Source organism: Protopterus annectens, chromosome 9.part0 (assembly GCF_019279795.1).
Source record: "Protopterus annectens isolate FY-2018-M chromosome 9.part0, PAN1.0, whole genome shotgun sequence".
Lineage (NCBI taxonomy): Eukaryota > Metazoa > Chordata > Ceratodontiformes > Protopteridae > Protopterus > Protopterus annectens.
Window position 1 is genome coordinate 612,706,535 of NC_056743.1, and position 144,179 is coordinate 612,850,713.

Sequence of the window (144,179 nt, forward strand, 5' to 3'; positions counted from 1 at the left end):
CAAGAATCTCATTTTAAAACAAATGATTAATTTATTTGGAATCCAAATGACTACTTAGTAGTATCCCACTCTTCATATAAAACAAAAAACAGAGGAGAAATAATACTATGGAGAAAGAATGTTACTAACCCCTAAATCATTCACAAATTTAAAGATAAAGAAGGACTTATAACAATTGTTATAGTAAAATTTAATAATAGAACATGGACCCTAGTAAATATATATTGGATTCCTGGTATAGGGACAGGGATAGCTAAAAACATCTAGATCTTATTAGAAGAATTTATAAAGGTAACTTGATAATTGGTGGTCATTTCAATTATATCCTAGGTAATTCAGAGACCATGAACAAGAGAAATCTACGTCTCACTCCTATAGCAAAATTACTCAAAAAATAGACTGAGAATTATAATTTAATTGACACATATATCTGGAAAGATAAGTCATTATCATGCTCTCATCAAGACTATAGATTCAATGCCCAGACTTGATTTGATAAACTCTTTATGTCACAAGAACTAAACACAAAAATCATTATTTTTTAATTTGTCCTTGCCCTTTGTCAGATCATAATTCTCTTTTTCTAAAACTTCAAGCAAATTTAAAAAAAACTGACATATATAACAAGAATACCTGCTTATATAACTAAATTGAAGGAATTTAAACCATGGCTGATTTCAGAATTGCAGTTTTTCTTGGACATTAATCTTTCTGAAGATATCATAGTTATGATATGGGATGCCTTGAAAACCTATATTTATGGCAAAACCCTTACATGGTTTAAAAATAAATCCAAGAGTGGGAGACTGAATTACATAATATACAAAATCAAATTGCAGAGATCAAAAAATTGGACACTACAAACACTTCTACTGATAAAAAATAATTGATGAGCTTAATAAAAAATATATTGAAATTCTAACCCATAAAACTAATTTAGCATTGGAAAAATTTAATTTAAGTATATATTCTACATCTCCCAGGTATATGCACAACTTAATTATGAGAGTTAAAATGCAATCTAGAAAAAATAACATCACAAATATTCTTCATGAAGGGAAAAATAGTAAAAAAGTATCAGATATAAGTGACATTCTTGATGCTTTTAAACATCACTATACCATACATTATGGAACTAATAATACTCATAATTCTTCTTCTTCTTTTGCCTTTTCCCTGTTAGGGGTCACCACAGTGGATTACCTGTCTGCTCATGATTGGCAGTGGTGTTTTATGGTGTCGAGTTGCCAGCCCGGTGCCCAATCTTTCACAGAAGGCACACACATGCACGCACTCACTCCTAGGGTCAATTTAGAGTGTCCAATCCACCTACAGCATGTCCTTGGGATGTGGGAGGAAACGGGATCACCCAGAGGAAACTCATGTCACCACAGGGAGGACATGCAGACTCCACACAGAAGGTACTCCAGCCGCGGAACAAACCAGAGAACCTCTTGCTGTGAGGCAGCAACGCTAATTGCTGTACCACTGTGGCTGCCCTCAAACTAATAATACTCATACTACTCCTTTAAATTTAAATTTATTATTTATAAAAGTTAAGAAAATACCAGAACACCTAAAATTAGACATTCAAAAATAAATTTCTTATAAAGAAGTTACAGAAATTATTACGGAATGCAAATGTAACAAAGCTCCAGGAACTGATGGCATTATAACCGAACTAGATAAAATTTTTCCAACATCTATAATCTCTCTCCTTCATAAATCCCTACTTGAAATTCAAACACAAAACATAATTCTGCCTTCATGGAGATATTCATTAATAATGCCAGTGATAAAAGTAAGCAACAATCCTATGCATTACAGTTCCTAGAGACCAATATCATTACTTAATAATGATTATAAGATCTTCATGTCTATTTTTGTAAATAGAATGAAACTATCTATGATTCATATCATAAATGAAGATCAAACAAGTTTTATATAGAATAAGTGAATGTATGAAAATATTCAAAGAGTACTAACTATCATTGATATTTTAAATAGAGAAAACCAGGAAGCTATTTTAATAGCATTAGATATAGAAAAAGCCTTTGGTTCATTACATTGGGATTATTTATTCAAAATATTAGAGCTCTATGAATTTCGTCAATCCTTTATATCATTGATAAAAAATATTTATAAAAATAGCATATGCTAAATTAGGACCATACACTTCTGAGCCTATAATGTTAACGGAAGGCACAAAACATAGTTGTCCTATGTCTTCTATGCTATTTGTTTTAGCTATTAAATTAATTGCTTCCTCAATATGCTCCAATGCCTAAAAAAAGGGAATTGACATACATGGACAATACAATTCTAAAATTATGTTATTCACGGATGACATACTCCTTACCTTATCTAAATCAAAAGAATCTATAAAAGAATTAGATATATTAGTTGAAATTTTGTATTCAATTTCAGGTTTTCATTTCAATAAAACAAAATCTAACTTCATAATATTAAATAAAAAAATGAGATCAAAGTAGATGAAATAATATAATTGGCAAACATGTCTCCAATTTAGATAAAATTTAGGCATTATCTTAACTAAAATATAGATGAAATCTTAACCTTAAATTATAATAACATTATAAAAACTTAGAAAGATTACACAGAAAAGTGGAATAAAATTTATTTAACTTTTGAAGACAGATTACAGCTAATAAAAATGGTATTATTACCAAAAATGCTATATATAGCACAAGCCATTCCCAAGATACCTGATAAGTCCTTATTAATATAAATAAATACACTTTTATTAAAATTTGTTTGACACCCAAATACAAACAGAATCGCATATACACATCATATCAGACCATGGGACCAGGGAGGAATTACATTTCCAGACATAGATACTTACATTAAAGCTTCTATTTTTAGAATCATTATAAATTGGGTTGATCCACATTATTCTTCTAATTGGAAACCTTTACACACTATTATTCTTTTAAATGAAAATTACATAATAAAGAAATCATAACTTAGATAACCAGAATAATATACTGTGGCATATTTTATGTATTGTCATTCAATATAAGTTAGTAACACTTACAAAATCAAAACCTACAAATCATATTTTTGAAATATTCAGAAGATTTGTTAACAATAATACAGATGTTAACATTTGGATGGACTTGATGATACCATTTAGCTCCACAAAAATCATTTTCAATAAAATACACAGGAAGGTTTTCACAAAATGGGAAACAAATAATTTCATCTGCTGGCAACATTGTATTAATAATCTAAAAGTTGTTGATAGTCATAATATAATAAGTTCATATGATCTCTCTTCTTCTGATTGGCTATTTCTTCAAAGCATATTGACTTACTCACATAATTTATGCAGAACAGTTAATAATTCTTCCTTTAAAGACAGACCTAAATTTATAAATTATTTGTATGATATTATTTATGAAAATCACAACTGTGGAAATGTAAGATCTAAACTATATAAATTATTAATAAGTTATAAAGTTAGATTTCAACAGAATTATTGGAATTTAATCACTAAAGATCATTCAGTTTATCTGATAAAAAGGAAGAAATACCGAACCAACAAGGCTAAAATCCAGGAACTTTAATAAACAAATCCAGAACACAAGGAAAATGGTAAGCGCTTTCACGATGAACATACTGCTTCATAACTAGAGCATCCAACTTTTAAATACAGAAATGTAACCAGTAAGAAAGCACTGAAATATGATGTCATCATGTGTTAAAGACATATGTTACAATATATATATATATATATATATATATATATGTGTGTGTATGTGTGTGTGTTTGTGTGTGTGTGTGTGTGTGTGTGTGTGTGTGTGTGTGTGTGTGTGTGTGTGTGTGTGTGTGTGTGTGTTTACATCAATAAAATGACTATAGAAAGCATATATAAAAAGCATACATAAACTAGTTGTAAAAAACTACTCCATAAATAAGTGGTATTATTTATGCCTAAGTCTATGTCCTTTTAAAATTGGTTTTAATGAGGAAATCCCATTCAAACCAGGCAATCTTTCGGCATTTAGCAATAAAATCAATTTTTGCTCTATAGTTTCAGTATGATTTTTCAAATCTCCCCCTCATAAACCATTGTCTAAAACTTGCAGAACAAAAAGCCTAAAAAAGTGTGTAGGATCATGACTCATAATATGCACTGCTAGAGCATTACTATCTTTTTTTATTTCTTATGTCTCTCTGGTGTTCAAGGACTCTATCCTTGAATGGTCTATCTGTCTTGCCAATGTGAATGCATGGCATACTTGACAAAAACTGACGTAAACAAGATGACAAGTTTTACAGTCATCATAGAAGTCAACATTGATATTATTATGGAGTGTTTTTTTACAACTAGTTTATGTATGCTTTTTATATATGCATTCTATAGTCATCTATGTCAAATTTCTGAGTAAAAAAAAGTCATGTCACTGTTATCTATCTTGAATAGGATGAGGTAACATCTGCCTGACCTCCAGACCAGTCTCTGACCCTGCCCTGGTGGGAGTACTGCATAGCCACAAATAAGATATAGCTGATGAAATCAGCATTATCTGTTGAGGAGAATATGCTAATAACATTGAAGCAAATGCTGGTGTAAAAGGCTCTCTGTAATTTCAAACAAGAACACACACACACACACACACACACACACACACACACACAATTGACTGCAGTGAGAATAGAAACGCTACCTATCTAATGTTAAAGTGCATTTTAAAATATACATAAATAACATGATCTGCCTTTAGTCTTGAGTCAAGGATAACTCTTCAGGATGTGCAAAACATTTTCTTTTATTTAAATCCACATACTTCAGTGCTGGGAGACTACCTTCACAATTAAAAAAAATCAGACTTTCCAAGCAGCAAAAATACACACTCTTTATTTAATTTTCTTATAAGTATCATGCATGCAAAATACTGATCTGGACAAATAGTATCTTTGCAGACACTCATGCTTCTCACTTAGTGCTGCACGTGAACACTTAACAATCATGTATTTCATAACAATAATGTTTTAGAAAAACACAAGCCATCTGGCTTGACAATCAGTCTTAACCTTGTATATTTCAATACCAGTAACATTCTAACTCCCCAACATTCCTTGTAACTACCCATCCCAGCAAGGGAAGGTCAGAGCTTACATACAGTGTGTTCTTTCTTGCTTTCAGAAACCAGTTTTATAACATTCCCTTAAGCCATTTAGCACTTTCTTCAGCTTCAGTCATCTGTTAATACACTTGCAGCTTGATATTAGAATGTAGTTGTGAAACACTCAGAACTAAAATAAGTATTTGTGGTTTGTATAACTATGCATCTATACTACATATTTTTAACATGAAATATTAAATAATTTATCAAACATATTTGTGAAGCAATTGTAAGTTAATATGTATTTTGTGCCGAATAATCATGAAAGATGTATTTTTCTCTATCACTAAGTCCACAGACTACAAAACTCAGTACGTTAAGCAAGTGCCAAGGTACAAGTCCAACTTGGAGTGTCTCAGACAGCACTTTATAGCTGATGACATTAGCAGTATCTGTTGAGGAGAATATGCTAATAACAGTATCCGACATACTGGGGTATAAGGTTCTCTGTAATGTCAAGCAAGAGCACACATATATAAGACACACACCCACCCATTTCCCTGCATGGAGAATAGAACCTCTACCTATCTAAATACACATACTACAGAACCCAGTACATTATGCAAGCTCCACAGCATAAATTTGACTTGTAGTGTCTCAGACAACACTTTATAACTGATGACATCAGCAGTGTCTGTTGAGGACACATGGTAATAGCAGTATAAAACAGCAAGCTTCAAGGGGAGGTCAGCAAAGGAATATATAAAACCACCAATCTCTAAACAATAGCGTACCAAAAGTTTATTTGTCTGCTTTCATCAAACGACTTCCTCAGAATAAAATAGCAGTAATAGCAGTATCACACATGCTGGTGTAAAATGCTGTCTATAATGTCAAGCAACAGCACGTATGTGCACACACACACACACACACACACACACACACACACACACACACACACACACACACACACACACACACACACACACACACACACACACACACACACACACACACACACACACACACACAGTTTACTGCAGTGAGAACAGAACCCCTATCTAAGAGCAAGGATTACAGAATACAGTAATTTACACAAGTGCCAGAGCAGAAGTCCAATTGATACAAAAGTGCAGGTCAGTTTATAGTAGATGGCATCAGCAGGCCATGTGGGAGACAAGAGGTTGGGAGGCCTGCATAGGTTCATAGCTTTTTAGGTTCATAGGAGGCTACTAGTCTAATGGCCCTAGGGTGCTTAAAAGACTAGCTGTGTAAAAGCACAAGTACCCTTACTGAGCATAGTTAGATGGTCATTGTTAAAGCAATTTTGTGAGCAGCACCAACTGGACCTGTCCATGAAGGACATAGGTGCCACCAGAGAAGTGACTTTGCACTCACCCAACCAGTTGTCAAGGTTGTGCTTGAACAAGGTCATTGAGAAGCACTGCTTCACATGCAGTGGGAGCATATTAGAGAGGAGTTTCAATCACTATGGGGTATATCTGTGTCCCTAGCATGTTCTGTATATTTCACAGGCTAGGTTAAGATGCCTGGAGCATATTAGTCTTGTCCCATTTGATTTGCAGATGTCCAGCATTTCCAGTAGGGCAGGATCTGAGGCTGCTCTGTAGACAAGACATAGATCACCTCTCAGCAGCCTGCATGATACTGAGTACAGTGACAGGGCTTTCAGTCTTTCTATGCATGCCATGTTTGAAGCCCCTTGATTCTTCCAATCACAAATATCCTTTTGCTGTAGGTGTCTGGTGAGATACAGACAGAAGGGAGCATTGCACTCAATTAGTGGTCTGATAAAGGTAGACTTCTGCAGACCTATGACATCCCCGGTCTTGGATGTGATGTCCATGTGTTTTATGTGCACAATGCAGAATGTGTGTCTCATCACTATGGACACATAGTGATGAAAGTGTAGATTGTTACCAACATGTGTTCCCAAGTCTCACAACACTGTGTTTGAGTTCAGAAGGGTGCTATGTATATCAAAATTAGCAGGGGTACTTCATTGCCAAAGGGAACAATGAGGCATTGTTTGCTTTAAGGTTCTGTCTGTGAGTTTGGCACCAATCATTTGTCTGTGTCAGCCCCTACTGTAATATGTTACCATCATTGGGGGACATACGAGTGTAAACCACAGGCCATATACTGTTGCCTGCACTTCAGGGAACTCATTTTCAAACGGTTGAGCACACAACACAGTTCCTTGTGGTATTCCACTGGTAAGTGGGCTAGTGGAGGAGGTGTAGCCCGCAACTTTGAGAGTGTGTGTACGGTCAGTGAGCCAGTTGGTTATCCATCTAGTACTGTATGGCCTAATTCTCAGATGGGAGGTCTTTACTATGAGACATGGATGGGGGATAGTGTCAAAGGCCTTGGATAACTCAACATAGGCAGTATGCCCTGTTATCCCTCATCCAGGTCTTTGGGGTGAGTATCAAGGAAGTACACAAGGTTCAATAAGCAGGATCTACCCTTGACAAAAATAGAATGGATTGGGTCAAGTGTGTTCAAGTTCATCTATGTCCCTGTGGAAAAAATCCATGCTAATTCCTTCTCTAGCCTTGCAGATAAGGCTTTTAAGGCTTATGAGTCAATAGTTGTAGTTCTGCATATTACCAAATTGGTGTACATTGCATATCACACAACATCTGAGATTACTTTCTGTACTGAAGGTGATATATGTGTGGAAAAAGTACTGAAACACCATTGTTGCAGTGCATGGAGGTGTAACATATTGTTAGATAGGGCTTTCAGTTTGTAATGTTTCCACATGCAATGCCATGTTATAGACAGGAACTGGACACTAAGCATCAGTAATACATAATAATATTTACTTTTCCATAGCACAGCAATGTGTATACACATGTGAGATAGACGCTTGCATGTAGCTAAGCAGTGCATAAACATGAGCCACGATGTTGAAGTCTGAACTGCAATGTTGAACTCTGACTGTTAGTATTGTGTGTATGCAACACACATGCTGCTTAACTGAGCCTGTGACAGCATGTGTTAATGCATTGATGCATTCCTTTTTGGACCTAGATGGTACTAGGTTTGAATACTTTAAGTGCTTTTTTAAAAAAAAATGATAATGCAATGACATGAATTCTTTATAGTACATTTGTATCTGTATGTTGGTATAGTGCAGCAGGGATAAACAACATTAATTTGGAGGCAAACCACAATAGTTTTCCACTGTTCACCATCTCTGCACTTCGGTGTGCAATGCGCACCTCCTCGCAAATATGGAGCCCAAATGCGAAGCGATCCATACCCTTTACTGCTACTTATATGTGTTGTGTGTGATTCTGTTTTTTGACTAGATTAAAGGTGTTAATTAAAATGGGGTAGATAGGAATGTGGTGGGAGCAAGCAGGCAGAAGAACAAATGGAAAGCATAACAGGAATGTGCAGGAAGGAGGTAAGAAAGAACCATAGCTATCCATTTTTTTACCAGTGTAAACTGAACATATGTGCAAAATATTAACTGGATTTGGACTGTCACTTCCAGAGTGAGGGTTGACCACAATGCAATCCTATCTTATAGCCAATTGGATCTAATCAAGTGTGTCAAGAAAATATGTGTGAAAAATGGATAGCTATGTATGGGATGATTATTATTATTATTTTTTTTTTGTGGGACAGGTGCCCATTTAATATTTATTTCAGTGAAGGAGGAATGTTGGGGAAGGGACATAAGTATGTCTGGGTCAGATAAGTTGGGTAAGTGAGGAAGCAACTGTAGACAGACAAGACAAAAAGGACAAGAGACAGGGATGGTGATGGAAACAATTGCTTGGGGGAAACCAGGATTGGGGTGAGGGTAGGGACAACCCTGGTCCATGGCCTTCAAGCTAGAAGACCATGAGAATTGAGTCCTCACCCACTGGACTGTCATCACTGTTACGGTATTCTGCAGAGGAATGGAGTCCTTGATGTCTCCTCCTCCTAGTACTATGCAAAATGAGGGACACCTGCATCTCCAGTCAGCATATGCAAGCAACAATGGTGCAGCACACCACCATATGAACCATCCCAGGCAACTCACTGCAAGTGATGAATTCACCACCTCTGTCACTGCTCCCGGAGTGCACCCCTGGACCAACCTCCAGGGCAGAACTATCTGACAGTGCAGGTAGTCCAGGGGCAACTGTGGCAGTACCGTCATGTTAGATCCCAGATGTGCGGGGAATTGCTGCTGCTGCCAGTGGAGCTGGGGCAGGCAGGTCCAATGGAGCTGGCCTACCTGTTCTGTGGAGCATTTAGTGATGTGGCACACATGGATGACATGGACACACTTTGACATCACTTAATAAAAATAAAAAAAGAAATTAAATAAAAGAAAAAGAAAATGAAAAAGAAAAATATTTTAACAATAAAATAAAATAGAAATAAAATACAAAACCTTTTCATAAAATAAAATAGTAATCAAAGAATAAATACTACAAAACAAAATAAAATAAAAATGAAGAAAATAAAAGAGAGATAAGGGTTGGGGTGAGAGGAAAAAAAGAGACACGATTAGTGCCATCATATGTGACATACAATGCATTAATTCAATTATACAATTCTGTTAGCTTAAGTTTTACATTTAAGTCTACATCCTAACAGATACACACACTATACTACAGACTGCAGCAAGTAATCCTTGAAATGTGCATAAATTACACATATTTGTGTTCCAGTTATACAGATTACAGTTTACAGCAGGACGTTTGTGCCACTGGTATATTAGTTTAAATTTAATGATAAGAACTATTAAAGAAATAACAGTATGGTACAGCTGTAAATTGTGGTATTTGAACCCACAACCTCTGACTTGATATTGAACTCTTACAATTAGGTTGTGCTACATACTAATGCATGCATACTTGTTTTTACAGTTGGTATCTGCATGCTCAATTTGATAGAACTCTATAAAATACAAGAAAAAGCTATCTTTAACTTTTGATGCTACAATAACACTTCTCTACTACTTCATACATACCACATGTTCCCTCAGGCACTCCAATCTAGCCCCATGGGCCCAGACATTGCATTTTGATCACTGACAGCTCGGGAAAGAACAGAGCTGAAGACCAACATGCATACCAGTCTTCCTATATTCAGCTTTCTAAGTCTTACAAGTACTTTCTTCAGTTGATAGTAACACAGATGTGGGATGTCTGAAGTCCTGAATTCCTCAATCCAGTGATCAAGTGTTCATAGGTTCAAAGGTAGGTACTAGGCTATTGGCCCTAGGGCCTATATAAGCCTAGCCAAAAAGGTACCCTGGCTTTCACCACCCAAGAAAATTATTTTCCTGTGCCCCTTTTGAGCAGAGCCACAGATGTGATCCCCGGGGTGAATTTCCTATTTCCCATCCAATCATCAAGATTATTCTTGAAGAGTGCTAATGAGGACCTTTGTTTGATATAGCTAGGTAGTTTGTTCCAAAGTATAGGAAGTCTCTGGGACAGGAATCTATCCCTCCAGCATGTTCTAATTATTGTGTTGACAAGGTTTGGATCCCTAGAGCATGTATCTTGGAGGGATTGGGATTTCTTTAAGTGGAGCATGTCCAACATCTCTGGGTTTGACATAGCTTTGTATGTTAGGCAGAGATCGCCTCTGAGTAGGCAATATGCGTCAGAGTAAAGCTGGAGTTTTTTTAGACGTTTTTTTAAACAGATGCGTAAGGCATCTGTTTGAGACTGGTAATCCTCTTTGTGAGGTATTTCTGTGGCCTTTCCAGTTGTTGTAGATGTCTTGTGAGGTACATACCAAAAGGGGTGTTGTACTCTATAATGGTTCTAATGAGTGATGAGTAGAGGGAAACAATGACCTCTTTTTCCTGGATGAGAAACCTTTTGTGATGAGGTGTGCCACATAGAAGGATTTCCTAACTACTGTGGCAATGTGATTATCAAAGGAGAGACTACTGTCCACCTGTGTCTCAAGGTCTCTTATCACACTTTCAGTGTTATGTAGACTACCACCTATGTGGTAGCTCATGGGTACAGAGTTTTTACCAAAGGGGTTGACAATGCATTACCAAAGGGGATGACAATGCACTTTTTGGCATTGAGCTTGAGGCTATGGCTTTTACACCAGGCATCTGTCTCAGTTAGGAGTTTCAATTATGGCTCCTAGTTTGCAGTCAACTGTGAACTTCATTAGCCAAAGACCTTCTGTGTTAGCATGTACTTTAGAAAAATAGATATCAAACAGGAGAGGACCCAGGACTGAACACTGTGGTACTCCACTTGTCAGTGGTCTGAAGTCAGATTTGGAGTCTGCTACTTTCACAGTGTGGGTTCTGTCAGTGAGCCATTTGGCAACCCATCTTGTGACATAGGGATTTATACCTAGTTTAGTGAGTTTATTTATAATTCCAGAGTGGGGGATGGTGTCAAAAGCCTTGGTGAGATCTAGATAGGCTGTGTGAACCACCTTACCTTCATCTACAGCTTTGGTGACTGCTTCAAAGAAGTCTATATCAAGTTTAGGAAACATGATCTGCCTTTTACAAACCCAAACTGGGTGGGGTCCAGAGTTTGGAGATTACCAGTGTCTTTGCTTATAAGTTCCATGATGATACTTTCCATGGCCTTGCAGACCAGGTTCGTTAGGCTAATGGGGCAGTAGTTCTTGGGGTCTGTGGTGACTCCCCCTTTGTGGAGTTGAATAACCATCACTGTGTGCCATTCAGTAGGCACAAAGCCTGAGATGAGGCTATGATTTAACATGGTGCTTAGATGGGGTGCCAGTTTATTCTGTCATTCATGTAGAATGCAGACTGGGATGTTGTCAGGTCCCATGGATGCTGTGTTCTTGGCTTTGGAGAGTGTGGTTTTTACCTGTGCAGCCATGATTACAGGAACTTTGCATTATTCTGGTATAGAGATGGGCCCTTTAGGGAGTGGGGGGGGGGGGTAAAGATAGCATTGAACCTATCTGCCAGGATGTTGGCAATATCAGTTGGTTCCGTATATTTAGTGCCATTGTGCTGTAACTCAGACCAGATCTGGGTGTTGCCATTGAGATTCTTGACATAGCTATAGAATGCTTTGTGGTTGTCTTTAGAATCAGTGATGATTTTGTTTTCGTAACTAGCTTTGGTGGATTTTATGAGGGATCTCATCTTCTTACTGAGGCTGACAAGGGAGTTCCTCCAATCATGGGATTTTACTCTTTTTTGCAACAGTTTCTTTCTTCTATTGTAGAGTTTGTTTATGGCAGGGGACCACCAGATTGGCTTCCTTTTTTTGGAGGACAGCATCTTGTTTGTGTTAGGGATAGCACGATCCATGCACTTGTGTAAGTGCTTATAAAGTGCATTTGTGTAGGATTCAGCAGTCGTACCTCTATTGTCCATTTGCATGGGTGTTGTGAAGTTTGCCACTTCTGTCTTAAGAAACATGAAGTTGCCTTTGGAGAAATTTTTTATGGTGGTTTCCCTAATAGGGGTGGGGGCAGCATGTGGATGCCTAGGGTGATTAGCTTGTGGTCTGATCTGACCAATGAGGAATTGTTCTTTGGTACTGAACACCGGTCGCCCATGTTGGTAATGACCAGATCTAGGATATTGCTGCCCCTGGTGGGGATGTGGATAAGTTGATCGAAGGCATTGGAATTTATGAATTCCAGAAAACATTGAGCAAAAGAGTTGGTACATGAGTAGTTTTCCCAGTTAATGGTGGGGTAGTTGAAATCACCCATTATTAGGGTGTTGGGTTGTACCCTGATATTTTCCATTGTATCAAGAAATTAGGAGTGGGAATCCTGGGGCATGGTGGGGGATCTGTAACAAGTTGCAATTTGGATTGATGAGATAGTTGCACTTGGATAATCTTGGATGCATTATGCTGAGCAACTAGCCTGGAGTTGTGGATATCCTTAATGAATATGGACACACCTCCGGCTTTAGTGTTTCACTCCAGTTTAGGTGGCCGAAAGGTGTGGTATGAATTATAGCCTGGTAATGCAAGGGTGCTCTCTGGAACCTTGAACCAGGTCTCTGTCACTGAACAGATGTCAATGTTCTCCATTTTAAGGAGTACCTTGAGCAAATGCATTTTGAGGTTTAGACTTCTAGCATTGAGTAGCATTACCCTCAGATTTTGCTTGCTTGTACCTGTTACGGTGGTGAATTTGTCATTTGAACCTTGCCTAAAAAAGGCACTATAGGGGTGGCAAGAGCCTTAGCCAGCATCTGGAATCCCTCTTCCTCCTCTGTAGCTCAATAAAATGATGCCTTCATTGCTGTCCAGTGCACAGGAAACCAGTGGCACTAGATACAGCCTGCGCAAAACTATCCCACACCTTAGAATTTTACTGGGAGTCAGAATAACCCCCTTGCAGAAGCCTATGTCTGTGGTGCTTCACTAGGAGTCCAGTGAATATCCTGTTTTCCTGGACATCCCACCACTGTGCCCTAAAACTGGCAACCTCTCACCTAATGCCTGCCATGTCTGTCTACTAGTGGATCTAGAGCAATGGAGACTGATGCTTTCCTGCCAATTCCAGCTTTTGTATTTACTAGAGTGTGCACAGCCATGCAAAACATTTGCATGATGATGTGCAGAGAGCAGCAGTGCAGAATTAAATAATTGCAACTAGAAGATTAATGTAACACAATAATAGTGTCTCATCCCTCATACATATAATTAAGATCAGCTCCACTATCTAAAGTGCTATAAGTGAGAGTGAATATAATGGGAAGTAGAACAACAGTAAAATTGTATGGAATATCCTGTATTAGAACCCAGAGCCATGTGTTTTTCAGTCCTGCACTTACATCTGTTGCCACAAGAAAGTTGAAATAACAGTTGTTCATGTTTCAGTTCATTGCTATCACATGCAATGATACAACAGTAAAAAAAAAGGTTTCACACTCTGTACTAGAACACAGGACACTCTGTATTCCAGCCCTATACTTTCACCTGATTCCACAGGACTAGTTACATGACATTCCATAATTTAATAATCATTTTAAGGTCTCTCTGTTAAGCTCCACCCAAAAACTGCTTAGCAGGCTTACACAGTGCCCAATACAATTAATTGAATTTTCTATTTTTGGCTATCTGTGTCCTATCTGCTTCACTGGGTGCTCCAGTGTTCCAGTTTGCACACTGCTGCACTTCACACAAATAAGATAAGCATAGCCAAACATGAAATTCATTTCCTCCATTCCCATGTTTGAGTTACACACTGCATGGAGCAAATACCCCCCCCCAAAAAAAAAAAATAGACAAAGACAGTAAAGGAAAAAAAGAAACAAGGGGTAAGTCATTGAAAGGAAAAAAAATCTATGTGTGACATACACACAAGAAAATGATGGCTCACATATGATATGCCTACATAGATCTGGATTTGAACTCTCACTCCGATGCATATGAAAGGAGAAAAATCAATGTGTGACATACACACAAGAAAATGATGGCTCACATGTGATATGCCTACACAGATCTGGATTTGAACTCACTCCAATGCACACTCAGAAAACAGGATGCGTGCCTTATCCCTCTTTGCCATACAATCATCTTTGCAGCAAAGAACTGAATTCATCCTATGCACAACCAACTGCAAAAGCATCCACAGTAATATCAAACCATACAACTGTTATTTTTGCACTTAGTGATCACACAACCTGTTATGATTATTGCTTAAAATATGCAGCTCTTTATGTGTTTGTTGGTCATTCTTCAGTTATGTGACTAGTAATCTGAGACATGCAGTGTATAAGCCTTTCTATATCATTGGCCTTAATAATATATGCAGTTGCCAACAAATGAAGGTCAGGTTGGGTGTTAACCTGTAAATTGTGTGCTGCTTACTTACATTTCCAGACTTACATCTTCACTTTGTATAGCTAATCTGATACACCTAGTGGATGTAAAGTGGCCTGCAGTGCTGTTCTGTTTTCCATCCCCAACCAGTAATCATTCACAGTTACAATCCATTAATAGCAAACACTGAGGGAGTTCCTGCACTATTTTTACATCTCCTACATGGATCCAATATTTGGGATTCAGTAATTCTAATGAGCTCACACATCATTTGCATATTCATCATGCTAATAGACTGAATCTACACCATATAACAAGCCAACCATGTAGCTATGCAAACTGATGATGAGGAGACTTGTATGTTGAGAGAAATGAACATACACTATTTCTTTGGCATATATCTGCACAGAGGATTACTGAACTTCAAAAGGTATGCTTGCATTTTATCAGATACATACTACATATACTGGAACGTATTAAAGAAAAATCTGAGCAAAGGCTTTTACACTTTAATCTGCATGCATTAGTTAGAAGTGTACTGATGCCATGAACATGCTTGTCAAGCCATTTCACAGGTATACATGATTGACAATTTTTGAAAATGCAATCCTCTGTGATAAATATGAACAAATGTTCCAGGGACAGTTCCTTTGATAGCACTTTTAGCATTTCAAAGATGGTTTGTTAGCAAAATGTGTAAATTGCCTGTTCTTCTTTAGCGGGATCAGTGCTGAGTTACTCTTATGGCACAAATAAGGATATGTTGCTATTGTTACTCTCTTTTTTTTGCATCCTGCCTGTTGTTCATATTTTATATCTCTAAATTTTATGTTTCTTCAGTAGGTAATACTGAGTGGCTACCTTTTCTGTTTTATTCGGGGACAGTTATTTATAGCTATGGGATACCTATGCATATTATCCTTCTAATGGCTTTTATGACACCTATGAGTATGCCCCCAGGCATGTCAAGCCTCAGAGATCTCCCTTCACCAATGCTGATAATCAGGTCATAGTGGATGTCTATAGGCAACATGGTGCCTTCCTGCTTGAAAGGGGATGGGGAGATATGGCACACAGAATGCAAATTTGGCACAAGACTGTGGATGATGTAAATGCTGTGGGTAGCCACAGCAGAACATATGAGCAGGTACATCATAGGGCCACTGACATGTAGACATCTGCATGGAGGACAGCAGCGACAATGGTCCGTGAACACATGGTTAATGGGGAAGGCCTGCTATGGAGCCACCACTCACACCGAATGAAGAGTTAATGCCCAATATCAGGGATCCAGACAGCTCATTGGAAAGTGCAGTACAGCATGTCCTGGATGTTAGTCCAACAGCTTCAGGCACAGCTAGCACACCCCAGGAGGAGATTCCAAGTAGGCTTTGGTATATCAAATCCCAGGAAGAGCTTCCAGGTAGGCTTTGGTATAGCAACAGTTGAACGCTGTTGCATAGTAAAGCAATTGAAATCAATATGTTACTTCTGTGTCACATTAATTCTTTTTTTTTGGGGGGGGTTAAGATTCCTACAGTTATTAGTTTAGGTTACAATTGTCAGCCACATTCTTGTTGAAAGTATAGTTAATGGACATATAAAGGGGTAAAAGTATTGCCCCTGTGTTATTGTTAATTGTGATGATGTTGCCCTTACCTTTTGCTTAACTTCTTCCAGGACCATCTAGTTTACAGAGGAGAATCTCACCTTCAGATGGTAAGTTAATTGCTGATCAATATAAATAAATGTTTTAGTGTGTGCTGTTGATGCTAGGCTTGTGTGGATTTCTGTACTGTTCATAATAGTGGCACTACTGTTAGTTTGTTAGCATATATTGGACTAGAGTAGTGTAGGTATTAATTTTTCCTGTGTTTGTTGCTTTTTAACACATGTGATCATAACAGTGTAAGTGTGGGCCCTTTGCCACCTGATGTCAGCATATCAGCAAATTCTGGTGATGATGGTGGCCAAACTGAGGCACAGTCAGGGGGTGCAGAGGATGAATCTGACACTTGTGTTGACATACAGCCATCCCCTTCAGTTCCACTGGACACAGCTAGTAGAACTACACTTACCCAGTCCAGAGACCCCACAGATACTGGACAGTTGGAAGATGAGGCCATTGATCACAGAAATGTGGTTACTGCAGCTACAGTGTCTGTTGAGTCTGGACATAGCCAAAGTGTTGGCAAACTGCCGTGCAGGAGGATTGATAGGGGTGCTCAGCGGAGGCCTGTTGTCCCTCCTCCATCTGGTCTAGGTGTCTCTTCTTGTGCCCCTCAACATATGTTTAGGGCCATCATGGAGGCAGAGGCACATTCCCATAGGTGCTCCATTCAAATGTTCATAGTTGTAAATGTGGCACAGGCTGCCATGCATCACTGCTTCCACCGTCTTGCAGATTCAATGTATCGGATGAATGGTACATTGGAACAGAGGGTGTCTGTGATGGAACAAGAGGTGTCTGACATGGAACGGGTATTGTCTGTGATGGAACATCTTCTGGGAGGGGAACAGCATTCTCATGGGCACAGGTCAGCCACATCATCTGCTGTTAGGCAATGAAGCCATGCCCGATGATGCTCCAATAGTGGCAGTACTTCCATTGCTCCATCAATGAGTGTGCTGTCCACACCCAGACATGGCAAGCTATAAGGTTATGGTCCTGGGCATCCCCATGAAGGGAGATCATTCTGCCAACATCAGCCATGTTCATGTACCAGCAGTGCATCTGACAGTGGGTGTGCACATTCCAGTGCAACTCTTGGTAGAGCCAGATCTCATGGTCAGGGATAACAATGATGAATTGCCACTTCTACCATGCACAGCTCACACCTGTCTGACATACCAAGTCACAGAGCCAGCATAGAGCTTGGCTGTGTTTATGCAGACACACACACACCAGTTTCACCTAGGGGACCCCTACAGACATACACACAACAGTTACATGGTTCAGCCATGCAGCTTAAAACTCATTTTGTCTCACTGCCATTTGTTGGTTTATCCAAATGTCTGTCTGCTTCTCATTCTTTCTCACACACTCACCAGCTTTTTGTGTCAGCTTAAGTTTCCTGCCCCCCCAACACCCTGAGCAAGTGATAATAACTGTGCAATATCCCTCGTTTCTATCTTTTGGATTCAAGGATACATAAGCTTTGTGTCTGATGCTCAGGGTGCATAGCTGACTTAGTGCGTAGTATATCTGCATTGTGGTGTTGAACTGATAATTTTACCTTTGACTTACACTGGCCTTGGAAAGTTATACAGTTGATAACATCAACATTTCCCAACTTTATTGTGAATGATCTTGTGAAGGTTGTGAAGTCAGAATCTGCAATGTGTATCACTAATTTCTAACGTCTCTCTTTACTGTATGGCTCTAAACTGAGGGCATGCAATGATCACTAGTATTTTTGTGAGGTCTGACTGTGTCAATCTGTGTGAATCTTTGATGCCTGAGGTGTATTACTTAAATAAACAAATGAATTAAAGCAACAGCATTACCCTACCATTCTTTCCATGAAGACTCCTTTCTGGGAAATTTTTCAAAAATTTTAGAATTCACAAGAAAAAACAGAATGGAGTCCACACAGTTGCTTTATAGCTTGCTGAATAGCTCTTCTATCTTGGATTGGTTGATTAGCATGCAATTCAGCTGTTTACGCTGTAATTAGCATGCCATGATGTTTACCTCATTTGTGCAGTGGTGTGAACCTCTACATGGTGCTTACTGAATCTAAAATTCTTTGCTACAGTGTATAATTTATTGACTCACCCTGATTGTCATTTGTCTTATAAGCATTATTTAAAAAGCTTAAAATGCATTTACTCAATCATTTGGAAAAAAATCAATTTATAAGGAAAAACAGTACATTTTTTTTAGCAATAACCCATAACTGAGTTTGGGTAATGCTTGGTTTACCCAAGGTTGGCATGGCTTAGTCAAAAAGGTAAAGCCTGAAAGACCAGACAAAGTATAGGTAAAGCATTACCCACACTCAGTCATGGGTTGTTACTATTATACAATTGTGTTATTTTTGATTTATGTTGTATGTGTGTTGTTATTCATTTTCTTCTGTGTTTTAGGTTCATAGGTTATTACTAGGCTATCTGCCCTAGGGCATTTTTAGTGTGTGTTCCTCCACTTTGTTGCCCCCAAAAACTGATCTAGAGTTTTACTTGAAATCATGGTTTTATTAATTGTTGTACCTTGATTTTTATAAAGTTATATTTAGTAAATAAAGATATAAAGACAAAGGACTACAAGAACAAAGCTTTTTGTATTTTGCTTAACTTCTGTATGTTGTTTTAATGCATTTTATAGTTTTCTTCTGTTTCTTTCTTTATGTATCTTTTTTCTTGGGTTGTGTCCTTCTTAGTGCAGTACCTGCAATAAATTATTGCATTTAAGTTTTTTTAAGCATAGATTTATTTAATGAGAACAAATAACTGAATAACTAGAAATGGAACTAGCAATTGATAAACTGCTACCAATAAAGCAAGCTAATCCATGGAAAAGTATACTTTATTCCTTATTGAGCACATCCGTCTGCATATATCAATAGACTTCTTCAGAATCAGTAAACTAATGTTACAGACCATTTATAAAGCAATCCAATAAAATCAGATGTTCTGAAACACCAATGAAAACTTATTACTAAATAAATATACATTAGGAATTAGCTAATAACAAAAGTGAGGAAAATGGTAAATTTCCCATTCCACCCTGCACTGCAATCTCCATTTAAAACGTCCGATATTTCAAAATTTAGATCTTTTGGTCTCAACCATTTCCAGCCTGAAGTTTTACAACTTTGAGCCTGTGAAGTGAATCCATCTTCTTCTTTTTCTTTCAGCTGCTCCCATTAGGGGTCACCACAGTGGTTCATCTGTTTCCATTTATTCCTGTCCTCTGCATCTCACTCTGTCACACCAAACGCCTGCATGTCCTCTCTCACCACATCCATAAACCTTATCTTAGGCTTTCCTCTTTTCCTCTTGCCTGGCATCTCCATCCTTCACATCCTTCTCCCAATATATCCAGCATCCCTCCTCAGCACATGTCCAAACCAACGCAATCTTGCATCTCTGGTGATGTCTCTAAAATGTCCAACCTGAGATGACCCTCTAATGTACTTATTTCTAATCTTGTCCATCCTTGACACAACCAATTCAAATTTTAACATCTTTAACTCTCCCACCTCCAGCTCTGACTCCTGTCTTTTCATCAGTGCCACTGTCTCCAACCCATATAACATAGCTGGTCTCACTACCATCTTGTAGCCATTCCCTTTCACTCTTACTGGTACCCATCTGTCACAAATCCCTCCTGACACTCTTCTCCACCCACTCCATCCTGCTTGGACTCTCTTCTTCACCTCTAGTCCACACTCACCATTACTCTGAACTGTTGATCCCAAGTATTTAAACTCATCCATCTTCAACAACTCTACTCCCTGCCTCCTTATCATTCCTCTGTTCTCTGTTTCATTCACACACATGTGAAGGTAATATATATATATATATATATATATATATATATATATATATACTATATATCTATATCTATATAAATATATGTGTGTGTGTGCGAGCATGTGTACAGAGAGATATGTTTGTTATTCACATGCACACTCATAGCTTTAAAACTAATTGGATGATATAGTGAAATGCCAAGTAAAAGTAAACAAAAAGTGCTAAACTGTACAAAAGCAAAAATGCAACCTTCTTTTGCATTCTTTTAAGAAAGAAATTCTTTCACACTGAAAAAACACTGTTACAATTTTATCTGCTTCAAATTTAAACCATTCTATTATATTGCAATAACACTGCTATAACTTCTAAGCTCAGAGTAAAAGCAGTTATTTTAGTAGGAAGACTATTACTGCAAATTTTATGTAATTTAACTTGAGGCACGTGTTTCACTAAGAAAAAAAAATGAACCAGTGTTAGTGCAGCTTCATTACTTAATTTGTCAAGCTGATAGCCTTCTGGACTTTAAGATGCTAGATTGCCATAATCCAAAGTTGGTATTTACGATGTCTGTTTTGTGTGTGTGTGTGTGTGTGTGTGTGTGTGTGTGTGTGTGTGTGAGACAAAGAGAGAGAGAGAGAGAGATAGAGAACTTAACCTTTTGTTGAATTAATTAAACGCTGATCCACAAATGATCAAAATCTAATTGTCGACCATAAATTAATTGTGCCAGAAATGATAGAAAAATGTAAAAAAAAAAAACAGGCCCCCCCTGCACTCCCTACATCCCCTGATTATTTTATACGCCAAATCTAGGATTGCACAACAATGGGGAAAAGGCACTCTCCCACATCCTTACTGTTCCATGATCTAACAGTGAAAAATGCCATTAATTCTCAATCGGCAGATTTTGATCAGCTGTACCAGATTTTTGACTATCTTTTTTCATTTGTCAATGAACAAACTCATCAATAAAAGGTTGTGCTACCACAGTAATACATATAGAAATCCAATTCAGGTCTATATTAAATAAGTGAACGCTTAAAAAAGCGAATGCTTATTCATCAACCCTAGTTCAGCGAATGCTGAAAATGCCAAACACTCGAAACAGTGATTTTTATCCCAGGGAAAAAAAATCACTGTTCCACAAAAAAAAAAGACTTAAAACAGTATTTAATGTGGGGGGCTTTGCCCCTCCACACCTGATGTGGGGGGCTGTGTCCCCCACATGCCCCCTACTTAAATATACCAACTCCAAGACTGCAGCACAGTGGAGGAAACGGCAAACTCCCGAAACCGGCCCAGCAATTTTTTTCCCCTGTGAAAAAAATTGCTTTTCTGGGTGTTCGGCATTTTCAGCATTTGCTGAAATATGGTCAATGAATCAGCGTTCACTTTTTTAAGCATTCGCTGATTCAATATAGACCCACCAATTCTATATCCTTGTAAGATATTTTGGAATTTTATCTGACTCTTTTTGATTGCTGAAATGTGTTTTTTTAATATCACTTTCTCATTTCTGATTATACATACTCAGTGAAGTATAAAAGAGGAGTCTTTCAAGCAGACCTGTTCATAGGTTCATAGGTTTATAGGCTGGTACTAGGCTATCAGCCCTAGGGCCTATACAACCCTAGCCATGACAATTCCCTGGCTATTTCTTCCCACACTATTTACTTCCCTGGACCCATCTAGCAGGGCGACTGACGTGATCCCTGGGGTGAATTTCCTTTCTTCCATCCAGTCATCAAGGTTCCTTTTGAAGTGGGCCAAAGAGGCACTCTGCTTGACATGTATGGGCAGTCTCTTCCAGAATATGGGGAGTCTCTGGGTCTGGAACCAATCCCTCCAGCATGTTTTGTTTATTGTGATGACAAGTTTAGATACCTGGAGAATGTGACTCTGAGGGATTGGGATTTCTTTAAGTGTAGCATGTCCAACTGCTGTAGGTTTTACATGGCCTTGTATGTTAAGCAGAGATCACCTCTGAGTACATGATTCGCGACAGACTATAGCCGGAAGTTTTTAAGGTGGTCAGCATTGGGCATCTGTTTTAGGCCTGTGATTCTTTTAGTTAGGTATTTCTGCAGCTTTTCCAGTTGTTGCAAATGTCTTGAGAGGTACATACCAAACAGTGTATTCTATAATGGGTCTAATGAGGGATGAGTACATTGGGACAATTACCTCATTTTTTCTGCATGAAAAGCCCTTAGTGATGAGGTGTGCCACATAGAAGGATTTTCTGACTGTTTTGGCGATGTGGTTATCGAAGGTGAGACCACTGTCCACCTGTGTCCCTAAGTCTCTTATCACACTTTCAGTGTTTAGTGTACTGCCACCTATGTGGTAATTCATGGGTACATGATTTTCCCAAAGGGGATAACTATACATTTTTTGGCATTGAGCTTGAGCCTATGGCTCTGGCACCAAACATCTGTTTCTGTAAGGCCCTTATGTAGAGTATCCACATCATTTGGGGATTCAATAATGGCTCCCAGTTTGCAGTCACCTGTGTACTTTGTTAGCCAGAGTCACTTAGTGTTGGCCTGTACTTCCGAGAAGTAGATGCCAAACAAGAGTGGTCCCAAGACTGAACCCTGAGGTACTCCACTTGTCACTTGTCTGGAGCTGGATTTGTAGTCGGCTACTTTTACAGTGTGGGTTCTGTCAGTAAGCCAGTTGGCAACCCATCAAGTGAAGTAGGGATTAATACCCAGCTTAATAAGTCTATCTATGATTCCAGATTCGGCGAAAGCCAACACATTCTGGCTAGGCTTATAGATGCCCTCGGGCAGATAGTCTAGTACTTACCTATGAACTTATGAACCAGAGTGGAGGATGGTGTCAAAGGCCTTGGCGAGGTCCAGATAGGCTGTGTGGAAGTGCCTTACCCTCTTCCATGGCTCTGGAGACTGATTTGAAGAAGTCAATCAGGTTCAGGAGACAAGATCGGCCCTTCACAAACCAAAACTGGGTGGGGTCCAGTATTTAAAGGTTGCCAATGTCTTTGTTTATAAATTCCATGATAATACATTCCATGGCCTTGCAGATCAGGCTCGTCAGACTGATGGAGCGGTAGTTCCTGGGATCCAAGGTGGATCCCTCCCTGTGGAGTGGGATAACTGCAGCTGTGCACCACTCAGTGGACATGAAGCCTGAGGTAAGGCTATGATTAAACATGACACTTAGGTGAAGTGCCAGTTCATTTTGTAGTTCATGTAATACACAGCCTGGGATGTCATCTGGTCCCATGGATGCTGTTTTCTTAGCTGTGGAGAGTGTGTTTATTACCTGTGTAGCTGTTATTACTGGAATTTGGCAATCTTACGGTATTGAGATGGGCTTTTTAGGGGGTGAGAGGGGGGGTGATGTTGGCACTGAATTGATCTGTCAGGACATTGGCAATATCCTTGGGATCAGTATATTTAATGCCATTCTGTTGTAGCTCAGAGCAAATCTGAGCATTGCCATTTAGATTCTTGACATAGTTATAGAATGCCTTGTGGTTGTCTTTGGAATCTTTGGCAATTTTATTTTCATAACTAGCTTTGAAGGATTTTATGAGGGATCTCAGCTTCTTACTGAGGCTGGTAAGGGAGTTTTTTGCATCCTGGGATTTTCCTCTTTTCTGCAACAGTTTCTTCCTTTTGTTGTATAGTTTGTTTATGGCAGGGGACCATCATATTGGCTTCCTTTTTTTTGGAGGAGAGCATCTTGGTTCTATTTGGGATGGCACGATTCATGCATGAGTGGATGTGCTCGTACAGTGCCTTAGTGTAGAATTCAGCAGTCCAACTTTCAGTTCCTGTCTGCGTGGGTGTCATGAAGTTTGTCACTTCTGACTTGAGTAGCATGAAGTTGACTTTGGAGAAGTTTTTTATGGAGGTTTCCTTACTGGGGGGTGAGGGTATGATGTGGATGTTAAGGGTGATTAGCTTATGGTTAGACCTGACTAATGAGAGGGTGATGATAGGCATGGAGTATCGATTTCCCATATTGGTAATGACCAGGTCTAGGATATTGGAGCCCCTGGTGGGACTATGGATTATTTGCTTCAGATCGTTGGAATTTATGAATTCCAAGAACCATTGGGCAAAGGAGTTGGTACATGAGTAGTTTTCCCAGTTAATGGCAGGGTAGTTGAAATCACCCTGTATTAGGGTGTTTGGTTGCATCTTAATATTTCCAGTATGTTTAGAAAAGTGTAATGAGAATCTTGGTGCATGGTAGGGGATCTGTAGCAAGCTACAACTTGGATTGCAGTCTTACCTAGTGTTAGTTCCACCTGGAGAATTTCAGATGCATTTTGTCGGACAACTAGCCTGGTGGTGTAAATATCCTTGGTGAATATGGACACTCCTCCACCTTTAGTGTTTCGGTCTTGGTTTGATGGCCAAAAAGTGTGGTAAGAGTTGTAGCCTGGTATTACATGGGTGCTCTCTGGAGCCTTGAACCAAGTCTCAGTTACTGCACAGATATCGATGTTCGCCATTTTTAGGAGTGCCTCAAGAGAGTGCACTTTGAGGTTATACTTCTAGCATTGAGAAGATCAAATAAAGTAACAGCTTAATAAGCTTCCTTAGTAACATATAAGGAACAAAAGGTAACAGAAGAATAGCTCGAATTTTCCAACCATTCAATTTTCTATTAAGGTGTCTTTGTACCTTTTCAAGTTCTTCCAGGTCACTTGTCCAAAGGCTGAGTTAATGAGGTTTAAACTGGTACAGTGATTTCCTGGAGTGGTTCAACTTCCCTTTCAAATTATGTGTGTTATTAGAATATGAGTTTTGTGACTTTGAACATTTACCTCAATTATTCTTTAAATTACTGTCTGTCATTTTCTTCAGATCCATAGTTTTATGATCTGAGCATTTATTTTGCTATAATGACTTAAGCCCTTTTTGTCAACTTTCCTGATGCTGTGATTATTGGCATTAAAGGTGAGGCCTGTACTATCAGGACTGCATTTTTTTGTAGACAGTTTTTGAGAACTTCATTTATTTTTCTTGATGTGATTGTGTCATCTTCTTTTCAGTCATACTTTCCACTTTTGTATCTGACAACAATAATCCAGAAAAAATTGGCCTCCAATATAGACTCCCATGTGACACCACTGACAACCCTCATCAACACATATGTATAACCGCTTACCATTACTTGATGTAACTAGATCCTTAACTTGTTTTTATCCACTAAATTATATATACATTGGCATCTAACGTTTAATTCATTATTTTATTTATTTATTTATTTTTACATTTGTTAACTGGGTTAGTCCAACTGAGCTTGCAAACAAACCCAGTTTCAGTGAAGACCCGAGAGGAAAAGCCCTAGCAAACATAAGTAAAGATAAAGTGACAATATACAAATATTAAATAACAATCACAATACAAAATAATTGTAAAAATAAAATATTATTGACTATTTGAATTGTATTGATAGTAAGCAACCCATTTTCAGTGGAGACCCAAGGGGAAAGTGCCCCAGCATGTATAAGCAAAGATAAACATACAGGACAAAAAATATTAAAAATAACAATGGAAATACAAAACTAATTTTAAAGTGAAAAACAAAAGAAGAAATTATGGACATTATGGGTTACACTGATAGCAGTGGTCTAAATTTACTACATATAAGAGTAAAAACAAAAAGATAATCATTGTTAAAAAGAAAGAAAATGTACAGACATTGATAGGAAGTGGGGGGAAAAGATAAATAGTGTGTAGAATGGGAGGGGGATAATGGAGGGGGCTATAGTAGTAGAGCTGAGGGTTTAGGGGGTTAGTTTAAGCAGAAATATTCCCTTATATGGCAGTGTCAAAAGCTATAACAACATCACAATAATCAGTATGCACTGCCAGCCCCTTATCAAGTACTGCTTTTACATATGTAAAGAAATCCATAGTATTTTATAGGCAAGATGTCCCCTTAACAAACCTGTGCTGCTCCGCACCTAAGAGAAATGGATTTCATGTATCATTATGGATAAACTTCATTGGACTGTTTCTGTTATTTAATATAGAATATTAGTCATACTAATGGGTCTAAATTTCTGTGAGGCTTTTTTGACTTCTGGTTGTGATTTGGTATAATTATAGCCAATTATAATTGAATGGCGATTTTTTTTTATGCAAGCATTTTATTTAACAGGACAAAGGTATAGTTAGTTTTTTCCTTAACTCTGTGTCTGGTCCCATGAAATTTGAGTTTAAAATGTAATTTTAATTTCATTTTCATTGTTGCAATGATGTTGATACATCATATAAGTACTATTGCTACAGCTCCTTTGAAAGACTGCATCGCTATTATATAGTTTTACCAAAATGTATATTTAGGGAAAGATCTTTTGGTGATTCTTATCTCTGTGCCTTTTGTAGTCTATTAGACTAAGTAACTCTGAGTTAAAGACCAGTAATAATCTTTACTTCAAAACAAAAGTTGTTTAGTGGAGTTAATCCGGAATGCCTTCAGCTGCTAAATATTTGGACTGCCTACAGACCACATGCTGCAATATACAGAATGTACTGCATCAAAATTACATAGCATAAATATGGCTTATTATAACTGTGCCACAACTATACATGCATATGATAGTTGGAGATATTATTGAATCAGTTTAAGATGGAATCAGATATTTGAAAAAATTCAGGAGTTTATGGGTTAGACAATAAATCAGGCCAAATCTAAAATGTTTGTTTTGGAGCACATCCTAATGATCTTGATGAACTAAATTTTCTTAGGATTATATAAAAGTTACCTTAGAAAAGTATGGTGGAAGACAAAGTCTGGAAAAGAAAATAATGGTATGCCACCTCCTTCCATATTTTTTAATTAGTTTTGGTTAATATTTTAAAGATGCACATGCCTCTCTTACTGAATTTTCCTTCATGAATTTGGTTGCACATCTTTTTTTTTTTTTTTAGTTGGCTTAAATTGATCACATTAACTGTTTTATAAGTTTCTTTGGCAAGGTTGTTGCCCTAGGATAGCTGGATGTTGAAGATTTAGGCATGGGAGGATGGAACAACACTGGTTCCTCACTCTGTTGTAGAATAGTTAGCATGTTTTTGAATCTAGTGGAACTTAATTTCAGAAACACGTTTTCATGTATGTATATAGAAAGTATTTAGAGTGTTTAGTGAGCCATCTAGTACTAGTACCCAGGAGTGGGATCTCTGTCCTGTAGCTTCATTTCTTTAAAACATACCTAATCTTACTCTGTGTATGAGCATTATTGCCTTTATCTTTCCATAGAGAGGTACCTTGAGCCTCAAATGACATTTGTTAAGGGCATTATTGCTGTGATCAAACAAATTGGCAGATTTTTTTTTTCTGAAGTAGAAAAAAATATATAATTTTCATACAAATTGTTTGGTTACTGTCTTGGTAATTATGTTAATTAAGAAAATACCAAACTTGTTATGATCTTGTTAGAAATATTTTTGGATTTTAAAAGGAAAATAATTGCTTTAGTTTCTAAATGAACAAATACCCAACTTCATTGTCATTTAACTATGAGGCAGCAATGAAGTTATATTGCATTTGTGACTAGAGCAATGAGTGGGCATTTTGGCAAAATAAAAGTTAAATATATTTCCTGGAAGATAGTTTTCTACAATGGCTAATGAATATATATTTCTCCTCTGTGATACATTTGATAAATCCAGGTCTGAGGATTCGATAAACTCTGTGTAGGCTTAGCACAAAGCCTACATGGAGTTGATGTGTTCGTGCAGTGAACAACAGCATTAAATACATATTTATGCCGTACACCACATTTAATCATAAATAGCAATATTTAATTTCTAGCAGCAGTTTTACTGGCCAGGAAACCATGTAAAGCAGTATGGAAACCAGCAGACATGTAAACCTGTTTTCCTAAATACAAACTAGGACAGTATGTTTGTACAGAATGCCAGAAAGACTACCAGGGTTATGAATAAACCAATGTATATAGTTCCAGCACATTATATAAAAGTGCATACAATGTAGAATATTATGGAAACCTGTGTCAGGCATACTGAACAAAAGTTGTGTAAATGATCCATAATAGTACACAGACTTCCATTAAAAATAAGCAGTCAGGGGAAATGGGTGTATTGAATAGGGACACACAGATGAATTGTAGGAATGAACAAACACACATTCAGGATGATTCCCTTAGAGTTACACATGACCTGGCAGCTAATAGAGTGGTAGCCCTTTCTATTTACGTACACCCTTCCCTGTTCCCCAGCTGGTGCTTTGATTTCTACATATGTATAGTCTATGACACCCAGGGCTTCAAGGTAGACCTCATGAAAAGTTATGGCTCTGTCCTCATGTGTATTGGGAAAATGTATGTACTCACTGGCATGTTTCAGCATAGTATTCAGGAAGTGATGGAGGATCCTGGATGTTGATGCCTGTGACACCCCCCAGTATGTCCCTGTTGGTCTCTGGAAGGTTTCTGTAGCTGAAATTCTAAGTGCTACACATACCTTAATATCCACAGGAATTGGTTCACTTCAGTTTGCCCTTGCTCTCAGTTGAGGACAATAGAGTTGCAGAGTTTATATAGTATGTCTCTATACACCCTGTAGCACTCTATAATTTCTACCTTATGCACATTATCAAAAGTTAAATGGGGTGTAAAAAAATGTTCTCCATCTTGGCCATGGTCTATCAGCAGCAGCAGTGGATACCCAAAATCACGAACTAAAAATCCAAAATCCAACATTTAAAGTAAAATTTATTGTACTGGGAGTGCTTTCATCCATGTAAAATGCATGAACTTCTTCAGACAACTAAAACCACAATAGACAGACTTTAAATAATACAGTTAGTTATGACATCACTAAGTACCTCCCATTCCATTATTCATTAAATATGAAATGACACTTTGTACAAACATTACTAATTTACTTAGTAAAAAGGGTAATGAAGTGCCCTATAGAGTAAAAGGTTGTAAAAATGACATTTACCTTAACAATGATTTTAATTTTAAAATACACTTTAAATAACAGTGGTCATTTAGACCCAGGAATGAGTATGCATTAAGTTTCATTTGCCTGAGGAGTTCCCTTTCCTCTAGTTTCAGTTCCCAAGGTCCCCCTCCCTAACATTTACATCCACCTGTTCGATTATCAAGTAGAAAAAATGATGGTTTGGTTCATCCATGATGTGCTTGGCTAAAGCATTTGTGCTATTTTGCCTACTTATATAATACTGGTATTATATAATGGTGTTTATATATTCTTTGTTTAAAGTGCTGCTCTGTTTTTCCTATGTAAAATAGCTACATTTCTGGCACTCAGCTAGATATATAACACCTTTTGTGTTTTAATCATACTTCCCAGTAAGTGTATATCATGTTTGCCACTGTAAAGGATGTTGCCACTTTGATATAACTACAATAGAGGCACCTACCACACTTTTGCATACCTTTATTAGGGTTGTAAGATCTGTTGTTTCTCTATAAAATGGACTTGATATTATACCCCTTTCCAAAGGTGATTTGTGGCTTGAGTCCTAATTTGTTCCTCATGAGCCCATCATCATTTCACCAGGTATAAGTTTGATTTTTGCTGCATATTCAGCAGCATCAACAGTACCATCAACAAATTAAAGGATGGGAAGACCAAAAAACTGGGGAGGGATAGAAAGGACTATGAAAATGGGACAGCCTACCCCCTCCACCCCCTCCCAAGCCTGGGGGAATGTTGATGTACTATACCAAGGAACTGAGGATAATTCGGATCCCAACAACTCTAATGAATCCCAAATGAATGGGCATATAGAGAACAACACTCCCACTAGATGAAGCATCAACCTCGGACAAATTCAACTTCCTGTAACCAGGGTTTTCACAGTGGCCAGCAATGGCAGCAAACTGGGGCTTGAAACAACAAAACACCAACAAGACTCGAAGAGGCAGAATCATTAATGGAAGTAGCAGCAGGGCAGATTGTCCACGGAAGTGGAAAGCCTGAAAAATGTGTTTCCATTTGCACTGATAAACAAAGTGACTTTAAAATATGCAGTTTCACTTCCAAATCTTTAAAACCAGAGCTTATTGAAACACCAGCTCGTGGATTGACTTTTGTACCTACTACAAGAGCAGATATGTCTAGGACACTGGTTGATTTAAAAATGTATTTACACAAATTAAATTTAAAAATGTTATTAGACAATTTCTTGACAAGAAGTGATTTCTAGCTAATTTAACCCCCCCCCCCCCCCGCATGCAACCTTGGGCATATTTGAAGAAATGTGTGAAATGAATATTAGGAATGCTTTACAAAAACCTGTGTTTAAAAATCAATACACTAATTTTAGATATTCCGAATTACATGACTTACTGAAATTGAAATTAATCAGTACGAGGGTTATGCGTCCTGATAAGGCCTAATATTTCTGCGAGAGGATGAATACATCAATAGAATGGAAGAAATTCTTAATAGTGAAGCTTATGATAGAGTGTCAGTTAATGAGTTAAATAGTGTGTACGAAAGGGTCAGAGTTGCAATCAATGACCTTTTTTTTAGAGGGCACTGTTGATTTGGACACATGTAATTATTTAACCATAACAGGTCCACTAACACCTGTCATCTTTGGGATCCCAAAGATCCACAAAGATATGGAAAAAAAAAACATTAAGACCTATTGTTGATGGGAGGAACAGCATTACTTATGCCTGTGTGAAATGAGTTGACAGCAAATTGAAGCATTATTTATGCTCAGAATTACAATCTGCAAAGACTCATGGAGATTTCTACAGGCAATAAATGAGTTAGAATTTCATCCAGCAAATAATGTTTTGACAGTTGATATCAAAGATTTATATACAGTAATCCCACAAGGCACAGATATAGATTGGGTCACAGAATTTCTCTTAGAGAAAGGGGCCACAGGAGATGACATAACCTTAATTGAGTGCTTGTTAAACCTAATTTTGAGCAACAACTTCTTTCTGTTTAACAAGCAATGCTATCTACAGAAGAGCGGTGTTGCCGCGGGGTCCCCTTGTGGGGACAGCTTCACAAACCTTGTCATGGCATACTGGAAAAACATATTTTGTTTCAGAATCAAAGGTTTAAGAACAATGTAGCTTCGTACTCTCGTTATTTGGATGACATGTTCTTATTATTTAAAGGGGAACAGCAGGATGTTGACCTCTTCATGGAAGACCTATCTCACGTGTCATCTTTTTAAAATTTACATTCCAATTTAACAGTAAGGAAATATCATATTTAGATGTGCTACTAACAAAAGATGTAACCAACCATAGATACATAGCCAGAATATATAGGAAACCTACATATTCAAATGATTTTTTGCATTTTCACAGCAGCCACCCTTCACATCAAAAAAGAGCTGTTGTGAAAGGACAGTTAGTAAGGGCAGCAAAAATTAATTCCTTAAGGGAAGATTTTGAATTTGAATGTGAGACACTGAAAAATATGTTTCTCAAAAGAGGATACCCCTTGAACGTGCTAGATTATAGGGGAGGTTGTGAGGAAAAGGTCAATAGGGCACGTTAAACCTATTTTAAGTAAAAACAGTTATGAACCTGATAAACATGATAGTTTTACCGAGTTACATATAAGCAATATAGAACATCTTGAGTATAATATCAGTTTCACCACAACATTTTCACAAGATGCCAATTTATTGAGGGACATCTTGAACAAAAACTGGACCCTAATTACTGATGAAGTGCTCACGAGGACTCAAGCCACAAATTACATTTAGAATGGGGTATAATATCAAGTCCATTTTAGAGAGAAATAACAGATCTTATATCCCTAATAAAGGTATAAGAAAATGTGGTAGGTGCCCCTATTGTAGGTATATCAAAGTGGCAACATCCTTTACAGTGGCAAACATATGATATACACTTACTGGGAAGTATAATTAAAACACAAAAGGTGTTATATATCTAGCTGAGTGCCAACAATGTCACTGTTGTTACATAGAAAAAACAGAGCATCACTTTAAACAAAGAATATATGAACACCAGTATTGTATAAGTAAGCAAAATAGCAAAAATGCTTTAACCAAGCACATCATGGATGAACCAAACGATCATTTTTTCTACTTGATAATTGAACAGGTGGATGTAAATGTTAGGGGGGGGGGGCATTGACAACTGAAGCTCGAGGAAAGGGAACAATACATTTTACTCTGAATTTTGTATTTTTGGATTTTTAGTTCATGATTTTGGGTATTTTTTTGGATTTTTCTGGTTCAGTCTTTAATTTTACAAGTTTGTGCAGCAGCAGGAGTAGCATAGACACAAACCTACTGCACATACACATGAATAAGACCAACAGCAGCACCTAACATTGTTTCTATGTAGCCTAGTGTTTGCAGCTCTAGTCTTAATATATTTTGGAATTCATAGGGAAAACCAGCACTGAGTCTCCACAGTTGCTTTATAGCTTGTTGAATAGCTCCTCCATCTTGGATTGGGTAAGTAACATTTAATTCAGTTACTTATGCTGTAATTAGCATGCCACAATATTTACAATGGTTGTGCAGCTCTACACAACATGTAGAACCACTTACTGAATACAAAACTATGCACTATCATGTGCACGTCATGGCATGATTTGCACATGGTTTTAGCTGCCCATGTATGCTTTACTGAATCTGCACCCAGTGTGTTTATTTAAATGTGTTTGTTATGGCCTAACACTGAGCAAACAATGACCAATTACAGGCTTGCATTGTGTTGTATGAGAATGTAACAAAATAAAACACAGTAGATAAATAATAGTAATTTACAGTTATGACTAAACAAATTAAAACTAACAAACAATATATACATAGAAGATCACGAAAACCAAATACTTGTACAGTTACATATGTGAAAAAGAAAAGTGAGAATAGAGTTAAGATGAAAGAGGGAACCAGATTATGTGCAGTGTATTTAGGTCAGTAATGGGGTGGTAAGCAGAATCACATTTAGCATGAGGTTGTTATCATGTTGATCAGGTATGTGAGAAGTAACGTGCTTGGAGATATTAGTTTAGGTGACTTGTCCTTTCAATGGACAGTTGAAATCAATCTGTTTTAGTATGTATTGTTTGAACTGTGGCATGAACAGGGAGTAGTTGGTTTGATCAGTTGAATGAGGAAGAAGTGACTGCCATAGTTCTGGGGCAAGAACAAAGAAACAATGTCTATGAGAGCACAGTCTGAGAGAAAGGGTTTGTAGGGAAGGACTGGCTTTAGCTTAGCTTTTTAGATTATAGGTTTGAGTGGCAGGAAACAAGCTTGGAAAAGAGAAGGGAGAGGGTTGTCTAGTTTGAGTATTTTGTAGCCTAAGGAACCAAGACAAAGAGCTTTCCTTGCTAGTACTGAAAGTCTTTGAAAGAGTAAGCAGTGCTGTTCATTCCATGGTGAGTTAGATATGAATCAACATATTTTATTGGAGATGGTCTGAAAGCTGGCAGTGTTTTAGACAGAGGCAGATGAAAACAAGGGAAGACTATATTCAAGCTGAGTAAGAAGCATAACCTTTCCTACAGCAGTCATTGTTGGATATGAGAGAAACCAGAGACATAGCTATTTCAACTTGTGCTCTGTGCTGGTCTCACCAAATAGCACCCCAACTCTCAGCTCTTCAAGTGAAAAGCCAAGAAAAAATCTTCTCCTTCTATTGGTGCACCAGCCAGATGGCCAGATACATGACCCATCCCTCCTGCCCCAGCTTTTCAATGGAGGAGTAAAAAAAAAGCATGACCAGGTACCTGGGGATCCTGGAATGCAAGAGACAATTGGGTCCTGTTCTTGCATCCTGCTCCTGACTCTACCTCTTCCTCACATTTTAGTAAAAAAAATATATATTTTTCTTTTACATTGTAGCAAATTGCTTGCTGTACATGTAGCAAGGAGTTGCTATAGCTTATACCCCACACAGAGTGATACAGCACTCAGGTTTTAAACTGTAGCAAACTGCTTGGTACAATGTACCAAGCAGTTGATACAATTTATACCCCACATGGAGTGCTGCAGTGCTCAGGTTTTACTTAAAAAAAAAACATTATTTTTAAACTGTAGCAAACTGTTTTCTACACTTTAGGCCACACATCAAATGCCACACCACTCTGGATTTTACTAAACAAAAAGGAAACAGAAAGAAAGAAAGAAAGAAAAAAAACTTTTTTGTTTAGTTTTAAACTATAACAAACGGATTGCTACAGTTTAGACCACAGAGAGTACTACATTGCTCAGGTTTGCATATAAATGCAATACTGGTATGTAAAAGCTGCTATGCACTAAATAGCGAACACAGCTGGCTGACTGACCCACTAACACTTTGTACTTGAGGCAGTTGCTGTCTTCTCCCTACTGTAGCTATATTTCTGAGGGGAACTGAGATGTTATTTTGACCCATTACACTAGACTATTGATCTTGGCTCTCAACTTTTCTATGTGTTCATGGAACTTTAGTGATTGGCCTAACCAGATCCCCAAATATCTAAAGGAGGTGCTGGTTTCATTGAGATTATTACTACACTCAAAGATATGGAAAAATTGGAGGGGGGTGTTGGATAAAGTGGACTTTGTGGTTTTGACCTCGATCAGCAGGTTTTTGGAGTTTGGCCATTGCTGTAGCTGAAGAAGGTTGATTTGAAGATGAGTTTCAATTGTTTGATGTGAGGTATCAGACCTATAGATGACCATATTATTTGCATAAAGAAGTAGTGGTAAATGGGGTAGGTCTAGTAGAAGTTTATTGATGAAGACTGAGAACAGAGGAGGTGCTAGAATCACTCTCTTTGGGACTCCAGAGTGAATGAAAGAACTGTTAGAAAGATTTTCCTGGAATAAATGATTAAAAGGTAGAATTGGATAGCTAACCATGTCAAACGCATGGGTTAAGCCAATAAACAGAGCTCCAGTTAGATTTATTTTATTCATATTAGTTAAGATGTTAGCAGTCAGGATACATAGAACAGTTGTTGTGCTCCGACCAGCCCAGAACCTGTATTGCTTGATTGATATCAGGAGATGTTTTTGCAGGTAAGTGATAAATTGGTTACATAAGATTTTTTCAAGATTTTTCCAAGGGTAGATAGGGTGGAGATGGGGGCAGAAGTGGCTGCAAGAAAGGGGCTTGGTTTCTTTTGGTACTGGTCTGACAAAAAAGGATTTTCAAATATTTGTCAAAGTATTAGTGGTGAGGCAATGGTTATAAATGTGCTTATGAGGGGTGGTGATGAAATTTCTGCAGTGGTAAAGTAAACAAGGGTGGATGTTGCCAGGTCCAGGTGGTGAGTTCATATAAATCTGTTCAAGTAGGATAAACTTTGTTTAGAAGAGATTAATTTGTGAAGTAACAAGGTGGAATGAAATCATGAGCCTGCCTTTGTTATGTAGCTATATTGTGGAAAGGTAAGGATATGATAAGATTTGAGAATTCTCTGAGGAAATCAGATGGTGAAAGATTACCAGATGGACAGGGTATCTGTCCTGGACTAGGTAATTCATTTGAGGATGATATTCCTGTTAGTCTGTTGACTTCTCCCAGAAATGTTTAGGTGAGAGAAACAATGTAGTTGTTTTGCTTTGAATCTATGGGTAGCCTGTTTGATGAAGTTCCTGAGAGTTTCATAATGGTCAAGGTTGATTGGAGTTGGAGTCTTGTTGTCACATTTTGTAGGCTTTATTATGTAGTTTCATTAGAGATTTAAACTATTTGGTGAGACATTCTGTTCTGGGGTCTTTTGGTAGGCCTGAGATTACTGGGAGGTGGGTGAATTGAAGTGACAGTAGTACATCTGCTAATTTACTGGTGGCAATGTTAACATCAAAAAGAGACAGAGTATTGGGAACAGATCAATAGCAGAAAGCTTTTATTGTAGAATGAGAATGTTATGAGGGGCTTAGATCGGAAAGATATATTAGCATGGGGGGGGGGGGTAATTGAATTGTTTAGCCACAACCCTGAAGGCTGTGGCATTTTCAACATGCCTCAGTGGGACACTGTTCATGGTTATATCAATAGGTCCAAGGTCATATTTGTTAGACCTATTCGAAGGAATACAGAATGAGATTAAGCCAGATATTTTACTCTTTGATAAGATAAATAAATATGTTGCTGATGTCTGGAAGACGTCAGAACTGTAGCTAGGTCATGCGGTAACTCTGCGCAGTTGCCCAAACAGGGATGTCCCCTTTAACTCAAAGTTAAGGAGCAAAAAAAATGATTTTTCAATTTGAGGACCCCCACCTAAAAAAATAAAGTTTTCACTCTTTAGTGGTAGCAAACCATTTTCTGCAAATGTAAAAACTAGGTTGCTACTATTGCATACCTCTTACCACACATAAAGTGCATCAGTGCTCATAAATAAAGTTCCAGTACAGCACTCCTGAACCATCAGCACATGCTAATTGCACACCTTAACACCTTGTGCATGGAGGAGCTTGCCTTTTTGTCCCCTGTAGTTGCATTATTGGAAGAAGATTACATTAGTCATCACCGTCACTAAGTTTCCTTTGTATTGGATACTTTCACCTTTGCCTGTTCTTCCTAGGTTTAACTGGTATCATTACATAATATACCCTGACATTGTTGCTGTTTTTCTGCCTTTTCTTTATTGCAATTATTTTTTTTATAAAATAAATAAATAATAAACCTACTAAACAATTTTGCATACTATGAAGCATGCTGTTAAGATACAATGCACTGCCTTGAACTAACAGAAGGCAAAAATGGATGATACATCATGGAGACTGTACAAGCAACAATAGTAATGTAGATAAGAAACATGTAACAAATAGCAGTGCCTTATTTAAAAAAACTAAGCAAGATTTTTTCAACCATTTACAAGCAATTTTTAGCAATTCATCTGGTTTCTGGACTTTTAAAAAGCATACCTTTTTGGCAAAATTACAAGTTAATATACACAAAAAAGGAAACAATGGGACAAATAACTGATTTACAGGAGAAAATTGATAAGTTAAAATTAGATAGTCAAAAAGGAAATAACTTAACAGAAGAAATAAATAGCTTAAACAGAAAATATTTAGAAATTTTACAACATAAAACTATGATAAATTTAGAAAAAGATTGAAATTTCTAATTATTCCATAAGTCCTAAATCCATGCATAAATTGGCTACTAGAACAAAATAATTGTTAACTCTAAACACATCAAATAATTGTAGTCCTCCAGTAGTAAAAAGAAGGTTACTGAAATAGAAGATATTCTGGATGTTTTCAGGTCTCATTTTAATAAGAATAATCAACACAAACCAACAATTGCTACAGAAGAGCTAATTAAAACATTTATTAAAAATATACTGAAAATAGACTGTCAGAGGATCAAATAAAAATAAATGACAAGCCTATATCAATGTCTGAACTCAAAATTCAAATTAATAAATTAAAACCTAATAAGGCATCTGGAAATGACAGTATAATACCTGAACCATACAAAATGTTGACTAAGGATGCTTTGACTATTTTACTAGAGGCATTTTCAATAATTAAACAACTTACAAAAGGTACCACCGTTCTGGAAATACATCCTAATATCCCCATTTTTAAAACCTGACAAGCACTCAACACAATGTTCTTCATATAGACCAATTTCATTATTAAATATAGATTATAAAATACTCATGGCAATCTATGCCTCTAGAATAAAACAATTTCTTCCAGCATTGATAAACAATGATCAGACTGGATTTATAATGAACAGGAACACCTATGGCAATATCAAGAGAATACTATCAATAACTGACTATACTAATAATTCAAAAAAGAACTAACTTTGGTTAGTCTGGATATCAACAGTACATTTGATTCAGTTAATTGTGAGTACTTACTATTAGTACTGGAGGAGTGTAATTTTTCAAACAATTTCTTACAGTTAATCAAGCTTATCTATGAAAACTCTTTGCATGGATTAAGATAGGCTCATATACTTCCCAATCAGTCATGGTTACTAAAGGTACTTAACAGGGATAACTCAATCAAAAAAATGGCCAGCACCAAATGAGGAGAAAAATTCTCTTTAATGAAAGACAGACCGGTTTCAGCCTCAAAGAGCCTTTTTCAATGTCAAAAACAAGTGAATAAAAATTCAACCCTCTTTTAAATCATTAGAGCACCACCAAATGGCTAATAGATGACAGTAAATCATAAATAATTAATCAAAGATACCCATCACCAATATTAACTAATCATGTCACAACCAATATATATATATATATATATATATATATATATATATATATATATATATTACAGAAGCAAAATTGATGCATGAAATGTGAAAAATACATATGGAAAAATAGCATATACACACATACATAGGCAAAGTTGATGCATAGAACATGAAAAAACATATTCTACAGATATTCATTTAAGCCTGGAGGAAAAAATCCACCAAGCCTAATTATCCAACCTGTTTCTTGCAAGTATCTCATGCCATTTAGTTTTAATAAATTTATATCCACTTACTTAATCAATAATAATGAAATAGAAACTATGTATATACAAAAGCAAAACTGATGCATGAAATGTGAACACTTCATAAGGAAAAATAGCATATATACATACATATGCAAAATTGATGCATAAAATATGAAAAATATATTTTACAAATGTTCATTTAGACCTGGAGGAAAAAGTCCACCAAGCCTAATTATCCAACGTTTTTCTTTTCTAGTTAGTATCTCATGTCATTTGGTTTTAATAAACTTATGTAAAATTACTTTATCAATAATAGTGAAACGGAAAAAAGCAGTACTATGTACAATGGAATGTTTATATAGAGCATTAGTAATAACCCTATTTCTCATATTACTGAGGTGTTCTGAAGTACATAACTTCATTGGTCTGGACGTCTGTCCAATATAAAATGCAGAACAATTGCAGGAGGCCAAGTACATCACCCAATCATGGCTACAATTGTCCAACACTTTAATTTGATAGACCTTTGATGTATTTTTACTACTAAACTCCTTGGTTTTGACTACATGTTTGCAAAAACTACAGTGACCACAAGAAAAATACCTCATTGGCGTAGTAACATCCAGAGTACATTGGGACTTATTATCGGGTAAAGAGATCTGTTTGTAAAACTAAAATGACCTCCCATATTGATCCCTCTCCAGAATGAAAATGTACACCTATCACCCAAGATTTGTTCAAGATATTCATCTGCTAGTAAAATATCCCAATGTCTCTGTACAAGATTAATCAAACGTTGGGTATTCCTACCAAAAGTAGTTATAAACCTAATCCTTCTGACAGCATCAGTATTTGATTGGTTATATGTCAACAACTCATGTCTCAGCATTTGGTCAACCTGATTCTTAACAGAAGATAAATGAGCGTGGGAATACCCTTTTTGTATAAATCTAGTTGTAAGGTCAGCATTGTAGTGAAGCAAATCATCTTCCCTAGAGCAAATGCATCAAATACACATGCACTGAGATTTTGGAATGTTTCTAATGATGTGTCTTTGATGACAACTGGATGCATGTAACAAAGAATTAGAGTGAAAGGGATTCCCATAAACAGAACTGATAAGAGTACCATCAGCCTGTTTAACCATGACATCCAAAAAGGATATAGATTTTTATCATAATTAACTGTGAAATGGATACCCCATTTGTTGTCATTAAGATACTCTAAAAATTCCTGTAGGTATGTAACATCCGACTTCCATACCATCCAGCAGTCATCCAAGAAATGTCTCCAAATATTAATCCCTGACATGAAAATGTTATGGCTGTTATCATAAATCATAGTATGTTCAAGGTACCCCATGTACAAGTCGGCATAAATGGGGGCAAAGGAAGCCCCAAAAGCCATCCTTTTCATCTGGAGTTAACAAATGCCATTGAAATAAAAAGCATTCTTTGTCAGCACATGTTCAGTTAAACATAATAGGAAGGGCTATAGAGGGCTAATTCATTTAACCAAAATTCCAAGGCCATCAAACCAGCCCAGTGAGGGATTCTGGTATACAGAGAAGTTACATCTAAAGTGCAGAATAACCAATTCACCTCCAATTGTGCATCACTAATGATGTTAAGAAATTCAGTGCTGTCCTTAATTCTAGCCCTCACAGCTGTTAAGAGGGGTTTAAGATATTTTGTAAGGTACACCGATAAAGGTTCAGTTAATTAACCTTTTCCTGAAACAATAGGAGGCCCTGGAGGGTCCCTCAATTTCTTATGAACTTTAGGTAGTAGGTACAACAATTGTGGGTTAGGCTCCTTTACCTTCAGATGATAGCAGATTTTATCATCAATAATACCCTCATCTACGGCTGTATCCAGAAAGTTACCAATTTCAACCTTAAATCATGCAGTGGGATCTATTGGCATAATCATGTAAAACCTGCCATCCTGAAGTTGTCTGTTTGCCTCTGCTTCATATTTAGACCAATCCATAACCACTGTGGCCCCTCCTTTGTCTTCCTGAATAATGACCAAGTTCTTATTGTTGTACAAATTCTTTAAAGTGGACATTTCTTACAAAGTTAAGTTGTTAGGTAATAAAGCATCCTGAAAATCAACACCACAGTGTAATTCTTTCAATACACATTTTTGAAAAATTTCTACATATTTGTTCATAGGCAGCATAAAATTAGAAGGATGAAACCTAAAGCCACCCTCATTAGGCTCCCTGTGTCTTCAGAGTCTTTAAAAACAATTTAAGATTCAATAATCTACAAAACAACACTAAATCATCCACAAAATTGCTTTCAGAAACAAAAAAGCCAGGAATAAAATTAGGCCCTTTATTGAGTACAACATATTCAAGCTCAGATAGTGCCACAGAAGAAATGTTTATGACATTGTTTGTATTGACTTGAGTTCCAGAAGCTGTAACAAACTCTGAATCATTAGACCTGCAGTGGCATTTGGATTTATGTTTGTGCCCCCCCCCCCCCTGTTTTCTCTTCGCCCTAACTGCATTTTGATTAGAAATACTATGTTATGTGCTGGTGAGGTTTGGGTAGTGTCCATTTCTGTGTCTGTACGGGATGACCCTTCATTTGCTGATGTTTCACTGTTTCTTGTCTTTGAATAGATTTTCTTTTCCATTTCTGCCCCGGGGTGAAACCATCTTTCTTAGCAAATTTGACATTCTTCTTGGGTTCAAAGGGTTAACCCCCACTATAGTCCCTACAATCCCTATTGTATGTACTGATTTCACGTTCCCTTAATTCTTTTTCAAAATTTAGTAAGTCAACATTAATTTTCTTAAGATGTTCCTTATATGTAGGTGAATATTCATATTTAGTGGCCTCTTCACAAATTTTGGTAATATCAACAATAAGACTTTTGACTCCTCTACGTTCATAAAATGAGTGTAATGTTTTCACAAATTCCATAGAGGAATTTTGTCGTATATTAGACCATGCACTAAGCAAAATCCTAATCCTTAATCCCCTGGGTGTAATATTTTTTTTCCATATAGGCTTTGAAAAGCTTAACATGCCACACACATGACCTTAAAGCTTTCATATTTTTTAAAAAGATTATCAAAAACAGTTTCACAACTGTCATTTTTGTTGGTTCCAGAGTTTCCCATTTGTATATGAGTCCTGTAGGTTTCAAAAATATCAATGCCTTTATCAGCTGAAAGACCCCTTAGTATAGTCAAAAGGTCCATAATGAAAAATTTACTTTTTATAAAATGTAAGGCACCAAATTATTTATAAAAGTCTAGTTTGGAATATTAATGCTACGTACACATAAAAAACCCAGGTTGCCAGTTTAACAAAAAACTAACTAAAGCTGACCTAGCACATCTAAATGATTACAAATATGTGGAAGCCAATCAAAAACACTTTATTAAACAAGATGTATAAAGATGAGACCTATAGATTAGAATGATATCACCTTCACTTTCATAAAATGGAACCAGTGAAAATAAGGGAGTAATATATAACATTTGTAAAACATATTTTTCATATTTTATGCATCAATTTTGCATATGTATGTATATATGCTGTTTTTCCTTATGAATTCGTACATTCCATGCATCAATTTTGCTTTTGTATGTACATAGTTTCTATTTCATTATTATTGATTAAGTAAGTGGATATAAATTTATTAAAACTAAATGGCATGAGATACTAACAAGAAATAGGGTGGATAATTAGGCTTGGTGGATTTTTTCTTCCAGGCTTAAATGAATATCTGTAGAATATGTTTTTTCATGTTCTATGCATCTACTTTGCATATGTATGTGTATATGCTATTTTTCCATATATATTTTTCACATTTCATGCATCAATTTTGCTTCTGTATATATATTGGTTGTGACATGTTTAGTTAATATTGGTGGTGGGTATCTTTGTTTTTTAAAAGTTGTTCTATATTGATTTACTTAATTATTTATGATTTGCTGTCATATATTGGCCATTTGGTGGTGCTCTCATGATTTAAAAGAGGTTTAATTTTTATTCACTTGTTTTTGACATTGAAAAAGGCTCTTTGGGGCTGAAACCGGTCTGTCTGTCATTAAAGAGGATTTTTCTCCATATTTGGTGCTGGCTGTTTTTTCTAATGAGTTAGTTTGCTTGTCTGGGCATCTGCACCTGCTGTCCATGCAAAGTCTTTCAGCCTGCTACTTAACAGGGTTGACCCTTGTTCCCATAGCTTTTTGCTCTAGTTATTGAACCTTTTGCAAATTATATAAGATCAAATATAAACATCAAAGGCTTACTAATAAATAAGGATTAAATCCCCAAAACACAATTATTTGCAGATGGCATCCTATTAACTTTGATTGATTGCAATTCTTCTCTTATTGTAGTATTCCAGGCAACAGAAATATTCCGTAAGAAATCGGGACTCTGTTTTAATGAGAATAACACTTAAATACTACCTGTTAATTATAATATTAATAATATAGATAAGAAATTACATAAATACATTGCAAAAGATGGTAAAATCACTTACTTAGGGTTAATCTTGTCTAATAATATTAAAGCTACAACAACCCTTAATTATAATAATAACTTAAATCCTACAAAACAAACTCTTAATAAAGGGAATACATTTTTTTCACTATGGAAGAAGACTCTCCTTAATTAAAATGATTATCCTTCCTAAAATTCTATATATAATATAATCTTTATCCCTCCCGCTGTCAAATAAATATAAAAGCATATAAATCTTTGTTTCTGAGCTTTTTATGGTTTCCTAACAAGCCTAGATTGAATTTAAACCATCACATTAGAGAATGAACATCAGGTGGTTTTCTTCCACTGTCTGGATGCATCTGATGATGTATGTATGACACTGCAACATGAAGTAAAATATTTGCAGCCTATGTAATGTTCCACAACTTCATGATATACAAAGAGTTATGTCATGGTGGAGACATTAAACAGGAGGAAGAGCCACAGTCAGGAGCAGAGGAGGTGCCTACACAGTAGCCTCTGGAGGAGCTGGTTGCAATAAATGACTATGTGCCAGATAGAGGCAGATGCAGTATGCTGTGTCAGTGGCTAAGAGGCAGCATCTGCTTCACATGTATGGCTATGTTAATGCAGTAGAGTAGTTAAGTTGGTACTAGAGGGGCAATTGTCCTGGACACAAAGTGTTAGGGGGTGGCATTGTCCATATCTCATCCCAATCACTCTTTTAGTGCAATACTGGCTTTTAAAAGATGGTATTGCATTTGCAGTCAAACCACAGCACCCCAGCACTCCATGTGTTGTCTAAACTGCATCAGCTTGCTGCAGTTTAAAAGTAAAATAATATTTTTTTTTTTCTTAACTAAAAAGCATAGAGCTGTGGTACTCTCTTCAGGTAGGGTATAAACTGTAACAACTGTTTGGTATATTTGTAGCACAACAGTTTGCTGTAATGTAAAAGAAAAAAAGATTTTTTTTAAGCAAAACCTGGGCACTGTAGCACTCCATGCAGGCAGGGTATAAACTGTAGCAACTGTTTGCTACAATTTAAAAGAAGAAATATTTATTTATTTATTTATTTAGTGCTGGGGTTTTTTTTTGCTCTTTACCTCTTCACTAGATGCTTTGTTGTGTATTGCTGTGTGTGTGTGTGTGTGTGTGTGTGTGTGTGTGTGTGTGTGTGTGTGTGTGTGTGTGTGTGTGTGTGTGTGTGTGTGTGTGTGTGTGTGTGTGTGTGTGTGTGTGTGTGTGTGTGTGTGTGTGTGTGTGTGTGTGTGTGTGTTTGCGTCTGCTGGGACAGAGCTCCAGTCAATGATACAGCACTTTAAATGGGCCTGGTGTACAGGTCCAGGGCATCCAGAGGAGATGTATATTCAGGCACCCTCTCCGAGGGAGGGGAAAGTAATAGAAATGACCCACAGCCAGGGTTGCCAGACGTTCCTATTTGGGTGGGACTGTCCCGAGATCCCGAGTCCCGCCCTGCCAGTTTAAATCTCGGCCAGCCTCCGCTTTGTTTGTTTTTTTTTTTTTTGATTGGCCCGTATACCTGGCATACAGGCCAATCAAAAATCGCTAAACATGGAGCTTCTTGTGTTCTGCATTAAACACGAGAAGCTCCATGTTTAGTGATTTTTGATTGGCCCGTATGCCAGGATACGGGCCAATCAAAAATTGCTAAACACGGAGCTACTTGTGTTGAATGCGGAACTGCAATGCATTAAACATGAGAAGCTCCGTGCTTAGTGCAGAGCTACTGTTCTTTAGTGTGGAGCTCTGCTCCGCATTAAAGACCTTTTTTTTTTTTTGGTCTTCACTTGCCGTGAAAGACCTTTTTTTTTTTGTCCCTACCTGGCTGGTTGGAAATCTGGCAACCCTGCCACAGCACAAGAGTGAGAGGACAGAGTGCTCTGTGACTATGAATGGTGGCTCATGCTTTAGGTGGACTCTGCATGAGCAGTGAGTCTGCAAGCATATCCATGTCATTCCATAGCAGAGTATGGCCGTGTGGATGTGGTGGCACTGTAGGTTCCAGACTACTCTTTAATAATGGGCCTCACCACTAAAGGTGGAGGTGGATTTCCACAGAAAGACTTTCATTCCTGAAATGTGACCATACAGGGTTGTCTGGTTTAGGAAAACTCCCTACACATGTCCATGATGTTGAGCATATGGCCAGTACACACCCGGAGGTCATTATGCTGATCACATGCTATCCCAACAAACTCAACAAGACCTATGTTGTTGTTGCCTGCCTGTGTCTGTGTTGTGGCCTTGCACAAACACTGTATAGCAATCATGCACACACTTAGCTTGGGAGGTGAGCAATATGTATGGCATGCTCATCCACCTGCATGCTTTCCCCTAATGTAATTTTCCTGATATTGGAAGCATGCAGCAACCAAGAGGAATTTCACCACAGGCAATGGGATTACTCCCAAGACAGATATTTCTGCATTTTTCTGTTCATGTTTGACATCCTGCGATGATGGGCTGGGTTGCTCAGGTATAGGTGATGTGTCTGTAGAGCAGGGTGGGATGTAGCCATCACATTGCCTGAATCAACCCTTGACACCACATTTCCTGATCATGCCATGTTTTAGAATCATAGGATCATAGGAGATTACTAGGCCATCGGCCCAGATGTTATTTCAAGCGTAGCCATTTCATCCCAATGTAATACCATAGAAATTTTAGTTAATACCCGAGATTGCATTTAGTAATGGCTGCCCATGTCTAGGAGGGTTGTAGGTGCTATTCCTGGTAAAAATTAATGGTGCCCCATTCACTTGTCCAGGTTCCTTTTGAACAGTGTCATAGAAATGCTCTGTTTCACATGAATAGGTAGCCTATTCCAAAGATGCAGCAGTCACTGGGAGATAAATCTGTCCCTCCAGCATGTCCTATTTAAGTCAAAGGCCATATTTAGGTCCCTGGAATGTGTGGCTCTAGTCCAGGTTGATTTACAGATATGCAGCAAGTTCATTAGGTTTGGGTCTGAAATTGCTCTTTAAGCCAGGCATAAGTCTCCCATAAGAAGTCTATATGATACAGAGAAAAGTGACAGGGACATTAGTCGTACTGTGTATGGCACATGCTAGAGTCCCTTGATCTTCTTTGTTAGAAATCTCTGAGGTCCCTCCAATTGCTGCAGGTGCTTTGTACAGTACATGCCAAACGGGACATTATACTCAGTTATGGGCTGGATTAGTGCCAAGTATAGAGGGGTTATAATCTCTTTTGGTTTCGAGGCAATGCTTTTACTAATCAGGTGTGCTATGTTGAAAGCCTTCCTTACTGTAGTGGAAGTGAAGGTTTTGGTCAACTTGTTATCTCAAGTCCCTTACCACTTCATGGGTACTTACAGTATTGTTGTTGATTTGATACTGTGAAGGTAGATTGTTTGTGCTGAAGGGAATGATGATGCATTTCTTTGCATTCAGTATGAGACCGAGATGAAGACACCAGTCATTGGTCTGCATAAGACCCTCCTGGAGTATACTGACATTCTTTGGGGATTCAGTAATTGCACCCAGTTTTCAGTTGTCTACAAACTTGGTCAGCCACAACCCCTTAGTTTTGACCTGAACTTCTGAGAAGTATATACCAAACAGTAGGGGGCCCAGCACTGACTCCTATGGCAGCCTGCTGGTAACAGATCTGATGGTTGATGTGGAGTCAACCACTTTGATAGTCTGTGTCTGGTTTGTGAGCCAGTTGGCAAACCATCTTACAACTAAGGGGTTTGCATTCAGTTTGCTAAATTTATTGATAATGCCGGAGTGTGGGATTGTGTCGAAAGCCTTTGCCAAGTTGAGGTATGCTGTGTGCACAGATTTGCCCTGATCAATGATCCTGGTCACATTTTCAAAAAAATCCACCAGATTTATCAGGCAGGATCTGCCCTTGACAAATTGGGTAGGATCCAGGGTTTGGAGGTCACCAATATCTTTATTTATGAGGTCAGCAATGATACATTCCATGGCCTTACAGATGAGGTTGGTCAGGCTTATGGGTCTGTAATTTCCCAAGTCTGCTGCTAGGCTACCTTTGTGCAGGGGAATAACTGTTGTTCTCCATTCCGTGAAACCAAATCGTGTGGTTAGACTATGATTGAAAAGGGTACTTTATGGTGATACAAGTTCATCTTTTAGCCTGTTTAGAAGACAGCCTGGGGTACCGTCTGGTCCCATAGAGGCTGTGTCTTTTGCCTTGGACAAGACTTTGATAACCTGTTCTTCAGATATGTAGGGGAGGGGGGGGTTGGGTCAAAGTTTGTGATAGGTTTGGAGGGGATAGGGGAGTGAAATTTTTGCTAAACCTATCCGCTAGCAGGTTTGCTATCTCTGTGGGGTCAGTGTGTGTGATACCATTGGTCAATAGTTCTGCACATGCTTGGGTGCTACCTTTTAGGCTATGTATGTAGCTATAAAAGGCCTTATGGTTATACTTGGCTGCGCTTGCTAAGTTTTTCTCAAAGAAGCCCTTAAAGGATTTGACAAGTTATCTTATTTGCCTGTTGAGGCCAAGGAGGGTGCTTTTCCATTGTTGGGGTCTTGCCTTTGTTTTCATGGACAGAAACGTTTTGCATTGATTGTAAACATTGTTAATGCTATATGTCCACCATGGCAGCTTGTTTTTACTTTGGGCTCTGGCTTTCATTCTTTCTGGTAGAGCTGAGACTATACACTTATGCAAGTGAGTTTTCAGGGCTTTAGTGTAAGCTTCAGTGTAGTTATCACTTGCAGCTGGGGTGGGGCTCAGAATGCATTTAGACCTTCACCTATGAGGGTATAGTTTACCTTGGTGAAATTTTTAGTCTGATTTCACCCTTTATGAGTTCTGGTGTAAGTGTCAGCTTGAAGGTGACTGACTTGTCATCAGATGAGGGTCCAACAGTTGTGATAGTGCATCTGTTTGACATGTTAGTGAGGACCAGATCTAGTATATTTGTTCCTTTTGTCTGGGTATAAAGAATTTGTTCCGGGGAAATTGAGTTAACAAGGTCAAGGAACTTTTGCATTAGTGAGCTTGGGCTAGCATAGGTTTCCCAGTTGATGGTGGGAAAATTGAAATCCCCCATAACCAGAGTGTTCAGTAATATTTGGATTGTCTACAGTTTGGTCAAGAGGGCTTCATGCATGTCATGATCCATGGAGGGGGATCTATAACTGGCTATGCTTTGAATGAGGTTACTGAACTTTGAGTAACTCCATGGAGTTGTCCAGTCTAACTAGAGGGGAGGTGAATTTATCTCTAATATAGATAAAAACACCGCCTCCATTGGCTCTCACACATTCATTTTGTGGTCTGAAGGTATGGAAGGCATGGCATTATAGCCTTGCAAGGCTGGGGGTACTCTCTGAGGCCTTGAAACAGGCTTCCATGACTGCACAAATATCTACATCTTCAAGTGATAGAAGTGCTTCCAGGATGTGCAGTTTTTGGTTCAAGCTCCTAGCATTTATCAGCATGACCCTTATTTTGTTATGATGAGCAAATTTCACATCTGTAAGTTTGTTTTCGAGACCTTGCCTAAAAAAGGGACTATGGATAAGACAAGAGCCTTTGCCAGCAGCTGAAAGCTTAGAGGTGCCAGCTGCAAACTGTCACTGGTAAAGCAGCGAGGTTTGTCATCCATTGCTTCCCAGGTTGATAGGAACTGGATCTCCTTTGAATGACACCAAAAACTAAGCCAATTATTAAAATCAATCATTTTTCGTTTATACTGTGGCATCATTCTAGGTGAGGGTAGTATGCTGCTTAAGGCTAGGGACATACCTGCCTGGGACACATACTCAGAGAGCTCAATCATGTCTCTCTTCATATAGTCTAGTGAGGTATGTCTCAGGTCGTTCACTCCAACATGAACTGTGACAGTGTCATAATGGTACTGCTGGTGATCAGTCAGTGGAGGAGGCTACTATTGTACTCTTGGTTGGCATTGCCATGGTTTCAGTGTTCAGTTGGTGGAGGTCGTAAAGGAGTTGATGGACCAGACACTGCAAGTGCATCTTCATTTGACTTCAAGAACTGCACCATTGTCTGACTCTGCATTTATCACATCAGCTGGGGCCCAGTGGAGGGGACAGTAAGGGTGCTGACTGACCTCTCCAAGGGTCTAGCCTAGGCATTATGGATACCAGTGGGTTATACCGATTGTATCTCTCATTGTGGTGTTCCTCTTTCTTGTGTGTCACATCCAACTCCTGTTTGTTGTCCAGTCCTCCACAGCACCAATGTCTTCCCTTTCTTTGTATATTTATAATTTCACTGTCAAACTCCCATTTCTGTCAATACCTCCCTTGTGACTGTGTGTGTGTGTGTGTGTGTGTGTGTGTGTGTGTGTGTGAGTGTGTGTGTTTTTTTGTGCTCCTGCTTTTTCCACCTCTTCTTTGCCCTTATATCCTTCTCACTTTTTCATTCTGGAAAAAAAAAAGATCACCCCTCCTTGAAAACAAACACCTTCTTTCACCTCCTCACTCTCATTTTCTCTGTTTATGTTTCTCCACTTGCTGTACCCCAATTCCTGCTTTTTCCTGTGCACCTTTTTTCCACCCAATTGAAAACAACAAATATATATATAAACATTACGGAAGGCCATTTACTGTGATTTACAGATGTTCTTGCAGTGTTGTTTTTTAACACAGGTACATAGCTGATTATGCATGCTACCTGGATGCTACTTTGCTTTGCATTGCTCCTGGCTGCAATTATAGAAAACAATCTCTTTCTGCTGATTCTGCCAATTCAGCAGACTGTTTTTTTTCACATTTTTATTTTTATTAATAGCAGCTATGAAACTCCAGCTAGTTAATTAATAAATACCTTGGGATTATGTTGCATTGCAAGGCATTTTTTCAGTATTTAGCCAGAAATATGAATCAGAACTACAAATGTGTATGTTGATTTGATTTGTTTTAATGCATTGTAATGTGTCATTTCAGGCAATGCTACTTAAAATTAAAAAAAAAAAAGATATAACTGTTCAGCACATCACTTTTTCTGGAATGTTTGACTAAAAACCCATAAAAGTCATTGAAATGTCATGATGTGAAAAGTATGAACAGTATTGACAGTTAACTATTTTGAAATGGGTACCTGTTGAAAATCTGCTGATAACCACTATTGTGACTCTCAGCAATGCAGAACTATGTATATGAATGAGGGGTTATCCAATATGTCTGAGGTTACCATATCACAAAGTACCCCCCTCACACACATACTCTTAATGACATAGCAGTGTGAAAACACTTGAAAGGTGTAACAGCGAGTTTCAGAATTTGCTAGCAAGTATTAAAATTCTGACAGTGACTCTTTTGAGACTGAATGCAAAATGAAAATGCATTTGCAGAGTGTTTTTTTAATTAAAGGAAAAGTACTTTAAAACAATATTGAAATTTGCTCTGTTGAAAGTAGTGGTGGTGGTAGGTGAGGTGATGCTTAAGCTAATCAACAAAAGCTCTTAAAAATCTGGTCATTATTTCTCTGATTTGAAATTACTCCACATTCAGATCTTGTATTTTGTTAGCACTAGAGTGTGACTTATACAGTTCTGTAACAGGTATAGCACAAATTCCCTAGACATGATGCTTCCTAGACTTGTTACAGCCTCTTCAAATGTCTCCCACTGAAATTAAACAGAACATTCTGATTGGTTGCATCAAAAGGCAGTAGCTGCTGATAAACGAAGTTGTCAAATCCAGGAAATAAAGGCAGGAGGTGTATAAAATAAATGCTGCATTAGACTTATTATGTGATGTGTTCCCATTCTGATACTATGAACTTTAATGGGATCTAGAAACAGTTTTGAATGACAATAATTTATTTTTATTAGGCATGTTTGTTCCTAACACTGTGGCCAGTGTTAGTGTTGTCTGGCTATTTAAATAAAATAAAATACAATTCCAAATTATCTGTAAATTCTTGTGTCTTTTAATACTGTTTTAGACAATGGGCAAACTGCACATCAATACCCTGATTGGAGAACAAGCGTTGTCCAGCAGGGTATTAATGTATAAGTAAAGCCGGCTGAGAAGAAAGAGTCCGGCACTTCGCGGCAGCTTATCAAGCCACCGTGGAGCTTGGACCTAGGAAATAGAATGGCTGCCATTATTTTATGCTCGCTAAGCAGTGTTTTTGCTTTTTAGCGAGTGTAAAATATGAAAAAAGAAGACAAAAAGGTACATGTGTGTGTGTGTGTGTGTGTGTGTGTGTGTGTGTGTGTGCGCATGTGTGTGTGTGTGTGTGTGTGTGTGTGTGTGCGTGTGTGTGTGTGTGTGTGTGTGTGTGCGTGTGTGTGTGTGTGTGTATGCATGCATGTCAGTGAGAGTGAGCGAGCTGTTATTTTACACTTGCTAAGCAGTGCTTTTGCATGTGTGTGAGAGTGTATGCACATATATAAGTAAGAGATAGAGAAAGCAATTGTGTGTGCATGTGTGTGTGTGTGTGTGTGTGTGTGTGTGTGTGTGTGTGTGTGTGTGTGTGTTCATGTGTGTTTCTGTCTGCATATTTGTGCGAATGGGTGCATGAAAGCAGAGAGACTGTGTGTGTGCGTGTGTGTGTGTGTGTGTGTGTGTGTGTGTGTGTGTGTGTGTGTGTGTGTGTGTGTGTGTGTGTGTGTGTGTCTATATCATATGAGTGAATCACCCAAATTGTGAACGCTCATAATTTCGAATGTACCGGACCATGAAATTCCTATTGTGGTGGAATGCACCTCCCACACCCCCCACTAAATATATATTCCAACTCCAAGATCGCACTACAGTGAGTAAAGGGCAGATATCACATTCTTCACTGTACTGAGGTCTCAGAAAAAGCACTTTGAGGTCTGGTATGTCCAATATTATGAGCGTTCGCAATTTGTGCGATTCGCTCATATGATATAGACCCTGCATATGTGTGTGTGTGTGTGTGTGTGTGTGTGTGTGTGTGTGTGTGTGTGTGTGTGTGTGTGTGTGCGTGTGTGTGTGTGCATGTGTGTGTGTGTGTCCGTGTGTCTGTGTGTGTCTGTGTATGTGTGTCTATGTGTGTGTGTGTGTCGATGTGTCTGTGAGAGAGAGAGAAAGAGAGGGAGAGATGGATGGAGAGAGTAAGAGAAAAAGTGAGAGTGATGTGTGAGTGAATGCATGTATGTAAGCAGAGGAGACTGCTGCTTCTGAGAGAGATCGAGAGAGAGAGTGAAACTGAATGTGTGTATGAAAGCAGCTGGCGACTGTGAGAGATTCAGAAACAGGGTGAGACAAATCCTGAGTGAGTGAAAGTGTGTATGAAAGCAGAGGAGATTCTGTGTATATATGTATGTGTGTGAAAGCAGAAGATATTGTGTATGTGTGTATGGGACAGAGAATGGGCTGTATGTAAAATTGTTGTGTTTCACTTGCTTATTTTTTAAGCACTATATTATTTTTATATGTATTTGATGTAAAATGCTTCCTCCAACACCATTAACATATGCTACTGCAAGTCTGAAACAGTAGGCGGAGGAACTATTTTACATTAAAAATATATAAAAAAAATAATATAGTACTTAAAAAAATAAATAAGCAAGTAAAACACAACAATTTTCCAGCGAGCACATTGTCTAAGTGCAATAATGCCCTCCCAGGTGTGTGTTGATATATAATGAATGATCTTCCAGGTGTGTAGAGGGCGGGCATTAATTATACATTAACGCACACCCTGTCTGGTATTATTGCCTGCTTATTTTTCTTTACCTTTCTTTTGTTTGACAGATTTGCCCAACTGGATTTAATCAAAAAACCCTCTTTCAGAAAGTAAAGCTTTAACATATTATAAACATTTTTAAAGCTTCAGTAATATATAAGAACAGACATTAAGTAACATACATTAGCAATTACATGTTCATTTGCTAATTAGTTTACACTCATATGAAATAAAAGCAGCTATTATAGTATAAAAGATAAATATGCATAAGTAGATGCTGAACACTGAGCATTTGAAGATGTGTAATAGCAAGATGGCCGAATATATAATAGATCATGTAATTAATCCTTTGAAATGCAATGAAATGGAGTTGAGGTAAGGGACTAGGTAGAATGGAAAATGTTAATATTGTATCTAAGAGGTGGGACATAAAGCAGGTTCAGAGATAATTTTATATATGTTTTTCACAATGTTTATATTAGAAATATAGTGTTTGGGGTAAGAGTAGCATTCCAAAACTATGTATATGGCTGGGAGACACAGGGAGGGTACTGGGCAAGACTGGTAGGGCAACTAGTATAAAGTGAGCCTTGTCTATGTCATGCCCCTTCAATGTCCAGCACTAACCCTTTATTTACCACTGCTATGTGTGAGGGTATTTTACTTGACCAATCTTGTCAAGTATTATTGACGAAAATGCCTCCATACACAATAGTCGGCTATATAGATAAATACAAATAATGGTTAGGTTTCTGTAGAACAACTACTATACCATTTTAGAATTTGAGGACAAGAAAGTGCTAAACTTACCAACAGCTTGATTATGAAATTATATCCAATGTTTAAGTAATTTAAGTTTTGTTCTCAAGATGATTTAATATTATGCAGTACTCAAGAACAGTAAGTAGAAACTGGTTTGTTACTATGTTTTCATCTGCCAGGGTTCAATGACCCAACTGTATTGAATAGAGCCAATTTAACACATAGGCCTGTGACTAAATCTCATTCTTGTCACATTGTGCACACTGAATTGTATATTTTAGCTAATTCTGTTCTTAAGCTGTATCTATTATTCTGAAATGCACATACTACTGGCACCATGGCCATAGACTAAAAATTATTTTTTTGAAAATTGTTATGATCAAAAAACTGTCACTGACACATTTTTCCTCAAAAGCATTGTTTCTATAGGAGGCAAACACTGTATACGTATTTAATATAATCAACTCCAAACTTACAGTACCTCAGGGCAAGAGTATATCTCAACTGCATTTACTTTATTCAGGAAGCCATGTTTTGGCCAATTTAATTTATTTGAGCACTTGAATGTTATACTTCTGAATGGATACCAAGTTTTCATAGCAGCTCCCACCTTTTACCATATCACTAGGCTCACATTATCATGTATGCTTAGTGCTTTTCATTAGCTGCACTCCTACAGAGAAATTCTGAATGCTATAGTGAACAGAACATTGATACAATCTGCATATGTATGAAATTTATTACACAACGAGGGGAGTAAGCCAGCGTGAATACAGAGTGCTGGTAGACCGAAACATGAGTGTATTTTTATACAACTCACAGGGAAAAGATCAGGCAACTGCACTTAGATAGAAACATGAGTATATCTCTATGTAACTGATAGGCGAAAGATCAGGCAACTGCAGTTAGACTCTAACACAAGTGTATTTCTGTGTAACTGACAGTAAAAAGATTAGGCAACTGCAATTAGAGCTAAACATGAATGTATTTCTATGCATCTCATAGGGAAAACATCAGGCAACTACAGCTTAAAAATAATCCCTGGCACTTAGTGAACAAAGTACAACAGAGTGATGCAAATTTATGTTCCTTGCGTTAAAGGAAACAAATCAGAACTGCTGCTTTACTCACCTTTAAATAACCTCCCTCACCACATAAACAGCCTGTTTCTCTTGGATGATCCACACACATTAGTAAAGAACCACTACATTTGTATGCGCATAGTAAGGGACCAACACATTTGTATGTGTAATGTTCTCATTTTCATTTCCTGTATCAGTTCAGTGTAGCTACCTGACAGTTGTGAAAGCTATTGTGGATCAAATATAATACCTCAAACCGTAACTGTCTGACAGCAAAATCAATGCAGCAACCTTGTCAAAATGCATACTCACGTAAACTGCAGGTGGAATTTGCCTTAAAGTGCATATTGAAAGGAAGCACTCCCCTTCATAATTGCCCTCTGTGGGAGTCTTTCCCTCACACTCTTATTTATGTATACTGATTTCACGTTTGAATAACATTGGTTGGTATATGTAAATATGTTTTAGGGCTTGTGATGCTGGGAAGATGGGATTAGATAGATTTAAGTTCATCAGTTAACATTCACCATCTGGTGAATCTCTCCTTGTATTCCCTTGAATTAAATTATTCAGTAAAAACTACAAGAAAGCTCTAACCAAGCTAGAATTTCCACTGTGTGATTCCTTAAACCTCTTGTATTAGAGGCACATGGGATATATGCAAATGACCCCTATTTCCAATATTGCAATGTACAAAAGGAGTGACTCAGTATGCACATCCATATAATTTAAGTGCTTCTAATACATTTTCATAAGTTGCAACTGGTTTAAACTTTAAATTGATGACAGTAAATGATTAAAGCTTCAAACCCACAAAGGAACTAGTGTTTTTGCAGAATGGAAAGACTCCCTGAAACCTCCCCAGGTGATGGTTTCACCTGGCACCATATCTGTCAACTGTCTCTGAATTTCATGTACATTCCTGATTTTGACTCAAATTTTAACTTTGCCCATCTTAATTCTTCCTAAAACTCTTGAATTTTGGAGAAAATGTGATAAATTGCATTTAATAAATAATGACAGTAATTATAGGTTCATAGGTGTGTACTAGGCTAATGGCCCTGGAGCCTTTCACAAGCCTAGCCCATAGGATTATCCTGGCATCATGCCACCCGAAATTAGTTCCCAGTGCCTTTGTCAGGTAGAGCCACTGAAGTGATCCTCAGAGTAATTTTCTATTTCCCATCCACTCATCACGGCCAGTGAGGTGCTCTGTTTGACATGTATGGGAAGTCTATTCCATAGCATGGGCAGTTTCTGGGTTATGAACCTGTCCCTCCAACACATTCTGTTGATTGTGGTAATGAGGTTGAGGTCTCTGGAGCATGTGCTGAGGTTGGAAGGATTGGGATTTCTTTAGATGTAGCATTTCTAGCAGAGCTGGGTCAGACATGGCTTTGTAAGTCAAGCAGAGATCACCTCTAAGTAGGCAATATGAGACAGAGGATAGTTGGAGCTTTTTGAGTCTGTCCATATAGGACAAGTGTTTTTAAGGCCTAGGAGCCTCTTTGTGAGGTACCTTTGTGGCCTCTCCAGTTATTGCAGGTGTCTAGTGAGGTACATGCCAAATGGGCATTGCATTCGATGATTGGTCTAATGACGGAAGAGTAGAGGGAGACAATGACCTCTTTCTTCCTGGATGCAAAACTCTTAGTAATGAGATGTGCCACTTTCTGACCACAGTGGCAATGTGGTGGTCAAAAGAGAGGTTGCTGTCAACCTGTGTTCCCAGATCTCTTATAATGCCTTCTGTGTTCAGTGAGCTACCATCGATGTGGTAATTCATGGGAACTCGTTTTTACCCAAAGGGGATGATGACACATTTGTTTTGTCATTGAGCTTAAGGCTATGGTTCTGACACCAGTTGTTGGTCTCAGTGAGGCCTTTCTGTAGCTTGTCAACATCACTTGGGGAGTTAATAATAGCTGCCAACTTGCAATTGTCTGGAAACTTTGTCAGCCAGAGTCCTTTTGTGTTGGCCTGGACTTCAGAGAGGTAGATACCAAACAGGAGAGGACCCAGGACCGAACCCTGTAGGACTCCATTCATGACTGATCAGCAGTCTGACTTGGAATCTGCTACTTTCACACTGTGGGTTTTATCTGTGAGTGAGCTTGCAACCCACCTAGTGATATAGGAGTTGGTGCCTAGCTTAGTGAGTTTTTCTATGATTCCTGAGTGGGGAATGGTATCAAATGCCTTGGCCAGATCAAGACTGGCTGTATGAACCACTTTGCCTTCATCCACAGCTCTGGTGACTGACTCAAAGAAGTCAACCAAGTTGAGCAGTCATAATCTACCCTTCACAAAACCAAACTGTGCGGGATCCATAGTTTGGAGATTCCCTATATCCTTCTTTATTAGGTCCATGATGATGCGTTCCATGGCTTTGCATATCAGACTCATCAGACTAATGGGGCGATAGTTCCCAGCATCTGTAGTCACTCCTCCTTTGTGGAGAGGGATGGCTGTAGTAGTGCACCATTCGGTAGAGAAAAAGCCTAAGGTGAGGCTGTGGTTTTACAGGGCACACAGGTGAGGTGTCATTTCACTCTGTAGTTCATATAGAAGCAGCCAGAGGTATTGTCAGGTCCCATAGAAGCTGTATTCTTGGCCTTTGATAGTGCTGTTTTAACCTGTGCAGCAATAATACTGGGTTCCTGGCAATCAACTGGTATTGTTATTGGTCCTTTGTGGGGGTAAAGTTGGCACTGAATCTGTCGGCCAGTATATTGGCAGTATCTGTTGGCTCAGTATAGGAGGTATCACTGTGCAGTAACAGAGCAAAACTGGGTATTGCCATGGAGATTCTTCACATAACTATAGAAGGCCTTGTGGTTGTCTTTACTAATTGCTGCAGTTCTGTTTTCATAGCTAGGTTTAAAGGATTTAATGATGGATCTCAGCTTTTTGTTGAGGCTGATAAGGGAGTTTTTCCAGTCTTGGGACTTCACCTTATTCTGCATCAGTTACCTCCTTCTGTTGTAAAGTTTGTTTACAGCAGGGTACCACCAGATTGGCTTCCTTTTTTTAGGAGGAGAGCATCTTGGTTCTATTGGGTATGTCGATATCCATGCATTTGTGTACGTGTTTGTACAGTGAATTGGTGTATGATTCAGCGGTCATACAACTCTTCTCCATTTGCATGGGTGCCATGAAGTTAGCGACCTCAGTTTTTAGGAGCACAAAGTTAGCTTTGGAGAAGTATTTCATGGTGGTTACCTTTGCTGGGTGGTGGGTATGGGTGGGAAGGATGTGGATTTCCAAGGTGATTAGTTTTTGGTCGATCTAACCAGGGAGGAGTTGACTATTGGTGTAGAGCAATGGCCACCCGTGTTAGTAATGACCAGGTCAAGGATGTTGCTACCTCTAATGGGGATAAAAACAAGCTGGTCCATAGCATTGGAATTAATGAATTCCAGGAAACGTTGGGCAAGTGAATTAGTACATGAGTGGTTTTCCCAGTTAATGGAAGGGTAGTTGAAGTCACCCAGTACGGGAGTATTAGGTTGGATCCTAATATTCTCCAGGGTGGTTAGGAACATGGAGTGTGAGTCTTGGCACATGGTTGGGGACCTATAGAAGACTACGTCCTGAATCGCTGTCTTACCCAATGTTAGCCGCACCTGAAGTATCTGTGATGCATTATGTTGAGCTACCAGTTTGGAGGCGTGCGCATCCTTTATGAATATGAAACACCACTGCCTTTGGAGCGTCAGTCCAAGTTCTGGGGCCAAAAAGTGTGGAAGGAGTTATAGCCTGGTAGTGCAGGGCTGCTTTCTGCTGCCTTGTACCAGGTCTCTGTTACAGCACAAATGTCAATGTTCTCCCATTTTAAGGAGTGGTTTGAGCGAGTACATTTTGAGATTTTAGGCTTCTAGCATTGAGCAGCATGACCCTCAGATTGCATTTGTTTGTAGCTGTTACAATGGTAATTTGGTCTTTGGAACTCTTTCTAAAAAGGCACTATGGGGTAGCAAGAGCCTTGGCCAGTATCCAGAAGCCCAGGGGTGACAGATGCAAGCCATCTCTGGTAAAGCATTGAGGTCTGTCAATCATGTCATCCCAGGCAGACAGATACTGGATCCCCTTAGACTGACACCAGAAACTTAGCCAATTGTTGAAATCAATCATTTTCTGCTTGTACTGTGGTATCATTCTGGGTGATGGTAGGATGCTGCTCAGGGCTAGGTTCATACCTGCCTGGGCCACATAATCCAGGAGGCATAGACTTCTTTTACTTCAGAAAATGTACATTAATTCACATGCTCTTATATTGTCAATGTATCACGTTCATAGTACTAATATTTAAAAAATGTCCCTGATTATCCCTGATTATTTCTGGATTTGTCTCTGGTTCTCTTGAAATTTGTCCCTGAGAGCTATGCCTGGCATTCCCCTTACATAAATATACTAACTCCATGTTCTGTCAAATGTGTAAAAAGGACCACATACATAGTATTGCTGATGGTATGCAAATATAAACAAACCACGGTGATTTTCTATAACAATGGACAATCACATAGGTGAATATCAGTGTGTTAAAATTATTCAGCTGAAACCTTATCCAATGAAAAGACAATGATCAATAGCTTGATTATTTTAACAGCCTTTAATAGCAATAGAAAAACTTTCACAATATGGATTCTTAATAGTATTATAGTCATAATAGTCATAATATGGTGCAAGTTATATTGACATGAGCAGAGCAGCAAATAAGGCCGCCACAACAGACCTCCATAAATGTTTCCTCTAATATGTGCTAAAAGTATCATGTGCAAGCATATTATAGTCGGCTAGGCAGTGACTATAGGACATAGATGCATTTGTATTATACACTCTAGTGCAGTTCCAACAAAGAGACAACATAAGAGTAATCTATAATTTTGCTCTAACACATACTAATAGCTATCACGTGCAAGCATACTATACTTGGCTAGGCAGTAAATATAGGATGTATATGCATTTGTATTATAAAATCTAGTGCAGTTGCAATGAAGAGACATAAAATTTGCCAAGTGGTTAATAGAAAAATATCTATCCAATAACCTCTGTTAACATGTAAAGTAGCATCAGTAGGACAGGTGTCTCCAAAGGTATAGAATTACTAAGGAGACAAGCGGTGGTACTCAGTGGTACTCAGTGTAATTTATGTTTATATAGGCTTTAGCAATGTTTCCACAGATGCATGTACTGCAAAGCTGCATGATAAAGGTCTGCAAAAAACTTAAATCATGTCCAAAGGTAAGCAGCAATCACTTTATGTTGGAGGATTTTAATTCATTTTACTTATTTATTTATTTATTTATTTTATATTTGTTTACCGGGAAAGTCTGAGTGGGCACAGGTCCTTTTTCAGTGGAGGCCTGGGGAGAAAAGCTCCAACATTAAGTAATACAAACATTGTAAAGGTTACAATAATGTAAGGAAATTCCAGTAACAGTTCACACTTAACAATAGTATAGCAGTAATTAACACAGTAAAGATAATGGTCTGTGAAAGTTATAGTAGATATTGTATTGGAGATGAAGAGGTTCATAGATTAGTACTAAGCTAACTGCCTTTGTGAGACATTTTAAGCCTAGCCAAGTATACCTTGTGAGACTCAAACCCTGCACTTTGCGTTTGCAAGGCAACCACCTTAACCATTAGGCCACCCTCCCAACCCAATGAATGCATTACTCTTCTCACAAATGAGATAATTAATTTTCAAAAATCCAGCCATTATGATCTGATTTGTATCAGTGATTTAGAAGCATTGCGGTTACCTTTCTCACTGATGAGCACCTTCAGTAAGAAAGGCTCCATGAGACCAAAGAAGAGCAAGGGAAAACTGGAGGTCTGTCTAGAAGCAACTGTGGTATCACTGCACTGAGAACCCTCATGGCACCTTCAACAGCAGCTGCTGCTTTCTGTCATGACCAACACTACGAAAGAACAGCAGAAGTCATTTACAATTCAGGACTAGCTCAAATCACATGACATTATCAGATCTTGAGGATGATCTATGAGAAGATAACAATTGTCAAGGCCAGTATTCAAAAAAATACCCAGACAGCTGTGGCAGTGAATTGGTTACTATCAGAGGAAAAAACATAGAACCCTAACCATTGCAAGTATATACCATTCAGCAACATTTACTGATAGTTGTTTCTCTGTTGCAGTGAATTAGCAGATGCCAGTATGGATGCAGAAATTATACTTTTGGGTGCCTTCACCATAAACTAACTAAATGCTCAACCTTTGATCCAGCCAGAAAGAGAAACATCTGGTCACTTTTATCATTTCTTTGGGTGATATTTCACACTACCAGGGATAATCACAAAAATAACTTCGGGAATATGCATGACTGAATAACCACAATAGTTACATCATAAATGCTGGTATCTCCTTTGATGCTGGGTGCCAGCTGAAATTCAGAAGACTATAATTTTTAGGTTCTCATAAGTTTACAGATATAATGGTCAAGCTTTTCACATATAGTCATATCAGACTGGTATTTAAAATGTAGGATGAGAGGCACACATACAGGCCCTATGATACCTAAAATGGGATGGAATATGTGTCGAGAAAAACTGAAAAGGAGATGCATAAAGTAGAGGAACAGACAGAAAACATAGGATGTGTGCAGCAGGACATGAGGCAGGGCACCTTTATGAGCAGACTGAATCCTCTTTTCCTTATATGGAGATGGAATGAGAGTGATGAAGACAAGTAAAACGGGAAAGAAAGGGAGAAGATGTCTGTGCAGATGCAGGAACTCCAGTATGGCGGTTCTTTAGGAATCCGCAAAATTGCCCATTTCCTTAACAAGTGTCGAAATTAGTGAAATATAAAAGAAAAAAATTAATGTTTTCCATAAAGCTAATATACTTGACGGTCTGAATCCTGAACAAAAATTAAAAGAAAAACACATAACCATAATAAAAAAAATAAAAAAAGATTTAGAAAAAGAGATGTCATGAAGCAAAAAGGTGCAGTAGCAAGCCATGACTCTTACCACAATATGGCAAGAAGTAATTGAGATGAAGTAAAAATTATAAGATAAGCTGTATGTCCATGAAAAACAACTGGCAGAAATAGCTCAGACATTGACAAACTCTCAGTGATGAGCCACAACTGCAATGTAAAATGTGGAATTAAAAACAAAGATAGAAGTAGAGGTCTGACTTGACTGGGCATAAATCAAAATAATGGATCTGGAAGATAGATCATGAATACAAAACATCAAAAATAGTTGGAGTAACAGCGAAGCATGAAGGCCTGGATTGTAGATTGTTGGGGGATGTATTAAGTGCATGGACAAAAATACCAACAAAGAAATAAAAGTAGAATGAACTCATGGGGTGTGAGCCTGTTCATAATACAGCTGTATTTGTGCTCTCCTGCTTCTTCCTGCAGTATCATTTCATGACCAGTTTGCAGACCATAGCAGAGGAGTACTGCAATGCACAGCTTGGAGACCAGAGAGGGATGGAGGAGGGAAGCTGAGACCCATAATTGCTAGGCTGCAAATGTAAGAACTGAGAACTGGGTCTTGGCAGCAGTATGGCAGTCAGTATAGAAAATAATTGTAGGAGAATAAAGAAATGTTTATTTCACGTTTACTTGTATGACGGCAGGAAGACGACAGGTATATTTATTACAGTTATACACATCTGCAAACAATAAGGGCTGCATTGGCAGATGCTGTGTACAACAAGTTTGAAAATGTTCTTGCATAGGTCATTCTGCAAATTTATAGACCCAGAAGCAACAGTCAAGAGATTACAGAAACCAATAAATCACAGGGTGGACGTTGGCAAAGAGAAAAACATAGTGCATGGAAATGGGGATGAGGAAGGGTGACAAAAACACGCAGAAGTGGGTATAAAGAAAGATATTATCTTGCTATTTAAGAAATGATTGCAGCTAAAAGAAAAGGTTCAGATCATACATAAAGGGTGACAAAGAGCAAATGAAGACTATAGATAGCATGGGAATTTAGTTACTCATGGATAAGGATGAACACTTTTTGTTGACCTCTGTTTACAGTGTTATGGTTTACATACAGGTAGGAATCTGGGTAAAGAAGCCTTGAAATGAATATAGCAGAGATTATTAATATGTAACTATCCCAGACATTTGCAGATTGCATAGCAAAACATAAACATGTGTGGCAATAAACGGGGTCAGACAGAACCAAATGAATGGAACAGAAAGGGTGAAACATGAATAGGGTAAGTGTGTAGTAGAAATAGAACAAAAGTGATGAATAATAAGCTATACATAGTTACTTGGGATGTAAATTGTCTGGCAAATATAGTAAATAGAAACAGAGTGTTGAGATATTTGAAGAGATGGGAATCAAAAGACGTGATGTAGGAAACCTATTTAACAGAAGACTCTACGCAGTTAAGTGGATTAGGATACAAAGGGTAGTGGAAAATACATTCTGGAGGGATGGAAGAAGGACAGCCATAAAATGGTTATTTTGAAGGAATGTTCCATTAGGGTTAGATGAGAAAATAGAAGATGAAAAAGGAACATATGTAGAAAAAAAGGAAAAATAGGTGGGCAAAAAAGAAATTAATATCAGTTTACCTGACAGTGTGAGTAGTATAAAAGCAATAAGACAGATTTTGCCTCAGGTGGTAATCTTTTAGGAGGGTTTATGTCTGCTGGTTGGGGAATGGAACATAGTGACAAGTAAGGCAGATGTAGAAAAAGGCCCAAGACAGTGAATTATTCAGAAAGAGGAGAAGTTTCTGGGAAGTTTCTAGAAAGCTACAGGATGGATGAGAACCAGCCATAGGTAGGGTGGTATATGTTTTTCTCAGCTAGCCATAACTCCTAGTCAAGACTGGACTGGGGGAATATATAAATACGGAAAAGCAAGAGGTCATGGGTAAATGAATATGTGATCATGCAGTTGTTAGTATACTACTTAAAGGTGAAGAGGAAAGGCAATTGCCAGCTCACTGAAGGTTTCAGATTTATTTGCTGGTTGGATTGGATAAAGAGAGAAATGTTGACCCTGTTAGGAAACAAAGCCGATTGGATATGTGAGAGGAGTGTAAGAAGAAACAGTGGGAAAGCCTGCAAAGAAAAATTAAGTTAATGACCAAACAGGGTAAGGTAATTATGAAAGCAATGAGTGAATCCCGATGGAAGGGAGGGTAGAAATAAAGAAGGAGTGAACATAGAGAAGAGAGAACTTAACAGAGGAATACTGAAATGGAAAGATGAGATAATGAAAAAAGTTGGACTAGAAATCTTTACTTTACCAACTTACCTAAAACAACAAAGGCATTAGCAGTGATTTGGAGACATGAGGAAGCTAAGAGAGAGGTGTTTAAACTTAAAAGTGAATATTATGGGGGATCATCACTACCAGATATAGTAGATGAGTTTCAGAAATATGATGAGAAACTGTATAAAAACAATGAGGAGTACTTGAATATGAAAGAAGAGTATAGAAAAGTAAACTGTCAAAAGTTTATCAAGACAGACAAATGAGGTGGATGTGCACACACTAGGATAATGAAGCATAGAATGAGCAGAGACATGCAGGGTATGGACAAATGGGGAGGATTTGCCAATGGAAAAATTATGGGCCTGCACCTGGCTTTGACAGGATGTGGTTCAGGTGGTGGTTAGGCAAACAGTTGTCCAAAGGGAAAATACACTGGCCCATTGCCATCAGATGGATCACTATATCCATTGGTATGGCATGTCCCTTCTTTGGTGACTTGATAGTCTAGACCAAGTCGGTAAGCAAATAAGATATATGTTTCAGGAATTGTTCTTTGCTTCCATGCCAGGTATGTAATTCTGTCTCAACCACTTGACTCCCTCACTTGCTGTAACTGTGGCTTTGCTATTATGTAAAATAGAGACAGGTTACTTGCAAGATATTGGTCAACATCCACCTCCCCCACCCAAGAAAGGTAGTCCCATTTTCATCAACCTCTATAGTTACAACCACAGCAGGGTAGACTATTGTCAAGGAGTTTGGACACTGTCCTCTTCTTCTAGACCTACAGAGTCCAGACAAAAAGGAAATGAGGTTTAATTCTCTTAGTCCATTAAGTGCACTTGGGCTATGTGTATGTCGAAAACACCACCTCTCTCTTGTTACCATTTTGACCAGCCTGTTGTGGTAGCTTATTTGGTTACTTTTTATTCTTTCCATGCTAAGAAAAGAAACGGTAATATTTAGTGAACTGTGATAAGTAGAGGAAAACTGAAAATACATTATTTACTACCAACTCCACTACACCTACATCTTTTACATTGTTGCCCAGCAGTTAGCCAGATGCAGATCCTTCATATATATGTATGCAGACTTGCACAGCAATATTACCCTGGGTTATGGTGACTGAGTGGTTATATGTTCACCACCTCCACGGAAATGAGCTCTGAGCATTATTCTATTAAACATATCAAGTCACAATGCAGACAGACCTTACAAATGGACAAAAAGACTGACATTACTCCCTTCCACAGTCAACTGGACATATTCTAGCCTCTTGCAGTGCCCATTATATATAGCAATACATATTGCAGACAGAAATAGAGGTAGCAGTAGGATATCTGCACAGAACACTAACACTACTCCTCACTACCTCCAAATTGGCACATACTGTCCCTTTTTATTACCATACAAAAATCCATGATATAAGACAGAGAAACAGACCTGCAAGTATGAGAGAATGAGTAGCACATCTCTACAGGACACTGATAATAATTATAATAAAATGTGTGCAACAGAGGCATTTAAAGAACTAGTTAGGTTGTAGCTGCTGTATCTGTGTTTTCAAATGACAAATATCATCTGGGTATTGGTGTGGGATCTCATTCTACTGATGCCTGGAATGTTCACCTGTCCTGGTAATACAGGTGGCCCTTGTCAAAATGTCAGCTGCCAGATATCAGCCTTATGGAATGGCCCATCATATGGCTCTGGTAGTAACTCCCTCAATGGAGAGAGAGCATGAGCTTGGGCTCCTTCACACCCACCAGTCTCTAATGGGCACTAATATAAGTAATTGTTTCCATGCAGCTATACAAAGTGGCAGCCAGTATATCATGCATACAACATGATTTGTGAATTGTGAGTCACACACATCATTGCTACACAGTTACACAGCTCCAAAATGTTACACATACCCAGTTAACTTACACAAGCCTCCATCCTCTATAACCCTGATACATGCCTTATGAACAAGTTGCACTATTTGACCATGACGTATGACATGAATAATTCTACGAGTCAGACACATTCATTTTATGTGGGCTCATTTGCCTACCTAAAATGAAATATCATATAAAAATGTGGAGTTTGTGTGTGAAGGGCGCCATTTAGAATGCTGTGGAATGCACTCAATTTTGCAGTAAGTCTATTGGCTGAGATACGTGCATGGAGTATACACACACACACACACACACACACATATATATATATATATATATATATATATATATATATATATATATATATATATATATATATATATATATATATATATATATATATATATACAGTATCAGCTCTTTGGTAATATGAAACCTACTTAAATGTGTCTTTATGAAGTTCTAGCTGTAAAATCCATTACTCAGGTATATCAGGTCAGAATCTCTGTTCAGGTGTGTCCTCTGTCTAGTACTCATTCTTGGAATGTACGTTTTTCAGTGAAATAGACTGCAAGTTTGACTGCTATGTGTACTTTAGGTACTTTACTATATGTTTATATTAAGGGACACACACCCTTCAGCTGTATACCCCATGTATGTTCTGCAAATTTATGAGCAACATGGCAAATCACTATGTGGACATCACCTATTCATACATGTACTTAATAATAGATAGGCTGGGTCTGCAGGGAATATCTGTTCCTACATGTGCTGGGTACACTGGCATATGTACACAAACCATTGCAGACCTTTTTCTATTGTAAAAGATTGCTGCCTGTCTTTTCATAGATTGAATCTAAATCATTGCCATTGATATAGATGATCTAACTATATTCTGTCATGTTCACAGATGAAATCACATCAAGATGATGTGTTGGTAGGAAAAGGCTGGATAACTTCAGTACTGCTGAGAATTAAATCCTTCCACAGGCAGTCAAGTGTACATGGGTAATTCCTGTTGGAAAAGAGGGTGCTGCTGGCCAGTTCTATGTCAGAGATTTCTCAGTCACTGATCCATTTCAGTTTCATAATTGGGTTTAATTGCACAATGGCACAACGTCACAGGAATATCACAGCCAAAAGATGGGTCATACAGGAAACTACAGCAAAGATGAATATGGAGGAGTTTATGTTGCCCCTGAGAGGGGAAACATGTAGAGTGACTTTAGAGGCGTGAGTATTGCTGCCTGTGCTGTCCAACTTTCATGTTCAAATGAAGACCAGAGTTGCAGATCAGGCAAAGTTCAAATATACCCACAAACAGAAAGATAAAATTCCAGGATCCGACCACCCCAGCTAAACAACACATGTAGATTTATTGATGTAAAAAATAAAAAGGTTCGCACTTTCACGGCAACAGAATACCACTTTTTCAGACCATTACAGAACCTAGTAAATCATCTTATATAGAAATTCAAAAAGACTATTAACCAATCCATGTTACTGAACATTGACTGAACATCCAATCACATGCCATCAGAAAACAGCATCTTTTACATATTGTATCAGTTATAGAGTCAGATTAACAACCAATAAAAACATAGGAATTAATTCATACACCAATAAAATTCACTGTTGTCATAAATATGTAGTAACAATATGTGTCTAAGGGAGAAACTAACAACCAATAAACAACAGGTGTTCTCTTCAAAGTCCAATAGCAAAACAGCTATTGACATTTCATTTAAATAAACGCCCTTCTATGTAATTTACTACAAATCAGGTAAAAATCTTGTTTTGAGAATTGGCACAGTGATTAGTAGTACTTCAGCCTTACAGACACAATGTGCAAGGTTCAACACCTGCACAAAGCAACTGTTTCTATTGGTTTAACTTTAGTTAAAACTCTAACTATATAAAATAACTAAACAAAACTGGAAATTCTTCAATAGAGTAAAACTAACCCCTAATAATAAAAAAGTAGAAATTCTATATTAAACGTTGATGTAAATATCTATGAAAATGGACTAAATAAACCCTATTGATTGCATTAAAACTATTACACCTGTATAAATAGTACATTATATATGTGTGAAGTTATGGCACCTATGAACCATACTCAACCAAATCTCTTACTACTATTTAATGCTTTAATGTACATAGTTTCAAAACTGGCCTAAGTAATATTTTATCATTCAGACCTGGCTATACATGTGCCTGTAGTTTCAGAATCCATCTCAGTTCCTTTTCTTCTGTCTTACTGTTCACATCGCTGCCTCTTTTGTTATCTACCAACAATTCCAACACTAAAAGCTAAATTTGTGATCTTTACCACAAGTCTGTACATGTTGTGCTAATATACTAGATTTTGTTTTATTCTTGATGTCCCCTACATGTTCCAGGATCCTCTCCTTAAAAATTCTGTTAGTTTTATCTACATAGTAAGCGGTAAATCTTGTACAACTAGCCAAGTAGATTAAATTCCTACTCATGAAATTAGCTTAAAAGGAGAATTCAACCTTCTGTCCAGTCCTAAGGAACACATAAGAAGTACAACTGAGAATATACTGACAACAAAAGGCTCCCTCCCATTCAGACCTAGGAGACTGAACACATGGTTATCCAAAGAAGGATGTCCAAATGAGTTTGAATCAAGTATGGTCTATGCATGATATCACAGCCAAACCATATTTTTCAGAGGGCCTCAGTGGAACAAGTACTATTAAGATTAATAGGTATGAATTGAATAGGATCAATAGGTTAGTTCTTACCTATTCAAATGACATCAATATTACCTCTGGTATTACTAGAAAGATTTAGCGTTTGTTACTAAATTGCCCAGATATTAGGAAAGTCATAGATGACAGGCCAAGATTTGCATTTAAGAACAATGCTTCACTTAAAAGAAGTCTATGCTGCAAACAACAGAATGATTTTGGTCATCCTAGATCTGAACAGGAGGGAACCTATTGTTGTCCTAGATGTAAGGCTTGTCAGTATATTCGCAGTTTTAATTCTTATGTGTTCCCCAGGACTGGATATAGATGAATTCTCCTTTTATGCTGATTGCAAGAGTAGGAATTTAGTCTACTTGGCTAATTGTACAAGATATACCACCTACTATGTAGATAAAACTAATAGAACTTTTAAGGAGAGGATCCTGGAACATGTAGGCAACATCAGGAATAAGAAAAAATCTAGTATATTAGCACAACATGTATAGACTTGTGGTGAGGACCACAAATTTAAGTTTTTACTGTTGGAATTGTTGGTAGATAACAAAAGAGGCAGTGGTGTGAACAGTCATACAGAAGAAAAGGAATTGAGATAGATTCTAACAATAACACTGCAGGCACATCTATATCCAGGTTTGAATGATAAAATATCACTTAGGCCAGTTATGACACTACACCCACTAAAACAATGAATAGCAGTAACAGATTTGGTTGAGTATGGTTTATACGTGCCATAACTTCACACTTATATGTTGTAATATTTATAAAGGTGTAATAGTTTTAAGGCAATCAGTATAGATTATTTATTGCAATTTTATAGATATTTACATCAACATTTAATACAGAATTTCTACTTTGTATTAATAGGGGTTAGTTGTACTCTATTGAAGAATTTCTAGTTTTGTTTAGTGGTTTTACGTAGTTAAAGTTTTAACTGATGCTAAACCAATATAAATAGTTGCTTTGTACAGGTTTTAAACTCTGCACCATGTATCTGTAGAGCTGAAGCACTAACCATTGTGCAATTTCTCAATATGAGCTTTTGACTTGATTGTAGTAAATTACATAGAAGGTTGTATATTTAAATGAAGTGTCAATAGCTGTTTTGTTATTTGAACTTTGAAGAGAGCACTGATAGTTTATTGGTTGTTAATTAGTTTCTCCATAAGACACATGTTATTACTGCATATTTATGACAACAGTGAATTTTACTGGTGTAAGAATGAATTCCTATATTTTTATTTGTTGTTAATCTGACTGTATAACTGATACAATATGTAAAAGATGCTGTTTTTTGATGGCTTGTGATTGGATATTCAGTCAATGTTTAGTAACATGGATTTGTTAATTGTCATTTTGAATTTCTATATAAGAAGATAGTTTACTAAGTTCTGTAACGCTCTGAAGAAACAGTATTTTGTTGCTGCAAAATCGGTAACCTTTTTTTCACATCAATAAATCTATGTGTGGTGTTTAGTCGTAGCCTGTAATTTTTTCAACCTCCATGTTCCTCAGTGGAAGATGCAGCAGGTTGGTATGATATATGGTAGCTGCCTTTGTAGTAGTAATGCATGTACAGAGCACAGGCTTCTCTCCCTGTCCTACTGCTTCTGTCATCATAAGAACATTAGAAGTACAGCAAAGAGATGATAAAAGCGGAATTATATTTTTACTGCACTGCTGATGTTACATGAACACCACTAGCATGTTTGCCATGTCACACATGTATGCCATGGCATGTAATTTTATTCATTCTGGTGTTCTGTAATGTATAGTCACAGAGCAGAGTGGCAGAATAGTGACACATGCATAATCTGAAGCAAGACAAAGATTTCATGTTATCACCTTGCAGAGGTCAATGCTGTTGCAAAAATGGTATACCTTCATATGTGTGAGGGCACATTTCCGAATGTGCGTATCTGCGAACCTTTTAGCCAAATTCCGTTACACTGATTTCCCTAAATGTCGTAAAAAAATTGAAACTCGACATTCCTGATCGCTCCACCACCGAAATGAGTGCTACCATGGGTCGAAAAGGTGGCGAGGTTTTTTAATTCAGTGCTTCGGTTTTCGCAGTTTTTGAATTTCACAGCAGCAGTGTCGAAGATGTGGCTGTTGATCTTATGAAGGTATACCTGCAAAAACAAATTATACAGAGGGATGGTCTTATACAGTCTTTCTATTACAATCCTGGGTAGTCATGTACCTTTTATACAAAGTGAACATAAAGACCCTCCCAGAGATGAACCCATGGTTCTACATTCAAGTTAGTAACTGCCCCAAAGGTGGGCAGGGGTGGTCTTCCCATGGCTAGGGCCACCAACAGTACCTCCACATGACTACCATACCAAATAGCTACTCTGCATCATATGGTGCTATAACCACAATAGCACAATCTTGCAGGATTGCGAGCCTCCACAGCTTATTACAGCTGAACTCTACCATGCAAGTGTCATTTGAGTTCAATCAGCAGATGAGCACAGATTTCATCCAGACAGACTATGCTTTGACACAGTCCAACATGGACCTGACTGGTGTATTGCATGGCATTCAAGAGAAGAAGGAGGATGCTAAACTCAATTATCAGCTACATGAGAACACAGTATCCAGAGCCCCCATTATTACTGATGTCATGAGGTCTATGGCTGCACATGCATGACTTCTGTTGCTGCCTCCATGTGGAAGATTTCAAGTGTCATCCTCAATACCTGTACTGTCAGTGTTGCCTGTGGTCAGGGTAAAGTACATACCCAGGGGGTGGCCAAGTACACAAGCCACAGCAGGAAGCACACTCTGCACTAGAGTCATGAAGTGTGTGATGTTCTGCCACCCCTATTTGTGGGCAGCAAGGGCACCCATCCTTCATTGCCAGTACTCCTCTTCAGTAGAGTCTGTCACTGTTAGAGTACCACAGTAGCCTGTCTTGGCTGGCATGGAAGGGCCTGAGTCTAGCTAGTCAACACTAATGGAATGCCAGCAGTTCACAGTCATTTAGTAGCATCCTATCCCTTTCACTAGAGTACATCATCCCAGGCACAGATGAAACTTCAACAACATGAGACCACCATTTCTGCCTTCTGTAACACCCCACACCCAGTTTGTGTTCACAGCCATGTGTCATTGTGTCCCTTGGCACCAGTGCAAATAAAGATGACTGTGAACCACAATGACCTCTTTAGTATTTAGTATGTGGGGTGATGTATGATGCACAGTTTGACCCTATCATGTTATGACTGGTATAGCCTTACTTTAACACTGAATTATATCACATTTGATCTATGTGACACCACACTGGCAGCGCATGGTTACCATTTCCCATACTTTACTTATTTATTTACATTTACTGGGATAATATGAGTGAGCAAATGTCCCTTTTCATTAGAGGTCCAGGGAGAAAAGCTCCAAAAAAGAAAACAATTCAAAACATACTGTAAGATACATGCTTGAGAAAAGTGAAACAATACAAAGCATAATAAATAATCGTGAAAGAAATGATGCATGCAGACATTGAACTTAAGTAGTCAATTTAAAAATAAATAAAAATGGTAGTCTTCAATTGCATTTGGAATTTAGTTATAACAGTCATGGTGGAGGGACGGAGAGGGAACAGCAGAGTAAGACAGAGAATGACAGAAGGATGAGACAGGAGTTGAGGTGGCAAAGATAAGAAAGAGAGTAAAAGTAGAGAGGAAAATGAAGGGGGTAAATGAGAGGATTATAAGACTAGGTAAGTTAAGGTAGAGAATGAATATATTAACCAGGGGTGGAACAAGACCAGTCATCCATCATGTGTGTTTGATTTGATTTTAAAAGGTTTAATTTGTCTTTGAAGTCTTATGGAGACAGGAAGGGAGTTCCATAGTTTTGAGATATGACCAGAGATTAGTGAATCACCTGCTAAGTTGCTGTAGTAGGCATTTGTGCTCTGAGAGAAGGCATCTACTGGGTGTATACTGTTGGACAGAATGGGCTAGAGTTGGGCATTTTTCTGGGAGTAACTAAGATTATGAGTCATAACAAACTTGAGAGAAAGTAACATAGTGTCAGAGATCTGAGCATGAGTTGTGAGTTACTAAGCCATGTTTCAGCTGCTGTCAAAGCTTCATGAATAATTTTTTGGAGGTGTGCCATGTTGTCATATGTGAAAATTAGTTTGGAGTCATCTAACTACTGTATTGGGGGCTGTTGTGTGGATGTGTGGAAGGTGTTGGTGAGAAAGTTAAAGAGGAGGGGACCAGGAATAGAGCCTTGCAGTACACTGGTGCTGACTTGGAGGTAAGGAGAGAAAGTACAGTGATATTTTATTGACTGATACCTACTGGAAAGGTAGCGCTTGAACCATAGAAGGATCAGCTGAGAGAAAGAGAGAGCTAATCACGACATTTCAAGTAGAAGTTTGCTGTGACAAATTGTGTCAAAGACTTTAAACAAGTCTAGAAATAAGAAGGAGCCTAGTTTGATTTTTATCACTAACTTTATTGACAGTATCTATATAGGTTAGAATTGCAGTGTTAGTACTATGGGAAGGACAGAAGATATGTTGTGTGGGTGACAAGAGTTCTTCCTGCAGGAGACAGTTTAGCAATAGTGTTTAAGTACATTCTTCAAGTACTTTGGAGAGGGAGAAGGAAGCATATGCTTATGGGCTGCGCATGTCTACAGGGACTCAGCAACACAGAAGTGGTCAGCAATTTCAAGCTGAGACCAGTTAATAATTTATTGCTGGCATCCATCACATTCTATAACAGGAGCTAGAAGTGCTCAGTATAACAAGATATTGCAGAGCAAAAAGTACCATAATATTGAGCATTATATTCTACCCTTTTCAATTCATACTTTCTAGCCATCATAGTGTCCCTGTCCATCACTAGGTCTTCCAGGTCCTCCTTCCACCTTTGCAATTTCTCCAGTGTATGGATGGGATGAACATGAATCTTAAGGGCATCCGCAGGGATCATGCCAGGGAGATTTTTTTATTTAATGCTTTGTCATTGTTCCTCCCTCCCTTATGCTTATCTATGCTCTGCAAAGACTACTCTCCTCTTTGGCCCATGCTTCCCAATACTACTCTCCTCTTTGGCCCATGCTTCCCTTCTGAGAGCATCTACACAAATTCCCTGCCCTGAGGATTAGTGTGTTCATACCTGCTTGTCAGCACCACAGATGCTCAAGCCAGTAATTGAATGTGGGTCATCCGGGCCATAGTTAGGGCTTTATTTGTTATCACTGCATTGGTAAACTGATCATAATTGTTTTCTGAGATGCTGTTGTCTGTAATGCAGAGACTGTATATTTAAGAATAAGCTTACATGACCTATTGGCTTCTTACTTTCTATCTGTGCATTGGCCTAAAGTTTTTAGTAATTGGAATACCTCAGTCCTTATAGTCTGTTGCTTTATTCAAATCAGAATTACCCAGAATGATACTCCATTCATGGTGAGCATTCCCAAAAACATAAGCCCACTTTTATCAAAATTAACTTTTAAGCCTTTATTTTCCATCTATACAGATTTGATAAATAATTATTAAAATGAGTACAACCTTCTGTACAGGAAATAAGTTCTCCAATTTTTTATATTATTGGTGTGCTTTGTTAACTGGTAATTTCTCGTAAAAGTAGTGCAAAAACAAAGAGAAAAAATGTATCATAAGCCTATGACCAACCCTTGTGACACTCCTAATGAAAAAGGTGATCAGTTAGAGAAACATCTTTTAACCTTCACTCTCAGAAATCTATTTTTAATCCAGAAGTAACCATCTTGACTATGAATGGATTAATAGGCAACTTGACCATGGAATCTATTATGACTTTGTGTGGAATAGATCAAAAGCTTTAGATAAATCCAAATAAACCATAGCAATACTATGACCAGAGACCAAAGACCTACACACAGTCTCATAAAAATCAACAAGATTTGTTAAAGTTGACATTTTCGTGGTAAAACCATTCTCATATAAGGCAAAAATGGACCTATTTTATTATCTTTTATAATACAGATAGAAGGCATTTCTCAAAGCTTTCACTTAATAATGAAGTAAGACTTATTAGCTTTTAAATATTCACTAATTATTTTGTTCCATCTTTGTGAATTGGCACAACATTCCCCATTTCGAGGATTCTGGGGCATAATATTTAGACAGTGATATTTTATACAGTGATGTTAATACTGAAGCAATAAAGTTTGTTGACTTAACAATGAAGCAACCTGGATTAGAATCAGGAACAGGGCTACTGCAATGATGATCTACCCATTTCTTTCATTATTCGTGGGAAAGTAACAACAATCTTATATCAATAGTTTGCAGATTTTTCATTGATAAAATTATGAAAATAATTATTAAATACCTTAGCCAATCTGGGGCAGTCAAAAATTGAATTGCCTTTAATAGCAATCAGTCCTAATTCCCCCCGTGTTTATATAGATAAAAAAAAATGTGTTCTTTTCAGATAAAGTCAAATCATATTGAATTGTATCTCTTTGTAATGACCATTTCATTGACTTACAAGACTTATTAAGTGGTTTCTTGGCTAAAGCTTAATTACGTGTTCCACAGACACAAACCTTTCTTCTGTTAGCCCATAATAATTTAGTCATTGACCTATTCTATCTGGGGGTGTGTAATTAAGTTTCACAACTATTTTACATTCAATAATAACTTCTAAACATTTCATCTGAAATATTTCCCAACCCTTAAACAAGTATCTCTAAAAATTTCCCACCAATCAGTTGTTGCTGTGTTTTTCGGCTTTCCCCGGTTAGGGGTCGCCACAGCGGAACTCCGGTCCGCTAATGATTGGTAGTTGATTTTTACGTGCCGATTTACCAGCCCTGATGCACAACCTTCAATAAAGGTATGCCTATTCATGCATGTCTCCACGCAGAAGATGCTGTAGCTGAGAATCGATCCGGACAGCGTCTTACTGTGAGGCGACAACGCTACCACAGCACCACCACCGCGGGTAATTTCCCACCAATCAGTAAGATTAAAATTAGATCTCAAACATTTTTCAGTAATTTAGGACAAGCACACATAGTATTAAGACAATCTGCAGTATACAATTTAAGATATATGAAAAATGTGAATACTAAGTGTTAGACATACACAGAGTATTTAAACACAAACCTTAACATTTTCATTAAGAATGTTTGTTAATAAAAAATCCAAAATATTACTTGCTCATGTTGGAAATCTGATTAGTTAAATTAAGTTTTGGAGAGATTTAGGTTGTAAAATTCTTCCTTACCTATTGTTTTGCATATTCCACCAGACCAATGTCATCCATCAGCAGAATTAGGTTATCTATAACCCAGTTTACCATCTAATGTATATCAAACCTTAAACGTATCTAGTATATTCATTTTTAGGTCACTACATCATGTCGTCATTCTTAATTATGACTACCATAAAATCCCACCAGTTCTATTGCTGATTTCCATATCATTATCCACTAACATAAGTCTCAATGATGTTGACTCATGTATAAATATAAGAAGTCCTCTCCCTAAATTTCTGATAATGAGATAAGGAAATACCATCACATTGCCAAGCCCCCATGATTAACATTACTGAATATGTAAATAAATTTATGCTAAAAGTTCATTCAGCTTGCTGCTTAAACTACTGTCATGTATATAATATATAGTAGCAGTAAGAATCACAAAGAAACTGGAACCAAAGGTGAAGTGAAAAAAATTACTTTAGAGTATCAGACTCTTTTGTCTTCAGACTTCTTCATCATACACAAAATTCACCAGTAACACATTTAAATAGTTAATGAAAACCAATTAAAAATAGAAGCAATGAATTATGTTAAGACTTGAATGGTGCTTTAAAAACTATCAAATTCAACAATACACTGTGTAAACAAATCACAATGACTTATTTAAATACAACCTATGATTTAAAAAAATAATAATATTAACCATATCATTGAGCCTTGGCAGGAATTATTTAGAACAGAAGGCGGCCCTGTAGCAATTAAGATTAAATTTTGATAAAATGCCAGGGCTCAATGATATTGTTAATATTACTTTTTTTTTAATTGTAGGTTGTATGTAAATAAGTTATTGTGATTTGTTTACAAAGTGTATTATTGGATGTGATACTTTTTAAAGCAGCATTCAAGTTTTAACATAATTAATTGTTTCTATTTTAATTGGTTTGCATTAACTATTTAAATGTGTTACTGGTGAATTTTATGTTTTCTGAGGAAGTCTGATAACAAAAGTGTTTAATAAAGAGTCAGAAAAGGTAAAGAGATTTTGTGGCCTCACCTTTGGTTCCAGTTTCTTTGTCCTTCTTGGTTTTGGAATTGGTACTGATTGTTGAGTGGATTTTGTTCTTTTATATAGTAGTAGTTGCATGTTCTACATTTGGGGAATTCCTACGGGATTTGGAAGGTACTGGCTGAAATCAAAAAATGCTTTACCATGTTGTAAAATGTTTTAATCCGAATTTTACCCCAAGTATAGCTTGGGTGGAACCTCTCTTTATCAAAACATCCCTGTTTGTTAAGAAAGTTCTCACAGCTCTTTATTAAATCATGATCATTGTTATTGCAAAACTGTTCCAGATAGACCTGTTAACTGTCCCTATTTTTGAGGAATGTACCTTTTTATGCCTGATTTATCCATGCATGTGATGAACCTCATTTTAGAGGTAGCTCCCTATTTTCAAGCTTGATTTACTCTTTCACACAGTTTTCTGAATATCCTTTATCACACAAGCTTGAAGCTGTCTCCTATGCAGAATATGAAACTGCATAACCAGAATACTAGTGGAACCAATAATTTAAAGAAATAGGACACATTGTACATATCTCTTTTAAATATATAAATAAATAAATAAATGTGTGTAGAATTTTCAATCCATTTTTTCAAGATCTACAAATTTTACACTGTCACTTTGATAATATACTTATATTTTCCTATCATGTTGGCACTCTGTATTTTTAAACATGTTTCAACATAGCATCCTACATTCTTACTGGAATAGGAAAGGGCTATGTTTTATTAAGTATTCAAATTTTATGCTAATCAGATGTTTAGACTTTTGACTGTAGGTACCTACCTTTCATGGGCCTTTGTGCCTATTTTCAATGCCTACAATTTGAGAGATATGGTCCATGCCATTTGATGAATAAAACCATTTTTAGAACTGATCACAAAAAGTTAAAATGGGCAAAATTTCACTAAAACATAAGTTCACATTATATTTTTGCAGACAGATTAAATATTCTGTATTGTGCCATGCATATTGTACAATGGCATTCTGCTTAGGTCACTGAACTTGATATGGATTATCAAAGTATCAGAAGATGCCCTGTTTGTTAATATTCTTTCCAATGTAGAACATATATCTTGTCACTTATAGTGACAGCAGTCACAAGTTCCTTATTAACTCCAGTAACAGGTTTATTACTTTTTTTAATCATGGAGTTGCATATTACCCAAATGTCACAAAACATTGTTTGTGATATCCTTACCTTTGTCTGTTGACTTAAGCATCTCAGAGATTTTATTTTTTTTACCCATTGCTCTCTTTTTTAGCCATTTTCCCTGCAATCCTTTATAGGACTACCATTACTGCTACCATTACAATTTCTAGTCATTTTAGCAGTATGGCTCTCATTATGCAGTACAAAGTCAAGTTCTAAAATACCTTCTGGATATTTTTGCTAATTCACATAACATAAATCTGTGGTATAGTTTTGTGTAGTCTTGTCACAAGATAACTTTTCTGACAATATACCCTGTTTGAAGAAATATATTATTGAATGCTTGTACAAATATTTCTGTCTCACAACTCTTATTGCAGAAATTAGTATTACTTCTACAGATGTTACAACAATAGACTTACGTACCTGGAACAGATTCTTCAGAATAATTGGTTGTATCCTCTCCTTCTCTCTCCTCCCTCCTTAGCATTATATCAATCCCTCAATTTCTTTTCGAATTGTACTATGCCGTGATTTTAAATACTCTAAAATAGCATACTTTGTGCAGATTGCAATCTCCCTTATTGAGACATCATCACAAGATACACTGTACATGCTGGGTTGTAGCACTGATAAATCGATTTTTCCTTTGAAAGTCACTGTATCCATGTCTGAGCTAAACAGACAATTATTTTCTTCTTTACCGATAAAACGTAACAAAAATGAATATAGACCAGGCAATACTAAATTACTCTACTGCTCTGCAAATCTCACATAAAAGTGAAATTTATAAAACAAACTTCATGCACACCCAAACCAGAAATAATTGGCTTCTAGCTAAACTTGCCTTATCCAGTACTACACATACCCAGTTAATAGTGGCATACCTCCCTCCTTCTTCGTCTCGACAGAAATTTAAAGATGAGACTCAGTCACATTTATTCTATGCAAACAACAAGAAAATATAATCTTTCTAGGTGGCTTCTATAATTATTCTAGGAGACTTTAATATCAACATGTTAAAGCCCATTAATTTATATTTCTTAGACTACTTCACTGAATGGCAGCTGACAAAACTAAGTAATTTAAAATGGTAATGAATTAACTGTCTCCAGCAATCGCAAAATAGTAAAAGCTTTATTAAATGACAGTAAAGTCAATTGATATGTAAGACCCAACCTTTTGAACAAAAACACTCCCTCATTGATCTTAACTTAGCCCAAATACAATGTTTAACATCAAAATTCACTCACCCTCATTTAGTGATCATTACCCCATTGATTTTTCCATTTTATGCCCAGCTTCCAAAACACAAAATCAAAAATTAATCTTCAGATCTAAATCCACTGCCAATGTTGTAAAACTATATTAACCTCTGTCTGACCATGACTGGACCTCTACCCTAGACATCACAAATCCAAACAAAGCACTATATCCAGTGAACAAGAAAGACATTTTCCCTTAATCACTACACTGTCTAACACCAAACCCCAAAAGCAGCTAAAACTCATGAGTTAAAATTTGTCTTCAAACTCAGGGATGAATTCTGGTAATCCTGGAAATCAAATCCCACTACAGAAAACAGGCAGCAATATATAAATCCAGGAAACCTAATAAAAAAGCTATTAGAAGACATGAAGAGCTATTCCATGATATACCTCTCAACTGCCTTAAATAGAGCCCTTGGAAATTTTGGAAAGAAATCTTTGGCCTCACGGGGCATAGCCTGCTCATACTTCTGCAAGTACTTCCATCAGTAAGTCTGCAGAGAATTTCCACAGACAATCCAATGACCTCCCAAAATGTGTTGCACACCATCAGAAATAGTACCTTATCTTCCCCACAACATCTTCCTCTCTTTTATTTCCATTAGATTTCATCCAAATGTATTATCTCTTTAGTGGATCACAGCAGAAAGGTCACTGGGTATAGAAAACATACATATACAGTTCATATATATCACTGTTGTAACTTCATGGTTCCACCCTCTAAAACACATCTTTAACCTTTGTTTTACTGCCAGTTCTATTCCAAATATAAGAAAATCTACAGTAGTAAAACCACAACCCAAGCAGAAACAAACAATGCTCCCATCACACTATCACCCCATTTCCATTCTTCCAAGCCTAGGCAAACTCTTGTAAAAAAGATTATCCACTTTCAAGTCATACAATGCATTATTAAATACCACCTTTTTCTCAAAAACAAAATAAAACATGGCATCTGGTCAGGGAGGAACATGGCCACAGTCATCTTGTCTCTGACCAATTAAATTCCTGTGTTCTCTAGTACAAATTATATAGCCCTCATCCGAGCCTTTAACTTAGTCCTCTCTTACAATCTATCTTTCCAAACAAGTATTAGCTCTGATACATATATCCTTAAAATTTTACTTGATATTCCTTACCTTCTTCTCCCACTAAATACAGATGGCATGGTCCTCTTCTGCTCCTATCGTTTACTAACTATCTAACAACAAAATTTATGTTATGACTACAGTCATATCAGTGAGTAAATTCATACTAAAAACCACACCCTAAATATATCCAAAACTATATCTATGCGTTTTTTTTCTACAAAAAAAAAAACAGGTGATCCAAGAAAATTTTAACAATCTGCAATCACAAAAAACAGCTCTTAGAGCAAGACTCCTCATTCAAGTATCTTGGTCTATGGTTAGACCTGTCTCTCAACTTTCACCTGCATCTTGGTAATACACATATAAAAAAATAATTCCCCACTTGTCTAGGCATAAAAATATCCTCTTTTCCTCTTATATTCCACTAGATCTGCAATAGGGAAAGGAATCCTACTCCCTCAACTCAAATGGAGCATCTTTTTTACATCACCATCTTCTGCTAAAAAACTCCAATCATGATTCAAACACTAGAAATCAAATCTGTTGATTTTAATGCACTCACAAGAAATGAACATCACTCTGTAACACAAAATCGCAGACTAGCTCCCAGTTAGCCAAAGAGCTGACCTGCTCCTAGGATTACAACTGCTCAAACTCCTACATGAACCCTCCTTTAACCTCAAAACTTAAACATTGTACCACTGAGGCCCTAAAACACAAATCTCACACACCAAGCTCAAACTGCAGGAGTCCCTGCCATGTGAAATTAAAGACTCCTTTCACTTATTCCAAATTCTGTTCTCTACTAAAGTCACATTTAATTGAGCAGAATGTACCTGTCACTCCTCTTGTCACATCACTTAAGTCTGCTTTAATTCTTTTCAGCAATAACTCAACCACTAAGATGTTTTGCTCCTTTTCATATGTTTAATTTATTTCACTCTCTTTTCTAAATGTTTTGAACTGTGTATGCATATTGTAAATTAATACATTGGAGATATTATGCATTAAAAAATCATCTAAAATTGTATTGTTGTATTATTACTTATGTGTTACTGAACACTTGTCTATTTTGTATGGTTAGTTTTTGACCCCAAGCTTAGAACAAAATTGGTCAGAACTGATCATTGCTCTGCTCTGGTAAACACATTTAAATAAGTATTTATGGGAACATGAAAAGGTAAAGTATTTTGGTGTTTAGATTAAAAAATGTTCAATTACAGCAGCTAAGGATATGTGGGAAGAGGCTAAACAAAAGATAACACAAAAAACAAAAAGTTGGAAGCTTTTGATTATGGATATAGATAATAAGGTACAAGCAATACAAATATCTCTAGACTGTTAAATATTTTATACAGATTGGGTATATATTTATTAACCAGCAGAGGAGCCATGGATTATATTTAGAGAATTGAAGGGAATTATTTGGAAGGGAAAAATGGCAAGGATTATGTGGGATAAGTTTTTTCTACCAATATCCTGACATTAATTTCTTACAGAAATGTCAGCACTAGGAACTGATAAATTAGTTTGTCAACAGAAGCAAGCAACTGCACTACTACCTCATCATCTTCATAATGATTAGTGAAATATTTTCTCCTACCTAAAACATTGCAACTTTGTTCCCATTGTTTATAACACCATCAAAAATATCAAAGGGATCTCTCAGTTTTGGAGCAGTAGGAAACCCAGCATGAATAATAACACTTTGGCAAGCAAAGTCAAAGCTACCTGTATACCTACAGCCCATGGTAGCTAATTAGCTCTATTTCTCTAGTACCATTTAGATATAAACATTGTTTCACATATGTTTATTGGTTGAGATATATTAGCATCTACAAGGAAATAAAATAAAGTCCAATACATCAATTGCATTTTCGCAATTAAAACAATTAAAAGAATATTTCAGACTGCCTAAACATTAACTGTTAATGAGATTTACATTATCATTCTTATGTATATTTTATTTCTTTGGTCTTTTCTATATAAGTTATTTCAAATATGTTATACAGCTTGTATATGTATTCAAAGTTTTAAGCATACGATGCATTATTGGTAAAATTATCTAGCAATATAGATATTTTTGGCCAGAATTTAGTTTATTTTTCAGTTAAATCTCACTTTTAATTCTCTATTCATTTGTCACATATATAACGTATCAAATTAATAAATACTTCTACCACAGGTGGGGACTCTTTTAGCAATTTTTTTGTTATAATTTTCCTTGCTACAAAGAGGATATACCAGAGAAAACATCTATTTTTATAACACAAAGAAGAGGTGACTTATGTAATGCACATGACCTAGGTGGCGTACATCACAGCTCTCAGCCTCTTAGAACAAAAAGTCTGGACAAAGCTAAAAATAATGGGGGTGACAAAGTCCCCAAAATAGGGACAATTTCTAAATACTGTTGCTATAAACTTAGAAAGTTAGTAGAATAGAAGGTTGTGTGTTATCATGTATTTTTCTGAAGGATATGAAGTTTGAAACTCAAATACCTATCATTGTTTAGTGAATTCTATCTGAACTGATTTACCACAAAACCCCAAAAAACTGCAAATTTTATGAGGAACAGACCAACAATATGAGGCAAAAATCTGTACAGTCTGTGAAAATCAGCACAGTTGATAGGTATGGTGTACATTTATCAGCTCAAATAGCTTGGCAAAATGATTTAATATCTGCTCAATATACTGATATTATTTTGCATTCATTGATATATGATACTGGTCTGCTTTGGTTTTGTATTTACATCTTTAAAATTAAACTGCATTATTATTATTATTATTATTATTATTATTAATAATAATAATAAACAAATTGTTTTAATTTTGTCCAGTGTTTAAAAGATTTTGTTTGAATTTCCATGCATACATTTTCCAAAATGGGTAAGAAGACAATTTTGATTCCAATTTTTGGATTTTCCCCAGGATTTTATAAAGTCCATGTAGCACCTACCCAGAGTGTATCCATGTACACAGTGACAGTTTCCCCTCGGCAACATGTCATGCATATTAATGTTGACGTGCTGCCATGTAAGAACATAGGAACAGGGATAATAAATAGTTGTGGATACCTGGTCAGATGTTATGTAGAGGGCGAGGCTCCCTATAATGTTTGCCACTACTGTTGAAATGCTATGAATTCTTGTAAATGTATATTTTATTTTTATGATTTTTTTTCTTTCTTTCTTTCTGTATGTTTGCCCTGCTCAGCACGGAGCCCAGCAATGCCAAGCTGTGCTCACATATAGACAGCTGACACCTGCTACACATGTAAAAATAGAAACCAGATATAATTAATTATCAAAATTACATACGTTTTTGTTTTTTTTCTTTTGTACTTGCCGTTTGTGCAGTATGGAGCGATTTCCTGCAAAGCCGAGTGGCACTTATACATGCATAGCTAACAATTGCCAGATATCTAAAAATAGAAACTGGATGTAATTAATTATTTATTTGTGGATCTGTTTAAGTATGTTTGCATGGCACAGAGGGGTGCTCTGTGATGCTAATAGGTAGACCAGTAGTATATGTGAAGGTATACCAGTGTTCATAATATCCAAGTAGCTAAATAGGTAGAGTTACAGCCTACTGCTTATTGTGTCCTGGATTCAAGTCTGTAGCAGTCATAAGATGTCTAATTTATTTTAGTATTTATGTTTACTTTTAAAACAACTTTGTGAAATATGGCACTGCTGTGCTGTGCTGAGCACTGCTTAAACATGCTAACAGCTACTAATGTTTGTGTGGTGCTAAGCTTTGCTAAAACCTTGGTTGTGCAAGTTTTCACACTGCTCATCTCTGCTTAGCTGGTTTGCATTCTGCTAAATGCCGTGGCGCCTTTTTGATGTTGCTCAATGACATGTAAGGGCAGGAGAACAGACTATATTAGGTACAATAGGTGGGAATTCTGCATCACTCATTTGAGTCTGTGTATCTGCTGATATGCCAGCTAGTGTTGGAGAGGGTGTGCATGTTTGAGTACAGAGATGGGGTGTGCAGGAGTCCAGGGTCTATGTTGGGCTCCTAGTAAACCATTATGAACCCAGGGTGATGCAGGGTGGTTTCTAGGGCTCAGAATGTAAGGCGGAGGCTTGGAACCAGTTGTCCAGGCAACTTACTAATGCTACTAATATCTCCTGCACTGGTGAGCAGTGTTGCCACCATTAAGATGACTTAAAGAGGAAAAAAAGGGGAACCTTGGACACCTTGGTCCAAGATGCAGGAGCTGGGCATCCTCCACAAATATGTAAGTATGTTTTCCACTGTTTTACCAAAATGCAAGCTGAATGTCTGCAAAAGTGCTATGCATAATGGTGTGCTTCTCTCTCAACAGCTGCAGCTGAGCGAACTCACAATGTTGAGTCCCATGCTGGGTAGGGTGCCTGGCCAAGATGCACCATGAGTGTGGTTAAGTACAGATTTATTATGCCAACTGTAGTGCAATAAGCAAGAAAGACTAAAGCATTTACTGCAATAAAGTTTACAGAATAAAAACTGTAGTGCAATAACTGGGCAAGTAGAACTGCAATGCAATAAATGGGCAATTAGAGATGTAGTGCAAAAAATGAACAATAACAACTGTATTGCAATAAACAATAAACAATACCAATAGCAGTAAGCAAAATGGTGTACAGCAGTACCGTGTTGTCATAACCATTGCAGTAGAGCTGTATTTACTGCTTGTCTATGGTAAGGTTGTTACAGTCAAATGTAACACTGTAATAGCTGTAGAATGCAAAACTAATGGCCTGCAAACTGTAGTGCTCAACTCATATTATGGTCCAAGGCAGTCTCCAGGCCATATCAGTCACATAATGCTCTCTTTTCCTCCTATTCAATGTAAAAAAGGTATACGGCTGAGGTAGCCCACTCTATAGACAGATGCTGTGTGTGGACTTCATAGTAATTTACCAGCAATACCAATAAAGTGTTACACAGCATTGTTTATTCCTAAATAAATCTGTCTTAATATATGCAGAACTGCTGTATTCCATGAACGTGTGTTCTACTGTCACTGCAGTCATGTATAACACTGTAATAGTTCTAGAATGCAAAACAGATGTCCTGTAACATGTACTGGTCAACTCATAGTATGGTTCAAGGTTGTCTGCAGGCCAATATCAGTCTCATAATGCTCTCATTTTCTCCTACTCCAGGAACAAAAGATATATATTTGAGGTAGGCCATGTTATGAGCAGATCTTGTGTTTAGATTTCACAGAAACTTATCAGCAATACCAATAAAGTGTTAAGCAGTATTGTTGAGTCCAAAATATATCTGTCTAAATATCTCCAGTACGGCTCTATTCCTTGCATGTCTGTCCTAAGTTGCTGCAGTCAGTTGTTACATTATTTGCAGATGTCCCCTGCACTCACAGCTATTGAATTATATTCCCATTCCTGCCAACTAAGGCATGATGGCTGTATATTTTATGTACTGTACACAAACATGCCTCTCAAGTGTCATGACTTCTCGTAATGTAATTAAAACTGCCTAATCCATCCATCAAAGGAGTACCAGAAAAACGATTACCTTGAATGCAATGTATTACCAAAGCCATTTGCTGAACACCTTGGTAGTTATATAAGTCCGCATTATGTGAAACAGCTCTGCCCAGTTGCGTACCTGCATTTATTATTGCTTGGCCAATACTGACTCATGCTAACAGCCTGAGAGGTATGTACGTGCTACATCAGCTACAGGAGAATTGTAGTCACTGTATTGAAAACTGACACTACATGCCTGTAGAGTATTTATTAACAGTGTTTTCAGGGATGCAATCTGCATCATCAGTAAAGGAATGTTTTTTTTCTGTCTCCCCCATTCCTTATATTCATTTATTTATTATTGTTATTTATTATTATAATTTAATATTAGCATATTTGCTAAACTAACTATATTTTGGTACAATGTGATTTATTATTATTTGTTATTATGATTCAATATTAACATATATTTTCTTTAACTGTTTTGTTGACATTATGGTTTAATTCTTACTGGCATGCTGTCAACATACTGACTGTTATGTTACTTAATCTTGTGTTACACATAATATACACTAAATGTATTTGGATTAATAACTATGATGTCCCATTCTGTTAATACTAAAAATGGTTTGGTTATTGCTAACCTTATCTTATTGCTATACCTCATTTACCACAGCATGTCAAGATAGGCTGGTTACAGGTGATCCATCTGCCTTGCCTCCTCAGGCCATGATACTAGGTCTCATGCTGGGACGCAGACCATTGGTGCCCACTCTGCTGCCCCTGTACTACCTGCAGCATTGGGTAGTACCACCCCATGGGGGGATGGGCCCCCTCTGAGAGTAGTGATGGAGGGGGAGTTGTCACCTGAGCTAAGCTGCAGGTTTTGATACACAGGATAGTCTACCATGGGGTTGACCAATACCTGCAATGGATTGAGGACATGCTGGCCAACCTGGTGGCCCTGTTGCCCAACCTCCACCACTGCCATCCTGGGGCAGTGATGGAGCAGTGCTGGCAGTCACATGGGTGGGGATGTGAGTCAAGCTGCTGTCTTGTGGAGTCACATGGGACTTAGATTCCACAACACCCTCCCTATCTAAGGTGTACACCCCCTCATGTATCACATACCACCTCTGTCTGCTGTCTTGTCTGTCTGCAAATGCATCCTCACATACTAAGCCTACCTCCCCCACATGTACCTGTGTCCCTTCCCCAACATTCCACTCTCACCTTAGAAAAAAAATGGGCACCTGCCCCCCCCCCAAAAAAAAAAATTATTGTCCCATACATAGTTCTCCATTTCACACATGAGTCCACTGGACACATGTAATTTGGTCCAATTGGCTTGACAATGCAGTTATGTTGTCCTCACCCCCTCCCTCTGAGGATGAGTGTTCAAAGTCATGTACAAATTCTGGCAAAGTGCACAGTTGTTGATGTACAAGAAATGGATAGATATGGTTCTTTCCTACACCTGCCCTGCATATCCCTACTTGCCTTTCACTATGTTTCCCCCCTCCTTGCACCCCATTTTACCACTTTTCTATCTCCCCATTTTTCTTTTCTTTATATTTCTTTATCAAGATGCTGTGCAACTCTTCGCTAAGCTTGGCTAAATACAGCTATATTGACTATATGTGTTTTTAAAATTTTAATAAACATTTACAAACTAAACACCTGTCCCATATTTCAAATCCAAGATCATCACAACTGCAGACCACTGCATTAACCTGCTATGCCACACAACTCTTAAAATAGGTGGTTTAAACAAAACATTGTAATTACCAGTTACAGTCATTAGGCATGTTTCAGTGGAGCTGCACATTGCACCTCGCTGCTCAAACTTGATTAAAAAGTAATGGAAAAAACGGGAGTGTAGCTTGGACTCTAGTGCAATAGTACACTACAAGAAAGCCAAAGACATAATAATTGATATTAGTGAGGCCTGTAATAGCAGGTAACTGTGCTATTTATCAGCAGCATGTAGAAAAACATCTCCTAAGGCATTAATGGCAAAATGCGTGTCAGCTGGGACCCTATTGTAGAAATACATCATATAAAGCCATGCACATACTAATTGATGTAGAAAATGTATGTCACAGCCTATATGTGTGCATGTATATCTTGCAAATACACCTGCAGTAGCAGTGACTTAGTAGCTCAGTCTGTTAAACACCTTGCAAAGAGTACATTTTGTCATGCACAGTCCCGGGTTAAATTCAGTAGTGTGTAGCAGTAGAATTATAGCATTGTGAAGCCAACAATTAATAACTGAGTCATGCACTCTTTATCCTCACAATGCATATCAAATGAAATGTCTGCTTTTCACTCATAGAAGTCACAGGCCTGCAGATAGAAACATATTTCACATATTCTTATACCAAAAGTATAAGTGCATTAAGTGTCACGTCATACATTAATATGCATTCCCAGAGAAATTCAACTCAGGTACTGGAAATGAGGGCCACTAATATCAGAGTGAACCACACAATCCTTTCAAACTCACAGTGCTGATTAGCACAGCTGTACACCTAACATACACATTTGAAGTACCTGATTGTAACAAGGACTGCCCTCATACATGCTCCAAATTGCTACCAGACCATAACACATGGCCTGGCAGTCACCCAAATGGTGGACATATTGTTATATTTATCCCCCATGTTGCTCAAGGACACAGCAAACATGTGGCCTTGTAGTACTCTATTAGTGATACCATTGCTTAACATACTTACCTTAAACACATACCTTAATTGGATTGGAAAGGGAACCCTCACTTTGGCTCTGCCTCTTCTACAAGGCAGACACAGCTCCCACAGTTACCACTACAGCTTGTTGTCCTACAAAGTGTTCACACTCTCTGCCTATGCCTATTACCTGCAGCAGTAGCTGCAGTCTGTAACATACTCATCTGTATGTAAAAGTTGCTGCTACAGACCTACCCTCTGCAATGAAGTAGTTTCTTCACCCAGTAATGTACAGCACACCATATCAGAAAGGGGCCCTAATCTACATGAATACCTTATATATATTGTACTGTGGTTGCATGCGATTGGCTGATGATAGTGCAAATCAGCTGTGTTGGCTGCAATTAGCATTATAGAACCACAAACTGGTTAAGAGGTAATCACCTGCTGATGAGAAGCATGTTAAAAAGGCAAGCAGCTGACTATGTGGAACCAGTCTGTATGAGACTTTCCTCTCACAGAACATGTGTATGCAAAATATTATCAGCACATATCAGCAGAGGAGTACTGCACTCCATCAGGTATGTAACCATTTTGCTTACATCAGGATGCAGATGTGTGACTATGCTTACAGGAAATAGGGATCACAGCAATAAGCCATTCTTAAAACTGTGATAAAGACATGTCAATGATTTCCAGATTTGTTACACATACAGAGGATGTGCAGTATCTCAAAGGTGGAATGTATAATGTCAGTGTGGCACACTGGGCTCTTTATAGTGGTTGTAACTGCACACTTCTGTTTGTTTTGCACAGTTGTTTTGACATATTATCAGCGGGGTTGGCCCTTGGGGGCACACTACAATAGACTCTGGTGTCAGCCTCATGATCGTACAACAGTATCTGTGATGGCACACACAGGAATACCTAACTATCAATAGTATTCTATTTGTATTCACATGCTTAGTATGTTTGCAGACTGTAGAATATGACTTGTGATCAAGAAGTGGGCATTGCCAACCATTCTGTTCTTGTTGTATCTCTACATAGTGTACTTCTATTTATGTGATCCTGACATGTATTCCCATTTTGTTTTCTTTTAGAAAACATGTATGCACAATGCCATGCAGCTTTCATGCAGGCAGACAATAAGTTGACACTGAAAGGGCTCTGTCAGCACCATGAAGTCCTACTATTCAGGAGGAGACACAACAGGGAACAGCAGGAGACATTGGGTGCTGAACTTGTCTGTGATGTCAATGTCAGAGGTCATCAGACATATGAGCAGGTCTGACACCACACAACAGACATGATCAATGCTGCATACAGAGAGTGGCAGATGTAGCCAGGGATTGTGGCACCAGCAGTGGAGGGCCTGCAGCAGAACAACTACTCTCAGCCAAAGAAGAATTCCTGGCAATTCTAGGCACAGACAACAGATTCTAGGCATCCATCCATCACACCCTACATCATGGATGTGTGTGCCACAGTTTCCATGGCAGAGAAGTATGAATTTTACCTCAGGTTGATCAGTACTGCAATAACGTCGTATTCAGTGTGTCAGGTCATACGCAGTCTTATGTGGGTGTCAAGTCTGTCTGCTTTGAGGGAGAGAGAAGGGTTTAACTGCAGTTTGATTGTCATGCTCATATTTTGGCCACTATAACAATTAACATAATGACTACTGTAAATGTGAGCTATATGGATGTATTACCATGTGGTGGTGGAACATGCTGTACTACTGATATTACTTCTCCCTCGACTTGTCACAGGTTCATCAGGTATTGCACAAGTCCACGATCCTGCTCCTGATAAGCATGACACTTTTGTTATTGATGTACGCTTGCAGCATTGTAATCCCTAGACTGTCATCCCATGCCTGCTGCCTGCATTGCTGTACTATTGGCATGATTGCCAAATGCACACATATTTTCTGACTGTACACATGGTAAAGTCATACCTATACCTTGTGGGTGTGACCACACTGATAGATCTGACAGTATTGTCAGGACACTACAGAATGTCATATGTGTCAACTGTGCAGAGTCTACACTAATGTCAACAGTGTACATCACTGTTGCTGATGATATTGCAGTGTAATGAGAGTTTATTTATAAGTAACTACAGCTGTTAGTGTGAAGAGTACTTTCCTCAAGTCTTACTATATGAGGTTGGGTTTTCAACAGGTCTGTCATAGTGCCAACAGTGTATAGAGCCTTATATATATATATATATATATATATATATATATATATATATATATATTACAACATAGTATTGCAGAGCATAATAGTCAAGGTGTTAATGTACTGCTTTTTCCTTTCTTACTACAGGTGACTGGGAGTGGTTGGTGTCTGTCCCCTACACAACCTGATGTAAGTATCTACTCAGACTCTGATGATGATGGTGGACACAGTGAGATACAGGTTGGAGTTTCAGGGGCTGAATCTGTTCCAGAGGTTGACATCCCTCTTCTTCCTTCATTGTTACCACACGCAGTCAGTATGCCCAGACATATCCAGTCCCCAGATGCCACAGATACTGGATAGTCAGAGGGTGGGGACATTGAACAGGAAAGTGTGGCAACTATGGCTCCAGTGAGTTTAGACACTGGCTATAGCTAGTGAGCTGGTGCGGATCCACACAGGCGGATTTATAGGGGTGCTTGTAGGAGGCTTGCTGTCCATCCACCACCTGTTGCAGGTGTCACATCATAGGTCACTCAACATATGTTTTGGACCATCATGTATGCACAGGGACATTCTGAACTGAACTCCAGATGAATGCTTAGGGTTATGGATGCCACACAGTCTGACATCAGTGACTGCTTCCACCACATTGGTGACACCCTGGATCAGTTCACTAATGCAGTGGAGAAAAGGTGGGCTGAGAAAGTGTATGTCTTGGACCACCCATTGTCTGTGCTTGAATGTCTGCTTGGACTTGAGCATCTGCCTCATGGATGTAGATCAGCAGCCCCATCTGCTGAGAGTCCACATGGACGTGCACAAACACACTCCCATAGTGGCAGTACATCCAGAGCTACAGAGCAGAATGTGTTGTCCACACCAAGACAGGACAGGCCATGGGCTTGTGGTCCTGAGCAGTCCTGTGGAGGACACAGTCCCAGCAGTCAATAGTCACCGTTAGGTACTAGCACCACTTCTGACTATAGGCATGGAGGTGCCAGTACAACTCCTGGCAGAGCCAGTTCCTGTATTTGGGGTGGAGACGGTGAACAGTCAGCTCTACCATGCAAGGTTCAAAGCTGTCCAACATACATGCATGTAGGGCTAGCACTGAGACTGACTGTGTACATGCACACACTCACACACCACTGTCACATGCAGGTCACCTACAGACACACATGGCACCTTTCCATTGTCCTGCTTACCTGCCTCCCTTCCTGACTCATACACATGCTATCAACTGATTGGGTCAGCCTAGGTCTCCTGCACCCCCACACAACACATTGTGGAAGTGATGGTACCTGTGCCACATCCCTGTCATCCTCGCCATTGATGCAAGGAAATTAAGCTATGTGTCTGATGAACAGGGTGACAATATTAGTTAACATGTACCTGTGTAATGCAGTGCTGTTTTGCCATGCCACTTGTAGTGGTTACTGACAGATACTGTATGCTGACAGTTCATAAGAGCATGCCACATACTGTTGTTTACCTTATGTTGTATGGTGTTGTAATGGCTGTATACTTACACAATGAAAGGTGTGTCACAGACCTGTTAATGTTTCTGTTTCAGGAGTCTGTTGGGAGAATCTATGGGTATACAGCTGTAATACAGCAACACAGGATGGCATGTCTTCAGCAAGGTACAGCACTATAACTCCATGGCTACATAGGTTAATATGTGTATAACAGGCTAACAAGAACAATGGTGTCATTCAGCGTACTTATGCATCCCTAATCTGTGAAAACATCTGCTACCCTTGATAAGTGTCACCAAGGTTCTCAGAACTAAGACAGCTACAAGTTGTGGTGCTGGAGATGACCCATCTACAAATATCCTGTGTCCAGTACAGATGGTTGTCCAACACCAGTTATGGTTGTCATGTTCTGCATCCCATTGCGTGATCTGAACATGTGGTGTGTCTCAGCAGATGTGTGCATCACATGCATGGGGGGCATGTTTCATGTAGGGTGTACTGTCTGTGTTACATACCTGTCTCTCCAGCATGTGTTATGTATACCACAGTGATGTTGTAGCCATGTAGAACAGGTGAGAAATACGTTAGTCCTTTCATGAATGCACAGGGGGGTACAACATGGGATCCAACACCTCCCTGTCTGGAGCCATACACATCCCCTCCAAAGCATTTAGGAGACAGACTACATATGTACAGTCTTGACCTGGACTCCATAGGACATGTTATCTACACTGTGTATCTTGGTGTACCATGGAATCTTTGTAGCTGCAACAGTTGTACGATATGCCTGTGTAATGACATAGCAAGGGTGCCATTGCAAACAATGATAGGTGTGATGACTGCCACATGCAGTATAGCAGTGGCAGTCTGGGATTTCCATCTCATACCTTGTCTGTATAGGTTGTACAACAGTCACTGCATCCCCACATCTGAACGACCATTGAAAGGAAAAAGCTACATTACTCTCTGTGTCCATATTTCCATGTGTACTGGCTCAACTGTGTGTAGTATCCAGACTCTACCATATTTTCCAAGGGTGGATGTCTTCCCAAAGGATAGTATTGTGCAGTCGTTGACATGTAGTCTTTGTCAGTGGCTCAGACTACAACTGAATGTATGTCTTAGGCCGTCCTGGATATCTATTTCTTCTGTGTGGAATTTGATGACAGCTCCTAATATGCAATCATCTGCTAATGTACTCAGAGAGAGGTCACTGACAGTGGCTGTGACTGCGGGGATGGAATGACTAGAAAGGGGTATACCAATAATGAAGAATGGTGTACTCCACTGGTGAGTGGTGTCATTGCAGCAAAGGTCTCCCAATGCTATCTTCCCAGAGTATGACGGCCAGACACTTGCCTATCCACTGGCTGCCATAACACTCTGTACATAATATACACAGTTTCCAGCAAGGCCTGATGGCCTACTATTGTCAAACACTTCCTTGTCAGGCCATGGTTGGTGGAGTGAGACATAATTCCATTATACATTGCATGGTGTAACAGACAATGGGCTCCGCCGGTTACAGTAGGTAGGCATGCTCTGGCCTTGAGCAAAAGTAACAGTGTGTGGTCCAGTGTCAGTCGGTGCACGACAGTGTTAGTGCTCATATCCATGCAAACTCCTCTCATGGCATTACAGGTGACATGGCTCAGACATCTGGGGACACCGCTTGGCACTACATGCTAGTTGTTCTCTGTGTATATATGTATTGCAGTTACCTCCAGCATGTTGTAAGAAGGGAGTCATGCAAGGTGTCTGTATAGATCACACACAAACACATTAGGGAAGTTTAATATGTATACACTGTGTTGATTAGTCATGCTGTGGCTCACTTGCCCAAAGAGTAGTCCAGGTCCATACCTACGATGCCAGGGAGCAGTGCCATGACATCCCCATGCCACTATATTGCACCATGCATTTACCACTATGGGTGTCCACCACACCCCCTCCAATGTGAGGTCCACCCTGGTGGGATCTGCCCACATATCAGTCTCCTTAGAACTACCAGCACAAACTCCTCCCTTGCAGACAATATAGACATATATGTCAACAAAGCCATGTATTACCTCCTGGTGAATGGTTATCATAGCTTGACTGCACCTACCCCTTCAGATGGAACAAACAAGTATGCAGAGGTCTACACTCGTGCATTTTGTCAGCAGCATTACAACTGCATGAAGTTGGCTGTACATGACAGGAGGGACACAGGATCATCATGGCACTACAAACCTGACTGGTGGACACCTGCCATTAGCAAGCTGTACAACAACATGTGGACAGTGCTGTGTGACAGTTGGGGTGAGTGTGCATCCCTAACATGGAGGCACAGACTTCTCAGCTAAAAGATGCACATAGTGTTGTTGTGATGTTGTGTAGACATGGCATGTGACAAAATTAGCCACCCACACAATGCAGAAACACAACGCACAGTGCAGTTACATGTGTGACCTCAAAGGACAGGCCCAGATTGTTGGTGAAGTCATACATAATGCTGCCACATGATAGGTCTGTACTCATAGCTAAGATGTAGTCCCACACTGTCAGTGTCAACCACACTCCCCTGTCCCCAATACATGTGATACATGATATTCCTACAATCTCTCACATAACTTCCATATTTACAGAACAGTTCCTAACTGGCCTCTCAGTGGAGGATACACAGCATCTATTGCACATGCTAATGTCCGGGCTGCATCCCACATGTGATCTGACAAGGTTTACCAACTCCATTTGGAAAACCTTGCAATCATACTGAAACCACTGGCTGCACCTCAGCTGAGTGGACAACAGCAACTGTTATACCTCTGCACAGAGGTGGCGGATCCTCGGACCAACATAACCACAGATCTCTTTGTCTAAGTATCCCTATCTGTATGCCTGTAGGGGCAATCATCATGGAGCTGATCAGCACACATATTTGTGATCTACACACAGTTGACTATACACAGTTTGTATGTGTGACGGGGGGAGCATGACTGTTACATGTGGTGGACATGTCCAAGGCAGCCATCCAGGACTTGGCTGAGGGGACATCAGGGCATACAACCCCCTAGACTGACCCAAGTCATCTGTCTATATCCCCCGCTCAGGCATCATTTACAAAGCACCCACTTAGGCAGCCACCATACTGTCATTTTAGGGGTCACTAAGTGGCCCATTGATGGCACACATAGTCAACATAGGGACATCCACCTCCAATAGCTGATCTGTAAGCAGCAGTGTTCAACATGGTGCAGTCCTGGGTCCTCCACTGCTTGGAAGCCATGTAAGCACAATACACATGACTACTGACTGACTGTGGCTAACAATGTTAGCTGATGCCTGCAAATTGTGAGCACTCATAGGGTCTCAGTGCTATATCACTACCCTGCAAGAAGTATTGCTGAGCACATGCCTGTTGACATAGTAATGGCCATGAACTCCATTCATATCTATATGTGGTATCATTTACATCAGTAAGACCTGTCTACCTAGTAAGTAGCACATCACTCGCAACATGTGCTGTACATACACAGGGGTGAAACCACTCGGCGCACAGACCTGGTCACACAGGTGTACACCTCATGTGCCTCAGATCACCATGTCTCTACAGTGGTATGGCAGGAATTATATGGCATAGCTGAGGGCACAGTCACACCTGTAAGTGATATACTCATAACCTACAAGTACTCTTCACTCAGCATGCCAATTCCTGAGTGCAATGGCCATTTGGTAATGCACCTTTCCAAGCAGTACTGGCACTTGCGCACAGCAGCATTGTCCCTCACAAGGACACCTCATGTTTTCAGTATGTGTTCTATGGGGATCATCTAAAATGAGTGTCATCTTAGCCTGAGGCATATAGAATACTCAGAGGTGATCTGTGTCTTGCATACTGGACAATGTGTGACCCTGCTTGATTGCATATGCTGCCTATCTGTAGGAGGCATAGTAGATGGATAAAGCACTGTAAGGACATTAACCTCATATGTGAGGTGAGTAATACATGCTGGTGTGGGAGATTTTTCTAGCAGACGTAAACAGACCCTTAGAATAGAACCCTGCCTGATGGCAAGCAGAGCATCTCAGTGCACCTCAGCATCTGCCATCTGCATGATTGGCTGGGCGACCATCATCCCACCACAGGGCATCTGCCTGTATCCCTCTTGGACTGGGGCAATATGTGCTGATCCTGTAACTACAGGTAAAATGTTGTGTAGGATGGTGAGGGCTATATGGCCATTATGCAAGTGAAGTTCAAACATCCTGTGGTTCTATAAGATGATGTAAAATGATCCAGCAGCCTCACACACAAATATGGCTACACTGGGGCTAGCACCACCTCCAATTACTGCATACAGGACAAGCCAAGGCACAGACATAGTGGAAGTTGGCTGTATATAGCTTAGAACATTTAGCTGTGTAATGGTACACACTGCAGATCACAGTATGTGTAACACACAACACACCTCCTGTCTGCTAGCACTATCAGTTTATGACATATAATGCTTGATGACATCAGTAGGCCTTGTTGTAGTCAGTCATTGAGGGTACCACATCACCCGCTAAAATTAGAATACTGCAAAACCCTACCTATTTTTACATTATTGAGGTGACCCTATTTAGGCCATATAGACATACGTACACCAAGTAGCCTGGGGTGAGATGAGAACCCTACCTATCAAGTTTTGCACACTATAGAGCATAGCACTTACCACACACATCATGGCTTAAGTCTGATACTACACTGACAGCTGATAGTCTTAAGGTAAAGGACATCATCAGGCCTTCTAGAAGACACCAGCAGCAACTTACAGAGCCAAAAAGTGCATAAGCATTGCAGGTTGATAGCCCATTAGGGCATGTCAGTTGAATTGTGGGGGCATACACACACACACAGACACACACACACACACACACACACACACACACACACACACACACACACACACACACACACACACACACACATACACTTATTTGCTCTTACACACTATAGAGCACCAGGGCCAAAAAGTGTGTAAGCATGGCAGGGTGATAGCCCATAAGGGCATGTCAGTTGTTTTGCTGGGGGATATACACACACACACACTCACACACACACACACACACACACACACACACACACACACACACACACACGCACACACACACACACTAAGTAGCCTGGAGAGAGACTAGAACCACTACTTATCTAGTCTTTCACTCTATAGAGCAGAGTACTTATTGCACATGCCGCAGCTTATATCTGCTATATACATGATTGCAGGCACAGTACTTGTGGATTACACACACTAGGCTTGTGTTGAACAGCAGCATGATATTGATTCATACTGTTATCTGCATCCAGTATCCTAGCAGTGTGATAACTATTATCCTAGCTATGTGTGTACAGTTACCAGTATGGCCATGTGTGGTGGTTTGCACTTAGATAGGCAAGCCTGTGGGCAGGAACAATGTGCCCTGTCCATGCGTGCATTGGCAACATTATACATTACGTACATTACACCACCTACTCATCTGTTTTTGTCTATGTGGTGACATCCAGCAGGCACAGGTGTCTGTAAGTAAGTGAATTATGTACTGTTGTGCCCTTGCATTGGATCCTTTGAGCAACAGTATGGATGTGTGATAGTGCAGATTTACTCACCATTATTAGGGTATGTAGGACAATACAAACATCCAAAGACATATTTCTGTATATACCACGGATGTAGATATAAATGCAGCTGGATCTGTGTATGATATGTATATGTGCTATGTAGATATATGGGGTGAGTTTATGTATTAGTTTAATGTATATAGCTATATAGATGGGTATATATATTTGTTTGACACTACATAGAGACAGATATACTATGTATGTGGGCGAGAGATTGTGACAGATGGATATGTATACCTATATGTCTGTAGGTATAGACATATCTATACATAGTTCATTTTGATAAAGAGGAAACAGAACTACGCTCATTTTAACTAAGTGTATGAGCATGCCCAATGGGATTATCAGTACTTCTAGTGTGACTCCAGGCCACACCTATCTGTACTCCAGTCCAGGACTTTGTGTGTTATAGACATTGACATCTGTCCCTCTTTCTGCAGTACTGCCCTTCATTCAAATTGTCCACGGCATTCCCCAGCTGTCTGATGTCACTAATATGTGACTGAGGTTCAAAATATTACACCACACACAGACTGACGGTCTATGAAACCACCAGCATAATAATACCTTACATGCAAAAGATGTAAATAATTCCAGATTAGAACCATCAACACCATCACCCATGCTGGCTTCTCTAGCCCACTGAGCCACACAGATTGCCAGACAGAGAATAGTCATTCACCACACAATCACCAGCATAAATATGTATGTTGTTATCCTGCGTTGTGAGACATACAATGTGTGATCGATTTCTATGTTACAGCCCTGAGATTTCCTGGTCCGCTGGTATACCATTGCTGATTTTCTGTTAAAGCAGTTATATGGGAACACTGCTGTGTTGTGGGGTTGGGGAAGAACAGCACATGATCTGCTGGGATAGACAGTAGTCCACATATCATGTGAGCCCACTGTTTAACATCTCCCTTGGCTGATGTAATGAATATTTCAACCATGATGCCTAGTGAATATTAAGGAATACATACTATTGGACTAGGTATCTGTAGTCCCATCTGGATGTTACATCTGTCCAAATACCCCACTGTATTTCATTGCATAACAGCATCAGGTCCATACTTACAATACTATATTATAGTAATCCTTTTAGTTAGTGTGTAGGTTAGAGACTTACCTTACAAATGCAGCAGTTGACAGAACTGTAGTGCAGGGCTGACTCTATCTGATGTAAGCAGTACACAGCACATACATGGATGGGTACAGGTTGTGTAGGTTGCCTGGCATCAACTATTTTAATATATGTATGTGAGTAGGAGTAAGGTGTCAGTACCTAGATCACTAGGTTGTCAGTGAATGTGCTATGCATTGTCTCTTAGCCAATGCCAGGGCATACTGAGCACACATACATCTGCCTACAGGGGCATCATCAGGGGGTCCCTCCTCCAAGTCCTCCTGTGACTGTGGCTATGGTGACCTAGGTACTGGTGAGGGGCCCTGTGTCCCTTCCCATTGCTGATCCTGCTGTAGCTGCTTCCATAGGATCATATTGTGTAGCATGGCACATACTATCAACATTTGTGCATATGTGGCTGGAGAGTACTGCAGGGCTCCACCAGATATATCGAGGCACAGGAACCATGACATCAGAAGCCCAAGCACATGCTCTACGATGTTCCTAGTTCATGTGCGTGCCTCATTATGGTATTCTTCTGTGGGTGTGTGTACATTTCTGATGAGTGTCATCATCCACATTTCCAGTGAGCAGCCAGCATATCTCAGTAAATGGCTGTGTGGGATGTCCTCCCTAGCAAACATCTGGTACAGCTGTGATCTGTGCCAGATATGGGAGTCACGATAACTGCCATGGGTGCCACACATTCATGATAATCTCCTGGGCATTGCACACAACCTGGCAGTTGATGGAGTTGTACCCCCTTGTAGTTGACATAGATTCTACACTCCTCAACAGGTGGTGCCTTGATGTGTACATGAGTGCAATCTATGGCAGCCAGTACCTCATGGTAGTGTGCTACATGGTAGAAGTGTTGCATATTGCTGGCCCTTGCCTCAGGGATGAGGGGGAAAAGAAATGTGCTCAGTGGCATGTGGTAGCATGGCATCCAGGAACTGGTGGAGTACCCTAGATGCTGATGCTTGTGAGACCTCCATCATGTCCCCAGATAGTCTTTGGAAAGTATCTGTAGCTAGGATCCTAAGGGCAACACATACCTTTGTTTTCACTAGGATGGGTTCCCCTCTGTTGGCTCTGGGTCTGAGTTGAGGGTGGCAGAGCTCAGTGAGGTCTTGTAGCATGTCCCTGTCCACCCTGTAGCACTCTACAATCTCCAGGTCATGTACTTCCTGGAAGGTTACCCTGGGCCTGAACACTCTTCTCCTTCTCTGTCTAGTCCTATTGTCAGCAGCAGCAGCATTGACTTCAGCATCTAGCACATACAGATGTAGCAGACCTGAAGTAGTCCCTAGCATTCTCTCATGTTAAAATTCCCAGTTGTGTACTTCAGTGGTCCAGACTATTGGAGAAAAATCAGATTGTAGGGTATGCATACTTTATAGAGCTCTGCTGTAGGTGCAGAATGTATGATTGGCTAACTATGATGCATTCCACCTGCCTAACATATAATTAACATCATTTAATGGCCCTAGTTTAAGTTACACAGGGATTAAGACTGATTAGATACACTCAGCACTGTGGCGCCTCACGCAAACACACACCTCATAGGTAAACAAAACTTAGAAGTTAGTGCACACACACCCCTGAATGAACATGCTCAGAACATTGGTGTGCCATGCAAACAGGCACAGCTAAGCTGAAATAAGCTTAGAATTCATTGAAAACACCCTAACCTGATGTCAGCTACCTCCTTTGTAAACACCAACATGGCTCTCTGCCTACACAAAGGGAATATGCGGACATGATTACCCTCTACCTCATTTGCATAGGGATCCATGCTCACAGCCTGGAAGCTACGCACTTCATAGCCCTATCATGTTAGCAACAGCACCAATGCACCATTGTAGATACTCCTAGCAAGATCCTGTAACACATTTCTGCCACATAATATTAATTTTGTATTTTCCAACAAAAACACTGTGTGTGTGTGTGTGTGTGTGTGTGTGTGTGTGTGTGTGTGTGTGTGTGTGTGTGTGCATGTGCATGTGTGTGCATGCGTGTGTGTGTGTGTGTGTGTGTGTGTGTGTGTTTGTGTGTGTGTGTGTGTTTAAATGCAAAATAACTGAGAAACCCTCATTGACTTTGAAACTGCAACAGTTCTGCACTTTTTGGTCCTGTAAGTTGCTGCCAGCTTCCAACTGCTCTCTTCTACAAGGCCTGCTGATGTCATTTACCTTAAGACTACCAGCTGCCATTGTAATGTTAGACTTAAGCTGTGACATGTGCAATAAGTACTGTCTAATACAATACACAATATTACAATAGAGTTTAAGACTAAATAGGTAGTGTGTTCTAATCTCACTCTATGCCACTGTGTGTGTGTGTGTGTGTGTGTGTGTGTGTGTGTGTGTGTGTGTGTGTGTGTGTGTGTGTGTATCCCCTTGCAAAACAACTGAGAATCCCTCACTGACTACCAAACTGCAGTGGTTCTGCACTTTTAAGGCCCTGTAAGTTGCAGCCATCTTTCAAACTGTCCTCTTCTACAAGGCCTGCCGATGTCATCTACCTTAAAAATGTCAGATGTCTTTGTGATATCAGATGTAAGCTATGGCATGTGCAATAAGTATTGTGATCTATAGTATGTAAAACTAAATAGTTAAGGGTTCTGATCTCACTCCAGGCCAGTCATTATGTGTATCTCTGTGTGATATAAATATGATCACCTCAGTAACTTAAAAGATGTAGGATTTTGCAGTATTTTTGTTTTAGCAGGTGATGTGGGCCTCCAAATGCCTGACCATGACTAGGTCTGCTGTTGTCATCAAGCATAAAATGTCCTAAAGAGATAGTAATACTAGACTTGAGGTGCAGCACGTGCATTGCGTACTGTGATCTGTAGTGTATACCATTAGATAGGTAAGTGTTCTACTCTATATGCAGCCAACTTGCAGTGTGTTTGTGCTGTGTCATGTCCTGGAAACAGTAATTGGAAGTGAGTGCTATTCTCAATATAGACAGGTTTGTGTGTGTGCTGTTAGAGCATTTTACATCAGCTTATGGAATCATAGGATCTTTCAACTTTAGTAAACTAATGGCTCTACAGCCCTCACAATCCTAACCAAGTTTTTACCCTTAGTTCCATGATCAGCACATCTTGCTCCTGGCTATGAGGGACACAGGGAGAAGCCCTGTGGTGAAATGATAGTCACCCAGCCATTCATACAAATGACATCTGATGAGGTGCAATGAGGTGCTCTGTTTGCCATTAGGTAGGTTTCTGTTTCAAAGGTGTGTTAAAGTCTGCTAAACAGATCTCTCCCACCAGTATGTATTACTAATGTCACATACCAGGTTAATGTCCTTACAGAGAATAATCCGTGTACCATGCCACCTACAGATATGCAGTATTTCCAGACAAGCCGGGTCACACATTGCCCCATATACAAGGCAGAGATCACCTCTGAGTAGTCTATATACCACAGACTACAATGACAGCGATTTTAGATGATCCCCATTGAACAGACAATGAAGATATGAAGTTCCCTTGTGAGGGAGCATTGTGTTGTGTGCAACTGCCATAGTGCTTGGAAAGGTGTATTATGAAATGGCCATTGCATGCAAATATTGGCATGCTGAGGTAAGAGTACATGGAGGTTATGAGTCTGAAAATTTTCGGGTGACTGTGCCATCAGTTATGATATATGATTCCCATCTTACCACTGGGGATACATGGTGATCTCAGGTACATTAGGTGTAAACCTGTATGGCCAGGCCTGTGCTCCCAGGTCTATCACCTGTGAGTATGTACATTACATGTTGTTGCTGATGTGCTACTTACCAGGAACATAGGAGCTACCAATGGAAATGATACTACATTTATATTTATATGGAGTTTATGGCCATTAGTATGTCAACAGGCATTTGTTCATCAATACCCTCTTGTAGGATATTGACATAATTCACAGATTCTATGACTGCTCACAGTTTGCAGGTATCTGACAATGTTTCAGCCACAAACAGTTTTCACTTGTATTGTCTTCTGCTGTATATTGTATTTTAAAATACTGTTTGAAATGTATCTGTGTACTGTATTTTAACATATTGTATAAATTTTACTTACTGTGGAGCTTTTCTCCCTGGGCATCCGCTGAAAATGAACCTGTGTCCAGTTGGACCATCCCAGTTAACAAATGTAAAATAAAATAAAATAAAATAAATAATAAAATAAAGTATTGTGGTTAAATGTATTCCAAGCAGTAGAGGACCAAGGATTGAGACCTGTTGAACACTGCTGCTTACAGATCAACTATTGCAGGTGGATTTCCCTATTTAGAGTATGTGTTCCATCAGTTAACCACTTAATGACCCCTATAATGATATTACCATGGATGCCTAAGTGAGTGCTTTTGTCCATGATGCCTGAGTGGGGGAATAGAGCCACACAGCTTGGCTAAGTCCAGGGGGTTGTATGCCCTGATGTCCCCTCACCCGGGTCCTTGGTAACTGCCTCGGACACATCCACCAGGTTTAACAATCATGAGCTCCCTGTCAGAAATCCAAACTGAGTACAGTCAACTGTTTGTAGAGTTCATATGTTTGCTGATCACCTCCATGATTATTTGTCCCATGGGCATACAGATATGGCTACTCAGGCAAATAGGTCTATAGTTCCAGTGGTCGGTGGAGGCACCACCTCTGTGCAAGGGGATAACAGTTGCCATTGTCCAGTCAGTTGTGATGCAGTCAGTGGTTAAGGTATGATTGCAAGGAGTTTCCAATGGTGTTAGTAATCCTTGTTGGATCCCATGTAGGATGCTGCCTGAAATGTTAGTATGTCCAATAGATGTTGTGTATCCTCCAAAGAGGTGCCAATTAAAACATGCTTTGTGTATATGGAAGATATGGGACAGGTTGTAGGAATGATATATGACACATGTGGTGGGGCAGGGGAGTGAAGTTGACACAGAACATGTGGGGCAATAGGTCAGCTATGAGTACAGACCCATTATATATGGATCATTAAATATGACAATCTGGGCTTTTCCTGTAAGGTTACACATGTAACACCGTGTGTTGTTGTTCTGCTTTGTGCAGAGGCTAATTTCGTCACATACTGTGTCTGCACTATGTCACAACAACACTGTATGCTTGTTTTAACTGAGGAGGTTGTGCCTCCATTTTAGGGGGCACTCTCACCTCAACTGTCACATAGCAATGTCCACCTTTTTTTGTACAGCCTGCTAATGGCAGGTGTCCACCAGGCAGATTTGCTGTGCCATGAGGAGCTCATTTTCCTCTTGTCAGGTACAGCTGGGTCTATGCACGTGTACTGCTGCTTACATAAAGTATCATTGTAGACCTCAGCATACTTGCCTTCCCATCTAAGTCAAGCTATGTAAACCATCCCATAAGAGGTAATAAATTGTTTTGTTGAAGTATATTTCTGTATTTTTTCTTATTATTCTTATTTTTTTTCTTTCTCCCTGCCAAAGCGCAACTGGACTCCCACCTTTCTGATCAGTATTTCTGCTACCTGAGTGTGCTTACACCTCTCTCCCAGAATGGCACCCTGAGACCTAATCTATACCCTAGCATAGTGCTATCATTAAGCGTTACTTAGACTGACTCCTTCTAACCTTTGGTGGTACTGTCCACATACTTTTCTTGTTAAAACCCACACTACTATAAACTAGCCTGCTCTTTTATTTAAACTCAGTTGTGAAGAGACTTAACAGGGTTTGACTTATATGAGGTTTTTATAGTACAACTGAATACTGCCTTCCCTATTCATATCATTATTAGACTGACTATGTTAGCCATTTATTGCTGAGAACTGAAGAGACTGGTTTGAATACATAGATTAATAGCTGAATGGCTTTATATTGCTGATTTACAGTTTATTTTTCTACCATCCTGTATACACACCTACAACCTAATAATAGCTTTGTGGGTGTACAACAGAACTGTCTATACAATTGCTATTGATGATTGTACATGTTTATTGCCTGTCTCTACCAAACAAACTGATTGTGACTCACAGTAGTAATGTATAGATACTCCTAACTTCTAAATAGTAGACTACCTCCAGTATGTTAGCCCTCGCTATTGTTAGTCTTCCTGAATGTTTGTTGCCATTCCAGTAAATGTATGTGCTATATGTATTTTATTTTTCCACTGTATTTCCTCTGTATTCCTTCCTTAACTGTATATACTCTATACTGAAATCACTGCTGCCCATTCACTTAACTGTTTTTTTTCTCATTAACCTTCACAGCTGTCATCCTCCTCCCTGCATTCAGAACTTAAGAACCTATCTACCTGGTTGATAAGGACGCCCATCCAAAGTCCTACCATCTAACCTGCATCCCCAAAGAAACTTGTGTCCTGTGCTTAAGTCCTTCCCTGCAAAGGAGTAAAGAAAGTATGTTTGTTCCCCTGTGCAAAAGGTGTACTGAATTGTTCGTTATCATTAAAGCAAAACAGGTACTATCTGTTTAAAGTCTCACTCCTGAACCCAGTTCCCAGCAGCCAGTCCCACCTCGCCCCCCAACTATAAACCCTACGCTCCCTTGAAATTACGACTTGGGATATATTTTCTTGTCTTTTGTCCACTTGTCAGCTTGCTGTGATCTAGTTGTTGTCCACTAGGTGGCTCCTCATATTGGCCTGTGTTATACCCCTTCTCTCTTCTCTAGTATTTCTACCCCTTATTACCTTCTCTGCTCATCCTTTCTCCTCCCCTTACTTGCTACTATCACCTCTGTTTCCTATATTCCCTCTCCCCACTCAACTCTCCCCTGTAGCCCACCTATTGCAAAAGAACTTCCCACTTACCTAGAGTTAACTAGTGCCCCACAACAATCTGCAGCTTTCTGATTGTTTCTGGATCTCTTCTTTTACTTGCTCTAACCCGCTCAGTTTGCCCTGCGGGCTCACTCCGCTCCCCTACCCTAACCCCAAATTCCACCCACCCCCACAGGTCCTACACATATACCTAACAAACCACACCCCTTCTCCATTCCACCAACTTCAATCACACCTCCGCTAATCAATCACCTCCTTTTCCCACCATTTTTCTTCCACCACTTCCTATTCCTTTCAAATCACTCTCTATTCACTTTCACTATCACACCTACTTTATCTCTTCACCTATAGTTATTACCCATATCTACCATGCCAATAAATACACCCTCCTCCCTAGGCCACTTACAGAAGTTACTCTTACTCTCTTTTCTACCACCATTAACTTTAGCATACCTACTTACCTCCTATGAACTACCAGGATATTCACACTTTCTCTTCCCTACTAAACAATCCACATGTGCTGCTACATCATTTGATACTAACCACTTTAACATTACTTCCATACCCAGCTATCTACTACCAAAATACCATAGAACAGCCCACATTAGATATAACTTCCCTTCTACCAAAAGATATCCATTTCTTCTCAGTAAATATACTACTTCTAGTTATCTAACACTCCTCCTCTCCCTAAAGGATGGTGATATTCACCCAAACCCTGGCCCAACCACCACCTCTACCACTCAGCTTAACTACCCAATCCTCCCTACCACCCCCCTACTCAAAATAACACCCAACTCACTCTTAATAGCTCACCTCAATACACATAGCATTAATAATAAAATTACACAAATCCATGCTCTCTTGGAACTATACTCCTTTGATATATTTTGTCTTACTGAAACTTGGTTAAAACCTTCAACCAAAGATAATGAAATTACCCCACCTGGTTATAACATATTACGTCTAGACCGCGTAACTAGGAAAGGTGGCGGAGTAGCAGTTCTTTACAAATCTGATTTGGAATTAACTATACTCAACCAAAAACCTCCTCAGGAATCCAATGCTGAGATACTCATTTCCAAACTTCAGATCAACTCAGTCAAATCTATCTATATTATTTGTATCTATGTTCCTCCAGGTAATAACATCTCTATTATTGAAGACATCCTCTGTTGGTTATCTCAAAGCATCCCCCAAGAAACCATAGTCCTTGGCGATTTCAACATTGATTGGAATTGTTGCAACAACAACTTTCCTACTAGTCATATTAACCTCTCTGGGTTTACACAAACTATTAAATCCCCTACTAGAATAAACAAGTCCAATAAGAAAGAAAGCATCTTAGATTGGATTCTCATTAATAATCAGCCCCAAACCTACAACTCTGATACCCTCCCAGGCAAAATAAGCGATCACTTTCTAACTTACATCATCAGACTCAAAACCAATCATCCTACTCAACCCACATTTAGGACAATCAGAACCAAGAAAAACTTTAACTTGGATCTTTTCCTACTTGAACTTAGAACATGTAATTGGTCCCCCCTAAAACACCTTTCTCTTGATGAAGCAGTTGACTACTTTAATGCTAACTTCCTTGCCATACTCAACCACCATGCCCCTGCCCGCTCTATCAGAATAAGAACCAAATCTGCTCCTTGGCTTTCTAAAGAAAGTAAGCAAAAAATCCATCTCAGAAATAAATACTGGAAAAAGTCGCTTTTAACTAAAAACCCTATAGATCACCAATACTACAAACAACGGAGAAATGAGACAAAAAAAGCCATACTGTCCGATAAAAAAAACTATTTCCTTCAATCTCAGCAGACCCACCATAATAATCCAAAAAAGTTCTGGACTAGTATCAATCAACTATTACATCCTGGCCAATCTATCACACCTAACCCACAAGGCACTGAGAAAAATCACCCTAAACAGACTGCTGATGCCTTTAATACCTTTTTCACAAAAGCTATTCAAACTCTTGCCAGTCCGCTTTCTCCTCTAATTGCAGCTGTATCCAATTCTGACTCTAACCCCTCCTCCATTTTCCTTCCTACCTGTCCCAACAGCATTTATTCTCACCTTCATCCAAAAATTAAAACCATGCACACCTTCTGCTGATCAACTACCCGCCGAATATTTACAGTTAGCTGCTAAATCTATTGCCTACCCCATATCCATCCTCATCAATAGAACCATTACTGAAGGATACATCCCCAAACTTTGGAAAGTCTCCTATATTATTCCCCTTCATAAAGGTGGCGATTCCACTGAACTCTCCAACTATCGCCCTATTGCCATACTTTCTCCTTTATCTAAGATAATGGAAAGATGTATCCATAGGCAATTATTAGACCACCTCCTCCTGAATAACTCCCAACACGGTTTCAGACCTTCCCATAGCACAACTACAGCCCTCCTTTCCTTTACAGACACCATCAACAAAAAACGGAACCTTAACATGCTTTCCTCTGCACTCTTCATTGACCTGTCTAAGGCTTTTGACATGGTAAATCACAACATACTTTTACACATTCTTAAATCTCTGTCACTTGATACGCTGGCCATAAAATGGTTCCAGTCCTACTTAAATAACAGACATCAAGCAATGCTCTGGAACTCCATTCTTTCTACCCACCTACCAGTTAATATTGGTGTCCCTCAGGGATCCATACTGGGCCCTCTCCTGTTTTCTATATTCATCAATGACCTTCACCTAGTTACTCCCCAAGCCACATGTATACAGTACGCTGATGACTCTACTCTTATCTGTTCAGCCACACCCTTACGCAATAAGTATTTAATTCTGTTGAAATTTGGTTCTCAAATCGCTGTCTTCTATTAAATCCTAAAAAAACTAAACTTCTCCTTTTTACACCTACCAGCAAATCTCCCTCTATTGACTTCACTCTAACATCCAACAATGGTACTCTCATATCCCAAGATCCTACTACCAAACTGCTAGGTATCACCATTGACAATAACCTTACCTTTGACACTCATATCAATAATACATTGAAAACTATTAATAAAAAAATAGGTTCTCTTTATAGGATCAAGCCTTTCCTCACTCCTACAATGAGAAAAACTATTGCCCACTCCCATCTAATCTCTACCCTTCTCTATGCCTCACCTATTTTTACAAATCTGTCAAAGAACATCCTTCAAAAACTAGAAAACTCCTACAATAGCATAGCCAGGTTTGCCACAGGCAAACCCTTCATAACGCACCACTGTATTAATCTAAAGCTTCTAGGTTGGCTTGAATTACAGCAGCAGCGCAAACTTAACCAACTGACCATCGCCCACAAAATACTTTACCAACCTACCAAGACACCCATCCTTTCTAACCTTATGCACCCCTACTACAACTTAAAATTCCTAAGATCTTCCCAAAAAGTTCTTGTAAAAATAAATAAATCAAACAATAGAGCTGGTGACACTCTATTTGCTAACACAGTTGGAAAAACCTGGAACCTACTTCTCTCTCACCTTTCCTCACTTCCCTCTGTCTCTCAGTTTAAAATTAAACTCAAGTCCTTCCCCTATTCACACTGGATGTGCACTTGTACTAAACCCGATTGACCAACATTGCTCGAATTACTTGACTCATCATATCCTACATTTCTCTGTAATAATCCCAACTTAACAACTACAACTCTACCTCTCCATCATAATCCTATCTACTACTTTATTCTTAAAATCGTAACTTGTCTTACTACTCTAACAAGTACTCATCCACCCTCTATTTTTCTTCCTTTACATCTTCCTTTCTTATTTTAAGTTCTATTCTGTATAGTGTTAGTTATTATCCTTACTCAACAATTTATTAGTAACCTCCTCAGTAACTGCACTAATTTAAGTCCAGTAATTTGCATTTTTGTTTCCACATACTTGTAAATGTGTGATCAGTTTGAAAAATGTTTTTTTTAGTATTTTTTGTATGAATTTTACCTGTATTCAAAATTTTTGTATATTTATAGACTGGTTCTTTCACTAGTTGGAACTTTTCTCCCCGGGCCTCTACTGAAAATGGACATATATCCAGTTAGACTAGCCCGGTCAACAAATGTAAAATAAAAAAAATAAAATAAATAAATTTTCTGCAAGGGGGGTAGGTCTGATACTTAGTTTTAATTAGACTGATCTGTGGTCAGATCTCACCAGGAAGGACCTCACAGTGGGGTGTTGGAGTGATCACCCATATTGATAAACACGTGATGCACTACACTGGCTCTCCTTGTGAGGATGACAAGCCACTGGTCCAGAGCATTGAAGTTAAGGACGTGGACTAATCTTTGGGCAAGTGAGCTTCACCACTACTCAGCAACACAGCTGGCAGTTACTTAAAGTCACCCCAAACCATGGTGTACTGATATATCTTGATAGACACAAGTACATTCAAATAATCACAATGGGTGTCTGGATTCAAGGAGCTGCTCCTATAGCTGGCAATGGCTTGGTTAGGTGCCTTTCCAGCAGTATGTGTAAACAGAAGGAAACTTATTAAGACATAACCAAATGGAAATTATCAGAGCACAACCAAATAAAAAAATAACATAAGCTATATTACACAATGTGAATACAGCACTATATATTGTCTTTCAGCTAAGAACTATCCACAACAGTGCTATGTGAAATATTTTTTAGCAAAGCAGGAATTTGGTTGAAATAGTTACTGAGGTAACCTTACATGCTCATGAAATAACTTTTCCTCAGATAAGCATTTTAAGCCAGTGTTTGCATCCATGAAATGCACCCATAAATATATAATTTTATTAATTTACATCACTTAAAAATAGTTACATAGTCTCACATTTTTAAGAAAGATATGCAGTACAGAAAGGTATGCAGTACATTATGTTATCTCACTCTGTTGGAATATTAACAACCTGCTTTTAATTAAATAAGGGGCACAGAGGTACTAATTTCTCCACAGTTCCTCCACTGGCATGCCTTAAGTCCCAGTTATTGTTTGGTGCATTAAAGTCATTGAAAAAAAAATAAAATCCTGTCCTGAATGAAGCAGCATAAGTCATTCACAAGTTTTTCATTGTTTCTAGTGTTAAATGTTGAGTGGTCAATAAAATCAGCCTGATGATGTAATCATATCTTTGATGTACATCAACATACCTGCCCCAGTCCTTTTAATTCTGTGTTTATCATAACCTCTAAAACTGTAAATAGAAGCATATGAGTTGCCATACCATTTGTATGTAACACAAATAATATCAAATTTGTTTTATCCTAAAAGAGTGATTGATTTACAAATATTTTTGTTCATATCTCTCACATTAATTATAAGACAGCTGATATCCTTTGTCCCTTTATCAGATTACCTGATCTTCATATTCTCTTATCCACCCTTCTTTCTAAAAAATCAATAACAATCTTGCTAAGATGGCTGCCATAAAACCCATTGCTCCTACCACCTAGATGATAGTGATCCTTTACAAATATATAATATCTGAACATTTACTTTTCCCCTATAACTGCAACTGGGATTCATTTCCTCAGGTACTGCACTGGTTAGCCTGAACGCCATATATTTACTGAACTTTGATAAGCAATTAGAAGACATGGTTATCAGTGAAGTTAATTCAAATGCTTTTTCTTCACTTTTTCTTATTTTGTGAATAATTCATAATTATTTAGACAAGGATATAAGCACCCATCATGACTTCCATGACAGATAAATATAAAATCATATTTTTTTTTCTCAGGAGGAAGATTTTGAAAGTACATCATGAATATCTGCTAACTTATACCCTGGTTGGTTAGTTAGTTACAGTTACTAGCTCTTGGTTAATTCTTGGTATAACATTCTAAAACCTTGCCGTTGGGAATCACCAATAAGTACTTTACTTAAATATGGGGATAGTTTCAACCTGTGACTATCAGTATTCTGCCTTTCACTTGCTAGCTTCCTACTCAACTGATCATTTTCCTGCATTATGTCCTGATTGCTCTTACATTCCCCTGTCCACCTAATGTCCACCTCCTTCTTCTATTTTCTGTTTATCATTTTGCACTGCCTTAAGATACTCTGTTTCACTTTCTACAATACAATTTGTGATGGTTTCAGCACTGATTGAAACCTCCAGATTGCAGGTTATGTCTGTTTTAAGAGTGCCTGATTCAACCATCATGTCAAGACACTTAAGTATTTCTAACTCACAATCCTGTTTCAGTCAATGTAATCACTGGATTAAAGTCAACATTTTGACCCACCTTATTTATTTATTTGTTTATCTGTTTGTTTGTATTAGGTGAAGGAGAAATAGTGTCAGTACTTTTATGTGTCTGATAAACCTTAAGCAGTTACTTCACAGGAAGCAAATGAATTCTCAGCTTCTATGTATCACTCTAAAAGATGTTTGGTTACTTGAACCTCTATTTCACCTTTTTATAATGAAAGATTTGCATTATTAGTGGCATTCAACTCTGTTTGTACATAAACTGTAACATATTTTGGATTTTATTTATGTTTGGTGAAGTCTCCCTTAGGACTTTACACAAAAAGAGCATTAATTATTAATGTGATCCAACTGGAAGAATCCATTACACAACTGTCCACAACCTTTGCAATGGTATAACGCACCTATCTCTCAAAGATCTGACCATCAAAATATAGCCATCCCCTCCATTAGTTTCACAGCAGTTCTCCCACAAGTTGCTACTACCAGGTCTACTAATATACCAAACAGTTTCAAAATGGAAAAAAAATCAAGCAGTTGGGATATGAAAAGCATAAAGCAGAAGTCAAGGGAAAAGGAACACTAGTTCTCACCGTGTAAGTAATGACACATGGTGGTGGCTCTGCACTGTGTCCTCCCCAAAAGTTTTAGGAATCGGATTGCTAAACGCTCAGATAAGGCTGTATTCCTTCCCATGTTCATTACCAATCCCTGTTCAAAAAGCTAAACACTGTAGTACCCAAAAACAGCCTAAATATTCCTGAAATTAGATATTGTGAGCTGCTGATCCTCTCCATTTTCTAAGCATGACTTCATGAACACTTCATCTAATTCAATACCATGTGACACTGGATCACCATCCAATGCAGCCTACAGCAAGGTGGCAAACTTTATGATGTCAGCCTTTAGCCACAGACAAATCAGGTATATGATACTGAGACTAATGTCTGCAATCAGATTGTTGTCCTGCTCAGTGACTCAGTATAATATTATAGGACAAAGGGCTACTGATTCTCATATTTTTAGATGACACAAAATCAGTTGCCTCATAGCCTGCCTTTTTCTTTCAGTGAAAGCTGTGCAAAAGAAGAGTTACAAGTGGAATTCTTAGAACTGTTTATCCTCACTTGAACATTAAGTGTGCACTCACCAAACATCCTTTCAAAGTTCGTACCCACCAAACATTCTAAGTTTGCATCCACCTTTCTGTTTTCACCTAGAAGTGACCCATGACTGGTCTGTCTCCTCAGCATCTGCTAGTGTGTTTTGTGCCTTTGGCTCTGGAAGTCAGCTTTGAGTTATCTATCTGCTTGGTATATGCTAAACTACTTTGCATCTTTGTTAAACAACTGATCTGAGACCTGGATTCTGCTCAACCATGTTTATAGCACCATTCTACCTGTTGACCTTTTCCTTTATGTAAAACATTAACACACTATAACTTTCTGAGAAGAAGCCTCCAGCAGAATGAAAAACAGATGAAGCTGTAGTACTACTGACAAAGAGAGTGAACAATTTTATGTGTTACTCTTTATTTACATAAAAGAAAAAAATAGAATGAAACACAAGTGTGTTTTTTTATGCTTACACAGAGTTCACACTGATAAATTCAAGCCTGGTCAAAGGTTTGCATAATTAAATAGTGAAATATGAAATTTAAATATTTAAGACTGCGGTGGTGGTGCTGTGGTAGCCACAGCAAGACGTTGTGCCGTTCGATTCTCAGCTAGAGCGTCTTCTGTGTGGAGACATGCATGAATGGGCATACCTTAGTTGAAGGTTGTGTGTCAGGGCTGGCAAACTCGGCACATAAAAAATCTACTGCCAATCATTAGCGGCCGGAGTTCCGCTGTGGCGACCCCTAACCGGGAAAAGCCGAAAGACGCAAACAAATACTAGAAAATAATGTTTTGTTTATGCGTGTGTTTTATGTCTATTTCTACAGACTGAAGCAATTTTATATAAAGGGTCAGTAGGCAGTAGAGGACCATATTCATACTCTAAAATGAATAAGGTCAGATATGTAATACTACGCTGGGCCTATCTCATATATCGACTTAGGGATGGATCACTGCTTTAATTTTTCTGTTTTGATTACCAAGAAAACCATTCCAAATGGGAATGAGACATCAGTGAGTGCCTCAGCCTGTCAACTTGTGATTTGGTGTACAAATGTCTATAATCATGTACAAGTGCTTGTTAATGTTTTTGAATCAAAACATGTAAGAGGACCAGGGCCGGTGTTAGCATTTTGGGGGCCCCCAGCAAATGTCAACTTGGGGGCCTCCTAGGCACTTCCAATATAACTATTATCCTGTCAATGTCACACCTCCTAAGAAATCGTTTAGTTTGTGCTGCAAACTTTTAGGAGTAGTATGTGCAGACAGACCTTAGCTACAAGCTTTTACATTACAACAGGCCTATATACCACACTTTGTTGACCTGTCTAACAAAGGGACACTTACAGTTACTAGCATTTAGTTGCAACAATGATACATTACATCAACTATATGTACAGGTCTGGACTTAAATGAATTGATGACTAGGTCTACTGTTTCAACACCACCTGCACACCCTCCAGTCCTCTCCTCTGATCCTCACCCCCTTTAGGGCTCCCCATAACAAGCACGTTACTTTTTTCTTCCTTTTTTCACATTTTGCCTTACTCTCAGCTTTTTCAAGAAGCCATAACTTTCTACATGCTCTGAAGTGCATTTTAACATTTTTTTTCTTTTTACACAACATGTTCATCCAGTAATGGCTTGAACAAAAATTATTATTAAGGAAAGAAATTCACTGTTGCTGTTCAGCTTTAGTTTTCTTAGTATCCTTTCAGCACTCCTTTCCTGACAAAGATAGCATGGTAATATCCATTTAGGAAATAACTCAATTAAGCTGGGGCTCCCAAAGACACAGGGGTTATGTATGTGCCCTGGGATGCATTTTAGAGCATCTTCTCAGCATTTTACTCCCTTGGTGGCAAAATCATGAGAAAGAAAAGAATTTCAGTCTTATTTTTTTTCTTTCAAGAAATTCATAAGTTGTGCCCAAGGCTTAATGGTCAAAGCTGACAAAATAGTAGTTCACAATAAACTAACAAGTCAGTTGTTGAAATACATAGGTCTTATCTGGGAATACTGACTCCTTCCCTAACCCCCACAAAAGACAATCACTGCCTATACATCCCTCTGGTGTTAGACTAGGATGAAAGCAGAGGTTTAAATTGCCTTAGCCATATATTTCAAGTGACTGCTGATATATGTATACATAGCATGCTTCATTAACCCTAACTCTCAAAGTCAGCCCCATGTATATGTGCCTGATGTGTGATTGTGAGAATGATTTCAGTAATATATTCTAATATGTTGCTCTTAGACAGTACACCATCCCTACACAAGCACAAGCTATAGTAACCTTCTTTTTACACCTCTGAGGTCTGTGAGAAAAGTAAATAAACAATGACCACACTGTCCTCAGCTCAATCTAAGGTTGCCACCCCTCCGTTTTTTTTCCGGACTATCCAGAAATCAAACTGATTATCCAGTAGTCCAGAAAATACTGTACAAACTCTGGTATTCTGTTTCAAAAAGGAAACAGACTATCAGAGTTTGTAAATCGGCTGATTTACTATGCTTTTTTTACAGAAAAGCATAGTAAATCAGCCGAAAGGAGGCAGCAGGAATGGAGAAAGGTGGCATTCCTCGCCAAGTTGTGTCATCATGACATCACAAAAATGGGTGGGGTGTGGGTGGGGGAGGGGTGGGGTGGGTGGGGTCACTGATGACGCAAGGGGTGTGGCTTTACTCTGGTTTTAGCCACAATGAAGGGTGGCAACCCTAGCTCAATCACAAGCTGTAATGACTTCATGTGCCCACCTCTAAGGTTTGACTGTGATGAAAACTAAAGTTGTAATAACCACACAATCCCCAGATCCCCAGCAGCTTTCTGTATACACACACATTTGAGCAGGGCTGGTTTTAGAATGGGTGTGGTTGAAATCATAGGCTATTATTAGTTTTATCCTAAAAGGGTCATATATCAGCATTGTTCAGGTTAAACAGCTCAATCAGAAAACTGATACATTTTTTGTCCTCATTTTTCTTCAACTAGCAATAGCTTTTGTGAGGTTCCCAAGAGTCAAGGATGATTAAGGGAGCCCCCAGTATCCATTTATACAGTCTGTTGAGTGGGTGCCACCAGACTTCAAGAAGATCTAAGTGTCTGAATGTTCTGTGATATATCTTATGTCTTACTTTTGAAATATAATTACTTGTTAAGTACATTTTTACTGATACCCCGAAGAATAATATCTGTGTCCTGGCATTACTGGGTACATGCACATACAAAAATCAGTGATATTCTTTACACACACACACACACACACACACACACACACACACACACACACACACACACACACTCTCAAGCATAAGCCATAGCACTCCTGGTTTTGTAGTTATTTCAGCAAATAGCATTATATTGTGCAACACTGGTACTGGCACACCAGATCAGTGATTGCTGTTTAGTAGTCGTCAAATAGCAGCAGGGGTAAGTCACTTATTTACCTCATTGGGCAGTAATGCATACCTGTCATTGTCCCTGATTTCACAGACCTTCCCTGATTTTGTTCATACATTTGCTTTCTCCTTCACAAAAAGTTTGATTTGCTGGTAAATCATTCAGTATTACAAACAGTCAATCAATCCAGACATCTGAGTTTTATACTTATGTCCAAAAATACGTGTTGATGCAAAAGATGTTATTCTACTAACTTTTTAAGTGCATTAGAGTGATATTTAAAATGTAATCCTGATTCTGAGCCTTTATTCTATTATTTTTGGATTGCACTGAATTCTTAAGCAAAGGAATTTAGTTATACTATCTGGCGTTATGCTTGTATTTATAAAACTCTCTGAAAGAGAAAACCATCCCTGATGATCAGAAGTATTAGCTCTTCTTAAAATCCAAAAATTGCACGGAGATAAGTCACTCTGGGCTTCTGATCCGTCTAGAGCTTACCTTGCTCATGTTCATTATCAACTTCATCCTAGCAGGGTCATATCACAGCCCTGTTCAGGTTAAAGAGCATAATTAGTAAATTAATAAATTTTTTTTCCCTCATTTTTCCCCAACCTGCAGCAGCTTTTGTGGGGCCCCCACGCAGTCAAGAATGATTAAGGGGAACCCCTGGAGCCATGGGTATAGCAAGTGGAGAAAATGGCCAACAGCAGGATTTAATTAAGCCATGGGCACTATGTCAGTGGTAAAATATTTAATAGAATTCTGATGCCTGTTACTTGACAAAACACTGTTACTACAACCAGAAATATCTTTGAATTTTAAAGGCGGTATAAATAAGAGTTATTATCCATGTGGTTTATTAAGTATACAAGAATGCTGTACTAGCTTTTGTTGGTTTTACAGACATGTGACAAAATATCAGGATAAGATAACTTGCTGTGGTTGTGGGCCCCCAGGGAACAGGGGGCCCCCTGCGACTGCAGGGTTCGCTGATGCCTAAAGCCAGCTATGAGGACACAGACATTGCAGAATACATACGCATGCGATGAAATGAATTAATCCAACAAGACTTGTGTCAACAGCATGGATACATATTGATTTTTCTGTGGCTGGTTATAGGTCCCCTTACAGTCATTAGACTTCGATAGCTGCCTGACCCCTACACTATTATAATAATCCTCTGATCATGAACAGTATTTGACATAGTGCTGACAGCTATATTTGACAGCTGACATTGTTTCTTGATGAGGGCAGAATCTAGTAAAGAGGAGGTTCTTAGTTGGTTTGTATAATCATGTGATTAGGTTAGGAATTTCAAAGGAATGCAGTGGTTACAGTTATGAGTTCAGCTGATAATAAAAATACTCAAAGGTATATTTTCTGATTAGATATTGTTTGGTAGTCATTGAAAGGAAAGCTCTACCTGTCTTTAGGAACATTCTGAAGAAATGTTGTACAGACATGTCATTTTAATTTGCCTGGAGGAACTTAAGACGAGTGAGATTTTAAAGATTCTGATTCTCTGCCAATTTCCTGAGGAGTCTCATTAAATTCAAGGAGCCTTTTCAGCAGCTATTGTACATAATTATTTTCCATCTGTACCCTTTGTAGTCCTATTGGAGAGAAACGTGTTACAGTTAGGGAGTAGTTTTACTGTGTGTGAAGTAATGTTCTACCCAAGTTTCAGTGAGTACCAGGAAATCTAATGAACAAAGCTGGATGAATGCTTGTATTTTAGTTATCTAATTGCAAACACTCTGTTATTTAAGTTTATCTAATTAAAGTGACTGGTTTAGTCAAAGGATTCTAAGCCGGACTTAACATATCCTCGTCATCGTAACAGGCAGAATTTATTACACTACATTATTGTACAGTTTTACTGTGTCTTCAGTTTTATTATGAACCAGTTTGAAAAGGAAAACTGTAATGAAACCAACTGAACTTCAAGAAGCAATGCTGCCCACTGGAAATGGCTAAGTAAACCATTTGCTATAAAGAATAAGTCTACAAATGGGCTCTTTTAAGTGTGTACCTGTAACTCCCAGTGGGTGTGGCTTCAGCCTTTAAATAAATGAAGTTATCACCCTACGTTTCTACCAAAAACTAATTGACAGCATACATATATCAGTACAATTCTGTTTGCTATCATGTATGCTTCAGGATAAACTATTCTGATACCTTGTATGTAACATGGTTTTGGAATTATTAATGCAAATATGAACAGTATGAACAGGCAATATTTGACGCCTAGAGGCGCAGTAGGAGGTAACTGCAAAAACGCCTGGAGACATCACTCGGCTGTAATGAGTTAAAACAATCCACAAATAACTTGAGTGTGAAATCATGATCCACTGGAAATAAACAAACTGAGAAACTTCATCAGGACACAGTGTTGCAAAGTTAAACACTATGTATGCAAACTGGGAAAAATATCTCCGTTTACATGCTCAAAGTGCCAGATTACTTTGTGGCGATGAAAGTGCTTAGAAGACTAATAAAAGGCTCTGTTGGTTTTGGAGCATGTGGATTATTGTGCTCCACTTACACTACTTCTCACTGAAGGACTTTATTCTGTACCCCGATGGCATTGCTTTCTTTGCTGCATCTACCAGGAAGTGGCATTGCTTCCTGAAGTTCAGTTGCTTTTATTAACTTTTATTATATTTGATGTTTTAATTCTTGGTCATGGAAGGGGAAGTTTTTTTTTATACAGATGATGGCTTTGTTATGTGCATGAATATGCTATGTGCATCTAGTTGTTGATTAAACTCCCAGGAAATGTCATGTTTCTAAATATTGTATCATTATTCAGAAAAGGGTAGCATAAGTGCTTGGTAATATGTGTGATAGTAGGAAACTGCATGCGCTGGATGGGGATTTTGAGAGCAGTGAATGTGACATGGTTGGATATTGCTTTAAGGGGGGCTATGATGTTTAGCGGGCAGGTTTTGAAAATGTGATGTGTAGGTAAAATATATCATGGCTTTGTTGTTCATAGATTCATACGTAAGTACTAGGTTAGAGGCCTTTGTGAGCCATATTAAGCCTAGCTAATTTCCTTTTTGTGCTTGAATTAACATATCTCATTTTGTTAGAGATTGGCCTTACCCATCCCATGGTCAATAATTATATATTTATATATATATATATATATATATATATATATATATATATATATATATAAAACCCCTAATGAGAATAACTGAGGTCATGCCATATATAATTTGAGGGGACCCATGCATGAGATAAAGCATTTAGGAGCTACTTCTGTCCATTAACAGAACGGGGGGGGGGGCAGTCCAGGGGTACATTTTATGTTCCCCATTTATAGATGCAAGTTCCACATGAACAAGGACAGGGGTGAACTTTGTTTTAGGAGGAGTCTTTTCCAGAGTTGTGTTCTGATGGTCTAATTTTTGATATTGGACTGGCCTGTGAATGAGATGAAAAGAACTTAATCTTGAGTTGGCTGCTGAGTGGGCAGTCTGCATAATCCCCCCATTTGTCCATTCTCTCTCTATGAAGTTCAGGCTTTGAGCTTTGCATCAAGCACAGTGAAAACCACTGCGGAAATAACCCTAACTTCCTCATTGTTTTTTTCTTTTAAAGCAGTATATGCCTGTAAAAAAACACCTGACTTTGGCTGGACTGTCTCTATAACACTTCTTCCTCTACTTTGAAGCAATTACTAGACCTATATTTAATTTAAAGCTTGTGTGTTTAACAGGCAAACAACATTTGTATGTAAGTGCTTGCTATATAACACAAGCCCTGAGATTCACAAAGGCTTTCACTGTGTGGAAACCTTAACTAGGCGTTCTGATTTATAGACCATTATACCACATTATGGATCTGAATCAAATATTACACTGTCATACCTGACTGATAATATTTTTCCTAGTAGCCTATGCATTGGATTATCAAAGGCAAGCCCCTACATACATATACCAATGTATTCAGATGCTCCCAAGCACACATGCAACATGGACATACACAAACAAGCCCCCCTCCACAATCACTCACTCACACTTCCACACATGCTTAACATATGCACACACATGTACACACACACACACACGCACACACACGCACACACATGCACACACACACACACGCACACACACACACACACACACACACACACACACACACACACACACACACACACACACACACAACAACAGCCAACAGCTGTAATGATGCTAATTAACATCTTTGTTTAAGAATCTGAAAGGACAGCAAAAGTAGAATCTTTCTAAGATATGGCTTCCACATTGAACTAATCCTTTATAAATCCCAGGGTTTGTTTGTAATTCCCTGATGGAAGTGTACTTTGGATGATGAAACTCATTTTGTGTAAGCTGTCATCTGAAGTGATTTTAAATGTTTTTGCTGACAACCTCATGAAATCTAGTGAAAAAAGGAAGCCAATCAGCATAAAGTCAATTTCCTTTTTTCCTTTGTACATAGAAAATAATAAAGCCCCAGAAACATAATAAAACCCCATCTCAACATTTTAGTAAGGGCTTTTGTCCGCAGTGCTTCTTCAGGTTTAATACAGAAAATGATCAAGCAAGCAATAATGCCCAACAGGGTGTGTGCTAGGCCCAACACCACAGGCGGAGGTCCTCTACACCCCTAGAAGGGCTTTATTTGGACAATGACAAACACACCCTGGAAGGCATTATTGCACTTAAAGAATGGGTTGTCTGTAAAATTGTTTGTGTTTTATATTTATTTTTGATTACTATATTATATTATTTATATATTTTGATGTCAAATAGTTACTCTGCCTAAGGTTTCAAATTTGTTGTAGTATTTGCAAATGGTGTAGGAGGAAGTATTTTACATCCAAAACATAGCATTTTCAAAAAATATCCAGGTGTTTACTTCTGTTTTTCATCCCTTACTCCTAAAATGTGTAGTTTATTGCCAGTCATTAGGGATTGAAGTCACTAAATATTGCCATACATCTGAGTTTCAGACATTATTTCCTCCACAAAAACTCATTCTAACACAAATCCAGTAATTTAAGCAACTTAGTCATTTTACAACAGCAATATTTAAAATCTGCCAGTATTTTGAGCCTTTGCTCCCCTTTATTTTAGGCTTTATCCAGATTTCTTGAGCTAAGAGATCAAGAGGAATGGACACCTCTTTAGAGCTGCTGCCAGCTGTCAATCAAGCTCACTGTCTCTATCTCTGTCTCTCTCTCTCTCTCACACACACACACACACACACACACACACACACACACACACACACACACACACACACACACACACACACACACACACACACATGTGCTTCAGAAAATGCATGCTAACACAAAACTTGTTATTCCATAAATTTCTAATTTTATAAGAGCAATATCTATTCCTGTTTTTGAGACTTTCCCCCCCTTTATTTTAGACTTTATTGAGATTTCTTGAGCTAAGAGGTCAAGAGGTATACAAACTTTTTTACTGCTGCTGTAGTGCTCAATTGTGCTTATTCTTCACACATAAATGCACATTCCTGCTTTCCTGCACATAAGCTTGCATGTACTCACACACAGACAGAAACATGTACACACACACACACACACACACACACACACACACACACACACACACACACACACACACACACACACACACACACACACACATACACTTTTCTTTTTTATGTTGCTTATTGAGTGTAAAATAATGGCTCATTCAATCTCACTTTCATGCACATATACTCTCTCACATATACAGACATACACACACCTTTCTATTTTTTGTTATTATTATTTTATACTCACTAAACAGCAACAGCATTGCTTGGTGAGCATAAAATAATTGCACCTTTTAGCTTTCTTTCAGTCCAGCTTAGTACGCTGCTGTGAACTGGTAGTTTGATTTTTTTAGCAGTCATTGCCTATAGAATAACACCCTCCTGGAGAATGTTCATTCTACAGTCATGGTGCTGATGTCCTGGTCACCCAGTCTCTAAACCCTGTTATATACACTCCATAGTGGAACACACCATCAATTAATAACAACAAAATTATAGTTTTGGCTTATTCAAGTCATTAAAGCCAGGTGAATAATACATTTGCAAATTACTATGTCAGAGGTATACCATAATGTCTAATATATTATACTAATGCAATGACAAGAAATTTAAAAGTTGTCAAGTTGTCAACATTTAACAGTATGATTAGAAACATAAAAAATGGAAACATATGGTACTCCTTGAAGGCTTGTGCCGAAGTGCTGGAGAGAGAATAAATCCTGTTGACTGATCCTGGTTTCTGGTTGTTGTATTTCTATCTGGACATTTTCATTTGGTTGTTTGTACGTTTTGGGGCAAGCCGTCACTGGGACCATAACATGCCTAGTCAAATACACCTTTAAGCATTTAAATAAATCTTATATGTAGGTTCATAGGTAAGTACTAGGATAGCTTCCCTTGCAGGCCATTTTAAGCCTAATCAGTTTCCCTTTTTATGCTTAAATTAACCTATTCCACTTGGCTAGAGACTGGCCTTACCCATCCCATGGTCAATAATTATATATTACTCCTAATGAGAATAACTGGGATCATAACATAGATAATTTGAGGGAACCCATGCAGGGGTAAAACATTTAGGAGCTGTGTCTGCCCATTAGTAGTACAGGGAACAGTCCTTGAATAAATCTAAGTTGTGCTTGAATTTGGACTGGGTGAATGAACTTTGTTTTTTATGGATGGAGAATTTGCTCCAGAGTAGTGGTATCCTGTGCCTCCAACTGTTCTGTTGATGTTGCAAAAGAGGTTTAGATCCCTAGACTGATTATTTCTGATGTCATATAACTTGCTGGTGTACAGTAAATTCATCAGTACTGGCTAGGAGGATGTTTTGTATGTTAGACACAGATCACCTCTTCGCAGTCTGTAGAATACAGACTATAGTGACAGGGTTTTGAATCAATCCATGTTGGGCATGTTGGTAAGGCATTGTATCCTTTTAGCAAGGTTTCTCTGTGGGTGTTTCATTTGTCTGGAATAGAAACATGCCAAAGGAGGAATTATACTCAATGATTGGCCTAACGAGGTCTGAGTAAAGGGGGACAATGACATCCCTAGATCTAGACACAATCCCTTTGTTTAAAAGCTGTGCAGTATAGAAGGACTTCCTTACAACAATAGATGTGTGTTGGTCAAAATTTAGGTCAATGTCCAGATAAGTTCCCAAATCATGGACAATTGGGTCAACTTTCAGGGGCATTTTGTCAATGTGTGAGTTCCATGGAGTAGATAACTTCCCAAAGGATACAATAATAATGCATTTTTTGGCATTTTGCTTCAGTCCACAATTTTGGAATTAGTTATTTATTTGGGACAGACATTCCTGCAGGATGGCTAAGTCATTTGGGGATGTAGTGACTGTTATTAGCTTGCAGTTATCTGCAAATCTAGTCATCAAGAGCCTTTGGTATTAGGTTTTCCTTCAGAAAAGTAGATGCCAAATAGGGAGTATATATTACGTCATCAAATTTTTAAAAGTTTGAACTTCATATGAAGTTCAAAAAATGTTCAAAAAGCTAAAAAAAAAAAATTAACAACAGAAAAAACCTAACTGACCATTTTAGGCATGGGGGAAACCCCCCCCCCTCCATCCCCCACACCCCCCGCTCTTTAAATATAACAACTCCGGGTTTCACACTACAGTGCAGGAAAGGGAAATCTTCCCATTCTGCACTCTACGGAGATCTCCATTGAAACATTCAAACTTTTAAAAGTTCGATCATATGGTGTTGACCATATGACGTTCGAACGTTTAACAGTTCAATAACATAATATACACCCACCAAATAGGAGAGGTCCCAACATAGAGTTCTCAGGGACTAAACTGATGATTGATCTCTCTGTGGAGGTAACTTCCCATGTTTTGATTTCCTACATCCCATCTTTGAGCCAGTTGGCAATCCAATGGGTGAAATAGGGATTTATTCCCAATTTATTTACCTTTTCTACTATGCCTGAGTGGGGAATTATGTCAAAAGCTTTGGCCAGGCTGAGAGATATGGTATGTACCATTTTGCCTTCATCCATTCCTTTGATGACTTTTTTTTAAAAAAATCCACTGAGATAAGTAAGCATGACCTGCCTTTGATGAATCCAAGCTGACATGGGTCTAGTGTTTGGAGGTTCCCCTATGTTCTGACTGATTAACTTTATGATAATTCTTTCCTTGGCTTCATCAGACAGTGAAACAGCATTCATGAAATCTATTTAAATACATTTAAGAACACAACCACCAATAATCTCACTGCTCTACTTTTCCTAAGGGCTGGTCTTAAAGATATACATGTATTCAATCCTGGTAGATGATTTGCTGCTAGCTCTATAATCCAGTGTAGTTCATTACACTCTGTGACATTCACTATGCCCCCCCTTTTACTCACATGAGTAACCTGTATAACCATACATTTAAAGGTGTGTGCTGGATTCTTAGAAGTATGCATATACAGAGCATTACGTTCATCTTTCTGTCTAATACTATACAAATGATGTTGTATTCTTATTTTCAGTTTACAGTTGGTTTTCCCTACATAGTAACTGGGACATGATTGACACCACTAAATATACCACATTTTCCGTGTGGCAATCTGCATATAGTTTAAATATATATTCCTTTTTATTTATGGGATGAACAAAACTATTCTTACCACTAATCATGAAGCAAATCGTACAGTGCCTGCAAGGAAATGTACCTGTTCTATCTGATGTTAACCTAGTTTTATTTCTCATTCCTGGCTCTTTACACAACATGTCTTTCAAGTTACTGTTGCATCTAAAACCAAAACTTGGTTCTTTATCCACTATAGTTTTTAGTCTATCCTCACTTAACAGGATTTTCCAGTTTTGTTTAATTATTTCACAGACCCCATTGATATTATTGCTGTATTGTAACAAAAGCCTATATTTATTGATTTTTTGTATCATTGTGTTGTTCTCATGGCTTTGTGTCTCATTAGCTTTAAACCATGGCCTAGCCTTTCCCTATATATCTCTCTTCACTAGTTCTAACCCCTCTTGCATCAAGTTATTTGAATAACCCCTTTCTGCCATATGGTTCTGTAAACTCTCCAGCTCTTTTTTAAAGTTGGCTTCTTCTGTGCATAGTCTCGATGTACGTAGACCCTGTCCCACCACTATGTTCTTAAAAGTACGTCTAGGGTGCATACTTGAAAATTCCAAGTAGTGATTGCTCCAGTAATTTTTTTTATATAGAGAGGTTGACATGCCAGTCCCTACATCTTTGGTTATTCTTGCATCCAAAAATCTACGGATTTAAAATCACCTTTTACTGTAAACCGTAAAAAAATCGGTGGCTGTCTCCAAATGCTTAACAAACCTTGTCAGTTCATCCTCACTATGTTGCCATAAAATATAAACATCATCCACAAATCAAACATAATGCAGTAGATTAAATTAACCTTGTTAATGTTTTATTTCCTGATGTTTCCTCACTAGATGATATATTGGCTTTGTTGAGGTGGAAAAGGAAAGTGGACAGAGAATGTCGAGTGTTCAATTTTTTTCACTGAACACCGATCATCTGCTGTTTGCCTGATATGCCAAGAAACTGTGGCGGTTTTAAAGCAAACCACTGTCTGAGAAAAGAATGTATGGTAGAGACAAGGTATTTTGTGCCCGGAGACCAAAGACAAATGTGGAACTAATAGATGAAGATATCACCAGCAGATTAAACAAAATTCTTTTGCACTGGATGAAAGCGATGTCAAAGACACTGCTCAGCTCCTCATTTTTATCCGAGGAATCAACAAAACTTTTTTTTGAACGGAGGTTTTTTGACAATGGAGTCTCTGAAAAGGACAACAATGGGAGAGGACTTGTTTGAATGGGTGTCTGCTGCCATCACCACAGATGGATCTCATCCAGAATAAAGTGAAAGATGAAAACCCTGACCAGGATGTCAGTTTCCACTGCATCATCCACCAGGAATCACAGCTGAATCATGTTGTGAATCCTGTGGTGAAACCAACTTCATATGTGCACTTCAGCTGGTTGAGTTTGGGCAAAGTTCAATGAGTGTGGGAGCTCAAAAAGACTGATGAATTTCCTGAGCTGAGCAATTTGTGCATGACATGTACACAAACGTGAAAGCCTTCAAATCCAAGCTGGCTTTTCTCCAGGCAGATTTTTTTGAACAAGTCATTCACTCATTTTCCTAGACTAGCCACTACAGTGAGTCACTGATGCACTGCACGGAGAATTCAGACCTTCAGCGTCATGAACATCAACAAAGCCAGCCACAGATCCAAGTTAACAGACCTACACCTCAGATCCATCCTGGAGACCAACAACACTGCTCCCATTACAATGTGCACAGACTGACTTGCTGCAACTGTTAAACAAATTGAATAAAAGGGACAAGTACATGCATCATCATCACCGCTTTTGAAAAAAAAACAGTCAGGAGGGGAGTGGATGGTGATATCCTGAAGGATAACAGAACTTTCAGTGCTTTAAAATAAAATGGTCATTTATTTGATTTTCAGTGTTTAAAGACTTTCGAGAAGTCAGAGATTTTATTTGTAATGCTTTTCTTCATTTTCATTGGAAATTAAAGCACATTTTTTCCATATCCCAAGATGTGTATTTTTCCCCAATGAGGTGATGTTTTCAAAGCATGCCATCTATCTGCTCCTGTTCCGGCCCCTTTGTCAAATGTTAGAACTCAATGTGGCCCACGAATCAAAAAGTTTGCCCACCCCTGCAGTAGATATTCACTCCCCCATTGATCATTAATACATACATTAATTTCTTCCCAATATGCCAACACCAGGTTGGCGTATGAGTTGGCATAGAGTGTGCCCATAGCCACACCTTGTTTTTTCCTATAGTATATACAATCACACATAATTACATTATCTTCAAGTATGAGTTTTACAACTTCCAGAATTAACTGGTTTGTTCTGCCATGAGTAGACATGATCTGCCCTTGACTAAACCAAACTGGGTTGGGTCTGGTATCTGGAGGTTTACTGTATCTCTATTGATCATCTCCATGATAATTCTTTCCATGGCTTTACATATAAGACTTGTGAGCCTGTTCCCTAGTGATAGTAGGGGGAGTTATATTTGATGATATTTCTTGAGGGAGGGTTGAGGGGTAGAGAGGAGTAAAGTTACAGCTGAATTTATCAGCCAGGAGGTTTGCTATATCTTCTCACTCAGGATAGGTGGCTCCATTTGCAATGAGCTCTGCACACAATGGTGTACTGTCTTTGTGGCTGTGGACATAGCTAAAAAATGCTTTGTTGTTGTCCCTGGCCTGGGAGGAAAACTTGCCTCAAATTTGGCTTTGGTAGACTTCATTTGTCCTCTGATTTGATGTTTAGTTTGATGAGAGTGCTTTTATCCTTCTGGGTGCTGCACCTCCTAATTTTTACCATGGTTTTCTTCCTTTTGTTATACAGCCAATAGATTTTGTGATTCCCCCAGAGTGGCTTGTTTTTTGAGTTAGTTCTGTACTTCTTCCTGGGGGGTACAGCTGTCTCTATGCAGCTATTAACATGCTTATACAGGGTTTCTGTGAACAGTTCTGCATAGGCAGAAGTGTTCTCAGGGTTTATGAGGGCTTGACATTTTGCCAGTTCTCACTCAATAGCAGGAAGTTAGCCTTAGAATATTCCTGAATATTCCAGGTTTACCTGGGGGTCCAGGTTTTATTTTTACTTCAATGGAGACCATTTTGTGGTCTGACCTTACCAGGGAAGGCATTACAGTAGAGGGTGTTCAGCAGTCACCCATATTAGTGAGGATCGGATCCAGTATGGTTGCACCCCTGGTTGGTGTATTGACTATTTGGTCCAAGGAGTTTGTGTTTACATAATCCAGAAATCTCTGTGCATGTATCTTTGGTGTCATATAGGATTACCAGTTAATAGTGGGGTAATTAAACTCATTCATGAATATGGTATTGGGTTGGATGCTTAGTGTTTTTAATAAGTTTAAATATATGGTATGGGTTTCTTGGGTCATAGAGGGGGACCTATAGCTTGCAAGAAAGTGGTATTGGATTTTACCTATGGTGATATGAACATGCAGCAGCTCAACTGCATTGTCCTGTTTGACCATCCTTGAAGTATATTTATTCTTGATGTAAATAGAGACACCTCCACCTTTAGTCTCTGCTGTGAAGTAGCTGGCCTAAATGTGTGGAAGGCATTATAACCTTGCACTGTTGGTATGCTATCTGCGGCTTTAAACCATGTCTCAGTGACCGCACAGACATCAGTTTCTCTAGAGTAAAGAGCTTGAGTTTTTTTGTTTAGACTCCTAGCATTAAGCAGTATTACCTTTAGATTTTCTTGGTTTTGATTTGCTATGTCGGAAGTATTTTCAGTTTGACATTGCCTAAAAAAGGCACTATGGTGGAAGACAATGTTTTAGCTAATATTCAAAAGCCTAGAGGGGAGAGGTCCAGACCATCCCTGGCAAAGCAGTGTGGTCTGTTGACCATCTCCTTCCATGCTGACAAATATTGCACCCCCTTGGAATGACACCAGCAACTAAGCCAATTATAAAAGTCAATCATCTTTTGTTCATATTGTGGCATCATCCTTGGAGAAGGTAAAATGTTGCTCAATGCTAGGCTCATACCAGCCTGAGAAACATATTCCATGATATCTCTCTTCATATAGTCTAGGGAGGTACGTCTCCAGTCATTTAGTCCCACATGGACTATGACTGAGTCATATTGGTAATTGTGGTCCAATGACCTGAGTGCATGTGTAATGTGGCAGATCCTAGCGCCTGATAAGCAACTAACCATACTTTTCTCCTTACTCAGCCTGGTGAGAGGGACATCAGTGTGTCTCATGAGACTAAAATGTTGGATTGTGTGGTGACTTGCCTTATGGGCTTAGAGGTAGAGGCTCTGTGAGATCTAGCTCTATGTGTTGATGTGGGTGTTGTTTTGGAAGAGTATATTTGTGGCTGTTGAGGATATTTTTATGTGTACTTCATCTAGGAGGTCTTTGTGGTTTAGGAAGATTACATTTAAGTGCCTTAGCAAATGTGGGTCTATATGTCTACTTTGAATTGTGCGTGATGGGTGCACTACGTGTGCTACTGACAACCTTATTGACTGTAGGAGTACTTTTATGTGAGAGCTTTGACTCCAGTGACATTGTGTAAATACATCTCACATACCATATCAGTTTGTTTGAGAATGAACTGGTTGTCAGTAAGCAAGAGGCAATTTCTACACTGCCTCAGGATGCCCATATCCACCAAGCCGTTAACGGAGACAGTAGGAAAGTTTATATCCATGGCAACAGACCTTTTTGTATTGATTAGACAGTTGGAGTGAGAATATCAATCACTGTCAGAAGTATCTGGTTTGCAACTATGTGGACATTGCTTGTCACTGCAGACTAGTTGTCCTATGTGCAACTAGGTATTGGAGAAATTCCAATTGTGCATTTACAAGAAAAATGTGACTCAGTGTATCTGAGTCTGTACAGAGCACTGCCAATCACTTGAGGGGAAACTAATACACAGACCCTGAAAATTTAAGGATGAAGTATTTAGGCAGATACTCTGAAGTTAGAAACAAATCAAGCAATATTCACTGAAAACAAAGAACTAGCTTGTCAAGAATGATGGAAAGAGGGGAGTCACATGAATGGCTACTGCATGGCTATTACTAATGCTGGTCTCACAGCAGCTTCAGTCTGTTGGGATGCAATGCTCCTTTGATTCTTCTCTCACCAGAAGCAAAATGTTAGCACCAATTCCAAGAAGAGAAGCAGGTCACAGCCTGTTTGGGGATCCACAGTCTTGTCCCAGATGATACAAGGGTATTTAGGCTTGTAGCCTTTTTCTTTTAGATGCCTCAAATAGTAACTAGACCAATCAGATACGGTAAGCAGAGACACTCACTCTGCAACCAGAAAGAGTCAGGAATCAATGCACTCTGCTCCTTCAATCACCAGGAGCAGAAAATAAGCACAGATTCCAAGCTGTCACTTATAAAGCAGTTACTAGGCTTTCTGGTGATAAGCAGCCTCCAGGAAATAATGTCCCTGTGCTCCTCCTCTCACCAGGAGAAAACAGAAGCACTAATCCTAAGATGGTTACTGAGAGGCAGAATGCGGGCTCTCCTATAACTGGTGGTTTTGCAATACATGCTTAAAGATAAGATGAAAAAAATGGTTTATCCTAAACACTGCAGTGTGCACTAAGGAGTTAGATATGAAAGTGGGTAACTTAAGGTTTAGCTGTCTAAAAAGTTAAATTTTAGTGGAGAGCCACTATTTTTAAAAGTGCAATATAGATTCAATAAGGGAGGGCACTTTTGTATTCTGGTAGTATGGAATACAGTAGGATGGCCAATAAATTTAAATAGTTGAAGGGGAGTGATTTCACAAAATGATAATCTTGTGCTTACTCACACCAGCCAGTAAAAGGAGAGAGAGAGCAAGATATATGGTCAAATTAACATAAGGGGCAGGCAATTAGAAAGACCATGGAGTTTAAAAACAAAACAGTTACTTAGGGTGGGAAAAATTCTATCTGACTCACAAGAGACAGAGCTGTGGTCTCTTTATAAGATTTAATATGCAGTTAAAAGCAGAATACAAGTAAAACACAGTGTAAAGAAAACAAATCACAGTACAGAAAATAGAAAAAGGCAATAAAGTAATGAAAAATACAAGACATAAAAAGCAAACTAACCTTTCCTCTCACAACAAGCTATGGCAGAGTCTGGGTGAGCCTTGTCTACATAAAATTAAGCATTGGGGGAAGACACCATGCAATACAAATAACACTTTTACTGTTACAGTATACATAATTATTAAAGAAATATTAGTCATCATGTAATAAAATTAGATTTAAAAAAGCATACATAGGGAGCAATCACAATAGCTTCTAGATTTCATAATATTTTTATGTAAGAGGACAATGGCAAGGTAGGCAAATGACAACTTGTCATATGCTTATAGCCAAATATTCACAACATATAACAAACCCTTATCAGAAGATTGAGGGAACTAGCCAAAATGTAGAGGAGCACTAGCTTCTTTAACCAGGACACAAACCATGTAGTCTCAGTAAGTAAATGCAAAAATCTTAAAGCCAGTCCTGGGATTAATTGGCTGCCAATACACATCTCTTAACAGAGGTATACTATGACAAGTCTGAAATTCTAGAATAGATTTGATTTTAAGAAGTAACTAATATTTTGAAAACAAAGAGAAATGTTTTCATATTGAGTTTTCTTAGAGCTTAACTTTTTTTGGCACAAGTGGTGATATATGAACCCTTTGAGACTTCCAGTGGGAGTATGGTGGGGTGTGGGGACTTTTTAAGATGAAATTCAATAATTTAAAAATTAAATTACACAGTGGTTCAACAGTGTTTGGGAAGATTATTGGTGTTTAAGATAGATTTACTCGTTTAAGATTTTTTTTTTGATTAAAGAAAAAGCTTTGGTTGAATACAAGTCAAGACAAAATGTACAGAAGGAAAAAGAATGGGAAAAATTCTTTGTTGATTATATGATTATAATATCAACAGCTATAGGAAGAAATCATTATTTGCTCAAAACCTGCTTTCTGATTGCTCAAGAGGATAACTCAGTGGAGTTGCAAAGAGGAATATTACATAAAACGTACCAGGAAATATGTTTTCCCATTAGTGCATACAAAAAAGTAAGAAGATCAAAATGGCCATGGTTTTCTTTTTCCAAGATATGAATATACATTTGTTACACATCTTTGTGGACAAATGGAAATACTTTTGGACAAATGGAAATACGTTTGAAGAATTTGATCTTGTAAGTTTTTTTTTATAAAATAGACAGCAAGGAAAATCTGAAAGTGTGTGTTGGATGTGTTCCCCCTTATTTATTAAAAACTTTAAAAATATATAAAAAAAGATAATAGGCTGATGAGTTGTTTGTCTTTTGGTGAAACATTTCTTGTTTATTTTTATGAAACAGACATGTACAGGTGAATTTCTTTGAGAATAGCTTCATCAATGAGGAACATAGTAAGTTAGAAAATTCTTTATTAGAACTGAAGTTAATAGCTTTGGAAGAGACTCCTAATAATCTGACCACAGGTGAAAACTAGATTTTATACGAACATTATAAAGGTTTGTTAGAAAAGCAGTTGAAAATGTGTTGCATATGTTTAATGAAGGGTTTCATGGTGTATACAGTCAAATACTACACTAAGTAATTTAGCAGTTTTGAAAAGGATTTGCAAAGGCTATGATCAAATAAATTTTTCAGACAGGCAACCTGCTTTAGTTTATTGTCTTTAATCATTCAAAAGAGAATTTGCAATATATAAAAGTCTTTTCCAACCCCTAACATGCAGAATCTAAGAACTTTTGGGGCCTAAATATTCTTAGAAATGTTGAGCGATTTACTTTAGAGATATGTTGTTTTAGAGATATGTGTCAAGTAATATCAAAGCATAGTTAAAGGGTTTGGGACATTGGCAAAGCATACACTTATGATTCTCACCTGATGTTAATAAAGATATTAGAGGAAATGCATTTAAGTTCCACATTTGTATTTAGACTGATGGAGTTTTTACTGAGGCTTGAATTGAACCAGTAATGAATGAACATTTGGAAGGGATTGTGAGGGTATATAAACGTGTGTACACCTTAAGCCCAGAGTTATTTGGATTATGCACTCTCTTTGCTTATAGTTGTGAAAAAGGTAACTTTTTCTGACTCGGGTGTTTTTTTGCAATAATTCTTTTTTTTTTTATTTTGAGGACATGACAGTTTATACACAGAAGCAAAACCTCTAAGATTTTAATGACAAGCTTCGCCTTAATTTATTTATTTAAATATTTTTAGGTTATGTATCACTATATAAATGAGAACGAGTTTCTGTCTTTTTTGGTTCTTTTTAGGGTAATCTGCTAAAAGTGGAACAATCTAAGATTAATAAATTCAATTTTTGTTTGCTTTTATTGTTTTGCTTATGATGGTAACTTTGACCATAGGATATTCTGAGGCTTTAGGTGTTAATGTTATGAATTAAAGAATAATCAGACAACAATGGAAAGAGATATTCAGACATTAAGGGATAAAAGTAGTTATTCTGTGAAGGAGAATGCATATCTAAAGGAGACATTTTTAGGTTAAGGGACCTCACTATTTTTCTCTTCTGGAACAGTTTGCAGTGAAATTTTGATGAATATTTTACAGCAGTTGGAGAAGACCTTTTAATCAAATAAACTGAGTCAACAGCATGATTCACCCTGCAATGTTTTGCTTCTCTGCTTTTCCAGATTATGCTAAACTGTGTGCAGGATTGTCTTGTTAGGCAGCGTTTTTGTAAAAATTACCAGCAAATATTAGAATGGTGGAAAGAATGTCAGACAACTTTGAAAAATAAATACATAAAACAATGAATGGTTAAAAATTAAAGCAATGTCAGTTAAAAGAGATATCAAGTAACAACATAGAAAGGAGTGGGATCACAGATTTATGTTAACAAATTATTTGTACCTATCTTTGAATGTTAGATAAATGTCTACAGGGATATATATATATATATATATATATATATATATATATATATATATATATATATATATATATATATTAATGGATCTATGCAAATGTACAATGACCATAGAAATAATTAAATGGAAATGAGGAGTGATGTAAATCTTCACATGCTGATAAAGTATATTTTACATCATTTGCGATTCACATTCAGAAGTTCCCACTTTTCCACACTGGTCCCTGATGCAATGCTGTAATTTGCTGCTAGCTTTGCTATTTTACTTGTCTTGGCTGGGCCAAAACCACTTGTGCTCAGCAACACTTGCCAGTCAAGAAGGCCATAATATAAGCAAAGGATAACTCATTATAAACTTGACAACCAGGAAATCCTTGATAGATTCAGAGTGCACAGGGACATCATAAGGGTCTTAGTAGATATGGTTTGCACCTCATGTCATGCATGGCCATTCTATCCCTTTGGACATCAAGGTAAGTGTTGTCCTCACTATACCTGCTATCAGGGCCTTCCAGAAATAGACTGGGGAAACATTGGGGATCTTCCAGGCTTCTTCATTGAGGATACTACAGCAGTTCCTGGATGTATTCATGGCGCACATGGATCATTATATTTTATGGTGTCGCCTAAGGACCAAGCCAGCACTATACATGCCTTTTATTGTCTGTCACATTTCTCTGAGGTACGTGGTGTGATAGATTGCATCCATGATGCAACATGGGTACTTAGTATGATAGATTGCACTCATGTTGCAATTAGGGTGTCTACTGTTCCATAGAGGGATTGGCAGCTCAGTAGTAAGGGCTACCATTCCATTAATTGCCAGGTAGTGTGTGATGCATGTGGGTGCATCATTAACATCTCTGCCATACATCGTGGCAGTGCACATTGTTCCTACAACTAGCATGCTAACTCATTCTACCGCCTCTTCCTGCATGGTAGGATGCCCAGTGATCATTTTGTTTGTAAGTGGAAAAATAATTGAAGAGCTTAAAGACCCAGTGTTTCTAAAGCATAACCCAACTATCCATTTATGCTGTGTTGATGAGGTCAAAAAAGTCCAATACATGCATGTCCACAGCTAGTAGGATTTGGCTTTATTGGCCTGAATGCAACCATAAAGACTTATAAAGTGAATACATCATGGATATTTAAAAGCCGTGTAGCTGAAACACTTGATGTCTTAATGGCTCATTTGCATATATCCCATTGGCCTCCATTACAGGAGGTTTAAAGTATCTCACAGTGAAACATCTCACTTTGCTGGGTTTTTCTTAAACTTTTTACTGAATGGTTTGCCGGGGTGACCTTTTTTTTTATTCTTTGATTTTGTTTTTGTTATATATTGTATTTAAGTAGTTATTCATGTTAAAATGTACTCTGAATACTAAACATTTTTGTTTGGTTATATTTTGCCTCCACCCTTCTCTTTTTCTCTCTCTCTATTTCCATTCAGGAGATGCTGGATATCCATTGGAGCCAAGGCTCATAACACCAGTGAGAAGTTTAAATGGAGCTGCAGAACAGATGTATAACACATCTCTGTCCCAGACCCATACTGACATCAATATGGTCTTTGGTCTCCTGAAAAAAACATTTTTGGTGCTTGAATGATTCTATGGGTGCTGTTCAGTATGACCCAGCTACTGTGTGCAGAATATTTACTGCATGTTAAATTCTAACTAACATGATCATGCAATGGTCTGGCTGGTCTGGTGATGAAATAACCCATGTTGCTACTGCAACTCCAAGTACCAGTCCGACTATAACTAATGATGACCAGCCAGCATCAATAGTAAGAGACCATATGTAGCAGACTCCTGCACAGCAGCATGCAGCTGCACAGGTAAAGAGGTGGCATGTCGTCCACAAAAATGGACTATGACATTCGGGTTAGTATTTCATTTATTGTAAAAAACCACAAAGTATAATTGATGCAGTCAGGGATATTTGTGGGCTATGCAGCATGGTGCATGGTCTTCTGTTACTGTTCATCTGACATTCTGTCTAACCTTAATATATTTTTTATTATCCTTTAGAAAAGTTACTCGTATTATTTTTACTTAAACTTATGCCTGAGTGCATTATATAAAAAGTAATACACATTTTGCTGCTTTGCTGGATAGGTTTTGCTGTACTGCTTACTTAAGTATACAAAAGTCATGAATATTGGCAGCAGTGAAGTACTTCATTACTTAGTGCATTGCAAATTTAATAAAAATGTATTATACTGACTTGTATGTATTATGTCATCTATTTTTAGATTATTCTATGGTACTGGTTTATGCTATCAGATACAATCATTTCAGACTTCAGAAACATAAAACTACTATCATCATTTATGCAGTGGGGAGGGTGAAGTGGCAGCAATGTACCTTTATATGGCAGAATACTCATTTTAATCTGTCATTCACTTATATATTCTCCTGAAATTTTTGTGCATTACTACTTTTATGTTGTAGGTAATGTCCATCTGTAGGAATAGTAATCCATGTAGCATTGATTTTTTTTCTACCTTTCATTGGTAGTGTGCATACTACTTTTACAGGGATGAAATGTAAACATTTGTAAACTTCCCCTCCCCTATTCCAATTAAACATACAGCTGTGTCTCTGAAGTTGATTCAAAGTTGTTCAAAGATTAAATGACGCATACAGCTTTCTTACAGATAAGCTAGGTGATGCTGCATGTGATTTTGAAGAGGGGCAGACATAAGAATTGTAAGGTGAGTTGGCCCAACATCATGACCTACTTGATGCAGGTGATCTTGCTGACACTGATCTGACAGTGCTGCATGACCATGATTATGACCTCAAATGTGATGTTCTGCTAGGTGTAGATGAATGCTAACATGGCCTGCATGAAATATGTTGTATTTAATCACCTTAACAACGTACATTACTTTTCTGAGAAGTAACAGTATTATCATCTGATGTCCCCTCACATGTCCAGACAGTATCCCATCTACTGCCCCTTGCAATACTGACTCCAGACTGACACTGGTATGTCCTAATTAGTTTATGGGCACTGATGTTTGGTCTGCCACAATACTATGTATCAGTGTTATTATGGCATTATTCTCATTCTGTGAAATTTGCAAATAGTGCTGGAAATCATCATGCATACCTTGTGGGGACTCTTACTATTTCCAGCTGACTCTCTGCAGCACTGATCTTAGCCCTAAGAATGACACTGCACATTTGTTGTTAGGCAGCCAGTGCTTTACATCTTTCCTGGAGCTGTAACAATCTTCTGTGCCTGTCTCCCCTTTGTAAAGGTGTCACTGTACACACTGTTACTTCTGAATGCCTTCCATCATCATAAAGTATTCCTTTGGGTTTAAAGATACTGGTGTAGAGGTTCAGGGGTGTTCTTCCTGTACAAGCTTGACAGGCATATCCGCTTGTGCTTGACTTTTGTGATGCACTGTTACTTTCTGCAGAGTTATTAAAATGTTGTGAGGTGAGCGATTCTGCCATTAAACTTGGGTGCTGCCTGCCACTTTCTATAGGCTGCCTCATAAATATAACTATGCTATCATCAGCAACAGCAGCAACACCCTTTCTGTTGTTGCTGTCATCCAAATTCATTGGTATAGCTGAAATATTTGTTTTTGATGCTGACACTGTAAAGAAAGTATTTGAAAACATTATTAATAATAATAATAATAATAATAATAATAATAATAATGGAACAGTGTACACAAATACATGCTTACAAGGGGGTGAGTGGGACACTTACCATGCACAATGCCTTCATTTCCATTATGTACTGATGTACAGGGTTTACCTAATGATAATTAATTGTGACATGTTTAATGATATCACACCTTGTCAGCATTCAGTTCTTAGTATATAAATATATGCTACTGATTTTCTATATAAATATGTTATTAATTTTAACCAACCTTCTAGACCAGATGAGTGTTGCTGCTGCTGCTGACATCATTAATATGCAGCAATGTGTACACTACCTCTAAATATTCCTGTTCCACTATGTGCCATAGTCATTACCAGTGATGGATAGAAGGTATTCCTCATCTGGTGTTAACTGAATAAGATTTGGTCACTCTCCCATAGTGGTACAATAAATTGCATTCTGCCTGGCCTTCCTTCTAGCACTTGCTACCATATCATTTGCCCATTTCTTGCACTGTGATAAAGGCTGAGTTCTGCCCACCCACTGCATTAATGTCAACAATTAGTTGATTACAAGCCTTGTCCCTCTCAGCTTGTCTGGGCCCCCTTTACCAAAAAGAAGTTTCCTATATGTCCTAAATGCTGCCAAGAGGGCACACTTTTTCTCATGGCTGAAGTTATCCCTTCTCTACTTTGAGCCTTTATTTTACATAATTTCTGCTTTGGGAAAAAGGGCCACAGTGAGAAAGTGGAACAATAACATTTGGATAGAATCAGCTTTTAAAATACAAAACACTGGCCAAATCTTCCTTTCAGCCACATTAAATAAAAATGTTACTTAACACAAACCATATAATTATGTACAGAAACTTCAATATAACCAATATAGCCATGTAAAATTGTAGTGTATTACCTGCAGTTCATTCAGGTCATGAATGCAATTACTTTTGTCACAAAAAGCATTATGCTTATCCTCTGCTATTGTCATGTACTCATAATACTGCCATTTTTATTCCTCACTGTCACTCCAAAACTCTCCAATTCATCATGCATGCATGTGGATAAACTTAGCACTGCAGAACTTCAGCAATAAATTACTACATTTATATTCCTGTATGCACAATCAGTAAATTATACCATAGTAATGATCATATTCAGTCATCAGCAATCATCTCCGGTGCTGAAGTCATGAAATCCAACTTCCAAATGGCACAAATTCAGTAATCAGTCACTGTTATCATAACATGCATGTCATATTTGTGAATTCATTAAATATGACTCTTAACCCATTAATGAAATATATTTTGAAGTGTTTGTTATTAAATTGTAATATTTTTAAAAGGATTTCCTTACTTCAGGAAGTCTGCAGTATCCTAATGCATTTGCCACCTATCTTGTTTATTGGTGACTCAATATGGTGATGCTCAATTTTTTGGTGTAAAACCAGGGCCATTTACACATGCTATATGCAAATTAGGCTAATTTGCAGTTATCTCTATGAATCTTAGTGGTACACAAATGTGTCCAGAGATGCATTGGCAAATTTCACTTTTTCACAGATCATGAGTGTGTAGCCAGAGTAACATAAATGCATATCACATTGACATTAACACACTGCAAACAGTTTTGAAATCTGCAGTGGTTCACAGCTGTCCCAAGCTTGCTGTGGGAATGCACAAATGGCCTTAAAATAACCAAAATCAGAATGTAGTAAAAAACAAAAAACAAAAAACAAAATGGAGTCTTCTGAAATGGAATCATCTGAATGTCACATTTGCAGCAATCTGAAGGATAATCCCTGCCCATCTAACATTGTGTCACACCTCAGCACCTCAAACAAACCATAAATTCCTAACACTTAAAAATAATAGCTATAGTGACATTTATTTCTACTCCCCCCAAAAAAGAAAACTTAAAAGAAAAATTCTGTTGCACTACAAGATAAGTACTGGTGTTATGGTACAAAAAATAGCATTTACTAATGAACACTAGCAATAGCTATTATTAATCATATATTTTCATTTTAATGAAGCATAGAAGCTTGATGGGAAAGGTAACTGGTTTCCTTTAAGAAAAGAAAATACATGTGACAAAGCAGTTAGTTAAACCAAACCTGTCAATAATAATAGCTGTTGTAATTCCCCTCCTAGTAAACAGGATTTGCTTAGGGTAATGTCTCAGGTGACAGTTCTAACCCTGATTAATACACCCTGACTGTACATTTTTTATTGTTGTTCTGGCCCTTTGAATGATGCCATCACCTGTGAAGGCACGAGGCCATTCTACTAGCTAGTCTGTCAAGGAGACATTGATAATGCTCAACCTTCTCAATGATTCTTATCAGGAAATGATCAAGGTGTGCACACATCATGCTACCTTGAAAAAAAATTGATATCTGGCAGGAGCTGTGTAACCACCTGCTAACCCTGACAGGTATAAACCACTGTGGCCAGCAGCGGCCAGCAGTGCTATCACTGCTTTGATGACTTGCAGAAGTAATCCTATGGGCTAGGCTTGTAAAGGCTCCAGGGCCATTAGCCTAGTACACACCTATGAACCTACGAGCCTAAGTGTAGGGCTGAGCAGCTGGGTGACTGGCTAGACCAGGTTGCGGCAACAAAGGCAGAGTTTTATAGTAAGTGAAAAGCTTTTATTTCTTAACATTGACTATTTTACTGAGTCATATAAAAGATAAAAATGGTTTAACAAGTTGGCATAAATGGAAATGTTTTGTAATAAAGATATGTGTACCTGAAATATTGCTTAATGCTATTATGAATTGCAGAGGAAATCATGAGCATGTTTATAATACTAAATGCATCTTTTTAAAAAGATGGATATGAGTAATGTGCCAACACATTTTCATAATGTATGCAAATGTAGCATATATTTATTAAAATAATAATCTGTATATGCAGCTCTGTAAATTATATACTTGGTTACACAAAGTATTTGTTAATGGGTTTATAAATAATGAAAATACAATTACAATTACATATTAAAATGTATTACTGTTGCATAAAATGACTTAATTGTTACATTACATGAAGACAGTTTCAGTTTTGTGTTGGCCATAGAAATATAACTAAAACAGTTATTTAACACAGTTGTTTGTTCAAAAGTATTTCTACCTGCATGTACAGCATGACTGAAATCTGCGACATCACACCTTTGTTAAAGTAGAAGTTGGGGGGGGGTGTGCTGTGCAAAGTGAATGACCAGCATGAACTTTACTGAAAAATATTGTTTTGCTTCTAATTACCTATCAAATCAGAAACATTTGTGCAGCAAAAGAAATGCAACCCCCCATGAATTGCTACATTACCATCTTTGTGAATAAGTTATACCTGAACACAGTGTTACTTGCACAGCATAGTATTTTGAAAAAAAAACATTCCACACACATTTCATAGATTTATCTTTCTTTTCTATGACAGGGAGTAATGGCACAGTATTTTACAAACTCATACAGCTATGCATATGCAAGAGAAAAAGAGAAAATAAAAAAAGAAAACAAAAAGGAGTTATTTCTTTGACAAGAATGTATATATATATATATATATATATATATATATATATATATATATATATATATATATATATATATATATATATATATATATATATATATATATATGTCTGTGTGTGTGTGTGTGTGTGTATGGGTCTACTTTTGAATATAGAATTACCAGAATCCCAAATTTTAAAATGTCGAGACCGGAATGCCTAACATGCAGTAACCTGAAATTCCAAAACACCGACACCCAGAATGTCAAAAAACATAAAACAAAACCTACCTTCCTGCCTTCCATTATTACAAGCTATACCTACAAACAACATAAATAATTATGTACTCTACATTTAATCAGCAGGGCAAGTCCCCCTGCACCTCCCATACCCAGTACTATTAAACTATATCAACTCCAAAATCAACTGCAACAATAAATGTTAAAATATATCAGTACAAGCCGATCATTACAAACATAAATTACATCTGCTCATAAAACTTCTTTCAGGCATTTACTTACATCAAACATACATTTGCCTTTAAACAATCCGATCTACACAATAGACTTACCCTTTAACATTAAAAAGCAAAACTTCCTTTTCAAAGTTCATAAACCTCCATATCAACTTCACTGCCACCATACCATTTTCCAAACACTACAGCACCTTAAAGAGGCACTGTACTGAATTACCTGCTTTTCGGGATTTTGCCATACGATATTTTGAACTTTCAGGAAAACAGACGTTCAACATTCCAGTCTCAACATTTTAAAATCCAGGATTCTGGTAATTTGATATTCAAAAGTAGATCCATATATATATATATATATATATATATATATATATATATATATATGAGCTCCGTACAGAAGCTCGACTGAATCTTTCACTGAATCCCAATTTGGTGAGCATACTTGCATGAAAGTGCTGTTCACTGAAGCAGCACTTCCGTGTAATTATGCTTGTTGTTCCGGTCGTACTACAGTGCGGTAAGGGAAAATTCCATTTTCCCCAATGTAGTGCGACCTTGCAGTGAGAATATTAAAGTAGGGGGGTGAGGGGTGTAGCCCCCCTGATTGGGGGGGGTGCAGGTGGGCTTGCCCCCCTGCATTCAAGTAGATTTTGTGTTTTTTTTTTTTTAACATACTTTAATGAAAGAGCTTTTTCGATGAAAGCACTTTTGTTAAAGTGTCTTTGGTGGTAATGGATTCGGGCTTTTGAACTTTCGTTTCAAAGTCCTAGATCCACATATATATATATATATATATATATATATAGTTTACTATCACATATTTGATTGTCGATTGATGATCAAATATGTGCGAAAATCATTTTTTTGAGCTGAGAGTTTGATCACCACAATGTCGAAGCTGACATGAGTGAACAGCCGCTATTGTCAGCTACAACACTACGGTGCAGATCACACTATAGTGGGGATTGGGAAATGTACCCTTACCCAAACTGTAGTGCGATCTCGGAGTTTGTATATATAAGTAGGGGGGTGTGGGGGGTGCAGGGGGGCAACGTTATTGTTAGTTATTGTTAGCTGTGGGTAGATGTGAGCATTTCAGCAAAGTTGATATTCGATATGCAATTAGTTTAAGGCAGGAAAGCGTCTGCTGGAGCCTGACGATCACAGTCACAAATTACACACTACTACGTGCAAATTCAAAACATGTGGTACTGTTTCATGGTTAAACCTTAATATTTGATAGTAGGATCTACCTCCCATGGAAAAATAAAATAAATAAATAAATAAAAAAGTGTGATGTGTGAATAGTTTCAAAAGAACCTATGCTCTGTCTTCACCCGAGTCATATATTTAAAAAGATGTAAACTATAAAATGAGTGTGAACATTGCTGTGTGATGTAATCCACATACACACACACACACACACACACACACACACACACACACACACACACACACACACACACACACACACACACACACACACACACACATCTTAGGCTGTTAGAAAAGTGTAACTTTCCATTGTTGATAGGCATGAATGAGTTAAGCAAGATAAGATTTTAACTAACGCTGAGACTCTCTAATGCAGAATTTTATCTACCAATTAGCACTAAGCTTTCATTAAAAGAAGCTTTCTGGGATATTAATGGCAGCAAAAAGAGATATTACAGATAGAAATTCTGAGACAAGCAAAATGCCCCCTTTTGTGGAAGGACAGTCACATTAATTCATTACATTTAAGTGTCCGGCATAGCCGATTGCATTGTGACTGCACTAATTTTTCTAAAGCTTCATTATATTGATCCAAGTTCCCATTCTCCAGCATCAAAAAATTCTGGTCTTTGTGCATCCACATTTATTTTAAATTGTGTCACAATCTTTGTTTTCAGGCTCCTTTGAATATTTGAATAATTCTGTCAACCATCTCTTAGAATGATTCATACTGTGTTTTGTCAACCACTCTTCTTATGGTTTCTGATGCATACCTTTTTACTGTACCATTTTATATTATTTCCTTTCAAGTGACTCTTGTTTGCAAAGTCACAACATGTTACACTGCATAAAATTAACTTTGCGGTGTCCCATCAATCTGCACAATGTCCATGTAACTTAATGCAGAAAGTTTCTCTAGAATATCCATGCATTCTCCATGAAAGGTTGTGTACATGAGGCTGCATTCCGGGGCAGCACAACAGTCGTATCACTGGAAGAATTAACAAATGAGCTGAGATTAAAGCATGACTGCTTAGCTAATATTAAAAAAGAAAGACAAAGGCTTCACTAGGTTATTGGAGGAGAAGAATGAGGGTAACTGAAAAGAAGGGCAGCGCTGGTCAATCATTCGGGCAGTCAGAGCTCTGTTTTAAGTTTCACATCGTCATTCCCATTTTTGTGGAACGTGTTGTTTGGGAGGAATGCAGCTGCTCACCTTAGCTCACTCTCACATGGATAGCTTGCCAGGCATGCCATCTACTTTGCATTGTGTGAAGGAGTCATTGCCAAGATATCCAGGA